Source organism: Otolemur garnettii, unplaced genomic scaffold, assembly GCF_000181295.1.
Source record: "Otolemur garnettii isolate 467f Iridium unplaced genomic scaffold, OtoGar3 scaffold00030, whole genome shotgun sequence".
Taxonomy (NCBI): domain Eukaryota; kingdom Metazoa; phylum Chordata; class Mammalia; order Primates; family Galagidae; genus Otolemur; species Otolemur garnettii.
This window is the reverse complement of record NW_003852425.1, coordinates 9,949,640-10,063,308: the sequence shown is the minus strand read 5'-3', so window position 1 is coordinate 10,063,308 and position 113,669 is coordinate 9,949,640. Positions and strand designations below refer to the sequence as shown.

Below are 113,669 nucleotides of genomic sequence, written 5' to 3'. Positions count from 1 at the left end.
GAGGAGGGGTGCTAAGGCTTATTGTAGAATGCTGAGAGTTCATGTAGTATGGTGGATGCACTGAATTTCCTTTCTAACATCTGAACATTTTCTAAATCTGAAACAAGGGTTTCAGATAAGGGATTGTGGACATTTACACCCGTAATTTAGAAGGTATTTGTTTTTAAAAATGTGAAATGCTTTTATAGTCTAGACAGTTTTTCACTTTATGTATGAAATGATTTTAAATGACAAAAAAAAATTCTCAAAAGACAAATGATCAACATATACATAAAATCACTCAGTATCACTAATCAGAGAAATGCATATCAAAACCGCAATGAGATATCACTCGGCACTGTTAGAAGGGCAATTATCAAAAAATACAGATAAATGTTGGTAAGGATGTGGAGAAAAGGGAAGCCTGGTACAGTATTGATGGGAATGTAAATAGCTAGTATGGCAAACAGAATAGTGATCCCTCAAAAAATTAAAAATAGAACTACCATATAAACCAGCAATCCCTCTACTGCAGGGCTCCTCAAACTTTTTAAACAGGGGGCCAGTTCACTGTCCCTCAGATGGTTGGAGGGCCAGATTGTGGGCCCCGGCACGAGTCGGCTGCTAAGCAGGACAGGCAGCAGCGGCAAAAACATCTAGTGGGCCAGATAAATGTCCTAGGCGGCTCCATGTGGCCCATGGGCTGTAGTTTGAGGATGCCTGCTCTACTGGGTTTGTGTCCAAAGGAAATGGAATCAGGACGTTGAAGAGATACTGTGTCCCCACATTCACTGCAGCACTATTCACAGTTGAGGTAGGAAATCAACCTGAATGTCTATCAACGAATGAGTTAAGAAAACGAGGTTTATACACAACGGAGTGCTACTCAGCCTTACATAAGAAGAAAACCCTGTTACTTAGGACAGCATGGATAAGCCTGGAGGACACAATGTTTATTAAAACAAGCCAGTCACAGAAAAACACAGTAGGATTCCCACCTCCATGTGGATTCTAAAAGTTGAACTCATATGTAATGAGAGTAGAGTGGCGATACCAGGGGCGGGGAGGCCGCTGGGGAGACACTGGGCAGAGGACACAGAATTTCAGGTAGATAGGACAGATAAACTCAAGAGATCTATTGACAACATGATAACTATAGTTAATAACAACTTATTGTAGTCTTGAAAATTGCTGAGAGATTTTGTGTTCTTACTACAAAAAAATAAAGTATGAGGGAATGCATTATATTAATTGGCTCAGTCACACTGTTGCCCAATGTAGACATATTTCTAAGCACGTTCTACATGACATAGAAACACGTTTTTAAAAATGTGGATGTGGATGTTGCTGTGAAGGTATCTGGAGACATAATTAAAACCCATACTCAGTGGGCCTTAAGTAATGGCAACGATCCTCAATTATCTGGATGGACCTTATCCACAGGGCCAAGGTGAGAGAGAGCGAGAGAGAGACAGAGAGAGAGAGAGGAGGGTGGGGAGAAATCCCACCGGTGCCACTTGCCCAGCCAGCCGCCTCCATTCTATCAGCCAGTTCCAGGGTGAATCTTTTAGCATCTGCACCTCCTCCTGGTTCTGCTTTTCCAGTTGATCCTTGATGGATCCAGCACTATTGCTATTATGCTCAATCCCAGATGGAGGAACTGAGGAAGGGGAGAAATTACACCCACGTTGACACAGCTAATGGTAGGGTCAAGACTCAGGGGTCAGCATCCTGATTCCAAATCCTGGGTCTTATCCACTGCAGCCTTTCCAGGCCACCAAGTAACATAAGCCATTTTCTTCCTCCTATCCCAGTGATTTTTTTGACAAAAATCGCTTTATTACTTATATATTTGCATTGATAAACATGGGAAGCAGGCTGAGGCGAGCTGAGCAGCTGAGGTGGGACGGGTCGAATAGCTCAGTGAGGAAAGAGCTAAAGCACCCGGACCCCTAACCCCCGACCCCCAGCCCCTCTGCCTGCTACTTGAGCTGGGCACGTTTGGCATGAGGAGATGCCTCAATTGTAAATCAAGTCCATATAGGAAACTGGGCTTGTAGTTTATAAGTAAAGACTGTGCTGAAATATAGAATAATTGGAAAACTTTTGCTTACGTAAGTGTGACCAGGAAATTCATGAGATGAGCAGCTTTTTCTGTAGGGAAGGAATTTACCCTACCAAATAAATACAAATGGAGAGTGGGAACAAAATGAATAAAAATATTTTTTAAAAATACAATGACATGATTGTGTAAGACAAGCCTGTTGTATATACCATTTATATTACTTATAACATTTCCGTAAAGTTTAGCACTCTCAATGTCCTGTGCTGGAAGTCGAAAGCCTTCCCCGGAGAGCATCACACTGTTCTGTCTGCTTGATGTTTGTTTGCAGTTTGGGGTGTGTGGGGTTATAAACCCAGAGATGCCTGTTTCTTTGAAGTTATCCATCACCGTGTGAGTTTCTCTCTTGATTGTCAATATGAAAAGAAAAATGAAATGCCACCAATTCATTCTCATTTCCTCTACTCCAGCAAATCATTAGTTGTCACAACTTCTTCAGTTGCCATCCTTCTCAATCACTGCTACATTTTAAGCCTCTTAATTTCAAATACGATTTTATGGTTTTCAATTCTCCGTCCTGCGGGAACCTGGCACTTTCCCCTTAGTGAGTCTTAACACGTATTATTTTGCTCTGTTCCATGAAGCAGTAAGAGAATAGGACTTGTTTGTAGCCGGGACACAAGCGTACACATAAAAAGAGTGATTTTTATGGATTTGTAATCAAACATAGAAAGACTCTAAAGAAAGAATGCTACTCCCCAAAGCTGTAAGTAACCCCAAATGGAATTTATTTGTAGACATACCTCATAAGCCTGAGTCTCAGCTCCCTCAAAATTTGTTCTTTCCTTCCCTTTTCTCCCTCCCTTATTTCTTTCCTTCCTCTCTTTTTACATTTATTTTTTAAACTGTGGTTTTAAAAACCCACATGACACACAATGGAAAATGTACCCTCCTAACGATGTTTCAGTGTGCGGTTGGGTACGCTCGCCCTGGGTGAGACAGACCTTCAGACCTTCTCGGCCTTGCACACGGAGACTCTGTAATAATTATAAACCAGCCCCCCGTTCCCTCCTTCCCCCAGTCCCCGGCAACCTCCATTCTACCTTCTGTTTCGATGAATCTGATTACTTCAGATGCCTCAGAGAAATGGGATTGTATAATATTCTTTCCTTTTCTTGAGCAGCTTATTTCATTTAGCATAATGTCCTCAAGGTTCATCCATGGATCAGAACTTTCGTCCTTTTTAAGGCTGGAAAGTATTCCACTGTGTACATAAACCACGTTTTGTTTACCGATTCATCTGTCAACGGACACTAGATCACTTCCGCCTCTTGGCTACTGTGAAAAGTCCACAGTGAACCTGGGAGTGCAGCTATCTCTCAAGACCGTATTTTCAATTCTTTGGGATATATATACCCCAAAGGGGGATTGCTGGAGCAATACAGTAGTTGTTTCTTCCTTACTTTTTGAAGAATTGCCACACTGATTTTCCAACGCGGCTGCACCAATTTACAGTCCTACCAGCAGCACAGAAGAATTCCGATGGCTCCACGTCCCCCTCCTTCCTCTCTGTTTGGAGCAGCCTCTGTTGTATTAGAAGTTACGTGTCTTTCTCCTTCCGCTGTGGCTGGCACACTTCTTCCATCTCCTGTGACAATGCGCCTCTTTCACTAATGGAAGTTTCACTGAGCCGCTTGCTGAGACGGACGCGCTTTTCCTTTCTAACCCATAAAGGGAGATAATTGTTAAACGAGTAAACACAGAACTCGGCGGGGCTGCTGCCAGACGGGGTATCTAGCTCTCCAGCGGGCACCATCTTAAATCTCCTGGCTCCTCAGGAAAGAAGGAAAAAAAGAAAGAAAGCGAAACAAACCCCAAATCCCTTAGAAAACAAAATAGTTTTCAATTAACCTGAGTGGTGAAAGAATGCAGCCGTATGGGGTTCTATGTCTGGAAAAGGCTCTTTGCATTTCTTATTTTATTTTATTTAATTTTTTTTTGAGACAGAGCCTCAAGCTGTCCCCCTGGGTAGAGTGCTGTACCATCACAGCTCACAGCAACCTCCAACTCCTGGGCTCAAGCGAGTCTCCTGCCTCTGCCTCCTAAGTAGCTAGGACCACAGGCGCCCGCTACAAGGCCCGGCTATTTTTTGGTCGCAGCCATCATTGTTGTTTGGTGGGCCTGGGCTGGATTTGAACCCACCACCTTGGGTGTACATGGCTGGCGCCTTAGCCACTTGAGCCACAGGTGCTGAGCCAGCTCTTTGCATTTCAACAGTGCACCACCTACAAGTACCGCCAGCCAAACTGAATTCAGGTGGAATGCGTAAGATGCTCCTGCCGGAAGGGTTACAATATCTGGAAAGCACACACTCCTTAGAAGATTATGGCCACGCCCGGCACCAGAGTAGCACAAAGGCACAGATGAGAAACACCATCCCCAGGGCCACATATGCGTTTACAGCCAATCACCCTTTTGGAATTCCATGAAATTCTCCCAAATTGCCTCCTTTCTGAGGCAACTGTGCTGCTGTCTACCTGGGCCCTTTTCTGCTTGACGTGGCCCCGCTGGCTGTCGCTCCTGTGGCCTTTTACATTTCCCTCCCTTGGCTCCAGTGAAGGTCACGGGTGAGAAGGACTGACACACCCACTCGAGGCAGAAATTTCCGGCTGAGTCTTTGACTGAGCACAGCCTGAGAAACGCAGTGACCCTTGCTCTTGACCAGACACCCCTCCTTTCACTTTCAGTTTTCCCAGATTTTTTGGTCTGTGACACCAACGACCACCAGAAATCACCACAAAGTAACCAAAACAAGCGAATTCTCATGTGTTGGTCACCAACCTAGAATCACCCTGGGAGAGCCTCAGGCCAGTCTAGTCCTGGGGATGAGCACCCTGTCATGTGCACACAGGCTGTGGCAGCAAGGGAACCAGTGGCGGGGTGGGTAGAGCCAGGGCAGGGAGCCTGGCACACAGCTGGCCTCAACTCTCTGCCCCGGTGGGGTGCTGCCCAGGAACATGACAGGGACATGTCTCTGAGAGTCCTCTAAGCTCTCTGGATGGGGCCTGTGCAGTGCCTTCCCTCTCAGATTCTCCGAGGAGGGACGTCCCCCACACAGCTTGGGGCCCACCACTGTCTGCTTTATTATCCTTGCATCTTTCATCAGGTCAGTTTTTTGGGGGGGGTATAATGTGCACACAGAAAAGTTCACCCTTTTTTGATGTAGACTGATCAATTCTAAGAAATTTACACACCTGAGTAGTCATAATAATCAGGGTGCAGGACACACACAGGACCCGTAAAGCTCCTCCTTCCCCTCTGCAGTCTAGCTGACCCCCACTCCAAAGCCCCCAACCAGCCCTGAGCTGTTCCCTGTTCCTACGAGTTGCCTTTTCCAGAATGTCACGTGGCTAGAACCTGGCTTGTGAGAGACACCTGTGCAGCTCCAGCCAGCAGTGCTTTGCTCTGCCGTGATGCTGAGTGGAGTTCCGCTGCCTAGAGGTCCACAATCTGCTTCTCTGTATACAGTTAGCGTCGTGGTTCTTCATTGCTTGATGAGATTATACAAGGCTGTCGTAAGGCCCTTCTTGTGGGGTATCCTTAGTAATTTCTCTGGGGTGTTACCTGGGTGTGGGATTGTGGGTCACAGGGCAAGTGTAAAGTTAATGAGAACTGACTAGTTTCCAAAATGGCTATACCATTGTGTGGGTTCTGGGTGCTGCATCTCATTGCCAACAATGTAGCAATGTCCATTAGAAAAGTTAGCCGTATCAATGGGACTACAGTGGTATCGTATGAGCAGTTTAAATTTGCGTTCCTTCCTGATAATGATGTTAAACATCTTCTCTCGTGCTCATTTGCTGGCCATGTGTCTTCTTTTAGGAAATGTCTGTTCAAGTCTTTTTGCTGGTTTACTACTTTTGTTATCGTCAGTCTTCTTTTGGGGCTCAGCCCCCAAACACAGACTCCAGGTCAGAGGCAGAGGTGGGGGCAAGAGGCAGAGTGTGAAGCCGCTGCCGCCGAGGGTAGGAAATGTCACCCTGGCACAGAACACGTGGTGCTCTGACGTTGTCCATTTCTATCTATTTGGAAGGGTACATTCCTTCCCTATAGGAAGAGCTGATCATCAAAGAAGATAAACAGTGTGATGTTTCCGGGAAGTTTGCTTTGTATTCCTTGGACCTCCCTTCCTGTGTGTCTGAAGCACCAGCCGAACTCTCAGCACTTCCCCAAGAAATCCCTGTTGGGAGGTGCAGAGGGGCTGATCCAGGTCCCAGGTGTCAGGTTTTCCTGGAATCCACCCTAGTAGTCTGCTCAGGGCAGTCCACCTGCCCTCCTCCCAATGTTCCTAAAATTCAGAGCGGAATACAGGAACTCCTAAGAGAATTCACCCAGGTTGGCATGACTGCTTTGCACAAAGCCAGGCAGCTTCTGCTTCTCTGATGTGAGTGACCATAGACAGAGCCCATTTGTATAAAAGCATCAGAGACCCTCACCTAAGTGCAAACCAAAGCAAGGTTTCCACAGGCAAGATTCAAGTACTTTTCTGGTGAAATAGTCAAGAATATTTCATCTCACAGCCTGGCAGAATGCCTTAAGGAAATTAGTAAAGATTCTTGCACTAAGGGTCTAGCATCAGATCAGATCAAATACGGAAGTATCTGCGTTATGAGCCCCAGTCCGCTTTAATGCACTCAGATTTCCTTCTTTATTAATAGGCCTGTATCCTGTTGAGTCCATAAAAGAATATGACCCAGCTTTGACACTATTTGTAGACAGAAGAACATGGTGCCCTGGAAAGAATTATGAATGCTTCACCGAGCTTTAGTAGGAAATCCTATTGAAAAACGGAAATCAATGTCTAGTGTAACATGTAGCACTTTTAGAATAAGGCAGAGATGCCAGACAAGTGACAGAACCTTGCCTGAAACAACCAGCCTGTGTGTGTTCAGCCCAGCCCTGGGTACCAGTAACAATAGTGGAGCAGGTTCTTACTGGAAGAAGGGAAGGGGAGATGCTGGACCCACAGTGCAGCGACCATGGTGACATGCTGTAGCATCAGTAACTGTCCTCACCCTTCAGCAGGATCTAATAGTGATGTCTCGTCTGGTGTTTGCCGCTGAGGAATCACTGAGAACTTTGGGTCCACCGTGACTAGGGACTTGCAGCTCCTCCGGGCCAGCCTCCGAGTTCCTGCTGTTGTTTTTATTGCCAAGTTCTGCCGTGTGCAGCTGCCCCCTGCACATGCTTCTTTATCCTGAGACTCCTCACTCACTCGCAGAAGATTCTTAGCTTCTGCTCATACCGTTGGCCAATGTTCACTTTATTACAGAATCTTCCCAGGATTGCCCAGAGCGTCTGCTTTTGATCACTTTGCCTTACAATTGGCTGGCCACTGGTCACTCATGGGCTGGAGCACATCTCTCCTTCGCAGTGTGGGGCAGACTGGTGCCATGTCTGGGTCCCCACAGAGCCACCCAGCTGGCATCCTGACAGGGGTTTCTTTTGCTTCACGTTATTCATGCTTCCTTTTAGGTGAGAGGAAAGTAGTAGCCAAACTCATGAGATTAAAAAAAAAATCTACTAGGATATGAATTCCAGGACTCATCATAGTCTCAGCTTTGCGTGCCCTGTTGCATTTCCACTGGGTTCTCTTTGGCAATTAAGCATCAATACTGACATCACTGACCAGTAGTACCGACCAGTACATCTCGTTGGTCAGAGCTTGGCCTTCTTGAAATCACATAGAAATTTGAATTTAGGTCAAACTAATTTATGCCTCTGTAAATGTTTTGCCTTGAGGTCATGCTTTTAAAGAAAAAATTAAGGACAGAGCAAATGTAGTAGATCTTTAAGAAAAAAGTTCCCAGGATAATGAAAATCAATTGGATAGTGTTAAGGTAGAAATGGCTTTCAGAAAGGGTTAGAGTGGTTTATCATGATATAAGTCACAGACCTCAGAGGACGTTAAGAAAACATTACACATTATTAGAGCACAGGGAGTCTTTTCTCAACCATAGATCTTTAGATGCAGATGGCTGTCGCTTCTCTTAGATTTGTTAAATGGCTTCAGTGCTCAGATCCTACCTAATGGTGGGACGTAATCTTCTTGAATGTAACACGACTGCCAGAAACATATCTCTGATGCATTTGCTGGATCACAGCAACAGGTCAACAGGTCGGGCCAAAGTCATTTATCAACTTGTACTAGGATGCCAGCCAGGGTCAGGACCTCAGGTATCGATTGTTCTTTGCAAATGGCTCCTTTCCACTAACTCTGAACAGTTAAACATGCTCCTGGCTATTCTGTCTCAAACTCTCCAAGCCTCCCCTACTCCGCTTCCTCCCTCAGTAGGATTCTTAGATGTGATGGCTTCAACTCCTTACCTTTTGCGCGTCTGACACGCTTCTCCACGGAAGCTGCTCTTGCTCAGATCATGAATAGCCTCTTTGTCCTTTAATCCAAAGGACACCTTTCAGTCCAAGTCTTTCCTCAACCTGACAACACCATTGGTGTTGTTGATCCCCTGGGGTTCTGTGAGGGTGGGCAGAAGCCGGCAGGTTGAGGCGGCAGCTCCCTGCGACTGAGATTATGAGGGGTGGAGGGTGAAGGAAGTGGGACCTGGGAGGATCAAAGGGCACACATCACCCTTCATGGTCCTGTCCACCTGATGCTGAAAGTCCCACTGGGGGATCCTAGGCTGCTTGCGGCGGGAAAGAAGAACCAACACTAGCTTTGCAACACCTATTTTCCCCTCCCTCTCTCCCCTTCCTTAAAATTCTCCCATTCAAGTAAGGATAAGATGACAGTTTCCAGGAAACATGATAAAATAAGGGTGTCATCCTTCCTGTTGAATTTCTGGGAAGTTTATCAAGCATAATATGCTACATTGTAAGCAAACATTTTGTGTTAACTGATAGAACTGGGCATGGTGAGTTCTTGTTTGAATTTTCTCCTCTCTTTATCTCCAGCAGAGTCCTTCCTCCACATCCCGCCCCTGCCAGCCTCATGAATTTTTATAAATAGCCATAACTTCTGATTTACCGACTGTGCCTCCGTGCTTGCCCGTACACGTGTCTGCACTAGGATTCAGCCGTGACTTCCACCCCCAGCTTCCTATGGTGCCCAGAGATTGCAGTCCTGAGTTTGCTTTCATTAGAGATGGCTGGTTTTTGTTTTCCAGACAGCTCCTGGCATGGAGAGAGGCCACGGGCACTGCTTTTGGGACCTCGTCTGCTCCTGAGCACTTAGGTAGCCACTTTGTCATTTGCCACCTCACGTCCTAATGCCTGTTGTCCCGAGGTCCAGATGACCATCATCACCGCTGCTGTTGAGCAGCTCTCAGCCAGAAAGTCCTCAGTGCACACAGTGGTGCTTGATAAACGCTGTGGTCGAATCACAAAACTATGCCCACTCTAGTAACTTTTATTCTTCCTTCCTGAGTCTGTGTTTTTGGGGTTACCCCAAAACGCCCAGCATCTGCGTGAGCCTGGCGTGCTCTCCAGGGCGGTCTTCAAAGTGATGAGATCTGACTCTGACTCTGAGGGCAGCCTCCCCAGTGCCCCCTCCTTCCTATTACAGTAAAGGAAATGTTTCTGAATTTTCTTTCTCATTTTTAAAATTTATTTATTTATTTATTTATTGCAGTTTTTGGCCAGGGCCGGGTTTGAACCCACCACCTCCGGTATATGGGGCCGGTGCCCCATTCACTGAGCCACATTTCTTAAAACACACACAAACAAAGCCCCGAAGTCTTTACGATTGCTTATAAAGCCTTACTTTTGTTATCACTCCATGCAACTCTCCTATGGTTTTCCCACCTTGGGCCTCTGCCTGCCCTGCTCTCCCTCCCAGACCCTCTGGCTCACTCTTCACCGCCAGCAAGTCTGCTCGAACGTCCCCCATCCCCAACCTGCACCTTCTGCCTCAGCACCTCAGATTCTCACTCTAGCCTTTTGCCCATGGAAAATGATACGATGTACTTACTTATTAAGCTGCTTGCCTGTCTTCTCTCTCCCCAACACCTGCCAAGGTGCTGAGATCTGTTTCTCTCCTCTGTGCATCACAAGTGCTGAGCAAATGTCAGGTACACGGCAGGTGCTCAGTTTATTTATTATTGGATGAATAAATGAGTGAATGGGCAGTAGATATAAAAAAGTAAGAGTGCATTAACCATGAGTACATTTCAACTGGTGATCTTTTCTTTTCCCGATAAAATGTCTCTGGCTCTATTTATTCTCTATATGCATTTTCATGGTTCAGTGAAAAATTGGCCCTTTGGAGAAGGGATCAAGGAGGATCTACTGTCAGAAACCATGATTCTGGCAGATCATGTGGGGATGGGGTGGGAGTCAGGTGGGTTTGGAAAGCTGGAGCTGTGGAGCCCCAGATGGACAATCAGTCGGAGGAGTGCAAATGTGGGAGATATGGTGAGGGGAAGACACCAGAACTGCACACACAGCCACCAGATGGCTGGACAGAGAGGACCGGCCAATTCAAAATGCTTGAAAGGACCCCACGGGGAGAAGGTGACTGACTGCTGCTGCTGCTGCTGCATTTAGTTTGAGTTGTGATGAATTTTAAGTGTCCTGGGAGAGCCAGAGTGAGAAGCCAGGAGACCTCGTAAGTTCCAGACAGTAGCCAACCTCAGGGAAGATGAGACTTTCTAAGAAAAACAACAGGAACACTTTGTGATGGCATCAAGGTCATGCTGCTGGCGACCTAGCAACCCCTCCTGGGTATGAGCTCCTGTCGTGGTGCTGACAGTGAAGGTGTCCAAGCACTGACCTCTCCCCGTAGCACTCTCTGGGGGAGAACTCCCCACTCTCCACTTGCCCAAACTGAGATTGGAGCAGCAGATTAAAACAACTTTTTAGAGTAGCTTCTCTGTGCTGTGAGAACGAGAGACCCAGTGGGTGTTACAGAGGCTGCTGGCCGGGGAGGAGGTAGGTGCGTGTGCAGACAACACAACTGATAGTAAGATGAGAACAGAAAGCCCTGAGAGAGACTGTTTCTGCATGGGAGCACCAGGGACATTTGTATGGAAAGGTGGAGGTTAAGCCGACACAGGACACTAGGTGGGATTTTTAGCAGGATATAGGAAATTCGTTCCTGACAGGGGGGCAGTATAGGCCAAGACTTACTGATTTCTGGAGGGGAAAATACGGTGGATTTTCCAGTTGGTAAAACGCACAGCACCATTCAGGAGCAGCAGAGGGAGGTAAGGACAGAAAGCCCAGTGATGGTCAAACTGGGCAGGCCCCCAGTGGTCAGCCACAGGGATGGGCTTTATTCTGGCAGCTATGACAAGTCATCAGGGGTCATGAAAAGGCTACCAGTGGCTCAGAATGCAGTTGTCCCTTTGACGTTGACAAGTGAGGATTGAGGGGAACCCATTACAAGGAGGCTGTATGATTCTGAATTATTCTTGGGTCCGGCTACCATGATAGACATCAGACAGGAAAAGGTGAGACTGAATGTTACAGAGCCCCAGGGGACTTTTCCCTCTGCTCTAAGTTCTAGGCTATGTCCACGACTCTCTCTGGACTTCCCCAAGGGAGGTAGCCACAGCCCACAGAGACAAGGAAAGTGTCTCCCGGCCAGGAGAAATAGCAATTGTGTATCTGAAATTTATGCTCCCTGAGTAGATTTCCTACTTCAAACTTTCCCTGCCATCCTCCCCATTTCCTTTTTTTTGGATTTTACATTAAGTCAAATGGTTTTCCTTTAAAAGGGAACCTAATAGACAGGCTGAGGAGAAAACAGGCAGAAGAGAGCTGAGAGCCATAAACCTAAAAGTATTAAGATGAAATAATCCACTTGAGAACTGTGGTCATAAAGGCATTATATAATGTCTGATTAGATGGTCCTCTTCAAAAAATAGATGATGACGACTTTGTGGCCCTCTGTGTATGTCATCATAAACCCGACTCTTCCGAGGTTACAGGGCATGAGCAGAAAAATTGCTTTACAAATAATCTGTCATTTTTCAATTTCCAAATGAAATTGGTTATTTGGCTCAGAAAGCACTGCATGAGAGATAAATCATTTTGAAGAAACACTGAACTGCTGTTAAGCTTTTCCCTTGTGTGGTAGATATTCTCACTTTAAAAATAAATATACACTTTACAAAGTACAGCAAGAGCATTTGTTCTATCAAAGTTAACACAGAAACATGTTGAAGTGAGCGTGCCATCTGGTCACCCGGCCTGGACACTGACATCTCTCTGTTTCTCCGTGTGCACCTGCACGCCTCGACGGACGTCACGTATTAGTAACAGACAGGCTGGCAGATGCTGCTGTTCCTGCTGCCTTTGAAAACATGTAACAGATTGAATTGAGCGATTCCATGATTATATTGTCTCAGAGTGAACAACCACTGTGGCCTGAAACTGCTGGGTAAGTGGCCATCAGCAGCAGCCCTCAGCTTTTCATGTGATCCACGGGGACCGGCCATCGAGCTGTATTTTAAGGTCCTGATGGTACAGTGGCAGCTGTAACAGGTAGCTATGGCCTTAATGGGCACTTTGGATTTTAAGTTTCTATATATTTTGATTAACTTTCTAACTCCAGAAAGACTTTATTCTTAATTCCAAGTCAACTCCCAGGTGTGGAAGTGCACATATCACACAGGCGCCCACCTCCAGACGCCAGGATGGCAAGATGGCATTTCTCGTTAAGGACGTTCAGCTAAAATACACAGAACCATGTCAGTATTGGGGGTAAAATTCAGTTTGAGTCAGACAGCAACCGATTGCTACATTTGTTTCAGTAATTCCACTCAATTCCACTCAGATCTTTGTGTTTTCATAGTATCTGGGAATATTTATACTTAGTTAAAAAGCAATGTTAATAAGCTTTACGGTTTCAGTACAGTTAGCAGATAGAAGCACTGCGGGCGAGAATTTACAGACCTGTTTTGATGACTCTGCCCCACCATGACGGGTAAGGCGTATTTTCTACTGAGTCTTTGGAGTCAGGCTTACGATGCAGGATCAATGCACTTATTAGCGTATGTGGGAGGGTTTCTGTGTACTGCAATCGTACTTTTCTTTTGCCATTTAGTATAAACCCCTCTGTGAACACAGGCAGCCCTCGGCTGTGTATTTAGTGTAACCCCCTCTGGTGAGCACGGGCAGCCCGCGGCTGGGTGTGAGGCTTCTCTGCCCCGTCTGACCTTTCACACATTTTCTATGTGTCTTCTGCAGCAGGACTCAAACAGTCACACTCGCGGTGTGATAAGTCCAATCAAAGGTATTTCCTGGAGAGAAGGTGGAAATACTGATGTTGAAATTCAAGGGGAAATAGTGCGGCTCCAGAAGCTCTAATTAGGGCGCATAGGCCATTGTTTGAGCCACAGGTGTCACCAGAAACATTATACAAATAGCTTCTCTTATAAGGGACCCAACAAACCTGGCCTCTAAAGAAGACCATAGTTGAAATAGTCTCCCCCATTCTGGGCATGGTGCAGAGTGTCCAGAATCTCTGCCACACAGAGAATGAGGAAAGAACTGAGGGGCCCGCCTGCCTCCTCCACTCCACACAACACAGATAAAGAGAGAGAAGAAATGCATCCTGCATTGCTCCTGGGGACAGAGTGAGGAGCATAGTGGGGAAGCACTAGGGCCTGATTATAGCATTGTAATAAATGATAGGGTGCAGTTTGTACCTAGAGCGGCCCACTGGTGGAATGACCAGCCGTGGGAGTTCCACAGCATTGGTATTTCCACGGAAAAATCATGAATGTTCTTCTATACTGGAGGGTGAAATTGGCCCAGAGCAGTGGTTCTTGAAATTGGCTGTACTTTACTTTAACTTCAATAATTTATTTGGGCTGAAGATCTACGGGCCCCACATCAGACTAATAAGAACGTCCAAGGCGGGGACCCCGATGTGTGTCCTTTAGGAACAGCCCAGGTGATTCAGCTGTGCAGCCAGCACAGAGAAGCATTTATGATATAGAACTCTGAGACGCCATTCAAATGAAACTTGTATTCCAGACCCAGATAAGGCGGCGACAGTAACACCCTTATCAGGTAAGTCTCTCGCTCTGTGCCCAGACTTTGCTTTCCTTGGTCTTGGCTTTACTTTCATCCAGGATGTGTCTGGTTGCACGGTGCGGGTGGGGCCATGCTGACACCAGCAGCTCCAGGCACAGTCCTGTCCAGCTAATACTCACTTGCCAAAATCTGACACTTGCCATCATCTGAATTGAGACATGACATGAAACAGGAAGAAATTTAAGGTGCTGCTGACCCACACGTATACAAAGGTTTGTTTCCTTACAGATTGAACAGCTGGTCTCAATTCCTCCTGAAAACAGCACAAGGCAAAGTGAGTTTGGTTTAGACACAAAGACAAGTACCCAGGGTGCGCGATGAGGGCAGAGCAAACGGCCCCTCCAGGGTGTTCCCACGTGTTGTGGAGGGCTAAGTGCTGCCTGCAGGCGAGAAGCTCCTAGGGCACCAGTTGTGCCCTTGTAGACCTGAATGTACCCACAGCCCCAAATGCACCCACAGCCCCAAGTGCACCCACAGCCCTGAATGCACCCACAGCCCCAAGTGCACCCACAGCCCCAAATGCGCTCACAGCCCCAAGTGCACCTGAATGCACCCATAGCCCCCAACGCACTTGCACCTGCAGCCCACACTGCTTTCTCAGGTCTGGGCTCTGCATCTCTCTAGCAAAGATGCTGCTGGGTCTGGCCCCAGGAGCTGTAGCAGTGGGGGCTCGGCTGTCATTTTCACAAATAAGTTTTGTTTTCACTATTTTTCTTTGAAACCAAAGGACAGGAAGGTGACCGAGCTTTTGCAGTTTTGTTCGTTCATGTATTATCCAAGTCCTCTTGAGAATGAGGGAGAACTAATTGGACTGGCTTAAGGATCTATCCCTGGTTTCTGGAAGAAACACGAGTGTGGTGTAGCACAGAGAAGCAAAAGAGAACAGGGAAGTGTGCGGCCCGGAAGCAAATGCTTAGTCTCAGAGATCCGAGGCTTCAAGAAAAGGGCACATTAAAACCTAAAAAGAGGCTCGGCGCCTATAGCTCAACCGGCTAGGGCGCCAGCCACGTACACCTAAGGTGGTGGGTTCGAATCCCCAGCCCGGACCCGCCAAACAACAATGACGGCTGCAACCAAAAAATAGCCGGGCGTTGTGGCGGGCGCCTGTGGTCCCAGCTACTTGGGAGGCAGAGGCAGGAGACTCGCTGGAGCCCAGGAGTTGGAGGTTGCTGTGAGCTGTAATGCCACGGCACTCTACCCAGGGGGACAGCTTGAGGCTCTGTCTCAAAAAAAAAAAAAAAAAAAAAAAAAACCTAAAAAGAAGGAAACAAAAAATCCCAGCATGCCGAAGAAGCCCCCAACACTCTTCCTGCTTCCTGTTCCCGTGTAACACAAAACTGGCCATTCTTCCCATGTAACAGCTTACCACATCTTGGTTGATGCCAACTTTATCAATCTTTCCATTAAAGGCAGACGGACATAGCACCATCAATGGGGGACTGCCTGCATGCCCGGTGCATTCCTGGTGTAACTGCAATGGCTGAAATTGAGAAATTAGGGCAAAAGTATTGAGTGGCCTTTGGTATTACAGAAGGTACAAGATCTGAATGTCTACCATGCACACAGGAACTCATGGGGATGCCTGGTTGGTATAGCGGTAACTCAGCACAGGTGCCACACTGGGGCCACAGTCGACCAGAACGCCAGTCCCGGGAGTGCTTGCCATGTGCATTTCTGACCATAGATACAATAGGGAATGGATGCCGGGTGAGTTCTTATGAGACAGTGGTCCTGTGCCTTTCCTCAACCAATGTCCTCGGCTAGCGGTTTGTGAAACCCGCAGCACCATGAGTTATTATCCTGTGCTCCCGGGCGCTCCCTTCTGAGCTGAATATGGCTAACTATACTCGTTTTTGGATGCTATTTAGAAAATGATATTTTGTTTCATTGATGGTTAAAAGGTGCAAAATCTCAGACAGGAAGATGCTTTATTGTTTTTCTGAGTTCTGTTGCCCAGCGTGGTGAGTATAGCTAACACTAGAGTATCATATATTTCAAAACTGCTGAGAGTAAATTTCAAATGTTCTTACCACAAAAATGTTGGATGGATATGTTAACTAGTTTGATTTAATTATTCCACCTGTGTCCATGGATTAGAACATCACTTTGTACTCCAGACATTTATTTAGCTATAAATTGTCTATTTACAATAAAAAGGATATATCTTTGATGCCTAGAACAGAAGTTTTATTGAATAAATAAAAATTGGGAAAATAATGGGCTTTAAAGCCGGAAAGAGAAGTCTGGGACCAGCTTGTGGTTGCCTCTCACTTTCTCTTCTCTGCAGAGATGGGGAATGTGGTGGGAACACAGGTCACTTCCTCCCAGAGCGAGGAGCTCCTACAAGGTTGCTGGTCTGTGAGCTGAGCTCGCCTGGTTCAACCTCAACAAACTGAGTCACAGGCCACTGGGAAGCTGACAAGGTGTGTGTGGGGGGAGGTGGTCAGTGCACATGGGGAAGGGCCCTTTGCTGCTCAGAATGACCCGGTCTCCGTGGAGGGTCAAGTCAGAGCATGGAAAGCAGGCGTGCTCTAAGCTGGCATCAGTAGAACAGGACTTCCCAGGTGAGTCGATGGACAGCCTCCTCATGTCTCCACTTTCTCTCTGATCTTTAAGAATAACGTTCTCTTCTCCTTTGGACAGATCAATGGTGCAAATGAAAAATTTCACAGTTTTGTGTAGAGAAATTCAAATCCATTAACCCTTCCTTAGCCCTTTCTAAGATTAGATTTTAATAGAGAACACCCGTCTTCATGGCGATCGGTTACAAGTGCGATCAAGGTGGCGGCCAGGGTGTCCAGAGCAGATGGTCTGGGGACCCAGGACCCTCGGGAGCTGCCAACCGATACTGACCACGTCCTTCAAAGTTTTCTTTTTTCTTTTTGTAACCTAACCTTCTGCAGTTCATACTGAGACAATGGAATGAGTGTCTTGAATCTTTTCTTCGTTGTGAACCTAGAATTTCTTCTGCCACCCACTAAACATGACAGACCAAATCTTCTGAAGCATTTTCAACACCCACAGCCTGGCATCTCAGAGTAGGAAAAAAATTCAGGCACAATATACACGTTTAAAGGTATTTTTAGTTTCTTCCATGAAGGGACATTTTATTTTACTCTTATTAAAAACATTTATCTGTCAGCACTGGTTCATGTCTGCTAAATTCCTATGAACCACTTGCTTAGTTCTTCAAGACAACGAACAGCTTCATCTGAATGTCACCTTGTCATAGCCAGCTCGGAGGCACCTGGCGGGGCTGTGAATCGATGGCTTTCCAAGGGAATGATGAAATCTGCTCTCCTGGCACAAAGACAGAGCTGAGTCCTCATGCTGTATAACTTACCTGGTGTGGAGCATTGGCCTGACACTGCCAATGGGACAGGTATCGATGACAGCAGATCCACTCCACATAGTTTGAGTTTTCAGAGTGGACTATTTATAGTGGTGTGGGCAGGGAACTGGGAGCTAGTGAGGAAATGCCCAGAGCTGGTGGGAGCAGGGAGTCCCCACCCCAGGCCTCAGCTGGGACCCAGCAGTCCTAAAACCCAGGAGGAATGGCTGGCCAGGAGCACCTCCCAGCTCACTCTGCCTGCCCTCCCTCCTGCCAGAAGCCCTCTGAGGCAGCCTCCTGGGGCACAGCACAGGGTGGGGGACGGGGACATGGGATCCCAGGGCAGATGGATGGCACGCAGTGAGGAGGACGGAGAGGGGACGGGTGATCAAACGGATGGCCTCACTCAGCTCTTCCTCGGGCGTGTTATTTGTTAGGCATCTTCTATAAAAGAAAACACTGGAAAACACAGATGAGGCAAGATAAGTGGTCCCTTCCTTCAGGGAGCCCTTAATTGAATGGAGAAAGCGAAGCATCACCATGGGGATAGCAGGTAACAGCCCAGCTGGGGGCCGCGGACAGGAGCTCAGAGGAGGGAGCGGCTGGTGTGGGCTCTGGGGAAGGTGGGTGTGGGTAGAAGGGGCCTTATGAGGACTGTGGGGGCTTAGGGAGACCTGAACCCTTTACAAAGCTGTGGAGTGATGGACTGGCCTACTGGTTTCTTTTAAACAATTCAAAGACTGTACAAAAAAAGTGCCAGTTTTTATTGCCAGGAATTTAACGTATCAGCTCCTGTGGAGCCTTAGGATGGCAACACGTGTTATCTTCCACATTCTATGCAGGAGGACAAAGGAAACTCCCAGAGGCAGTGTCGTATCTAAGGACAGTCTCAGGTGGAGCACCTGGGACTCAAAGCCAGTTGTTTCTGACATCAAGTTCCAAACTACTAACCTCCTTAGATGATGACCAAGGACTTAGCAATGGCATCTGCCTCGGACTAAAACATTGTTCTCAGTACCCTCCTCACGTGCTCTCAGATGATGGCAGCTACGGCTTGTCCCCTGTTTAAGAAGCTGCCTGCCTTAGACATAGCAGGGCAGGTTATGTCCCCATAGGAGCTGCCTGCTCTTAAGTGGAGCTCTTGCATCTGAGGAAGTCTACACTGGGTGTCGCCTTTATGTCAGCCCTGTTTAAAGTCCCCTAATGACTGGTCTCAGTGTGCCTGGAATGAGTCCCCCAACTCCATGGGCAGGCCCCCCAGCCCCTTGGGCACCTGAATCTCTCTCTCAGAACACGATCCGCCTCTTCTCACTCTGCTCCAGCCGCACTCGCCTGTTTTAACAAGTCCCTCTCCACCACAGGCTCTTGGCCCAAGGTGTACCCTTCATCTAGATGGGCTCCTGTTATTCATTTTCAAGAGATGCCCAAGGCCTTTCTGACCAGGCCCCATCGCAGCACCCCTCCATCTGAGGCCTCCCCTCGCCCTATCGGGGCGTAAGGCTCCCCACCGCCTGCTGCTTCCTCCTGGTTTACTTGCTCTGTCCACGTGGGACCAGAATCTCAGGGTTTGCTGCAGGGCTCCGTGACCCCAGAGGTACGGGAAGCTTCTTGCAGTGTTGGGCTCCTTAATACTTTCACAGGAATGAATTAATTCATGGAGATAAAACCTGCTTCAGAGAAGTTGTAACAGTGTGAGGAGTTTATTGTTCACGGTCTGCTCCTTTCAGTGTTATTTCTACTTAGATTCCAAGATGAGAGAAGTCAAGTTAGTGGTGCCCAGTGACTCGTGAGCAGAGTGAGACTGGGGATAACAACAGGCACCTTTGACTCCCAGTCTGTTGTGTTCTCACATCCGCTGTTGCTGCTTGAGGATTTATGGCTGTGATTATGAGGCTCCAAGCACAGTGGCTCAGATCAGATAAACGCTGGTTTTTCTCTCACGTGTTAGTACAGAAGGCAGTACCGTCACTCAGAAGCTGTGGCTTCCGTCTCGGAGTCCTGGCTGGCAGCTCCAGGAGTTGGCTCGTCCTCGCCTGTACAAGGGGGAGGAGGAAGAGGCTTTGTGAAGATGGAACAGGGAAGCCTCACGCACACCTTCACCAGCGGTACGGGGGAGGCCGGCAGATGTGACGGCCACGTGCCCCATTAAAACTCAGCTCTGCCCTAGATGTGGGAGACTGTAAGTGGCCTCCTAGGCCCTGTAACCACCCTATCAGGTGGCGTTATTACAGTTTCTATTTAATTAGGAGAAACTGGGGCTCCAAGAAGTTCAGTGTTAGCCTTAATGAAGTGGTCTTCACCATTAGCGACAGCAGAACTCCTGACAAGGTGCCATTGGAGTTCCCTGTTTCCTTATTTATTACACACAACCACTCTCAGTGTTCTGCGCTCGGAAGGGATTACCCCATTTTCATCCTTGCAATGTCATCCACCCCAGACTTCTTAGAGCAGTTTTAGCAAGGAGGACAGGAAGTAGGAGTGTTCAGAGGGCTGGGCCCACCTGGCCCCTTGTAATGCTAGTGTGCTGATTCCAACAGACCCGAGAGGACCTTAGCACTGGTGGCCAGGGAGCTCCACGGGAGGTCTGCAATCTGCAACCCCATCCACAGAGGCAGAAGGTCTGGACATCCTTATACCCCAGGAACAACAGAGGCAAGGTGCCACACGGCAGTTACAGAAGCATGACACCACTGACACCACAGACTCAGTGACAGTTACCTGGGAAAAACATAGTGACTGCCCAGACAACTTGGTCTGGCCCTACAGCGTCTGACGGCAAAGCCCACCTCTTGTAGTGAGCGCTGGGCTGTTGGGGAAGCTGCCTTCAGGGCCACATGTACTAAGATAGGACAAGGGTCTCAAGTGGGTGGGGCTGAGCATGCCCTGGGGGGTTATAAGTAACCGGGATGGGGTTCCCTGATGACAGTGAGGCATCAGTAGTCGCCATATGCCCTACTTGCTGGGCCAGGCATGGTTGACAGCTGTTGTCATAATGCAATTTTAAAAATGCCCCTCTTAAACTACAGCAGTTTGACTGATAAATTATAGGCTCGCCTAACCAATAGGCCTATGTTACCACAGACACTCAGCCTTAAAAATGTTGGGGTCAAAAGTATGGAGATGTTGAACAGCTAAGTAAGAGAGATGCCTAATTTTCAGTCCCTGAATTTGACTGCCATGGTAAAGTCCCAGTGAGAACCAGTTCATCACTCCCTAGTTCAAATTAACAGTGAGTCTGTTCTGCTGAATAAACCCAAATAATCTAGTTATAAAGGTTAATTTTATAATTTGTTCTAGATTACCAAACAGCATAAAAATGTCTTAGATGGTGTTTTATGCTGCAGAATCATTAATGATTAAATTGTCTGGGAACAAAGGCATGAATGGTCACAAATTATTCAAACCATAGAAGACTTTATAAAATTCCATCTGTAAAAGGCATTCAATAAATAACCTAGAAATCATCTATTTCATGTCTGTGCCCTTTGGTTTCAACGACATTCTCATTTTTCAAAACAATATTGAGTTATGCTGTCCATGGAATTTCAGGTAAGTTCTTCCTAGTTAAGCAAAATTTACTTATTTTTTAGCATGCAATTTTATTCCTGGGGTCATCATTACTACCCCAGCTGATCACTACAAAGCTGATCAAAAAAAAAGTCCTGGAGATCTGAAGAGAGACAATCCTCCAGGAACTTTACAATTTGGAATAAGAAAGAAGTAATTAAAGACCAACTTACCAAAGGGGTGTCTGTTTCTTGAAGTTAGAATGAAACACAGGACATAGTCGTTATCTGAGAACAAAGGGTGAAAGAACAAAACAGCTGGTTAAAGTGAATCCACTTAAAATAGGAACCAGAATTACACAGTAAGTAAAAAAAAAGATTTGATAGGATTTGATGAAGTTAAATCTCACAGATTTTGACATAACTTTCCAATAAAATTATATTTCATCATATACTATATTTCATTGAAAGCTCGATTTTCACAACATGGCTGTAAAAAATAAAATCATTTAATAGAAATGTGAGGGGCCTATTGGTTTCAAGGTATCCCAAATATTCTGCAGTGGTTAGCTTGCCAGCCTCTGCGTCCTCTGTCCTCTCAGCGGTTGGTTTGTCCAGCTCTGGAGGTCGCCCCATTCATCAAGGTCTCAGCATGGGGGAATTTGACCAGATCTCTAACATTACTTCCATCACTCATAAACTTCTGCATCTTTCCCAAGACTCACCTTTCCTTTTGCCATCAGTTGGCATTGTATTAAGAGGACATTGTGACATACTCCAAACAACCCACACTCCTGGGTCTAAACAAAGACACTGGTGGGGGCTCGGCCCCTGTAGCTCAAGCGGTTAAGGCACCAGCCACATGCACCAGAGCTGGCGGGTTCGAATCCAGCCCAGGCCCGCCAAACAACAATGACAACTACAACCAAAAATAGCCAGGCATTGTGGTGGGTGACTGTGGTCCCAGCTACTTAGGAGGCTGAGGCAAGAGAATCACTAATGCCCAGAAGTTGGAGGTTGCTGTGAGCTGTGATGCCACAGCACTGTACCCAGGGCAGCAGCTTGAGGCTCTGTCTCAAAAAAAAAAGACACTGGTGGGAATGGAAACTAAATGTAGAATATTTGAAAGGGGAATAATTTCCTGACTGCTCAGTGTATTAGCTAATATATTCCTTTTGAGCCCCTATGTCAACAAGGAATGGCAATAAGGCCTTAGGTAATAAACACTAGCATGTCGAGGACCCCCTTCTACTTTAAGCTTGAGTTCTAACTCCATAAACTTGTATTATGGTTTTAAGCAAGTCATTTTGTCCTCCAAGTCCAAGAAAATGGAATTATTTTTCTTGAATCTAAGAGGTTCTGTGTCAGGTTTAATATACATCTTAGAGTGTATGCTCGTAACTTAATTCTCAATAGTTCGAATCTCCAAAATACCTCCCATGATTTCTAAAGTTGCTTCCAGCCCTCACATTATCCAATTTCGAATTTTGACTCAGTCAGACTCTCCACAGAAAATGACAGTGGAAGATTGAATCAGGTCAGAGAGGAAAAGTCTGTGAACTGTTAATCTGTACTCAGCACTGAGCTGTCCGTAGATAATCCAGCTGTTCTGACAATCTACCTCCCAGAAACACCCTAGAACCTGTTTTGAGAAACTAAATTAGAGATTCTGAGTGCATCCTTTCAAGAGAAGCAGACTTAACGGTGAGCGCACAATTGTTAGAGAGATGCTGGGTACATAGCTCCATTTCTACGGTGTTAAATGTCACTGAGAAGCAACTATCCTATGTTCATAATTATGGCTCAATCATTGCAAATATCAGCGCTAGGAAGACAAATGAACGTGTTTATCTGATAAAAATAGTAATTTGGCTTCTTACACAGTTATTCCAAAACTTAACCTAGCCATAACCTTATTAAATGCTAAATGCTAAGCAAACTCTTTATAAAGAGACCTGAATGTGATGTTCTCACAAGTACAAGGGAAGTTGTTTTGTTCCACTTTCAAAGGCTCTTTGGAATCTCCTCCGACAGACTTAAGAGATCTGACTCTCATTTATTCATCTACTCGTCAGAAATGGAGACTCGACTCCAGATGGAACTGTGGTCTGACAGCATCACAACAGTAAACCTGGTCCACCTGAATTCCCGAGGGCTTGAGAAGCAATATTCAAGTCAGTGGACCAGAGCCCAGGAGTTTAGGAGGTTAGCATAAAGCTTTTTACTTAGGACTCTTTTCCACCCCCCCACCCCCCGTCACAGTTTCTGGCCGGGTTTCTGGGTTTGAACACACTACCTCCAGCATATGGGGCTGGCGCCCTACTCCTTTGAGCCACAGGCACTGCCCTTTACTTAGGACTCTTAGCTGAATGGGTCTATCCATCTGCCAGTGTGGGATCTGAGAAGTTTATGAACAAACTTGGAGCAGGTTATAGAGACTGAGTTAATTCAAACAGAATCAGGGGCTAGGTCATGAAAAATTGTTAAAGTGATTTACTAAGCTGCTTTCTCAGCCACGGACATTTTTGGAATTTAAGGACTGTTAGAGATCAAATTTATTGGACTCCTGTTCAGGTGATACTTCCTAACAGATATGAGAAGATGTATGAACAAAATATTAAAGCTGTAGCTCAGTGTCTAGGGCGCTGGTCACATATACTGGGGCTGGCGGGTTTGAACCCAGTCCGGGGCCTGCCAAACAACAATGACAACTACAAACAAAAAATAGCCGGGCGCTGTGGTGGGTCCCAGCTACTTGGGAGGCTGAGGCAAGAGAATCGCTTAAGCCCAAGAGTTGAGGTTGCTGTGAGCTGTGACACTAAGGTACTCTATGAAGGGCGACACAGTGAGACTATCTAAAATATATATATATATAATTTATATATAAAAATATATTGAAATATAATATATATTTTATTAATAAAAATATATTGAAGCTGTGTAGAAAAAGAGTGTAGTTTACCAACTCAAGTATATGCCAGTATTTAGATTTAGACTTAATATAACATAACAAGAGGAAAGATTTTCTATTGTTACATTGTCATGAGCTTATTAACATTATAGATTTTCAAAAATTACCACAGTGAAAGTAAATTAGCAGTCTCAGGAGGGGCTGCAGGTTCTTATGATGCCCTGAGGATGGACATTTTGTTTGACTTTCTCAGCATTTTCTCTGCGTTTTCACTGGGATCGTCCCCTCACTGTCGGCCTGCGGGACCCCCGGGCCGACCTGAGCTTGCACATGTGACTCTGCATCTGATTGCATCAGTCACACCATTGCCTCTTGGTGACAGTGATGGAAAGTTAATGGGTATGACCGAAGTGGACAGGAAGTCTTGAGGCTCTGGGGGGCTACTGAAGAGGACCCTCTTTTGTAGGCTCAAGCCCAGGAGGGTGTGAGGATGAAGCCGCTGTAGCTGCTTTGTGCCTTGAAAGGAGAACAGGGAGCTCCCAGGAACCAGCCTAAGGAGCCTGAATGAAGAAGCCAGAAATCAAAGGGAAACTGAGGCATGCAGACTTCACGTAAGCCCTATACCCAGCCGTGCCCATGATGCCAGGCAACCCAGACTTCTCAGCTATGTGAGCCAATAAATTCCTTGCTTAGCCAGCGTGGGCTCAGCTTTCTAGGACAAAGCCGTCCTACCTGATTACGTGCACTTTGCTTTGAGTTTCCACTGTGGATTTTGAAGAATGCACTTCGGGAGGGGCATGTTGGGCAGCTGCCTTAGCTGCCAAATTTCAACGCTGATGTTGGTGTAACTCTTACCACTGGTGCCGCTGTGTTGCCTGACTTGGGGCCCTGTTCAGAGACTCCCCAAAGAGATGTAGTGTTCTTGGAGCATAGGAGAAAACATGAACCCCTGTTGTCTGGGATTTAATTCTGGGCGATAAGGCACCATGAAAGCTATCTTCCAAAGACACTCCTGAAGTTAAATACAGGACCCACCAGCAGCAAACTAAATCTGAATTAGAAGTGAGGTGTATCTTGCTGAGAAAAACAATCTCACATGTGAGAGTATTTTGAAGGTTAAATATCACTATTCTCACTTCCTTAATCAAACTGAACAACCATCAGCATGGAACCTGTGACAAGTTCTATGAAGTGACGACACTCATTCTCCTGTGCGTAGCACAAATGTGGATTTTAGAGCATTCGCTCACTACGTTAGTAATATGGATAGTTTCGCCTTACAAAACGCTGAAGATACGGAATAGTAAGGGCAGCTGAATTTCTAAGAGAGATAATTCTCCTAAGAAGAAAACCTCACAAATTTGATCCTACCTGGTAAGCTGGCAAAGCTCAGTGGATGTTTAGGAATGTCTAGGAAGCCGGGTGGCAAGGTTTTCCCCAATTTTCCCATCACACTGGGAAAACCTTGCCACTGTATTCTAATGACTCTGGGTGAGATCCTACAGCCGGACAACACAGATGACCCCAGATTACATCGCCAGGGAGATGCAAGGAGGCTGGTAGTGCAGAGGTTGGCCTAGGGATGCCTAGAACCTTTGACAGCTTTTTGCCTTCTCCCCAAACCCTATAACCCCATATCTCCTAGAATAATGCCATTTTCAGGTCTCTCTGTGTTGATGGGCACCGTTCGGTGACTAGCCAGCCGTCCGTGAGATGGTCACTGTGGTCAGCCTTGCTCAACAGAACATGGAACTGCAGCAGTGCAGGCAGGATATCAGGGGAAGCATCTTCCCCTTCAGCGAGGGTTAAACTGACGGAGGGGAGGAAGGAGAAGAGACAGCAGTGTGGACTGGATTTTCTCTTCTGCCATCTGGAGGCATCTCCCGTTGTGTCATTTGATCTAACCTCCCCCTGCCCCAGCCTTTTGTAGTGGGCACTGTCACCCCACTCTTCATAAATGATGCATCTGTTGGAATTCTGTTTTATAGACCGAAACATGACTACAGTGGCTGTCGCCAGAGAGGAGTTTCTTATCTCCTGTGGTAGGTCCAGAGGCAGGAAAGCTGGTGTGATACCATCTGAGCAAACCTGAGTTTCTGGCACTAAGAAAGAAGTGGATGGATATTGGAGGCAACTGGCAGTGCCAGGCACAGCCGGAGAAAGGTCAAGAAGTGCTGCAAACAGAGATGGTCAGAAAGGCAAGAAGCTGAGCTGGGCTCCTAAGCTCGGCCTGGCCTCAAACACTCCATGTTCCTCACTGTATTCTAATGACTCTGGGTGAGATCACACAGCCGGACAACACAGCTGACCCAGATCACATTGTCAAAGGGAGGTGTGGTTACCAACATAAACGCTTCACTTTCACCGTCCTCCTAAGGGCCAGCTGTTTGCCATCATTGCCACTTTCAGCACCATCAAGTTGTGTGATTTTCCTCCGACTTGGACTTAAGTCTCTCTGAAGAGTGGTTATAAACTCTAGCCTTGCCCTGATGGGGCCGTAGGGGAAGAGGCCATGGATGTCCCAGTGTGCTGGGTGTGGGATTCTTTATCTCAGCAGACGGCCCAAGTGTCGGCCTGTGACCTTCCACTGGAAACTGGCTTCTACTGGCAGAAGCTCTGAGGCTCTTGTCTGACCTGGGTCCAGTTTATTCCTTCCAAGATGGCCACTCGCTGGGAGAGCCCTGACCTACAGGAGCAGCAGGGTTCAGTGTGTCGGTCAGGTGAGCCACAGGGGCAGCAACACAAGCCACATCAAATGACAGAAACAGCAGCGGAAGCACGGTGCCCAGTGCATGACTGAGAGTGCGAGGCTGGGACTGAGGGAGGGGGACCGGGCCTTTATTAACTCATTTACAGAGGAAGATGAAATTCTTGAATTTTTTGCATGACTTTTTGCTGCGCTCTCCACATGCCAGTATCTGCTGCGTGCACCAAGTGGTCCCACGTGCCCTCAGGAGGCAGACAGGTGTGGAAAACCAGACCTCAGTGATGACCTTGGCAGCAGGATATAAATAACTCTCAGGGCACCACCATTCCAATATAGAGCTTGAGGTGTAAGTGGGTGGCCCATGGTGTTGGCCCTTAGGCTTTCCTGAGGATTGGCTGGTTTCACGAGACCACATGCTGGGGGGAACCTATCTTTATAATCCTGGTGTTGACATTAGGTTTGATAATGGTCAGCAGCTGTGGGACATGGTGGGCTTCCATTAGTGAGATGAGGACCGAGCAGGCTGTCACAAACTGCCTCACAGGAGGGGAGGGGTAGTCAGGCCATGGCGCAGGGCCCATGGACCTCCATATAGCTGGTATCAGGTGTTAAGATGGCTGCCCAGGAAGCAGCTGCAGTCAACGCATTAATGGCACCTTAACCGACTGGGTCTGAGCATGATGCGATAAGGTTTCCTCCTTCAATGTGGGCTGGTGTGGACATGGATTGCTCTACACAAAAGCCATCTTTTTAGTTGCCACTTCCAGGGTTTTGGGCAACTGAAGTTGGGACTCTAGAGGAGAGGCACGTCCACATTTGGAAGAGAAGAGAGCTCCCTTGACATCGTGATTCAAAGTTATCCTTGGGTCCCTGTTGGAAGGGGGTTTTGCTTTTCTACGTGCCATAAATTTCGTCATATTTTAGCCAACACTCTTGGGAAAGCACGGTTACAAGAAAGGGTGGCCTGCGATGTTTTTTTCCCCAGGCAAAGTTGTCAACCTTGTCTTTCATTAGTTGATAATCAGAATGTGCTGGCAGCTGACTGGCGTGAGCAGGTAACATTTCTCTTCCTAGTTTTCAATATGGTCCAGATCAAAAGTGGCTAACTGTAGGATAAGAAACAATCACACGCTTACAGGAAAGTTACAAAGACTTTTTTTTTTGAGACAGAGTCTCACAACGTCACCCTGGGTAGAGTCCTATGGCATCACAGCTCACAGCAACCTCAAAGTCTTGGGCTTAAGTGATTCCCTTGCCTCAGCCTTTCAAGCAGCTGGGACTACGGGCACCGGCCACAACCCTGGCTATTTTCTTGTTACAGTTGTCATTGTTGTTTAGTTGGCCCAGGCTGCTGGTGCCTCAACCACTGTGGTACAGGCACTGAGCCAAGTTACAAATACATTAAAAGTAACTTTTTTTTCCTGAATCCATCCGTAACTTGCCAACGTGGCTCCTCTCACCCCTACATCCTTCAGTACAAAGACATTCTCCCCACAGTAAAACTATCCCAACCAGGCAGTTGGCCCTGATGTGTTGCTACCACGTGAACTCCAACCTGCCTCCGTTGCAGCCAGTTGTCCTCACTTCTCCTGGCAGAAGGGCCCAGTTCTGAATCTCCCCTGCCCTTGTCACGTCCCTTAGCTCCTCGACAGTCTCAAGTGGCTTCTTGGCTTTTCTTCGCCTTTCCTGACCTTGAAGCTTGTGGGGTTTCTCTTCAGAGGGAGGTTCAGTTATGCATCTCGGGCAGGAGTATCATGGAGGTTCTTCTAAGTGCCCCTACCTGTGGCACCTGGCTCCAATTTGTCCCACGACGGACGATGTTTGTTCACATTGACCACCTGAGTCAGGCTGGGATGTTCGCCTTGGAAAGTGATTCTTCTTCTCTGTGCAATTAACAAGTATCCATGGAGTAATCCATGGAAATTATGTAAATGTATTGCTTATCGAACTTTATTCATTTACTGACAGCTGAATGAATCCATAGTTTCCTACTTGTTCATGAGGTTATAATCTTTCATTATCACTGTTTCATCTGATGCACAAGCTGCCCCCTATTTGTCCAGTGGGAGTCCCTGATGGCTGGCTCCTGGGTCTTTGTGACATCCCGACTGGTCTTTGATCACTTCTTTTTCTGGTTCAAGATGGGCTAGGCTCATCTTTGCATTTCTTGCCCCAGCCATTTCTCCAATAAGCTGAGTTCTTTTGGTGGAAGATGGTCTGTGGAGATCGTGGTGTGGGTCTAGGTTATCCTCCTGGGCATCTCAGCGGACAGAGGTAGACACTATGGGCCTGCACGCACACACAGATTCATAGCTCTCCTCTGTCTCGGAGACTGAAAACCCACTGGGACATTCAATCCCCGTCAGCATGGCAGGGGGCAGGGGTCATTCTAATTTTCTCCCTCTCCACATTTGTAGCTCCCTTCACTAATAGTGAAACATCTGATTTCTGTATCATTAATAAATCTTTTTATTTTTTAATTTCAGCTTAATGTGAGGGTACAGATAGTTGGGTTACACTGTGTTTGTTCCGCAGAATCCAAGTTGTAGCTGTGTCCCTCACCCTGGAGGGGTGCCCCATACCCCCACATCATGCCTGCCAGCTGACAGCACCCCAGGCTCCCTCCTTCCTTCCCTCTCCTCCTCCCCCTCTCCCACCTCCCCTCACTCAAGTTTCTGTTTTCTCTGATGTGGATGTGTATTTGCTGGTCTATGGGCTTCATATGAAATTTGAGTACATTGGATATTTGCTTTTCCATTCTTGTGATACTTTACTGGGCAGAATGTTCTTTAACTTCAAGAATATAAGAACTTTAAAATACAATTTTGTTTGTATTTTATTGCATCCTCAGCTGTAAACAAACTCCCACCTGTGCCACCACAATAGACCCCCTGCCCTCCCCTTGCCTGGGCTCGAGCTTCCTATGCCCAGGCAAGTTCCCTACACCAGGCCGTCCCCTGCAGGGACCTCATCCAGCTTGGCTCTGACACCGCAGCAGCCACAGGCCTTCTACCCTGTCTGCACACTGCTCAGAAATCCTCGTCCTGGGACCTGATTCCCTGTGCCAGCCAATCCCTGCATGCACTGGCCACACTTGCTGGGCTCCAGTTCCCTTGCAAGGCTTGGCCCACCCCTGCAGGGTGGCCTCCTCCCCTGCCCGGACGCAGACAGCCTCCTCTGCGCCTCCCCAGCCTGGCACCCAAACCTTCCTCACTCTGCCCTGACTAATGGCTTTAGTGCTGAATTCTTCAGGAAAGGTAGAGAAAGAGGAAGAAGCTGTCTTCTAGTTTATTCAAGTCAATTTTTAAAAATAACATTGGTACTGATCCAATTAAACCATGATCTTTGATTGGAAAGAATGAAGAGAGGAATTTTGGAGGCTTCTACCTCCTTGTCTGATGTCTCTTACCCACCTCCTCTGTTGAGGGCAGTGGAGTAAGATGTCCTTCATGTCTTTAAGGATCAGAGTCCTTCAGAGAGGAGAGACATTCTTTCCCTTGATGGGTAAAGGAGACCATAGGTCTGGGGAACGCCTGGGCATGACCAAGGGGCTACATCAGCTTGGTGCCTCGACACCAACTGCACAGGTCCTGTAAAGAGGCTCTGGGGCCTCCCAGTCCCTCAGTCTGGCCTCTGTGTCTGCCTTAGCAACCTGAACCTCAAAGATACTTTTCTTCTTTTGCATAAAAGATAATCTCCTGGGAAGCTTCATTATTTATCTTCAAAGCTTTAGAAATAAATTTGGGTGTTGTGTTTAGTGCACTGCTTACAGGGAACCCTGCTGTTTAGGAGAGTGGATTATTAGTGATTTAAATACTATTCATGAATTCTGTGAAAATCTGGATGGTTGTTTTATCCTGGGAAGAAACTTCAAATGATTATAAAGAAAAACATGAGTTTTGAATAACTCAGTATATTTACTTACATACATAGAAGGTGATGGAAGTTTTTATCAGTGTGTTGAGAGTTGTATTTTAGTAGAACCTTGGCAAGGTGAGGCCTGGGAGCCCCTCCCAGGTTGTGTGCCTGGCTGCTCCTCCTTAAACAGGGAACCAGGGGCGGAAGGACCCTCCCAAGAAACAGCAATGAGGTCGGGAGGAGGGGAATCCTGCTATGTCTGTAAGTGCCTGAGGGGGAAAAAAACCTTGACTTTTTTTTTTTTTTTTTTTTCATTTAGAGTTAAAATAGGAGTTAGTCCTAGAAAGTTGTTAAGGACATAAGACCTAAACATTTTTTTTTTTTTTTTTTTTTTAGAAATCATACTCATTTGCTTTTATGTTTCTAGAAAAGGTTGGGGGATTCTTGCCTCTTAAGAGTTCTTCAAAGGGTGAAATATGATTGTGATTGGGGAAAATACTGAGATCTTAGTTTCTGCCTTGAGTGAAATAATAAAGGGTTGGCTCACTCTGGGGTCAGAGACACGGCCCTCCTGCTGTGCTAACCCGGGCTCAGGCCCCCACTGTGATCTAGGAACCAAAGTCAAGTGTGTCCCGAAAGCCAGTCAGCTCTAATTATGGCAGGACTGAAAATGGAGGGAAAGAAAATAGGAGTCCTGGGACAGGACAGCTTTTTGAGGTAGTTTAGATATGTTTATGAGGCAGTTTTCTCAATACAAATTATTAACAAATTTATAAGCAAAAATTTCTGAAAATATTGGAGGATAAATAAAACTATGTTTACATACACAAAAGGCATTTCAACTGATTTTGCTATAAGAAATGTAGATCATGGGCTCAGCGCCTATGGCTCAACCGGCTAAGGCATCAGCCATATACACCTGAGCTGGCAGGTTCAAATCCAACCTGGACCCGCCAAACAACAATGATGGCTGCAACCAAAAAACAGCCAGGCGTTGTGGTGGGCGCCTGTGGTCCCAGCTACCTGGGAGGTGGAGGCAGAAGAATCGCTTGAGCCCAAGAGTTGGAGGTTGCTGTGAGCTGTGATGCCACGGTTCTCTACCCAAGGCGACAGTTTGAGGCTCTGTCTCAAAAAAAAAAAAAAGAAATATAGATCACGGGAATCCCTGTGTGTGGATTTCTTAGTCTTTGGCAGAAAAATTAAGCAATCTTTCTTCAAAGTTTAGCATGTGTTAAGAATCTCTCAGGGACCTGCTTTTAAGGTAAATTCCTTGGCCTCATCCCCAGAGATTGTTTCAAAAGTCCAAAGGGCATACTTTGAGAAACAACAAATTAGGGAGAAGAGAGGAAAGGTGTCACTGGAGGCCAGGACTGTTTACTGTGACCCAGGTGTGGGACACCCCAGAACCTTGTCCTGAGGCTACACGTGGCTGGGACGGAGGCACAACCACACCTCCTTTGAAAGGAAAAAAATTCTTAAATTATGAAAGTAATATAAAACAATGCTGTATCAAGTTTGAAGAAGGAAACAACAAATATTATCATCCAATTACTCTAGCATGTTACCTCTTATATATTATTATTTTATTCCTACCTTTTTTACAGACACAGTTTTTTACACAGTTCCAATCACAGGACATATCATGCGTGTAGCCCCTGTCCTCCCGATATGATTCCACATGAGTCCTACCCCATGTCTCCTCCCAGTCTCCCCAGGCATAATGGTAACGAGCTCCAGATTGGGCTCAGCGCCTGTAGCACAGTGGTTATGGCACAAGGCACATACACTGAGGCTGGCGGGTTCAAACCTGGCCTGGGCCAGCTAGACAACAATGACAACTACAACAGGAAAATAGCCAGGCATTGTGGCGGGCACCTATAGTCTCAGCTACTCGGGAGGCTGAGGCAAGAGAATCACTGAAGCCCAAGAGTTTGAGGTTGCTGGGAGCTGTGATGCCACAGCACTCTACTGAAAGCAACATAGTGAGACTCTGTTCCCCCCTACTCCCCAAAAAAGAGCTCTGGGTTGTTCCATTGACTGGTTTCACCATTGTCTGTGTCATCATCTGTTCATCTCTGTCCTACTGTCACACTGTTCAATTTGCTTCTAATTTTGCTATGTTGACTACCTTCCTTCCTAACCTTTGACCTTTTGGATCATGTCTTTAAGGCAGATTCCCTTTGCCCTGAGGATCTGGGTTTCAACCCACTGGATGCTCCTCCTGGGATCTCCTGTCAGGTCAGGGCCCAGGTACAGCGTGTGGCATCCAGAACAGTGTCTTTAGGTCTGGGCGGCAGGGATTTACATTCAGTCCAACTACTGAAGGCAGTCAGGAAGGAAGGGGATTTTTTTTTTCTGTGTTAGAGATTGTCCAGGTTTCTGGAATAATTGTAAAGAAACAAACAAACACAAATAAACCAGGATTCTATTAGGGCTCAAAGAAGAGCTTATAGAGTCAAAGGAAGGTGGGTTTTGGGAATGGAAAAGAAAGAAGAAAAATGGAAAATAAAATCTAATCTGAAAGCTTGGAAAGTGGTAATAGCTCATGGTTATTGAGTGCTTACTGGAGATTACAGGGATCTGGGCACACAGCATCCCTCGTCCCTGCTCAGACTCTGAACAAACTGAGGAAGAAGACAGAGGCGTGGCTCTCGGCAGCCGAGGAGCCCCGTTACTGACCAAGCTCAGAGGAGAGAAACGGCTACTTCTGCGGGCTCAGACTTTCTCCACGGCCGTCACAAGGGTGACGGGCAAACATTTTTGTTGGGTTCCCGCCTATATAAACAATTTGATTGAAAAGTACGTTATAAAACTCATAGACCATGGGAGGTACTGGGATTTACCAATGAAGCTTTAGAACAGATAGATAATGAGCAAGGAGGAAGTTCAGTCGGTCCTATAAAGATTGTCCATATTCCCCAGGCATCAGTTCTTCCTGTCCAGGTCTTCAAGGTGACATGCACTAGCCAGTTCTGTATTTCCTACCATCAGGGAGAGGTCACCACCCCAGGATAACCCATCAGGCCAAGGCTTTTTCAGAACTTGCTGTGTTGAGATGTGGTGGGCCTTCCTGTCTCTGTACTCCCCTAATTCTGTTTAATGCTGTGATATCGTCACTCCTGATGCCATGTATCTCCAAGTGCCGTCTGTGAATACCAGCTTCCAACAAATTGATCGAGGTTGTTACTGTGCTTCACTGACAATGGCCACAGTGCAAGTCTGATCCTGAATATGCAGGGAAATGTGAATATGGAAAGTATTCCCTGGGTATGTTAAATGTATGGTTCTGAATTTTATAGCAACTGTATCATCTCTTGAAATCCTCAGAGTGTTATCTGCCACATTCCTATACGTGATCTCTTTCCATGTGGACTGCACCCACTGTTCCCCGGGCCACCAGCAGGGAGGCAGCAGGTGTGGGACAAAGAAGAGTGATTCTTTTTTTTTTTTTTGCAGTTTTTGGCGGCAGGGTTTGAACCCGCCACCTCCAGTATATGGGGCCAGCACCCTACTCCTTTGAGCCACAGGCGCTGCCCAAAGAAGCAGCGTGATCCTTTTTGCACAAAAATTGTTGATCCCTCATCCAGCTTAGCACTAAGATGACCTGAGAGCGTGATTAGAAAGACAGGCACAGCCACGCCGCAGATTGCCTGCTGAGGGCTGCACAGTATCAGGGAAACCCCACCTTGACAGCCATACACCTGCAGGGGCACACTGGTGACAAGCGTCCACACACAGCCCGAGCCGAGTCCTGACTTGCTCTGTGTCCGCTGTGAGTCATCCCAAATCAGTATGACTCTTAGTAGCCTGGTCTTGAAAAGAAATCCCCTGTGGGGCAGCTGGAGAGATTTGCTCCCCAGGCCACCCTCCTGCAACCAGATCCAACCGCGGGCAGCTGAGACAAGCCTGCCACCTGCTTACCTAAGTGCTACCCAGAAGAAGGCACCCCAGAAAGGAGCTGAGCAGGAGGTCAAGAGTGTCTCAGTAGTGGTGTTCCCTCTACGTGGAAGGAAACATTGGGAGTGAGGAGGAAGTGTTCCCACCAAGCTGACTTGATGCCACACTCTGACTACGTTCTATGTATTAACTCACCCAGGGCTCCCGATAACCCTACAAGTTAGACAAACATCTGTCCCCATTTTCTAGATGAGGCAACAAGATGTATGGAAATTAAGCTGCCCAAGACTTCACAGCTAGTACATGGTCAGACTAGGACTTAAACATCAGTCTGGCTGACGAAGGAAAGGAGGAAAGGAAGGAGAGGCTGGAGGGGAAAAACAGTGGTAAAAGCAGAGTGCCTGGCACTGTGGAGTAACTGGCAGCATAGAGTTTCCCTCCTTCCCTCGTAACTTGGAGCCTGTAAACACTGCTTCGGCTCCCCCCGCCCTTTCAGACTCAAGGCAGTGTACAGATCACCTCCACATCTGCATTTCCAATTGAAACGAAAAAGTACTCTATTAGGGCACAACCCAATTCATCTTCACTTTGTAGAGATCACCTCTGACAGTGACGGGTCACCAGAGGATGCTGTTACTCAATTTAAGACAAAATGTTCCTTCATTTATTTATTTTTTATTCATTTTTACCCAGCAGGTTTCTTATTTCAGGACCAAGAAGCAATCACCAGCTCCTGGAGATTATCAATCAGGGCTGTATCCCTTAAAAAGCGAAACATTTCACCCTGTCCTTCTATTTTCATAAAGGGCTGGTTGCAGAGCAAGCTCCCAGTAATGTCCCTGCTTCCAAGCCTCTTAACTTAAAACTGACCAGAGTGGAAGCAAATAAACAGGAACTGGCAAACAGAAGCTCTGATCTGCTTAGCCAGGCGTTCCCCTCTGCAGGCCCTGAGTATCTCTGGGCAGGTCAGTAGCCCCTGCTAACGGCAGGCCTCTGTTTCTGCTCCAGCCTCAGCTGCTACCCTGACCTACCGGAGGACCACAGCAACTAGAGACAGAAGGAAAGCACGAGCAGTTTTTAGCAGAGTGGAAAGACTGTGTTTATAGGCAGAAGACCCAAATTCAGGTCCTTGCTCCAACATTTTCTGGCTGTGTGATCTTGGGCAAGCCACTATTTCCCCCTATGTGAGCTCACATACGGGTGACTTATATGGTTAAGGTTTCATGCAGTCAGCGAACAGCTATGCACCTGCCAAGCTGCGTGGCAGTGCTCTCAGCCTCCTGTGGCAGGTGCTGTCACCAGAGAGGGGAGGCCATGGGTGGATTAGCCATCTGAAACAGAGACCAATTAGGACAGGGAAGACCATGTAGAGTGGATTTAGTGAGACTCAGTAAAATTCAACAGGTACTTCTATTTGATTGCAATGTGCTAGAAAATCCAGGCCTTTCCATTCTGGAGGACAACAGGCTTCTTCTGAGCACACAGCCATTCTTGCTCATTTACAGAGGTGGGCAGTGGTCAGGGGCACTGCCGATTACCACAGAGGCTGATAAGAGACAAATGGTGGAAGGACGATGTCATCTGCAGTGGATGTGAAAATAATGAACTTCTGCATCATTTTCTTTTTCAGGTAGGAGAATAAGTCAGTTTAAATGTTTGCACTCCCCTTAGCCTGTTTGGGCTTATTCTCTGTGTTTATTTAATGTAATTACTCACTTCTGAGTAGTTTTTAGTCCAAATGATTATAGTGTTTTTATCCTCATTAAAACTGAAAAACTAGAACATTGGGAGGCCGAGGCGGTGGATTGCCTGAGTGCAAGAGTTCAAGACCAGGAGACCAGCCTGAGTAACAGCATGACCCTATCTCCACTAAAAATAGAAAAAAAATACTATTCAGGCATTGTGGGCGTGCCTATAGCCTGCTAGCTACTTGGAAGGCTGAGTCAAGAGGATCACTTGAGCCCAGGAGTTTGAGGTTACTCTGAGCTGCGACACCATGGCACTCTACCCAGGGCACAGAGTGAGACTCTTATTTAAAAAAAGAAAGAAAGCAAGAGGAGAAAGAGGAAAGGAAGAAGGGAAGAAAGGAGAGGAAAGGAAGAAGGGAAGAAAAGAAAGGAAAGGAAAAGAAAGAAAGAAAGAGGGAGAAACAATGCTTCTCTGTAAGCTTGAAGGTTAGTCTGCAAGAACTATTTGTAATCATTGAATCTTATTTCATTGATACCTTGAGTGTTAACTCACTTACCTATGCAGGAGGCAATATAAATGGATTGGAATCCTGTCTCACTCATAGCGACGTGGCATATGGCAGTTACTTAATCTTTTGTTGTCTGTGTTGTAATAGTGTTTACTTGTTAAGATTAACTAAGACACTGCATGCAAGTTCCTGGCACATAACATTCACTGAATAAATGTCGCCTGCTTTATAGCCATTGACCTACAACATTTTTTTGGTATCTCTTGGGTTCTTTACAACCAAAGAGCTTACTTAACTACAACAGAGGCTCACTCAAACCCTCTCCAGCAACAACTGTGTACGAAACAAGGATGTCCATAGTTGGGATGGGTGGCAGATGGGGATGAAGAGTAAGAAGATGCTTCAGGAAAGGAAGAGAGGAGCCATGGTAACGTCTTCACTCTGGCGTTCACCAGTAACGAGACTCAGCCGCCTCCTCGCCCACTGCGGTTGGCTCCTCTTCAATCCACTCCTGCGTATTCCTCACACTTACAGTTTCTAATCGCTCTTTCTGCTAGCTCCTCACTCAGACATGTCCTGAGTACCTACAACTTTCATGTCCCTCCTCACACAAACCCTTCTGCCTCAGCTCCCCATTTCCTACTGGGAATTGCGTTTGCCAACATAACCCAGGGAGAGACCGGGACTGGCCTGCCTGCTCTTCATTGGGTCACTGGTCACCCTCTGAATGGATGGGCATTGGGTTGGGTGCCCGCCACTGGTCCACCCAGCTGTGGCTGGCAGGAGTGGGGTTTGTGGCCTGTGCTGTCCCAGGACCTCAGCAGAGGCTGTGGGTGTTGGGTAACAATTCTTCATGGCTTCTGGCATTTCTGTGCGTCTTCTGAGAAAGAGGCATGGACAGTTCAGCGCTGCACTGTCTTTTCAAAGATGTCTGCACAGCTAACAGAAGACAGAGAGGCTATCCCTGCTTCCCCTCTCAGGTCAGAGGACGTTTGTTTCCTGACCAAGACAAGAGTAATGCCCTGTTCCTGTTAGGTCTGTCTGGATGCTTCCCAGTCCCCCAAGTCCCCAGTGTCAAGAGTGTGGCTAGTTCCAAGTGGAGCCAATGATGGAGTGATCACAGATACAGAACAATCCTGCACAAAAACTGTTTATTACAGGAAAAAGAAAGAAGCTATCCAAAGTGGAAGCAAAGAAGGAAGCTGCACAAGTGACACAGTGAAAATACACTCCAGAGAGAGAAGTGGGGCTGTCTTCAGGAGAGGAGAAAGAAGCCCAAATCTGAGCACAGCTGCCTGTCACATGCTCACTAGTCTGTCCTGGCAGGATTGGTTGCTGTTACCTGCCTTTTGGGGTGATTGACAGGTTGGGGTTACAACATGTATATCTAACTTAACTGTATACACCCCATATTGATCTGAAGTAAAATAATAATAATAATGATAATGTTACACAACTCAATAGGCTGGTTACGTAGCAGTTCCCTTTCAATGCAGGTACCTTGCCTAGAACCTTTATGAAGCCCTGCCCACCCATGTTATGCTAATTAGATGGTAATGTGCTCTCCATCAGTTAAAGGTCTCCCAATTACTAGCTGTAATTTGGTTTCTAGCTACCTACATTTTTTTTTTTTTTTTTACCGTTCTGGCCAGGGCTGGGTTTGAAACCTCCACCTCCACAATGCAGGGCTGGCGCCCTACTCCTTTGATCCACAGGCACCGCCCTAGCCACCTACATTTTGGGTCTCACTCTCCATGCTTAGCGGCTTCCTTGTCACCTTTTTAGCCTCTGCCAGATCTCACTTTCTGGGGCAGGTTTGCTTGAAGCTCCCTTGGAGCTAAATTCACATTTCCTCAGTTGTGACACAAACTCATGGGATGTGCAGCCTTCCACCTGGACCAACCTTTGCCAATCCCCAAGGGACAGCAAAGGTAGAGAAAACTCATGTAATTATGAAACTTACGCTGGCTGTTGCTCCATGAGAAATAAAGTTCTTTGTCTCTGTTCCATGGGTGGCATATATTCGTCCCTTATCTAGGAAACTTGTTAGATTGCAAGCAGGGTAAACTCTCAGGCACCTTGCCACTCTTGACAATGAGAAGAATGTCCTCATTCAAGGGAAAGGGTGTGCCAGGCACTGTGATGAACCCACCTTCTCTGTTCTGCTTCCACTCCTATAGTTTCACCCATTTATGCATTAAATAAGAGGGTTCTCCAGGCAGGGACTTATTTTGGGGAGAAAAATGCATTAGACAACAATGGGAGGTGGGGAAGAACGAACTCTCCAAACTCTGCAACATTTCTGCTCTCCCCGAGCCAGCCTTGACAGAACCAGATTTGGCACCTGTGTCTACCATGGCACTGCTGCTGAGTCAGGCAGGAGCTGTCCTAGCACAGCTGTGCCACTGCATGGCATCGAGTCCCCTTGAAGCCCAGTGTGCTCTACTTGACCCATTCAGCTGCTCTGACAGTCGCAATATAACATGGGTGACAATTTGATAGTGATGTTTACTCCTTGTCAAGCCCTTAGTAAGACAGTTTGCAGAGTTCATTGTGTCAGTGCTGGTCTACCAGCAAGGCTACCAAGAATTATACAATATTTTGCACCAGAGGCTAGATGGCCAGCAGGAAAGTGATGCTTCAAAATTGCCTGCTTTATGTCCCACTTTCTGGGTAAAAACACACTGGATGTTTACGTGTGAATGGTTTACAGAACAGGGAGTAAAAAGGAAGGCTAATAACAGAGCACAGGATGTAAGGTGAAATACTGTAAGGTTTTGCTTCTCTCCATTCCACTTGGTCCCATCTCTAAACAATAACTTCTTATGTAACTTTCCCGGTTGTGAGATGGCCTGCAGGGGGCCTTTGGGCTTATAACCGCCTAAGAAAATCTTCATCCTATAAATACATAACTAGAGATCCTTTGGGCTTGAGGGTAGCTGCTGGTAGCGAAAGTCACCTTGAGGGGTTGCCCAGCTTGGTAGTTGTCTGTAGCTTGGGCAATCAGAAATAAGCCTCTAGGGCAGTGTTTTTCAACCTTTTTTGTTTTTTTTTTTTATCTCACAGCACACTTGAACCTACAGTTAAACTTCTGTGACACACTTAAATTATGTTGATCCAAAAAAAAAGGAGTAAAGAATATACTTACTGTGCTTTGAACTTCTTTCAAAAATAATTTATCTAATGGTCTTTAAACATTTTTGTGGCACACCAGTTGAAAATCACTGCTCTAAGGCCTTCATCAGGCCAAAATCCTTTCTACTGAGTAAATAAATCCAGCTGGGTTGGGGATGGAGGACTTGTAACAATCTCTTCATTTCAATGGACATTTCAGGAGGCAGGAATTTTGCCTACTTGTTCACAAGTTTATCAGAGTAGGCACTTGGCACACATTTATTAAATGGATAGCAGCTCACATTATCTAAATATTTAAGTTGTTTGGTTTGGTGAAGGTTTTTCCAGGAGATTCAGAGAGAATGTCAGTTGATACGTGCTAATGTACTATTTTCATTAACTCACTACTTTAAAATTTTTGGATCTTTTCATCCAGGTGCTGTTTACTCATTTAGATGTGGGTTGTAACCGAGGTGTTCACTTGTGAATAGTTTCATCATCATCCAATCAAGGGCAGACAAGGTTGATTTTGTACTCCCCATCCCTGACTTTATCTGCTATAAAGATTACTTTAAACTGAAAGAAAAACTCTGACATTCTAGAATGGCAGCAACCTGGGATAATGAAATACTCAGCTATGGGAATATTTGGTCCAGGTCAAAAGAAGGTACTATTTGTTGAGCTGCAGGTCAGTCTGTAAGGTGGTATGTGGTAACACTAGAGTTCTTTGTAATAAGAACAGGGGTCTAGACAAATAGAACAGGGGCTTGGCTTCAATGGCTGGAAATAATTTGAAATGGCATTTAAGAATTGAAATTGAAAGCCAAGCCTCTGTCAAGGGTCTGTTCTCTCTGACAAAACAATTTGGAGGCAGGTTCTATAGCCTCCAGAGTACTTGCAATTGTGAAGGGCAAATGTCCACTGCTTCTTGAGGAAAAAATCTGGAGACTTTTGAAACGAGTAGCTCAGATTGCCTGTACACAGGTGTCTGCGTTAGTGAGTTTTACTGGCTGCACAAACAACAGGACGCTACACAACTATGAGGCCAGGGACAGCTCTGCAGAACAGTTTAAGGATCCCAAATTACCAGGCAGTGGAAGAAGTTCTCATCAGACCTTATTAGGGACTAAGAAACTTCACTAGCCAGGGCCACCTTAGAGTACCTGTCAGCTGTCCCAAACTGTCTATTAATCACTACAGGAGAACATGACAAGGAGAAAACATTTTTTTTTTGGAATTTCAAACAGACCCCAATTTTTCCCATTAAAAAAAATCAGACTGCATCTCTAACAACTTACTTAAATAACAACACTGATGAGACAGGCTGCTCGTACCCAGGAATGCAGCACAAACAGAAAGGAAAACTCTCGGTGCTTACTGAAAAACCAGGGCTCTCTGACCATCTCCAGGACTCAACTGTTTTAAATCTATAGGTTGGGAGGATACAACTAAGCCCGCCATTGCTATGGAGATCAGATAAGACAGAGAACCCAACACTGCCCAGCACTCAGTGAGTGCTTCCTAAACAGGAGCTGTTGTCACCATGCAAAAACACATGTTACAAGTGAGTATTATTAGGAAGAACTGCCGTTATAATCAAAGGAGAAGAAATCGCAGTGAATCTCTGGTAGAATCTCTTACTAACAGTAAGAGAATCTTTCTACAAAGGTAAGATAAAGACCTGCTCTTCACCAATTTTCACTATAAAAACTGTGTATTGATTATAAACTAAGAATATAAACTACAATGAATTGCCACCGATCTTTATTAGTATGTTAGCTAGGCCTGTAGCCTTTTAGTAAGATTTGTATTCAGAAAATTATTTCTTTATTTTGATTTAATAAAGTTTCCTTGTCAATTCTCAACTCATGAGAGGTGACTGAGATATTTTTAAGATTTTTACCTGAACTGTTCATCAGTGTCCAAAAAGTAGTGTTAAAAACACTGACGGAAACCGAACATACTGCTCCATGACTTTGCACATCAGTGAAAAGCATTTTTTTTTAAACCTTTATCCAGGTACAAACAGTAGTACTGAACTTATAATTTAGATTCATTACTTTACAAAGAAAACACAAGCAGAGAGATTAAGTACTTTTCAAGGTCGTATTATTTCAAATACCACGTGTGTGTGAAGGGAAAAAGCAGATTACAAAAATTATTAAAATAAGACTGACACTGATCACTTATCAAATTCTAAGGCAGGTTAAGAGACAGCACGTGAACAGTTAAAAGGGAGACAGCATGCTTTCACTTAGAAAGGGGCATTTCCAGCTGGTGTTATTTCCTTTCCTAATTGAAGATCCTAGCAGATTATGCCACTTCCAAAGATACTTCTATCTATCCATCTGCCAAACATGACAAAACTTTTATGGTTTCCTCTTTAGGAGAGATAAAACAGAGGACATAAAGTGACTGGTACATACTCCAACAACTATACTCAAAGTATTAATTCTTGGATCAGTTATTGGGAGGGCAGTCTAGCATTTTGAAGAGGGTCTGTATTCCATCCTGCTCAATTTGGTATTTATTAATGAAAGCCCATTAAATACCAAAGTCATGCTTTATCAAAACTGGAACTGACACAAAGCTAAGAGGAAGAATCCAAATTCATAAGTACCTTTACAAGTAAAATTTAGTAAGGATGAATGCTGTCCTTCAATCAGGTTAATAAAGCATCCCAAGAATGGAGAAGCAAGAATCCAATGTACTCAGTTCTGATATGAGGTCAACTAACACTTGTACATGGTGAAGACTCGGGAATGGGGGAGTGGAGAGAGGGAAGGAGGGAGGGAGGTGGGAGGTCATGGTGTGATACACACTTTTCTGGGGCGGGACACAATTATAAGAAGGACTTTACCTAACAAATGTAAGCTGTGTAGCCTGGTTCTTTGTACCCTCAAGGATTCCCCAACAATAAAAAAGAAAAAAAAAAAATGAAACTGTATGAAGACAGAAGTAGACTTGGCTCACCAGCTATGCTGTGAAATTCAGTAGAGACAACAATGTGATATGCTTGTCTAACAACACTGGCGGTAATAACAAGAACATATGCCAACCAGGACAGCTATATGAAAACCACCATGAAGTTGGCAATAATGCTCCTGAACCCTGCTCTAGTTAGACCACAGAAGACTTGCATTTAGCTCTGAACAACATATTTTGAGAGAGCTACAAGAGCTGATCACAGCTTGGCCTGAAATAGCTATCATGTAAGATTTCAGAAAAGTGGAAAGCCTGAAGGATATGAAGAGGTGGTGGCTAGATGGAATAAACAGGACTCTTCTGTCTAGTTTCACATGTGTGCTATTTGTATAGAATTGTGGGTGACAACTCAGGTGAAATCCATCTCCTGTAGGTGTACTAACTAGCTTTACTCAGCAGTGGCTAAATGAAAATTATAATGAAGTTATAAATCTACAGTAGGGATGTGCCATTTGATTCCAGCTCTATGACTATTTTCTATCATATATTTATTCTATTAGGAGGGAATCAGAATTTTAAACTTTCTAAATCATCTAAACAAAATGAATAGTTTTTATCTACCTAAGTGTTAATCTAATTCCTAATTTATCAGCACCCATCTGGCCCTTCTGCAATGGTCTCTGAAGCCTTTGGGAACCAGGAGGAATCTTGCTAAGCAGGTAGACTTAATGATGGTCCTGTGCCTGACTTAGAGAAAGCCACCACAGTGGGGCAGCCTCCTAGTGGAACTTTGAAGGTTTCTACAGTCCACAGTTGGTGTGGAAACCAGGATCTTGTGAAACCCCCAAGACTGCTAAGAATTTTAGGCAGAAGACAAGGACTCAGAGCCCCTCCAGTAGCAGGAAGTCCATCAACTCCTATGTGACTCTGTGGGGCCTTCAGAGATGACATCAAGGACTATAAATAAAACCTTGCACTTAGGAGCCTACTGTGCACTTAATACAGCTGTTCTTTGCCATTAACTCTAACTCCTTCGGGGGTTATATTACAGAAGTGATATGATTACACAATTAAATATTAGAAATGACCACCGAGTATATCCTGTTTATTGTTTATGATTTACACGGAAAATGATGGGCCAGGGTTGTAGAACAATAAACCAATCATTACATTTAGACCTGGGCTTTTGAAAAACTTGCATTCCATTTTAACAGTTCATATATATTTAACAGCTTAAATAAAAATTCATATCACAAATAATCTTAAGAGTTAGCTTAGAGATAAACAAGAAACACAAAAGGAAACCACATAGATCTACCTTTAAATATTAGCATTCATATTATAAGAAATAAGAAAATGTTTAAAAAAATAAAATTATTAGGTCAAGTCACAACATAAAATAGAGAAATAAGATAAACAATATTTTATTAATATTAATACTATTTCTAATTTACCTTCATATATTCTTAACTTTTTCAAAAGGATCCAAGATACGATCAAATAGTATTTTGGTCTGAACTTCTTAGCCTTAGCTTTTATCCAGCTTGTTACCACAAACATCTTAAAACCTCACTATCCTTTTTTAAATTTAAACCAACCCTTCCTCAACTTTTCTCCTTCATAGCAGCTGTTTATAGACAGTCAAGTGCCAAGAATGAAGGACAGTAACAGATGGAAAGCAAAAAGTACAACAGCGATCTTCACTTCAGCTTTCAACACTGCTGGTTGAGTTTGGAACCAAAACCTCTTAACGACTAGCAGATAATAGCTAAATCTTAACAGGCAAAGAAGAAATATTTTCTTTGGGACAGCTGCTATCTAGGAGAAGAAAACCAAGGTCCTTTAATACTACCTAAATATAATGTGTGGCTTATTATAGAGAAATCTTTAACAATGTAAGTTTAACCAGTAAGTGTCACAACTGATCAATACTACTTAGAAAGAAACAAAAAAAATTACATTAGCCACGAGTTTCCACAATATACACATGAGAATTAATTTTAATCTGATTTGACTATTTGACACTAACTGATCATCAACGAAATATGAGAAAGATCACAGAGTAGAAAACAAGCAAAGATTAGTTTATACACAGTGACTCTGTACATCAGAAGGAAAACATGCCAGCTAATGCAACATGAAGGCCTGAAGGTAAGCATTTCCAAAGTCACAGAAGCCCCAAGGAATCCATAAATTACAAATTCACCACATTACATGCATGCAATATTCACTTTTGTTTTACCCATAAGAGGGTACACAGTATTTTGCTGTAAATACCAGACACATTTACAATATATGCAAAAATTAGAATGCAAGTGTTATGTTTCTAATATTTAAGCCTCAAATGTGCCAATAGTGAAAACTCATTTATTTTTAAGAATGGAAAAAAGAGATGGAACATAAATACTCAGAGAAATAATTGTAATCCTGCATTTGGGAAGCCATATATATATATTCCTTGCATGTGTCCAAACTAAATTATCAATGGACCAACTGGAGGGATGTATACTCACCATGTGCTTTACTATTTCATTCGCTCAGATGTGATATTCCAACAGCCAGCACAGTCTGGTGTGGATGTCAAGTCACATTTGAAGTGAACTGACAGGTTTGTGTTTGCACACACTCGCCCCTATGTGTGACCCCCTAAAGGAGAAGCCGTGCATCTTGGTTTGGGGTTACACAGTCACAAAGATGACCCTCTGAAAGTTACCAGCCTTTCAAAAATATCACAGAACCAAAACTACCTTAAACTAACTATATTCAATACTTATTAAACAGATGTGCCTTGAGTATTCTGGACCTTTTTATCAAAGGAGAAACAGGTTGGATGAGAGGTTAGAAAGGGTTTCAGGAGGCCATCTAATTCATCTCACTGTACTGAGCACACTAGATTCTTCACATGCTTTACTAACTTCATGTTAAGCACATCCACTGTTTCATTAAATAATTTACTACCTAAGCATTTCAGGGGAGTTATATCTATGATTTTAAAATTTTGTCATGTTCTTGCCAAACTTTTAGCCTTTTTTGGCATTCTGAAGTCCTAATTTTAAACAAAGATGGAAAAGACATCTAAAAAACGTCTCAGTATTATAAACCAAGAGGTTTGATGTAGCAAAAGCAAAGGGACCAGTGAAAAAGCATGCTTTAGAATTTGTTTTATTTCCAATGAAACCAAATACTTCTGTTGTGATCGGAGTCTTCACATTTGCTGCAGATAGGAGAACTTAATTATCACCACTTAGTGACAGTTTTATAGACAAAGCCAAATGTCTGCCACACAGATGATACTTCTTCTGGAGAGAGTTAACTCATAAGCTTGAATTTATAATTAATTTAACTAAACAAAATGGACGCACTGCTTCAACATTCAGCTTGCAAACATTTAGTACTTCCTGCAAACCTAAATTTAGTTTAGAAAGGTGAATATTCTCTTTCTAAACTATGGCATATACTATATATAGCATTTTTAAATATATTTATATATAATTATTTGCACATCATATTTAGAAGGAATTTGCAGATTTACTTCAATAGACGATTGCATCTCAGCTGGTAAGGTTCAGGGCGCTTCTGCGGTGCTGTCACTAGAAGGAGGAGCATCAGGATCAGGGTCGGAGGAGGCAGCTGCAGATGCTTCGATAACTGCAGGTGGGAAGTGACGGCGGCACACAGGGCATGTTCCCGACTGGAGAAAAAAAACAAGTTGAGAACCACCAGGAACAATAGCCGCACAAGTAACTTAATAAAGAAAAAACAGTATCATTACCCTAATAACCAATCAAGTTCTTAAAAACTAAAAAAACTTCAAAGCAACACAACATAGACAAACTAAATTTTAATGCTATTTCCGCTGCACCTCCTTTACACTCATCAGAGCGAGTAACCAAGGTCTCTCAATTGTTTGCACCTTTAATATCATTCCTCCTTAACGTAGTAAGTTTTAATTAAAAGCCTGCACACACGATGCTGTGATAGAAGGTGAGCAGAGAATCACAATGCACATATATGAAGAAGTCAGAGTTTAGCTAGCAATGATCTGAATCAAATCATTATTTAATCCATTGTGTACATGTAAGAAAAACCAGAGACCTGCTTAATTCACACCAAATCATTCCCTCCAGGACTTCTCATATCACACTAAAACCTCACTTTAGTCTAGCACAGACTTGTCAAAGCAAAAGAGCCTCAGACCTTTATAAGCCATGAATTTCCAAAAAGATAAGATAGGTGCCTTCTAAATGCTGAAACAATCAACTATAGATGTGGGAAGAAGGAAGCAGTTACACTAGGAGTGTAACACCTTAGGGCCAATGGAGGATTATAGAGATCATCCCTTTTCAAATCTGGGCTTTTCCCCAAAGAGACCATGCTGTTGGAGGTGACAAAGAACTGTATCTTGGGAACTTTCTCCCCAGAGGAAACCAGGAAAGGCCTCACATTAAGCTGTTACTGAACAGGAGAGAAAGTGATTACTGTCGATTATAGAAAAGTCAAGTATAATTCAGTATTATAATCCATAGATAATATTTGTAATTCAAGAATTCAATTCGCAAATAATCACTGTGCACTAACCACACAGATTGGGCCCTCACATTGTTTTAGAGTCAAATAGATGAGTGTGCTCTTGGTCAAACACATACGAGCTGTATAATGCTGGACAAGTAACACTCACTGGAAGTGGGAATAAGAATAGCAGCATATCCTAGAGTTACTGTGAGGACTAGATAGAAAGTATACAGGAATCATCTATCAGTGCCTGACACACAGCAAGGACACAAACAGCACTTCTGAAATCTCTGAAAAAGAAAGGGTTTATTAAGGACAGAAAAAGTGGAGTTTAAGCTGGGCCTACCTAGATTGTCTAATCTTACAGAGGGTGTGGTATAAGGGAAGATCATGCCAGGCTTCACGAGCAAATGTACAGAAGAGTAAATCTAGAGGGACCAACCCGGGTCTAGATCACAGAAGGCCTTAAAAGCCACGACAGAAACTTCACACTATTCCACAGGTGACTGGAAGTCTCAGTGTCTCTCTATTATGAGAGTGTAAATAACATGATTAGAACTACATTTTAGCAAACACCTCTAATGGAGGCAAGGAAATAAAGTAAGTAAATACAATAATATTTAACATAACAAGGGTTGCAGGGCTGATGTGTGGGAGTGGAAATGAAATGAGAAATGGACCTCACAGATAACAGGCACACACACACATTTTCTGCATTCTCACTAATTTTAACAGCACTTCCATAACCACCATCAGCAAGGCACTTAAAGTTCTTTGTTACTGAATTCTATCTTTAATTATTAATAACTTCACTGCTACTTTTCCTACACTATGTGATTACTAAATTCATTATTGACTATTTACTTCAACCTTTATAAAAACCTTAGACATGGGTATATCGTGTGATACAGCCATCTAGGCTGTACCAACATAATGCCAAATAAACAGGTTAAGAAAAATTACCAATAAAACTGTTTCCCAAATTATAAGGAAGGGGAGAGAGAAAAGATAGTATTTTAAAAATAATTTAGAATCCAGAATGCCAGGAAGTTTCATAGACTTAAAACACACAAGACTTTCACGTAGGTAATACCTATCAAATCTCAATTATGTTGGCACATTTTGTTTTTTTTAAAACTGCTGGCTGGTCTTTGTAAATTGTATCATCATCAATTTGTATTTGTGACTTTGTTAATAAAAGAAAAACATCTCTAATTTCTCGTAACAGCTTTCATCTGATATGATTTTTAACAGTCACTGGACACTTCCTACCTGCCAGGTGCTATGGGTTATCTCACTTATGTGATACACATATCATCATCAGTATCCTTCAACAAATGACATAAAGTTAGAGACAAAAAAGTCCACAGTAACCAATCATACAGCTTCCGGTCTTGACTCCAATGAGTGTCCATGGAAGGACATTTCCCTGTGTTTTGCCAATCTAACTCTGAAGGTGTCTTAGCGTAATCCTCTAAAAATAACCAATAAATCTAACATAATCATAACTGTAATCCTAAAATAAATTCTTTTTTTGGGAGAGAAATGAATAAATAAAGTAATTTAAAATTCAAATAGAAAAAAAAACTGCCTGAGATTAAGGTATTAAAAACTACAGCACAATTCTATGAAAAATAATAATTAAAAAACCTCTTGAGGGTGGCGCCTGTGGCTCAAAGGAGTAGGGCGCCAGCCCCATATACCGGAGGTGGTGGGTTCAATCCCGGCCCCAGCCAAAAAGTGCAAAGAAAAAAAAAAAAAAACCTCTTGATACCACATAGTTAGAATAATGGTTTCAGCAACCCAGAAGTGTGGCTGTGCATACTCCTAGACAGAAATAGCAGTTATGGGAGTTGGGGGAGTGGGATAGTGAGGAAGAAAGAAGGGGAGCTAAGCAGAAGTAAAGAGACAAAGGATTGTAGCAAATGGAAAAATATCCAAGTAAAGTTTTGTAAAAGTAGAACATCAAACTGAAGTACAAACTAAATATGCATACAGACATAAAACAGAAGCTAACATCAACAACTAAATTATATATGTGATTTAATAAAGAAACAGAGAACATTTCTACATTGAATTTTAGAGGTTTTTAAAAAGTTTAGAGAAGGATGAAAGGGGAGCAGGAGTGGAAGAGCAAGGAAAAGGAGCAGTTACAGAGAAGAGAGACTGCTAGATCCATGAACACGCAGTTGGGACAGTGATTTGGGAATTCCTATTGAGCTGGACATAAACATTCTTTACGTACAAAAAGAACTCACAGAGAAGATTTAAGTACAATTATTTCTTTTAAGTCAAATATACTTAAATTTATTGGGTAAGTATCTAAAGATAATACATACAAAAGAGAATAAGGTACTTAGTGGGTTATTAAATATCCCTCATATGCATTTTCAGACACATCAACACATATTAGGTGAATATTTATACACTGTTACAATACTTTAATGTCAAAAGCTTCTTTGCTTAAGATATTTTTGTAAACACCAAATTTTAAGGATTATGATTATACTTCTAATTGAAAGGATTATACTTCCAATTTTAAGGATTATGATTATACTTCTAATATTTTAAAGTCATTTTTCAGATATATAATCAATTCCTAAAGTAATCAAAAATACGTTATTTGTTGTCTGTTGTTTTTCAGACAATGTTAATTGCAAAAGTACAATAGTTCCATATTGTCCCTAAAGGTAACCAGTTTTTAACACTGTATTAAAAAGCTCTGTACATACATAGTTAAATAGGCTTAAAAGATACTATTATCATTAACTTGTAGGAGAAACTATTAAAGTATTAATTTTAAAGAACATAATTCTATAACTCACCTTCTGTAGCCAAATTGAGACACAAGGTTTGTGAAAAAAGTGGTGACAGGGCAGCTCTGTTGCTATATCATCTTTAATATACTCGCTGCAACAGATTGGACAGCACTGCTCCTGACCAATAGCTGAAACCAACAATTTAGATCTATTAATCACACAAAGTCCAACTTAAAAAAACTGAAAATCAACATATACTCATGGATCCCTATGAAAGACAAACAAACCAAACTTAGATCATTTAACTGGAAAACATGGTTCTGTCTAATAGATGACAATTTAGAATTTAGTAAATGTTGCTTTTGTAGAAAAGCTGACTAGGGAATATTTGTCTCAGCCTATTACTTAATAAATTAAAATACTTGTCTACCAGTCAAAAGTTTATCAGCATCTGGTTTCTACAGAAAATGTAATAAAAATCTCTGATAGTCACTTTCATCTTCTAGGTACACTGATAATACACTTAAATATACAAAGTATCTTTCAACATCTGAAGCCAACTTTGCCTTACCAGTGTGATCTTCAAGAACAAGGGTCTCTGGAAGACCATCAATGCTTTCTTTACTGGCTGGTGGATTGGCCACCTCAACATCTACTGCTAGAGATTCTAAATGTGCCAGGGCAGTCTGAAAAGAAAAGTTAAAATATTTTGTTAGAAAATACTTTCAAACAGTAATAGAAAACGATTTCTTAAACTATCTGCCAAAGTTATATCACCACTATTTTCTTCCTGTTTGGTTTGCTTCATTTGCTCCTTGTGCCCCTTTCCAAAGGAACTACCACAATCACCTTCAAACTAAAACAACAAACACACAAACACAGCCCAACTTTTCACAAAACAAAAATAATTTCTTTTTTTTTAAATTAAATTATAGCTGTGTACATTAATGTAATCACAGGGTACAGTATGGTGTTTTCATATACAATTTGAAATACTCTCATCAAACTGGTTAACATAAGTTTCATGTCATTTTCTTAGTATTGAGTTAAGACATTCATACTCTGCTTTTAGAAAGATTCCCTTGTACCCTTGTAAGATAAACCATAGAGATGACCCCACCAATCACCCTCCACCCATTCATCCCCCTCCCCTCCCCTCTCCCTACCCCCTTCTCCATAGTCTAAGGCTATAATTAGGTTATAGCTTTCCTATGAAAGGTATAAATTAGTTTCCATGTGTCCCAATAATCATCTATTTGCCTATCATATTTGTATTTTCTGAGAAGGGGTTAAATACTTCCAACTATGAGCTCTTGTGTGGGGTCAACAGTACAAAAGAAAGTAAACACTTTAGAGAGGACCAAGTCATTGAAGATAAGATGTGACTAAGGTGACTAGATGTTGAAGGTGTGGAGGCAAATAGTGTGCTTCCAAATGGCAATGTCTACTACTGGTACAGACTCAGCATATTCACGCTGCCAGTTCACAAATATGACTAGGTTCTCCGGGCTGTGAACTTCACTTAGGGCTCCAAATGCCTATACAAAATGACTGTTCTAAATAAGACAGAAAGAACATTATGTATGAGTCACCCTCATCCTTTCTGACTCCAGTTAGATTAGTATAGCAGGTGGGACTTTTGTCTTTTTGCCTGCCACCTGTACAATGATATACTCTTGGTGCACAGACTGCTTCCTTGGCCTGGTGCTTTCAATTTATCCTTTAAATCTTATCAGTTCCTCTGGGACTGGGTAAGTCTGTTTCTTCCATGAAGCCTATGTCAGTGGCCTCAGATTATACTAGTTCTTCCTTCTGAACTGCTATTGTACTCAAATAATTATCATATAATTTAATAATTACTTGTTGGTATTATACCCTAATTGCAGAATCATAAGACAGAGCTGTGAAAGACCTTAATTTTAATCTACTTTAGGAGAAAAAAGTAGAAGCAGATTTGACAACTCTAAAAACCAGGACCCCTCTGCTGGTGGGAAAGCAAAACAGTACAACTGCTATGTAAACATAATGGCAATTCTTAAAAAATACATAAAAAAACAAAATTATATAGTAATCCAACCATTCTACCCCAGAGTATGTACCCCAAAGAACTGAAAGCACGGACTCAAACAGGGGTCTGTGCATCCACATTCACTGCAGTATTATTCACAAGAATAAATCAAAAGATAGTAGCAAACCAAGTGTTCCTTGATAGATGAATGCATAAACAAATGTGGTATGTGTATATATACATAGTAGAATATTGTTCAGCCTCGAAAAAAAAGAAATTCTAACACATGCTACAACACCAATGAACCTTGAAAACATCACATTAGGACCAATTTGAAGATGGCTGACCAGACACCAGCTGACAGATTGTCTCACAAAGAAAAAAAAATTTTAGATGAAAAACAAACAATCATGGATCGGATGCAATTCCAAGAGAAAGTGCCAGGAACCTATAAGAGATTCTGAAGGAAGATGTTGCAAAGTCGAACAAAGAGCAAGATATCAGCAGAGAACAACCCCAAGAGGCTTGGGGTCCAGTGAAAAGGGTAGGTGAGGAGTTTGTTTCTCCCTCCCCCACATCTTTGGCAGTGAGCAGGCTCCCAAACTGCTAGATAGCCTTTCTACTCTCAGAAGCCCCAAAGCCATTACTGCCAGTGAATTGGGAGCTTCTTGGATAAAGCACCAGCCTGCCAGCCCCACTGGGATGGTTTTGTCACCACAGACCTGAGCTAAGATGGCAGGGGCCGTATTGCTTCTCCAACCACTGTGTGCCTTTGTCCTCCTCAGGGAGCTGTAGCCCCGTTTCATCTTATTCATTCTCACACAAACATTACTCAGCCCAGCCTGTAATGAGGGAGGCATAAGGGGCTGGTGGGTCCTGCATGACCCCCAGAGCCTGGACATTCCAGGTGGGTTGCCTTCCAGAGATGGTGACAGAGACAGTCAAGAGTATAATCTTTCCTCCATCCAGAGTATTTTCCTCCCCTCTCCCACTCTTTGCTGCTGAGAGAGATGACTGAGCCAGGGCTCTCAGGAGCTGCTGCTTACCCCTGGGCTGCACACAGGGGCTTTCACAGAGAGAGGGGCTCAAACCTTTCCTCTTAAAGACCTGAAGAAGACTATTAGGTGCTTGAACTTTAACATCCCTGCTCACTGGCCCTCCCTGGTGCTGCCTACCCAACTACTCTATCAGAGCAAGAACAGAGTGAACCTCAAAGCAGAGGGACATCCCACCTGCTTCAGCACCACGTAGGCAACTCAGGACCAGGATGCTTCTCCCTGGCACAATGAGGAATTGGTCTTCGGGAACCTGGGGTCAGGCCCATAGGCCAGATCCCATAATTAGGACTTGATCACGTTGATCAAGGACACAGATGGGAGATTTGTGAATTAATCTCAGAAAGTGAGGAAGCCTGCATGAGTAGAATTGAAACCCGAGTGCAGCATGGGTCCCAGATACAGCACACTCACGAAGAAGCCCTCCCCTCACAGGAAGGCCATCCTCTCAGCCCAAGGTGAAATCCTGGATAAGAAAGCTCCCAGCCTACGGTGCCATCCTGAGGGAGCTTAACTAGTTTGAGCTCCATAAGCTGGCAGATGGTGGAGGAGACATGGCACAGGGAAGGGGGGAAAAAGTGAAACTCACTTTTAAAGCCAGATATGAATTGCAGATGCCTTGACTTCACAAGCAAGCCTTCTGGCTGTGTGGGGCCACTTCAGCCCCTCCCTTGCAGTTTTCCCCAGAAGCTGGGAGGACTTTTGACCCTATCAAAACAGCTACCTTACCAGGTTTTGTAAAACCTAGGACAATCTCACCCAACCCCACCCTATCCAACTCCCCTACCAATCTCTGTTATGGTGGAGAATAAAGACTCATCTAGAAGTTCCAGGACCCTACCTATCGCCTGGGGCATTGGAGCTAGAGACACTCACAGGTCGCAGAAACAAAATGAACCTTGTTCCTTCTGGCAAGTGCCACCTACTGGTAGGGAGGCCAATTTTGCACAGCCCTTTACAGCATTTACTGACTCAGTCACACAGGGTTGTGGTTGATTCTTATCCAAAGCACCACCTACTGTCTCAGAGATTAAACTGGGTATGCAAATATAATTCACATTGTTAAGGAGACCACAGGGCTGGGGAAAGAGAATAATTGAAAGACTTCCTTTTTTTGTCATCAAAGAGAGATAGGAGATCTTCCTACAAACAACTGGCAATTGAAAATTCCACCAAACTAAGGATATCTACAAACAAGACATCTATACATCTATTTAGAACCTAGATAGCTATCCAAGAACCCATAAGAAAAGCCAAAGGTTTTTACCCAACATATGCTACTCCTTTGAAAAGGGGGGCTAGGGAAAGCCCCATTTATACAAAAGAAAATTGAAAAATAAGAAGTCACAGCAGCCCCAGAATTAAAAAAAAAAAAAAACAGCAAAAGAACTACCAAAGTATTAAAAAAAACACAAGGAAATACCAGCTTTCCAGCAAAGAACACCAACCAAAATGAAAACACTGAAATGAAAGATAAAGAGTTCCAAAATGGATCGTAAGGAAAATCAATGAAATTCAAGAGAAAATGAAAAAACAGAAAGCAAAAGATTTAGAAAAACAAAAAATTTAATGAAGAGATCAGCATACTTAAGAAAATATAAAACATAGCAAAAAATTTTAAGAATAGACTAGACCAGGCAGAAGAAAGACTATCGAAGGTTAAAGACAACTATTTTGAATTAAGAGGAATTAACAAATCTAAAAGAAAAATGGGATTATGTAAAATGGCCTAATACAAAAATCATAGGCATCCTTCAGGGTAAAGACGAAAACACACAAGGGCTGGAAAACCTATTTGAGGGAATGACTGAGGAAAATTTCCCTCGTCTTGCTAGAGATTTAAACATTTAGGTACGAGAACCTCAATGATCACCTAGGAGACTCAATGCAAACAGGCAATGACCAAAACACATAGTCATCAGACTGGCCAAAGTGAACAAAAAAAGAGAAACTTCGGTGAGCTGTGAGGTAAAAATATCAAGTAACTTACAAAGGAAAATTGGTCTAGGCTAAGTGCAGACGTTTCAACATAAACCTTACAAGCCAGAAGGGACTGGGTCCCATCTTCAGTCTTCTTAAAGAACTGCTAGCCCAGAATTTTGTATTCTGCAAAAGTAAGTTTCATATATGAAGGAGAAATAAAGATTTTTCCAAACAAGCAAACACTGAGGGAATTTGTCAAAACCAGACCTAATCTGCAGGACATACTCGAAAGTGTTTATACATGATCAGTATAAAAGACACCTACCCCAAAGTTGAAGCTCAGAGCTCATACAAAACAACAGCATAAAAGATAAAGCAATAAGGTATTTCCCAATAGGATGAATAGAATCAGAATCTCACATATTCTATCAATCAACATAAATGGTCTCAATGTCCCACTGAAGAGACAGGTTGGCTAAACAGATGAAAAAATACGACTCAAGTATCCGCTGTCTCCAGGAAACACATCTAATCCACAAAGACTCATACAGACTAAAGGTGAAGGGATGAAAAAAATATTCCACGTATATCAGATAAAACTGATTCTAAATAAACAATAGTAAAGAAAGACCAAGATGGTCATTATATAATGGTAAAGAGAGCAATTCAACAGGAAGACATGCATCTGACCCAAGAGCACCCACATAGCAAACTCTACTAGATAAGCAAAGAGATAAAAAGCATCAGGGACTTCAACATACCACTGACAGAACTGTACAGATCATCCAAGAAGAAATTAAACACTAGACTTAAACAGAACAATGTGCCTAAGAGACATTTACAGAACATTTTGTAATGATCAAGCTGAGTTGAATTCAAAGACTCAATACCATTTATAATAGCCACAAGGTAAACAAAATATCTAGGAATATGCTTAACGAAGGAAAGACCTCTATAGAGAAAACTATGAAACACTGAGGAAGGAGGAAGAAAATTAATAAAGGATGTAAACAGAAAAACATTTCATATTCATGCACTGGCATAATCAATATTGTTAAAATATCCATACTACCCAAAGTGATTTACAGATTCAATACAATCCCCATTAAAATACCAATGCGTATTTCACAGATTTAGGAAAAAAAATTCTGTGCTTTGTTTAGAACCAGAAAAGAGCCAAAATAGCCAAAGCAGTTAAGATAAAAGAACAAATCAGAAGACTTAACATTACCAGATTTCAAACTATACTGTAAGCCTATAGTAACTAAAACAGCATGGTGTGGGCCAAAAACAGAGACACAGATAAACGGAACAGAACAGAGAACCTAGATATAAAACCATCCACATATAGCTAATTGATCTTTGACACAGCAGACAACAATATACACTGGAAAAGAAGCCCTATCCAATAAATGATGCAAGGAGAACTGGATAGCCAAAACAGAAGAATGAAACAGGATCCATATCTCTCACCACTCACAAAAATTAATTCAAGATGGATGAGAGACTTAAATTTAAGGCATAAAACCATAAGAACTCTAGAAGAAAATGTTGGAAAATTTTTTTAAATAGTCATGTGTGAACAAGATCCCAAAGGCAATCACAGCAATGAAAACAAATAAATGGGACTTGATTATATTAAAAAACTTATACACAGCTGAGGAAATAATCAGCAGAGCTACAAGACAACTTATAGAATTGGAGAAAATATTCACAGGGTATATATCTGATAGAGGTCTGATACAAGAATCCACAAATAACTCAAGCAACTCAGAAAGAAAAAAAAACAACCCATTAAAAAGTAGGCAAAAGTCATAAACAGAAGCTTTTTTACAAATAGACAAACAGCCAATAAACACAAGAAAAAATGCTCAGCATCACAAATCATCAGGGAAATGTAAATTAAGACCACAATGAGATACCATCTTACCCCAGTTGGAATGGATTATTATAAAATGTCTAAAAATAATAAATGCTGGCAGACATGCAGAAAGAAAGGAATGCTCATACAATGTTGAAGGGACTATAAAGCAGTAAAAGCTCTATGGAAAACGATATGGAGATTCCTTAAAGAACTAAAAGTAGACCTACTGTTTGATTCAGCTATCCCATTAATGGGTATTTACCCAAAGGAAAAGAAACCATTTTATCAAAGAGACACCTGTATCCTTATTTTTATTACAGCACAATTTACATTTGTAAAGATGTAGAATCAACCTGGTGTCTATCAAATCATGAATGGATTAACAAAATATGGTATATTTATACTGTGGAGTACTCCTCAGCCATGAAAGATGAATTAAGGCTTTTTTCAACAGTTTGGATGGAACTAGAGACCATTACCCTAAGTGGAAGTATCTAAAAAATGGAAAATCAAATACCGCATGTACTTGCTATTAAGCTGGAACTAACTGATGAACACACGTGTATAGAGGGAAGCAAAACCAGGGCAAATCAAGCGCAGGGAGGGCGCAGGAGGGGATGGGTGAAAACCTACCTACGGGGTACTCTGAACACTATATGGGTAATGGGAACACTTATAGCCACGACTCAAGCATAACGAAAGTGATCCACATAACCAAAAGCATTTGTTCCCCTGGAATGTTTTTAAAATAATGATCATTAATAAAGAAGACGTGTTAAGTAAGATAAGCCAATCACAGATGGATAAATATGGTATACCACTTATATGAGATACCTAAATAGTCAAATTCACAAAGACAGAAAGTAGAATGGGGCTAGAGAGAGAGGATAATGGGAAGTTATTGTTTCCAACAATGTGAATGTACTTAGGAACACTGAATTGCACACTTGAAAATGGCTAAAATAATACATTTTATGTTATATTTTATCATAACAAACAAATGAACAGGTTGGCTTCCACATAGAGAAGTAATTCAGCTAACACTGTGCTCCTTTCAATGGCAAACATAGTATTTTATGTATGTGTGTACACTTAGGCTTCTAGCACAGATATTTCCAAAAAGAATTTGAGATGACTTACAATAGAGGATTACTACTTGGCTTTGGACCAAGACCAAAGCAAAATCAGGACTAAAAAAGGAAAAAGCAAAAACGTTCCTCATAAGTTAATGTAGTTAATAGTACTGAACATCTAATTGGACTCTAGAGTTGCAGAGAAGCACTGAAACAATGTACTAGTAAGTGAATTAATGTCTCTCAGTTCCAAACTCACCTTTCGCTTCTGCTTTGTGAAAATCTAGCCCCCTTAAAATAGTTTCCCTTTGTCAGCTAACATGATCTTTTAAACTTTGTCAGTAGAAGGTGCTGGACATATACTGCAGGAAGAAAGAATATTGCTTTGGGGTTCCCTTGGCTTGCCCCGCAGCATACAAGGCTTCCCTGTGCAAAGGTGGCTTCTTCAATACCAAATTCCTCCAGGGCCTGGCTCCTGAAGCATAGGCAGCTTCTCTAGTGTCTGGCAATTGCAGGGCAAGCTGGCCAGCAACTTGTCCTTGGCACTGGCCATGGGTGGTTTTGTAGCAGAGTGTTTTCAGTTAGTCACCCCTCTGAGAACAGTTTCTTTAGTGCCCCCCAAAGCACACTTTTGCCACATTCCAGAGGGCAGATTTCTAGTAAGTTCTGTCAGCATAATACCATAAATACCCTTCTATGAGCCATGGATATGTCCTCCTGAACAAGGTCTGGATCTTAGCCTGGGGGTGAAGAAGGGTGCTATCTTTCAGCTCTAAAGCTGTTCCTTTAACCTGCTAATCAATCTTATGTTGTTTAGAGTTCACTTTACTTCCTACAGTACAAGCCCTTGGTACTCTAATCCCGTTGTAGTTAGCATTTATATTAAACTTTCCCGATTCAAATTATTGTATTTCTTTTCCTCTTGTGACTGAGCCCAGATAGTAAACTGGTTATTAGGCGTGCTCCCAGGATACATAATTTCAAGAATAGATTTGGGCTTGGTTTGGTTGGGCCTCTGGGCTTAAGCTCAGTGCTGAGCTCCCTGCCAGGGAGAATGGGATGCTATTAATCCATAGCCTATAGTGGTACTACAATTAATTAAGCTATCATGGTGGATGACTTTGATAAAGAAGCAACGGAAATGTGTCTTGGGAGCCCAGATAGCTGTAACACTTGGCCTTACGGCTGTAGTGATTTGACTACAAAAAGTGTGACGTGGGGTAGATTATTTTGAGTGCCCTTGTGCATTTACAGAGAAAATTACAAACTCAGGTCTATTACCTCTCACAACAGAGTATGAGAAGCAGAGAGCATCCATAAAAGCCCTAGAAGAAGCTCCTATTTCTAAAACTCAAACATAAAATCTAATTGTTAGAATGCCTAATTAAAATGAGAAATTGAATTCTAAGACTCATCAAATTTCTCTTGTTCTGACTGGTTAAAGGTAGAATGGGGACATCTGGTTGAACTTGGATGAAACCAACAATCTTGAATCTTCATCATTCTAAGCCTCCTCTTACCCGTGAAAGTAGTTTGTTCTCCACAGACTAGACTTTTTCGCTTAAAAACCCTGTGATCTTACTACTTGCATCTCTTAGTATTTCCATGCTCAACCATAAAGGTGCCAGAAAACTACAAACGCCAAAAAAAAGAAAGAACTGAAGATTCAATACTTTACTAATTTAGGTTTACGTCACTCTACCAAAAGAAGAATCCTAACTAGCTAAGGTCTTGGCTGAAAGCAAGGAAAATATGAAACAGGTCACGGGAGAAGGAAACCATGGTAACAGGACAGTCTCATGACCAAATACAGACACAAGGACTAGTAGCTTCGTATACTTTCTATTTGCTTGTTTTATGTGTATGTTTACTTATACATGTTGAACATTTTACTTTTCTTTCCCCTTCTCATTTCAATTTCATATACTAATTGTTGGAAGTTAATGCAATTTAGCCTTTATATAAAAGAATACTCAGTGTGACTGTGACTAAATTTTGGCGTGATCAGCAGAGCTAGTGATGAATACAATTACTGTTGGGATTACATATGTGCTCATTCTGGGGAAAGAGGAAACAACTCTTCATTTGTAAGAATGAGCTGTTAACCTTGTTAGGGAGAAAACAGTTGTATTTTTGGATGGAAATTCAACATACATAGCAAGGTGGATACGGAAGCCAAGTCATCAAAGGAAGGGACTGCTCCAGTTGGAATCACTACTCCTCAAATCCAAATTCACTATTTTGGTCAGCTCTGTGAAAATCTAGGCCATTTAAATATTTTCCCTCTAACAGCTGGCATGATACTAAACTGTGTTCAGAAAGATGCTGAAGAGACACTGTGGCGGGAAAGGGCTTTGCTTTGGATCGCAGTATGCGTGCTTGACAGGCTTCTGTGACAACTGTGGCTTTCTCCAGCACCAGACTCCTGCACCTTTCTTTAGCAGCCAACTTTTGTGGGCCAGCAGCTTCCCCAAGCAAGTACCCACTTTGGACAGCAGAAGGTTTCCAATTAAACACCTCCCTATGAAGAGCTTTCCCCAGTACTCTAGAGGGCTTATTTCCAGCAATTCCAAGAGACAAGTTTCCAGCAAGCCCTGCCAGCACAGCACCACAGCAACTTCTCTGCCATAAAACAAGCTGCAATTGTGCCATTTCCATCAAGGTCAGCATCTCAACCCTGAAGTGGACTGGGGACTCTTCCTTGGTCATTCTAGCTCAGCCTGGCATGTGGTGGCTATTCTTTCTCTGTTTCCTACATTCTTTTAAAATTGTCTTTATTCCATACCACCCAGTCTCTTGTTACTCTACGGCCCTGTTATAGTTAATAACATCTTATATTAAATTTTCTCATAGGGAGATAGGAAATGGAAGGCAAGATACTGCTATCTATCTCTTTCCTTCTCAAATAATTACAATCACGATCTCCCTATGTAGTACTCAGGATAGAAACTGCTTGTGAGAACTCATCTACGCTACACATAAAGGAAAAAGGGTTACATCTATAGTAACTTTCCTTTGGGGAGGTTATTCCAGGCTATGCTTTGAAATGTATTTGTCTCAATAAGTTCATTATCTCTGATGATTATCTGCAGAGTTGCCATGTTGATAAACCCTGGAATTTCATGTGTAAAAATAATTTATTCCCTTGATACTGACACGTATTTAAGATGATCTGGGATCACTTAAAAGAAATGAGAGTGAAAGAAACCATTTTATAGCCAGTTCTAGGAAAATCTATTAAAAAATATAAAAATCTGCACCTATCTCTAAGCAATACAATATAAAGTACAATCTCTGTAAGACGACCACCTAAGGTGCTGTAATAAACTGGTCAAAGTACAGAAGTGATCAGCATAAGGAAGTTTGCCTACCACATTGATATACACAAGTGGTGCATATCCAGTCTGTGAAAATTAGGTCAACTTAAGGAGGTGGTCAATTATGGAGGTTCTACTGCGTTTTAAAAGTTAGTGCAGAAAGTTAGTGTCAGAAAGACAGCTAAATAGCCTAAATAATCCAACTTGAAATGCATCTAGGTTTGAAGTAGCATAATCCTTTGTCAGCACAAAATTTAGTTTCTAATGAATAAAATACAATTTAGTTTTTAAAAAATTAAGATTTATATTTATAATGAATGAATCAATTTTGAATGATCACAACTGAATCCTGATTTGCTGGATGAATACCACTTGTTGACTGCTGATTTGAATATACCTATGAATATACCACTTACTAAGAACTTACCTCCACACCAGGTATTTTGCTCAAGTTTTTACACAATCTCACAATAACTCATGGGGAGATTTTATTATTCCCATTTTGTAAATGAGTAAGCTAAAGCTTAGACAGGTTACTGAATTATCCAAGGTCACACGTAGCCTATCTAACACAAAAGCCCATGACCATGCTGTTAGTTTCCATGGTATTGCTTTCCTCCTGTCCACATCTCAGTGTAAATGAGGTGCTCTTGTGAGCATGTGAAGACTTTCCCAGAAGTCCATGGGCATGGACAATCTCAAGGGAATCAATTTCAGTTCAATTTCTCAAGTAATCTTTCCTTAAACTGATCTGCATAAGCATGTACTTGCAGTCAAAGTATTATGGTGGTCCTCTGTTCCCACGTTTTATTTATACTCATCTTTCTCCCATTTTGTAAATAAAATATATTTCTTACCTGTTCAGAAAGGCAATTTAAAGTACTGGGGTTAAAGTGAACTCTAATTACTTAATAACAAATCCTTTTAGGGGGCGTCCAATCCCTTAATTTCAACAAAATAGAAGGAGGGTCTAAACAACTTAAGTTAATGCGATTTCTGGCAAGCATCTCAGAACTGAGTACTAATGCTATGATAAACTCCTTTTACCCTACCAATTTATTTATGTGAACAAAGTTTTTTAAGCTTACATTCATAAAATAAAAAACAGAAATAAAATTTCTACTGAAGTGTATCTCACTCTAGGAATAAATAAAATTCAAAGTAACTAGGAAGGTAAAAAAGGCTCTCATTAAGAGACTCATTTCTAGCAAAATTTTATGTTTAATTACTTAATCAAAATTTGCAATAGTTTATCTCTGATCAATTTATTACTCTTAATTGTAACTCAATTTAAACTAATTTTTTTACATAAAAATGTTAAACATTCTGCTTGAAAAGAAATAAAAAGCAAATGATAGTACCTAGATTTATGCTAAAGAAATTCAGATGTCATGCAAAGGGATATGTATTTGTTTAAAATTTGTTTTGCAAATCAGAAAGCTTTAATACCATTATTTCAAAAAGTTAAAGATGTTCAATAATGTGCCCTGTCCTCATTCATATTAAGACATAAATATAAAACAAATGTATATTGGCAATATATTCACCAAAAGCCATTACATGGGAAAAAACATTAGTACTAGAAAAATAACAAAAACTACTTCTAAAAAATGATAGGGCTGCTTGAGAAACAAACAAATAAAGGAAAGCATTTTTTTTTGTTTTTCATTTAAAGGATGTTAGTCTCAAATCCAAAAAGGAAAATCATAAATTATAATTTATTTCAGTTACTGTGTTTATAAATAAATAAATGCACATTAGACATAGAAAAACAGATTTCTGGAAAGATGGAAACACATCAATTCTCTAGGGGTAAAACATTTTAATCAAATTCGAATAAAACAGAGCAGAGCACTAAAATGTGAGGAAGCTGTTACACTGTGAAGGCAGCTGTGTAAAGGCATTATACAGTGGCAGGAGGGAAAGAATAGGTTCAACAGGGGCAGTTCAGCAGAAGGCAGCAGTGCACAGGACGTGAGTCCCCCGACACACAGCTTCCTTGCGTGCCTCTTGTCCTTGTTCACTCTGCTAGTGCCTTTACCTAGCATGGCCTCGCATGACCAATCTCTCTGGATCTTTTTAAGATATCATAGTGAGACTCTGTCTCAAAAAGAAAAAAACAGATGCCCATCAAATGTCACATTCCCTACTAGTAAGAAATAACAAAACAGATTTTCTGCTGAACACTTCTTCATACTGTAAGAAATCATAAACCACTAGTGTAAGAACTGTAACTGTATAATCACTGTGAAACCAGACCCTAGAACTGATATATTCCACTGTGCACTCAAAAGTTATGAACTTTGACAGAAATTAGCAATTCTTTATATGTTTCTGATCCAAATTAGCATGCTATATCTTTATTTTGGCAAGTTAAATTAAATAATCTGGCAAAAGTCTCATGACACTCTTTCTGACTTTTTCTCCGTAATGCCATAGTTTTCTGCTATGGTCACTTGGAGAAAAACATATACTATAAAGAATAACTGAAAGCAATGATCTCTATGAAAATTATACATGTAAAAAAAGTGATGCCAAAGTAGAACAAATATTAAGTGTATTTGTGTGCAAGTATGTGCATGTGCTTGTGTCCATACACAGATGGACAGGACTATCTAATTTATCAATCCAAACTGGACATTCTAATCTCAGAAAATGTAAAGTATTATAATGCTCCTGAAAGTTGTCTTTTATTAATTTTTATTCACTAGTTATTACTGTTCCTCTACTTTAGAAATCACTTTGAAATAGTGATTTAGGGGCGGCGCCTGTGGCTTAAGGAGTGTGGCGCCGGTCCCATATACTGGAGGTGGTGGGTTCAAACCCAGCCCCGGCCAAAAACTGAAAAGAAAAAAAAAAAAAAAAAGGAAATAGTGATTTAAAGAAACACATCTTATAATAAAATCCACTGGTATAGTTGTAGCTCTCAAACTTGATAATACTTGGGCTTTTAATCTTAGGCAAATGTGTTAAAGAACAAGTTTTTCTGTTTCGGTCAAATAATGAAGAGAAACTTAGGCCGCAAAATGCACCACACTTATCATAGTGGTGTACAGGTATGAGGATGAGAGAGCAAATTTCCTGACAACATCAGGCAGGAGGATGGCATGTGGGGGCTATGAGACCAGAAGAAAGGAAGTGAACAGACATTCTCATACAACCACGGATTTTATCCCTCTATCTAGAAATTTTATCTCTATCCTTAGAGAGCTTCAATTCCACTTCACAATAACCTCTATAAACTATTCAGAATCTTATACCTACATATTTCAATAGAGGAAGAAAATATATTTAGTAAATATAAGCAAAACATTATCCACTCTGCAGTAAAAACTTAGAAAAAATTCTGAGGCAAACTAGGAGGACATCAAGTGTAATTTATATACACATACTGCTGACAATCTATTCAGTGAGTGGTGACAATCACTATTCACTATCCGCTGAGAAAATGGATCCCTGTTTAAAATGACAGTTCAAAAATCACAGTTACTAACATACCTCCATAGCCTGGGCTAAGCGTTCTTCTAATGCCATGTAGGTGAGGAACTGAGGATCCACATAAGAAATAGCTTCGGCAACTCCTAGTCCGTCAGCAAAGCCATCAAATAGACTGAAAATAAATAAACAAATAAATGCATACATATAAACTTTGAAATATTTCACATCAACTGCAAACATAATGTACATATTCCAAAATCTAGGAGGAACACAACAGAAAGATACTAAGCACAAGTGGCTAAGATGCCACTCCCTGTTCAATAGGTTACCTGACCCAAACCCTAACCCCCACCCACTGCCCAAAGCTTGCTGAAAAATTCTCTTTTGTGCTTCTAGTTCTAACTGCAGAAACTTCTTAAATATACAATTTGAATATCCCAAATTCAAAACTCCAAAACCAACAATATTCCAAAATCTGAAACACTTTTCACGGCAACATGACATTCAGAGGAAATGCTCACTGGGGCATTTTAGATTTCAGATTTGGAATCATCAACTAGAAGTATAATGCAAATATTCCAAAACCCAGAAAAATTCCAAATCCAAAACACCCAGTGCCAAGCATTTTGGATAAGGGATACTCAACCGATAGTACTTTTCCCCATCTAATTCTTTCCCAAAACTACGTGTACATAGTTCCCCTTCCATTTTAGTTTCCAGTGTGAACACTGGTGAGAATATGATAAAAATATTTAATTCAAAGCCTCTTTTTCTTCTCTCACTTTGTATTGCTTCCTTAATTTCTACGGGTTTAAAAATATTTTATTTTCTCAAGCCTTTTTCACTAATCTTTCCCCTCCTCTTCTAAGAATTAGGCCACTTCCTTTATTATATAGCTTGAAAAATATCTAGCTCCTAAGTACTCATTTTTATTATTTCTCTCTAAAGAATATATAAGCTTCTCAAAGAAAAATATGTTTCACTCTGGTCCTAATCTCTTTCCCCCTCCCCAAACATACAGATTTGTCCTTTTCTTCTAATCTTATTAATATTAAGTATGTCAAAATGTGGAAACCCTAAGAAAGTGTGTCCTCAGTTATATTTCTCTAACCTTGCTCCCTTGGAAATTACATCCAAGCCCATTTCTTCAATTATCCTCTTTGCAGATAATTCGTAAATCTCTACCTAATTTCAAACTTCCCCTGGAGCTCTTGACCTGTATTTCCAGTTGTCTGTGGGACATTTTGCATAGATGTACTTCCTCCCACCGCCTCATAAATCCACAATCTACAGAACAAGGCTTATTTGTCTAAAGACAAACTCTTTTTTTTTTTTTTTTTGAGACAGAGCCTCAAGCTGTCCCCCTGGGTAGAGTGCCGTGGCATTACAGCTCACAGCAACCTCCAACTCCTGGGCTCAAGCGAGTCTCCTGCCTCCGCCTCCCAAGTAGCTGGGACCACAGGCGCCCGCCACAACGCCCGGCTATTTTTTGGTTGCAGCCGTCATTGTTGTTTGGCGGGTCCGGGCTGGGGATTCGAACCCGCCACCTTAGGTGTACGTGGCTGGCGCCTTAGCCGGTTGAGCCATAGGCGCCGAGCCTAAAGACAAACTCTTGATGACTTCCATATCCTATCAGAATTTGAAGATCATAGCCAAAAACATGCATAGTTACACAAGCTAGCTCTGAAATAATTTTGATATCAACTTATGTGCCATCACTAAAATTACAACTCTATTGCCAGGAGATACAGAAAAGTTTCTTATGAAGAATATATTATAGCTTAGTAGTATTTGCAGATCAGCAAACATCACATGGTACAAATGAACAGACATTCTCATACAACCACAGATTTTAGAATTAGAATTAATACTAAGAATTACTAAATCCATCCACCTTTGTGAAACTGAAACTTTTTCATCCAGCAGTGAGATACGATGCAAAAAGGAAGAACCCTGGGGTCAGCTGGATAGGGACTCAATGGAATCATAATTAATTAATTTGAAAAAATTATTTAGTTGAGATTCTATTTCTTCATAAAACAAATTAAATGAGTAGATATATAAAAGTGCCAGACACAGAGATGGCATCATGGTAAACCAGGTGTCCTCAAACTACGGCCCGTGGGCCACATGTGGCCCACCTAGGACATTTATCTGTCCTGCCGGGTGTTTTTGCCGCCGCTGCCTATCCTGCTTAGCAGCCAACTCATCCCAAGGCCTGCAGTCTGGCCCTCCAACAGTCTGAGGGACAGTGACCTGGCTCCCTGTTTAAAAAGTTTGAGGACCCCTGTGGTAGACATTTAAGAAACAGAAGAACATTCCCTTCATGCAGAAAGTATACTGTTTTCTAAGGTGGGATGTACCAGTGTGGAACAGCTCTACCAGAACTTGCATGATTTAGTATTTATAATTTTTACGCTGTTGCTATAGTTTTACCAGCTACAGCAACACAAACTATGCCCAATTTCTCTTTGCAAAATACCCCTTCAAATAATTGAACACAATTTTCTCCCAATAATTTTCTCCCCCAGGCTAAACAAACCTAGACATTGAAAGCATTATATCTGGTTGTAATTTGGCCACTGCAGAATAGTCAGCTAGTATTAAAAATTCTAGTATCACGTATTGGGCAATTACCACGTTAATAATTGTTTCAGATAAGAATCACCAATGGATGCTAAAACTGTGGATGAAAGTATAATACTTTGAGAAGGAATAGGTTATTTATATTCTCAAAGAATTTGCCCATCTGACCCACAAACAACATGGGTTTGAACTGTGCGGGTCCACTTATCCTTGAATTTTCTTCCAACTCTGCTACCCTGGAGACTGTAAAACCAAGCCTTCCTCTTCTTTCTCCTTCTCAGCCTCTATGCAACATGAAGAAGATGAGGATAAAAGACTTTTAAGGTGATCCACTTAATGAACAGTAAATATATTTTCCTTTCCTTATGACTTTCTTAATAACATTTTCTTTTACTTTAAAAAATCTTGCTTTATTTTAAGAATACAAAAAAGTGTTGAGTGTTCATGGTATCAGTAAAGCGTCTGGTCAAAAGAACACTTCTGGAAGTGTTTTAGGGAGCATATAACTTCTAGCTGTATGCAAATTTTCTACTTCATGAGGCCAGCACCTCAGCAAAGCATACTATTTAAGGGTCACTTGTATTAAGGAAAAAATGGCAACTACACAGTGAAGATATCTGAAAGATAACACCCGGATGAAATGATCAGACTTACTATTACCAGTAACAGGATAATCTGATTATCATATATTTTCTGTCATGTCTTGAGAAGGACAAAACATCACTTCTAAGATGTTTCTGCTGAAACTTTGTAACTCAAAATATATTTATAGCACCAGGAAAATATAAGGGACGTTTTATAAAATAGCCTGTGTTTTCAAAAATGTTGAAGTTATGAAAAAATAAAGACAGACTAAAGAAATGTCAAGATTAAAGAGACTAAAGAAATATGTTAACTAAATGCAACAAATGATCCTAGGTTAGACCAGAAAAAATTTATCTAAAGGCACTGGTGGAACAACTATGGATGTTTGAATAAGGTTGTTAGACTAGAAAATTAAACTATATTAATTTCCATTGACAAGCTTACTATTAATTTCCTGTCTTCAACAAATTTACTGTTACCCAAGAAAATGTCCTTGGTTTGAGGAATTTCAGAATATTTACAGGTAAAGCGACACAACATGCCTTCAAATTACTCATGAGTAAGAAAAAAAATTACCATAAATATAGAAAAAGAAAGAAAAGAGAGAATGGTAACACAAATATGGTTTCAAAATTTAACATTAAAGGAATCTTAGTGAAGGATATAGGGGGATTCTTTGTACTATTTTTTGCCACTACTAATAAGCCATAGTTATACCCACATAGAATATCTCACAACTGCATTGTGTCAATAATTATAACCCTAATTTCTTAAAGAAAGACAGCTTAAGGAATTATCAAAGAATAAACGGATTTTTCTAAACACAAGAATAACGATTTCTCTGTCACCTGCCACCCTATACTCTGTGTGACATACTCTAGATATTTTATAACACTTGTATAACAGCAGTCAAAGCAAACAAAAACTTGGTAGAACACTTTTTTCGTCTTTCTTTAAACTAAAATACAGAACTAAAAGTCTTTACTTTTTTTTATAAGTAGTCATAAAACAGAAATATGTGCCTAAGTTTGACTTCAGAGACAAGAATTGCTGCTGTCTGCCATGGTTTTTCTTTTAAACATGCTATTTTAATATGAAAATGAAGCCACATTTTTACCTTATCAACTTTTAGCCACTGCCACATATATTAACATAGTACCAGGAAAGCAAATAGGAGGTATCAACAAATCTAGATTCAAAAGAGCAAAACTCAAACATCAGTGCTAAAATAAAATGCTTTCCATATTAAAAAAACAAAAAATACTACTTTGAAGCTCCACAAATTTTGGGACCATCAGCGAGGTCTCCAAAATCTTAACAAAATAGTTATATCCAAAATATCATCAGTGAATTGGAACCTTTTTAAGACAAAAGTTTTTCAATTTAAATTAAAATTATATTCTATAAAATTTTCCATTATTCTTTCAAATATTTATGTGGAACAACCTTGTTTGAAAATTATTTAGAAGTATGTATCCAGATCTTAAAAAAATACCCTATCTTGGTATTGTCACCTCTTTTAATCTGTCCTAAAGGAATAACCAGAAGTACAAAAGAAGCCTATGGAGGTGAAGAAGATAGTTCACTGCATTATTTCAATGGGTAAATAATCCATTAAATCTTAGTACACCTATAGGATGGAATATCTTTATCCTAAGGCAGTAAAAATAATTTTTACCAAGTCTTAAAAATGTACAACATAACAAAATCTCTTATATGCAACCATTATTTCTTCCTAATCACGCAGATGATGCTAAACATGATTCCTTCATCTTCTGAACACTTTGAGGAATCACTTTGTGTAATAGAGGCAAACTTCAGAATTAACAAGGAGCTTCAGTAAGAAGGTAACAGGAAAACATAAAAGAGGGAAGAAGGAAACACCAAGATCAGCAAGACTGGGACTAGATAAAGCCACTGATATTCCATTATTTGGAGGAACCCAGTAAACAGGTTTTGGAGAACAGGAATGTTTAAGGTGAAATTACAAATTGTGTGGTTATGATGAAATCCCACAAATGTGATAAAAGTCTGCTCCGTCCCGCACAATTCTATCCCCCCCGCCACCCCAGAACATAAGAACAGGAAAGGGTAAGGAGGGTTTCAAGGAGACTGAGTTTTCATCTGAAATAATCCAGAAAAGTACAAAGTAGTAAGTGGTACACACAGAAACTAAAAACTAAAGTAAGCCTTAAAAATATAAGGTCTAAAAACCTACAGAGATACCAGGGCATATTAATGAATTTTTATCTTTATTTTTCTAAAATGGAAAAATAAGATAAATTCTTAAAAACATACTGTGCAGGCTGAGCATGGTGGCTCCGTCTACACACAACACTTTGGAAGGCAAAGTAGGAGGAGTGTTTAAGGCCAGAAATTCTAGACCAGCCTGGGCAACCACAAAAATTTTTTTAAAAATTAACCAGGTGTTATGATGGGTGCCTCTTAAATACTTGGGAGGCTGTGCTGGGAGGATAACCAGGAGCTCAAGGTTATAGTCAGCTATGACAAGGTCAATGAACTCCAGCCCGGCTGACACAGCGAAGCCCTGTCTATATCATATATGTATTTGTGCAGAGAAGGAAATGAGGGTAAGCACACCAAGTCACTTTTCCCTCCCAGAAAAAGTAACAAAAAGGATCAGTTAGAACAAACATCCTTTCTACATCTCAATAATTAGTGTCTTCCAATGGGTTACTGCACACCTAAAAGATTTTATAAACTAAAACAGCTAAATTTTAAGCACTGGTTATAACCTAAAAAGAAACAATTCCGTAATCCACTTCACTTATATGCTACTTTTACTTGAAACTCACTATTCTTTGTCTGCATAAAGTAAATATTATCAACATCTCTGGGGAAAAAAAGTACAATTGTATCTTCCATATTTTACATACGGAGAAGGAGAAGGAAGAACAATGAAGGAAAACTACTCTTATAATTCTTCTGATTTAACTATAGGTTTTTAAATTCTTTAAGTAGTATTCATTAATCACCTATACAGTTTTAAAGGATTATGCTAAGTGCTACAGGGCACACAGAACAAAATCAAGTAAGTCAGAAACCCCAAACCAAAAAAAGCATATTAACAATTAGGATACAAAGTGAGCTGCAAGAGCTAAAGATTAAAGAAAGAAGTGGTTGCCATTTGGAGAAAGTAGGAGTCCACATAGGAAGTGAAATCTGAAATGAGCTTTGAAGGAGAACAATACTAACTGATGAAAAAATAAGAGTATTTCTTTGTTAACAGAGATTTAATTTTCATAATTTACAATCAGGAATGAATTCTACTCAATGAGCAACTGAGCATGCTAATAACAGCATCAGAATACATACCTCCAGTCCACATCTAAGTCTTCACTCACACTGGAGTCATCCTCCAGATTGTTGTTACCATCCAACATGAAAGCTTCTGGCTGTGCAAATTCATTGGCAGGCTCATTTCCCTCGTCACTGCTGCTTTCATTGACTTCATTGTACTGTAACCAAGGAATTTCTCCCTCTTCCAAGGATGTCTGTTCCCTAATACACACATTTTGAAGAAAGAAAAATATTATTTTAAAACACATAACAGTGTCCTTTAAAAAATTCTATACAGTGCAACTAGACTCTATATTCTTTAAATTCTAAGCCGTTGGTACTTTCACGATTCTAAAAAACTCTTCTGTTTGAAAAGAAATTTGTTTTAGGATTATATATAAATAGAGATACTTCTTAATTACAGGGGAGCATATTTAATTATGAATTATCTACGCTTTTATGTGAAAGTCTGACAATTAAGTTTGCAAACTTGTCACCCTGTGCTTCTGTTGGCAGCACAGAACAAACAACTCGATAAGGGCTTATAACCTGGGTTTATCAGTGTCTCACAGCTGTCTTCATGTTGATGTGCAACAGTGCCTTATTGATGTTGTGTGTTTTTGTGTGCCATTGTAAGAATGTAGGAGCTTGAATTAGAGCAATAAACAAACATTAAACTTGTTAAACTTGGCCTGAATGGAAATGAAATCAGGTCCAAGTTTATGAGCATAATTCCAATGAAGAAAACAGTAGCATACAAATGAATTAAACATTTTTCTGAGGGGAAAAAAAGTGTCACAGATGAACAGAGGTCAAGGGGGCCAGCAGTGAGCACAACTGATGAAAACATTGCAAAAATTCGTCTAATTGTACGTCAAAATCATTGTTGGCTGACTATGAGAAGCATAGCAAACCAAGCAAACAACAGTAGAGAAATAGTCAGGAAAATTGCAACTGAAAATCTCAGCCAACAACTTATAGCTCTTGCATTGGGACAATATACCAGGCCACATGGCACTGTTGAGGGGGGTTTTAGCCAGTAAACAGATAACTGTATTGAAACACCCTCTCTGCTTACCTGATCTGGCCAAAACACCCTCACTACCCACCTGATCTAGACCCCATTGCCTTTTTTCTTTACCCAAAGATAAAGGATAGTTACTGACATTTTGATGACATTCAGGACATCAAGGGTAATATAACAACAGCTTTGATGGCCCTTCTGGACAAAGTGCTCCAAAATTGCTTTAAAGGGTGTACTAGGTGCTAGTGTCGGTGCATAGCTTCCCAAGGGGAGTGCTTCAAAGGTGACTGTAGTGATACTCAGAAGTGAGGTATGTAGCACTTTTTCTAGGATGAGTTTGTGAACCTGTCAGACTTTGTATTTCTTCCTTTTACAAGAGAAAAATAAGAAAAGTCCACCTAGACAATCTGAATTATTACATGCTGTTCTTGAGTCATTAAAGTTAAAATAAACTCACAGTTAAAATAAAATCCAAGTTCCTCAACCGGCCTATAAATTCCTAAAGAATACATGCTTTCTCTCCTCAGCCCTCCATGTGAATAATTATTAAGGAGTCATACAGCTGTTTGTATGTTTAGCCTAAATAAAGGTAACAGATGTTTGGCAGACATTTAACAAATGTTAAAATCTTAAAGATTATCTTAATTTCAACCAAAGTGAAGGTTTCTTTCTCCCTCTATTGGTATTATCTGTACAGTTTAGAACTTTAAAAAATTTACTCTTATTTTTATTCTTTTTTCTACTCCATCCCAGATGTGTTTTTTCTGCTAGATCAAAGTAGGTTGTCATAATTATGCACTTAACATTCAGTGTACTCCATCATTCTGAATGAAATATACCCTTCTGCATCACTCTGATGCAAAATACAGTAACTGGAAGTAACTGAAAAAGTACCTTATAAATAGAGTTACTGTTAGAAAATAAAATCTAAGTTCGAGAAAACATATATGTAATCAGAAATTCACCCAAACAAGATTGCTAGCTCTAAGAGCAAGTCTAAGAAGGAAAAACATGAGAGTAAAATAATTTGGCATTATAGGAACATAAAGGACTAATTTTGCAAAATTGGGCCTCTTAAATAATCAACCATCAATACCTCTGTTCTTGTCTTTCCTTTTGTCCAGAAAGCTCTTTTGCAACCATTAATTCTCATCTTTTAGAACTCAGCTAAGGATTAGTCAATTCCAAAGAGACATCTACCCTGATCACTCTAATTAACGTAGATGGGTCCCTACCAGTTACCTTCTATCACATTACTGTTTCATCTCCTTCAAGGTCATCATCATAGTGTGTAATTTATTGTGTTTATATCTTGGTTATTATCTGCCTTTCCTACTGTAATATAAGCTGCACAAGGGAATCTTATTTATCTTGTTCATTGGTATAAGATACATTGCAATGACTTAACACATAATAAATGCTCAATAAAAATTTGCTGAGTAGCTACTATCACAAATGAAATATGAATCATTTAATATACTTAGTAAGCTAAGTAACAGTGATTGAAAGTAATCAAACATAAAATTATGAAGACGAAAAATGCCAATTCAACCTACACTGTCAAAACCTATTAATCTCAAACTGAAAATGTGTATGTTGAAAAGTACAGTCTAGGCTGTACTTTAATGTTAGTCTAGGCTGACAGAGTTTGTGTTCTCTAAAATTCCAGAATTTACCAAAATAGAACCTATGAGAGACTAAAAATTAGAACCAATCAATTATCATAGAAAAAAATTAAATTATCAAAAAGATACTCCTCTACAATAAAACAACAAGCCTAGGTGGTTTCACAAGTCTATATTAACATCTTTTAAAGGAACAAATTAGGAAAGGACAAGGAAAAAAAGCACACATATTCTTTTAGCAAAGCAAATATCAAACTTGTATTCAAAGAAGAACCTAAAGACAATTTGCATTAGGGACCTCAATATAAAGATCCCATATAAAATATGAACACAATGTAGCTTTACTAAAAAAGCAATAAATCATGACTATATAATTGTATAGGGTTTATTTAGAGCTCAGCTAAAGATTAGTCAATTCCAAAGAGACATCTACCCTGATCACTCTAATTAACGTAGGTGGGTCCCTACCAGTTACCTTCTATCACATTACTGTTTTATCTCCTTCAAGGTCATCATCATAGTGTGTAACTTATTGTGTTTATATCTTGGTTATTATCTGCCTTTCCTACTGTAGCAAGGTAAAGTAGCAAGGAAAGGCGAATATTAGCAAATCTAATAATTCCTCAAAATCTTCAGTTCAAAAGTGAAAAATCATTAGAGCATTTCCATTTATGCTTAAAAGACTTGAAGAAAATTCAATATTCTTGCCAGAAACACATAAAAAAAAAAGGTAGATATTGCCTTTAAGAAATTGTGTATGGGCTGTGTTGTGTATGTGTGTATGAAATCAATCTGAAAATAAAAATCAGTTTTACTGTGAAAATACTAGAACAAAGTCAATAAACTATGGGCTATTTTCAGCCTGCTATTGCTATACACAGATAAAGTTTTTTTGTTCATTTTGTTTTGCTTTTTTTTGGCTGGGGCTGGGTTTGAATCTGCCACCTCCAGCATATGGGGCCAGTGTCCTACTCCTTTGAGCCACAGGCGCCAACCCCAGCCTGCTATTGCTTACAAAAATAAATGTTGCAAGACAGCCATACTCATTCAATTACATTGTTGTCTATGGCTACTTTTATATGAAAATAGTAAAGCTGAGTAGCTGTAACACAGGCTGGCACACAAAGCTGAAATATTTATCCCCTCCCTGATAGTTTAAGTTTGACAATTCCTGTATTAGAGCATTCCCATTTAAAGTTAGGAAAAGATGAAAATGTTCACCATCTATCACAGATGTTCTGGAAACATCATTCAATGCCATTAGACATGAATATGAAAACTTTACCTTTTCCAACTAATTGCTTCCATTTCTGTGAATGAATCATTGATTTTTCCCTTGAGGCCACCCATTCCCCTTGCCACCACCCCATAGAAACAGGAGCTCTAATTCATTCATTCCTAACTCAACCAAAATGACCTTTTACATGGTCTAAGTCTTCTTTATAAAACAAAGTGGAAACATACATTGTATTTCAATAAAGTACACTGAAAATACCAATCTTTTCAATTTAATTGCTCTTTTTAAAATACCAAAAGCATAATGAAAAAATCAATAGGTCCTACTGGTCCTTTACATAAGGCTTATAAATACAATTAATAGTATATCCAACATTTGAATGTGATATATTCTATTAATGTATAATACACATAAATATAAAATAAATCTCACTGTTAAACATACCCTTCCTGAAGAGATAATTCTTGGTTTTCTTCTTCAGGGCCACTGCTATCACTCTGTAGCTCGGGTTCATTCTCATCTTTTCCTGGCAGAGTCTCCCAGCTTTCATCACTTGAGGACTGATCTTTTTCTGTACCCGAAAATCGATGAGGCAAAGAAGCAGACCATTCTCCATCACTACATTCTGAACTGCAAATCAGAGCAGCAATAAAGTAAACCATCATTACATGTTTAGTTATTTTTATCATCTGGAGTGTTAATCAGGCATCACGGTACAAAGTAGATTGCTGATGCCACACATACTTTAGTGGGTGCTATTTCAATTTTTAAAATACTTTAAAAATAAATGCAGAAATAAACAGATGTAGCAGAATTTACCTCTTTCACTGAATGTATATGGCATATGGCAAGTTATGGAATGTATCATTTATTTCTCCTTTCACTAATGTACATAATTCCATAGTACACAGGTATAGGTTTGCCATATTTTAGACATATTTGTAAATAAAATTTTAAACATAATTTGGTAATCTTAAACATGATTTGGAATAAACAATAATAGATTTAATGCTCACCCAACCTGACTAAAATAACTTTCTAATTATGTATTGATAACTAATGATATATCTTCTATGAATCTATTTCCACTAGTACTACGGAGTAAAAGTTTAACTTTTTTCCTTCTTTTTTCACATATTAAAAAAAAATTTTTAAAAGGGATATTCAAATTTATAAAAAGCACCACTAACAAATCTTTGCTGAAGTCCTAAGGTAGGACTATGAACATAAGTTCTAGAAAATAGTTACGTAAGTTCCAATACACAAAATTAATATAGAACTACAGAAAATTACTTGATTATATTGATATTTATCATTGGCTAAACTGGTTACATTTAATGACTCTTAAGTTTTTAAAGAACCAGTCATATCACCACAGGCAAAAATATTACTTATCAATGTTAAAATTAAGTTTTAAATGCCCCTTCCCGGGTGTTGCCTGTGGCCCAAAGGAATAGGGCACTGGCCCCATATACAGGAAGTGGCGGGTTCAAATAAGACCCTGGCCAAAACAAAAACTGCAAAAAAAAAAAAAAAATTGCCCCTTCCAATCATATCATCCATCATCCATCATCTAATCTGGTTATAATCTCCTTAAAGATCTCTCTTTGTTCACCTGACTTTCTGGAAATCAAAAATAACAATTTTTAGTTTATAGTTTTGAAAGGAAGTAATAATTGGTAGGAAATTACATTTTCTTAATGATGATGTGTCATTAATACCTACTTAATGAGTTCCTCATTTTATACAGGAAGAACTAAGAGATCAAGATGCTACGAAGAAACAGAAGCACGAAACAGAGCACTGAGAGGTTTAACAAAAGCAAAAGAATAAAATCAACTGCCAATTCTTAGTAAACAATGGACAGAAAAGCACAGAAACCCTAGAGAAGGGTGGAACCCTAGAGAAGGAATGTATTACAGCTCAGATACAGCAACTAAAAGGTGCTTGTATATGAGCTAATGTTGTTTGTATTCTGTAACATTTTCTATTCCCCAAAGAATAATCTAAAATCAAATAAATAATTGCAAGACTTATATGTGTCAAAATCTAACACAGGAAATAGTTTTAACGGAGCTTACAAAGCTAAATTTCCTTGACTATGAAATGTCTCAAATTAAAGCCAACTTACCAATTCTTATTCTGGTATGTCTTCAACAATTAGGGTAAGATGGCTACATAAATTTGAAGTTATTTTATATACTTACATACAAGATGACCTCATTTTTTTTGAACACTTAACTTACAATATAATCCTTTCCAGAAAGATACTACATGAAGCTTCTTCATTTTTCCAGATTAGTGAAATAACCAATGGTATATCACTAAATTTCAGTAGAAGAAGGATATCTACAATTAATAATGAATAATTTGATGAAGCCTATGCCAAGGACTGGCAAACCAAAGGCTCTGGGCTAAAACTGGCCTTACAGCCTGGTTTTTTATGGTCTGTGAATTAAAAACAACTTTTACATGTTTATCTTTGATTTTGCCTCTTGGTCAGCAAAGTCTAATATATTTAGTATTTGGCCCTTTAAGAAAAAGTTTGCAGACCCAAAGCCTGTATTATTATTACTCATCCTTTATAATCCTCAACTCTAAGGAAACAACTTTCAAATGTATATCCATTGTCCTGATCACCATACTAGCTTATCTAATTATCCAGTGAGCATTTTTTTCATTGTTCATCCTCCTTTTCAAAAGTTGTATTTTTACTATAAAATTCATCTGCCAAATCAGTATGTCCTTTTCTCAATTTTCTTTTTGCTCCTCGTATTACTATGCTCTTATTCTAGAAAGCACTTATTTTTTTGAGTGCTTACTCACAAACTCCCCAAGTTCAAGACCTTTCTTACTTTCCATTCTTTCTCTGCATAATGGCTCTTAAATTCTAGTACCTTGTCCTCCATTTCATTTTAAAAACTCTGGCTCAAATGACCTATGCAATCTACTGTTAATTGGTATTCCTAAATTTAATCCCACTCCCTCAACTCACTTTAAAACATGCATTTTGTCCATAATAAAAAATTTCCCAATTAAAAAAATGCCCAGGATGAGATGAATTTACAGATGAATTCTACCAAATATATATGTACAAGGAAGAATTGGTGCCAATTACACTTAAACTGTTCCAAAATATTGAACAGGAGGAAGTCCTCCCTAACTTACTCTACAAAGCCAGATCACCCTGATTCCAAAGTCAGGATACAACAAAAAAGAAAACTACAGACCAGTATCTTTGATGAACATAGATGCAAATACCCTTAACAAAACACTAGCAAACTGAATCCAAAAGAACATCAAAGGATAATTCACTATGATTAAGTGGGTTCAACATATGCAAATCAATAAACATGATTCACCACAAATAATTAAAAACAAAAAACATATGATCATCCAATAGATGCAGAAAATCCAGCATTGCCTCATGATAAAAAAACTACCAAAAAACTTGGCATAGAATGAACCCATCTCAAAAGAATAATACCCATATATGACAACCCCATAGTCAACATCACACTGAATGGGGAAAAGTTTAAAGAATCTGCCGTAAGAGCTAGAGAAAGAGAGCTGCCCACTTATATTTCTATCCTACATAGTATCAGATGTTCTAGCCAGAGTCGTAAGACAAGAGAAAGAAATAAAGAACATCCAAATTGGTAAAAGGAAAGTAAAATTATCTTTTTGTTATCATCTTACACCTGAAAACCGTAAGGACTGCTCCAAGACTCCTAGATCTGATAAAAGAATTTACCAAAGTCTCAGGTTATGAAATCAATGTACATTTATAAATCTGTAGCACTTCCATACATCAAACTGAGAACCAAATCAAGAATTCAATCCCATTTACAATAGCTTCAAAAACCAAAACAAAAAATAACAACCACCACCTACCCTCCAAAAAAAACGCCAAGACACCTAGGAATATATTTAACCAAAGAGGTAAAAGATTTTTATAAGGAGAACTAGTAATACAAATCACTAATGAAGTAAATCCTAGATGACACAAATGGAAAAAATCCTATGCTCATGGATTAGAAGCATATTATTAAAATGACCATACTGCCCAAAGCAATCTACAGATTTGATGCACTATGTCATTTTCCACAGATATAACAAAAAGAATCCCCAAATCCATATAGAAACAAAAATGAGCCAAACAGCCAAAGCAAACCTAAGCAAAAAGGGGCAAAACTTGAGACATCACATTACCTGACTTCAAATTATATTATACATCAATAATAATCAAAACATCATGTATTAAGGTAGCTAACTGGAACAGATTAGAACCAGAAATAAAACCACAAAACCACATAACCATATGCTTTTCAAAAAAGCAGACAAAAACATACACTGGGGAAAGCATACACTATTCAGTAAGTGGCGCTGGGAAAACCAAACGGCCACGTGCAGATGAATGAAACTGGATCCCTATCTGTCATCATGTACAAAAATTAATTCAAGATCAGGGGTACTCAAACTTTTTAAACAGGGGGCCAGTTCATTGTCCCTCAGACTGCGGGCACTGGGACGAGTTGGCTGCTAAGCAGGACAGGCAGCAGCGGCAAAAACACACAGCAGGCAGATAAATGTCTTCAGCGGGCCGCGTGTGGCCCGTGGGCAGTAGTTTGAGGATGCCTGTTCAAGATGGATTAAAAGCTTAAATGTAAGACTTGAAACCATAAAAATTCTAGAAGAAAACCTAGGTAAAACTAGACACTGGCCTAGGCAAAGAATTTATGACTTAAGAACCTAAATGCAAATGAGACCTAATTAAATTTAAAAGCTTCTGAATAGCAATAAAAAATAATCAAAATAGAGAATAGAAAACCTACATAATAGGAGAAAATATTCATAATCTATCTGACAAAGGACTAATACCCACAATCTACAAGGAACTCAAACCAGCAAAAGAAAACAAACCCATTAAAAAGGGAGCAAATGACATGAATAAGGCATTTTTCAAAAGAAGACACACACGCCTAGAAAAATATACATAAAAATGCTCAACATTGGTGGCACTGGTGACTCAGTGAGTAGGGCGCCAGACCCACATACCGAGGGTGGTGGGTTCAAACCTGCCCCGGCAGAACTGCAACCAAAAAAAAAAAAAAAAAAAAAAATAGCCGGGCCTTGCAGGGGGAGCGCCTGTAGTCCCAGCTACTCAGGAGGCTGAGGCAACAGAATTGCTTAAGCCCAGGAGTTGGAGGTTGCTGTGAGCTGTGTGACGCCACGGCACTCTACGGAGGGCGATAAAGTGAGACTCTGTCTCTACAAAAAAAAAAAAAAATGTTCAACATTTACACTAATGGAGCTGGAACATTCTTCTTAGTAAAGTATGTCAAGAATGGAAGAAAAAGCATCCAGTGTACTCAGTACTTTTATGAAACCAATTTATAATTACTCACACTTTTTTATGAAAGATAGATCACAACTGTAGCCCAGGATGAAGGAGAAAGGTGGAGCAGGCAGTGAGGGGAAGGGAGAGGGAGGTTTGATAGAGGGAAGGTAAATGATGGGACCACACCTATGGAGCATATTGCAAGGGTACAAGTCAAATCTATCAAGTATAGAAAAAAAATGTCTTAACATAATAAACAAATGGAGTGAAAGCTATATTAATTAGTTTGATGTAAGCACTCCAAATTGTATTAAAAAAACAACACATTGTACCCCACAAATGCATAAATGTATTCATGATCTATTTGCATATGACTTAATAAAAGGAAAAAAATGCTCAACAGCACTGATCAGAGAATGCAAATTAAAACCATAATGAGATATCACCTTCCTCAAATTAGAATGCCCATTACTAAAAAGTAAAAAAAAAAACCAAACAAAAAAACCAATTGATGTTGGTGTGGATGTAATGAAAAGGGAATGTTTACACACTGCTGGTGGGAATATAAATTAGTATGATCTCTATGGAGATCAGTATGGCGATTTGTCAAAGAACTTAAAGTACATCTACCATCTGATCCTATAATCCCACTCCTGGGTATCTCCTCGGAGGAAATGAAATCATCATGTCAAAAAGATATCTGCCCTTGTGTGTTTATTGCAGCACAATTCACAATTGCAAAGATATTAAATGAACCTAAGTGCCCATCAGCTGATGGGTGGATAAAAAAATGTGATATACAGATACACATACACACCCCCACACACATACCATGGAGTACTACCAACCACAAGAATGACTGAAATAATGTCTTTGAAGCATCTGGGATGGAACTGGAAGCCACTACCCTAAGTAACCCAGAAATAGAAAAATAAATGCCACAGGTTCTCATCTACAAGTGGGAAATTTATATTATGACTCCAAAAACCTTCAACAGCTCTTTCTTCCTAAAGCAGTATTTCACAAACTCAAGCCATTTCCCTGCCATTCTCACAATTTTTGCTACCATTGATGTTAATACTGTGCCCTAAGGTGAGAACACAGGTTGAAGTCAGCTTGCCTAGATTTCAATCTACCACTTGGTTATTAGCTGTGGAATTTTCTGTGCCTTCATAGCCTCATGTGTCAGTTGAATATAACAACATCTAGTAGCTCACTGAGTTCACATGAGGGGTAAATGAGTTAAAACATTTTACTAGTGCCTGGTAAATGATAAGCCATCAATAATTGTCAGCAAATCTTTTTTTTTAAAACAAAACTTTTTTTTACTCAAATATATTTTGTTACCAAAAATGTAACAAAAAATGTAAATGCAAAAAAAAAGTAAATGTATTTAGTTAGGATAAGCAATAGACATTAAGTCCCAGTTTTGATCTAACAGCTATATTTTCTTAATTCTAATTAAAATAAATCTGACTAAAGTTAAAATCATGTGTCTTTGTACAAGTGAAGATATTTCATTCCCTATGGAAATATTGGCCTACAGAAAAAAGGTTAAACCTCTTTGAAGGTATTCATGCTTTACCACATGTGATTCCAGTATTTTCTCATATCCATCTCTTCCCTTCTCCACATGCCTTATAATGTGTGAACTTTTTGTCACAACTTCTCCCCTCACCATCAAAAATCACTTCACCTGTTTTCCTTCTTTCAGGATCCCATTTCTTTCACGTCTTGTATAAAATTGCTTCTTTTGTTTTTCAATTATTTTATGAATTAAACCTCTTGTTTACTCAGTCTAATTCACTATAGCACAGCTGCTTTTTAACACTGCATTTATTTATCGTAAGCACAAAATCAGTTTAATAATTTCCCAGCAAAGTTTCCATGGAGCCTGAATAATGAAGTGCTCATAAGCTCCTGCAAGGTACTGAAGCATGCAATCATAGAATTTTAAATAGAGAAGTCTTAGTGGTATTATTTGAAAAGACCCAACAATTGAAACTTTCAAGTACATTCCAGAAATTAATACTTATTTGTGACATGAGTGATTAAAATATATGAACAATTTCACATTAATATTTCATTATGAACATTATTTACAAATCTCAAACTTAATATCTATTACTAATTTATAGCTCTAGAAGTCTAACCTGGCTTGGGGGACTAGTCAGAGGAGATTATGCAACTATGACTAAGATTTTCCATGATTAAAAAAACAAAACAAAAGAAAACAAACCTACCAGGCAATTTCCCTACTGAAGACACAAAGTGCAGTATTTAATATTAGGTAAAAGTTCCACCCACAACTGCCATCCCACCACCCTGGGCAGTGGTGAAGTGGCAAAAGCAACCTCTGGAGTCAGATGTGGTTTACAATTCTGGCTCAATTACTTACTAGTAATGCAACCTTGGATAATTAACTTCTCTAAGCTCACTTTTCCTCATCTGTAAAGTGCGGATATTGATACTTTTCAGGTCTACACTGATGTTTAAATGAAAACTACAGATAAAATGTTTAGCACAATTATTGGAGAATGGTGAAGATTTAATAAAGGTATTAGTTACTGTCATAATAAGAGTTGTCTGCTTAGAAAACCTATTCTACATCTCTGGTTCGTCTTTATTTAATGAAAATATCAGTCTCCTGGTCATTCAACCAACTTTAGTTTCTTCATACCAGAGGCCAGCATATTACATCATGGTCCATTAACCAAATGAGGCCTCCTGCATATTTTGTAATCATCTGGAAAAGTAAGAACTTTTCTTTTTACATTTTTAAATGGTTATATTTTAAATGGTTCCAACATAATATCTTCAATTTTGTCTAAGAGCCTATAAAGCCTATAATATTTTCTATGTAGCTATCCTTTAAGTTTACCTATCTCTTGGGTCCAAAGAAGAGGCAGCAAAGAAAAAATCAACACAGGGCAATGGAAGAGAAATGGGAGGGGTAAGTAAACAGCCTGACAGGTAGCAGAAAAGGCAAGGAAAACGGGTAATGAGGAAAGATAAATGGAGGTGGAAATTAGGAGGTTAGTGTGGACATTGAAGAATACAGAAGTAATACTAATAAATAGATTTCAAGGCAGTTAAGAAGAGGGCATAATGACAGAATAGAAACAGTGGGTATAGAATATTTTCCCTAAAAATTTAGCTGTGGGCTGGGTGGAATGAATGGCTCACACCTATAATTGTATTACTTTCGGAGGCCAACGCAGGAGGATCCCTTGAGGCTGAGAGTTGAAGAGTCCTACCCTGGGCAATGTAGAATAACTCCATCCCTGCAAAAAATTCTAAGAAATTAGCTGGGCATGATGGCACATGTTGATAGTCAGTCCTAGCTACTTAGGAGGCTAAGGCAGGAGAACTACTTAAGCCCAGGAGTTGGGGTTGCAGTGAGTTATGATCATTCCACTGCACTCTAGTTTGGGTAAGAGTGACACCTGTCTCTACAAAAAGAATAAAGATAAAACTCAGTAGTGGAAGAGAAAACACAAACAGGCAAGCAACCAGATGGAATAAGATCAAGAAAGTTTTCCCCAAAATTCAGAAAAATGCAAGGTTGAGTGGAGAGAAAAGCAACCTAGGAGTAAACTCAACCAAAAGTCGTATCAGAAATGACTATAGGCACAGAATGAAAAAAGCTACTTCCTTTGCTGAAGAAGAAATTGAAAACAGGAATAGATGCTAACATTTTCTAATACAGAGAAGATGAAAACAAAAAAGTTCACATTTAATTACTTCAATATCTCCAAGAAACAAAGTTTATCCAGAGTCATATGAGTACAGGGAACTAAAACAAAAAGAGAAAATATTTAAATAACTTTTTAAGGAGAGTAAGCCACGAAACAAACAGGACACAAATGAAATGATCCTGAAGCAGCAAAAATCCACTCGTTCTTGATTTTAAAAGGTAAATTAAACATTTTTAAAGTTCCCAAAGTGAAAACTAAATTATGTACCACTTCAATCTCCTTCACTGATTTTGTCTCCTGTTAGCAATCAGAGTTATACTGAAAAGCAGACAACTTACTCAAATGTTGTACTTTTTACACCAGGTGTCTTCAAACTACGGCCTGTGGGCCACATGCAGCCTGCCTAGGACATTTATCGGGCCTGCTGGGTGTTTCTGCCACCACTGCCTGTCCTGCTTAGCAGCCCACTCATCCCGGAACCTGCAGTCTGGCCCTCCAATGGTCTGAGGGACAATGAACTGGTCCCCTGTTTAAAAAGTTTTGAGGACTCCTGCTTTACACATTGAACTATGAACCAATAAACCCTTTTTCACCAAGATGAAATTACATGTGATTTACAGAAAAAATAATTCATGTACGTATCCCAGGTTAAAAAAAAAAGATACCAACCACAAGCAATCTCTCATTCTCTAACTCCCTGAGAAACTAGTTGGTTTGTCTTTTCTGGTATTTATTACATCCCTAAGAACCTCAAATATGGGAACACAGGTAAAAGTGAAATTTTGGATAATTTTGTTATCTGACATAATCTAAGTAGTCTGGGACATTTTTCCACTATTAACATCGAACAGTGATACAAATGGAATACGTTCAAATATATAAGGCTGCTTAATTTAGTTAATAAGGCCCAAATGGCTATGGTTTCTCAAATGTCCCCTTTACCACTTTCTTAGTCTTTTTCCTTAGTATCAGGAAATTGTAATCACATGAACTTCCTACCATAAATGAAGAACAAAACTATTTATCCTTAATTTGCTTAATAAAAAGCAAACAAAATGAAGAACAAAACTATCTTTAATTCTAAACTTCTATGAACTTCAAATAAAGATCAAAGGAAAAAAGTAAGCAAAAATGTTAAAGTATGTGCTTTGAGATCTTTGCTTTGGCTGCACATCGATGTTCTATTTGGTGGAGTGGTACAGACAATCAATGTAACAGGAAAGTAGCTGAATTCACTCTCACCGTAATGATTATGTACATCTTGTCTTCCTCATAAGACTGGTGAACACTGAGAGAACAGGGACCATCATTATTTGCATTTCCAGAGCACTAGAACAAAGTCTGGAACTTAAAAGGATTTCAATAAATCCATTTTTAATACATCAAATTAAAATCAACTAAGTAGCTAATATCCATTTTATTCTAACATCAACCAAAAAAACTGTCTAGATGTTTTACCTTAAATAAGGGGTTCATTTACATTTTAGGCAAAGTCAAGTCCTAAAGACACAAAAACTCTGACAGAAAACTCAAGTTCTGTAACAAATGGTCAGTAGATGGCATGCCTCTCTTCAGAACAGTTAGGCCCAAGGTTAAAATGTGCAAATGTGGCTGAATGGTTTTTTAACCTCAAGATTTTGTCCTCAAACAGCTACTAAAGTTCTTGGGTATATTTCAAAAGAGCAGGGTACTAACCTCAGCTTTTTGGTCTAATTCCAAGTCTGGTAATTATATGCTGCCTATTAAAATTCCCCTTGCAGTTCTAATTTAATAAGATGGTGCTGCTAAGTTCCTGTCAAACAGCTCAGAGCAATGCTCCCAGCTGCAATGTTTCTCCCATAGAGTTTAATGTTTCAGATGTGATTAAGTGATCAATTTAGAATTTTTCAGAGAAGAAGGTGATCATGAATTCATTAAAGTACTTTTCCACTAAAAAAAAAAAAATCCATAGTTTTCAGCAAGTAGCCAAAATTGCCATATCTAAAAGCGTTCACAATAAATTTCATTTATACCCTTAATAAAAGTTTTATTTGTGGCCATTATAATAAAAACATGTCAAAAAATTTAAATATATCACCTCTAAGTTTTACAAAGCAAGGCAAACAACTTGAAAAAATCTTACAGACTAAAATTAAGCAGAAGCTTTTTATACTTTCTTTCATAAAACAGAAGAATAGAGTTACCATTTCTCCAGTCTCCTAATATCAAGAACTGAGGAGGATGATAGCAAAACATCAGGTATATGCAAATGAAGGGGCAAATGAAGCTAAATAGGAATATACAGGTATTAAATTTCAACCTTTAGCTGGAACCATAAGAAAAGGCACTCTGGCAACTAAAATACTTTGCGAGTAACTAGGGTAGAGGAACAGGAAACAGTGACACAGAAACAGGATTACTTGCTCATCATAATTATACAGACTATTGAAATGAGGTCCTAAAATGTGTTGTTTTCTTTTTGCAGTTTTTGGCCAGGACTGGATTTGAACCCGCCACCTCTGGCATATGGGGCTGGTGCTCTATTCCTTGAGCCACAGGCGCCACTCCAAAAATCTTTTTTTTTTTTTTCAGTTTTTGGCCAGGGCTGGGTTTGAACCTGCCACCTCCAGCATATGGGGCCAGCACCCTACTCCTAAGAGCTACAGGCACTGCCTCCCTAAAATGTATCTTAAGGCTTATATTATATAGACACAAGTGTAAGTAGGACTTAGGTAACCATTATACTTTATAACTTACTTTGTGATTCTCAAAAATAAACAAACAAACAAACAAATCCCTAAGTGGTTTTAGCATTCATTGTCATATTTACAGAATGCTCTAAAGTCGTTCCATCATTTTGGCATACTTCAACTATCGGCTCTGGAAGTCAATACACATTACTATCAAGTTGGAATGTTCTATTAAGTGTGTTTCCACTAATGTAAAAAATGATTTCTTTGGTAAAAAAAAAAATCTATCATTGATCAGAATATTGATGTATCATTTAAGAAAAAACTTACAAAAATATACTAAGAAAACACCTGCTAACCACTGAAAGTCCAGAGTCCTCCTAAGCAAAGAAAATACCTCTACCAATCTCCTCTTTCTCTCTCTCTCTCTCTCACACACACACACAATCAATTTAAAAGGCAGGAGTTAAGAAAACTCCTCTCCAAGTGTTATAAAAATTTCATCAAGTTTCATTATATAACATTAGATGTGACTATAAAAAGCAAGCAAAAGAGATTTTTATATTTATTAGATGTCCACAACAGCAAATGCACCAGCAAGTTAAACGGTATTCTTTAAAAAAGCAAAAATGTAACTAGGGAAAAAAAATTCAACTATCTTATACTTAGAAAAAGATAAATTCTCAGAAATTGTAAATTTTCTTTTTTGTTTGTTTTAAAATAGTAACCTAAAGGTATGATATATAGGGGTTCACAATTCAATCCAAAACTCTTAAGACTGAATATGTTTTGAAATTTAGGTATTATTTTCCCCAGATTTAGAAATACCGTCTAACAATCCCCAATGTACAGCAAATCACGTAAATAGCTGAAAAAACAGCTTCATTTTAGTTTAGAACCAGATTTGCTATCAAGGAAGTTAAACATCAGTCAGGTCAGGCTTTGTGGCCAATTTCTATTTTTGGCATTTTGTGGATTTTGGACAAAAGACTATGGACTTGAACTACCAAAAAAAAACAACCAAAACCAAAAAAACTTTACACTTACCTTAAAAATAATACACAATAGGTCATATAAAAATTACCTGTTAACACTTAAATTTTACAAACTTCAAAATAGCAGTAAATTAAAATTTCAGCTGTTTCTACAATAAGTTAAAAATACTATTACGTATAATTGCTTAAATGTTCAAAGAAAATCAAATTTTTATTATTTCATGACATGAAATAAAAGACATAAAATGCACTCTTCTTCAAAATGATACATTTCTTCCTTTATAGTACTTTCTAGTTAGAAAAGAAAATAATTATTTGTACTACTTAAGAAAATTTTGTAATTGTACTACAGCTGAGTTCTATCAGAATTGCAACAAGCTTAGAAGGACCTCTATGGCAATGGAAAGTCAGCTGTTATACAAAAAAAATCATCCATTTCTTTTTTCTTTTGTTGTCTAACGGTTTAGAAAAATATAATCTATATTTGTAAGAGGAATCAGAATGCCTACTGTTAGAAAAATTGTATGCTCTTTTGAAAACTAATGGTAAAAAATAAAGCCTCTGAAGTTAAGTAATAAGTAGGTACTCAAATTCCAGGTCTACAATATTGTTGCTTTGCGACCTTAGGAAGTTAGCTAAGGCTCAGTTAATTAAGTTAGTTAAGGCTCAGTTTCCTAGCCTATAAATGGGGGAAATACAGTAGCTACCACATAGACTTGTTAATTAGAATTAAATACCTAGTAAAAAATAAACTTAGTGATAGAAAGAACAGTAGGAAAAATAAAGAGGAAAAAATAAATTAATCACTATTGCCAAAATTAATGCAATATTACTAATCAATATTTTCTGTGGTTTTAATCATTTTTTAAACCTAGACTGGCTTAACAAAACTTTTTAATATAATAAATTAAAATTACCTTGCATTGCATTAGTTAAAATACCTTGAATTACAATACCTAGCATCTCTACTTTTTTGTAATAACTAATAATCATTATCTGAACATACCATTGCTTACTACTACAATGTCTCAATAAAAATGTCTATGAAAAACTCTAGTTTTCATGTATGGGTATTTGGTAAGTCAAAATATCTAATTCCCTGATCATATCAGATAGCCCATCCACCAAACATCATAGTCTTAAAAATAAACCACTTTGTTCACTACACAATCTGACATAGTCTGGATAACACCTTACCTATCTTCATCTTTGTCATAGAGCTGGTAATAATCGCCATAGCCATTCCAAAAGGTGTTATCCACAATTTCTTGTCTTCCTGCTGTGGCTCCACTTTCTGATGTTACTTGGTTATTTTCTGTTTCCCTCTGTGTCACTCTCGAGTAAGGTGTAGGCAAGAACATACAGTCATGCTCTCCATCATACTCTTCACATTTTATTAAGAGGTCATCTGAGCCACCTTCCTCAACTTCCAAAGCCTCCCTCCATCTCTGAATACTTCTTTGTTTAGCCTCATGCCTATTAAAACCTGTTTCTTGGTCTACCTGGCTTAAACTTACCAGTTTTCTAACTTTTGGTCTCACTACCTGTTCAGGAGAATTTCCATGGTTTTTGTCCCTACCACTGGCATTTTGTTCACTACAAATATGCCCTGGAACACAGGCTGCATCTCCAGTTGAATTTTCTGTCTGTCTTTCCTGGCTAGTATTATTTTGTTGTTTCTTTCTAACAACTTCATCTTGGGAAGAGGAGCTCTGCAATTCCTGGCTGTCCTGATGGACAAACTCAGTACCACCAGTAGAGCTTTTCACTAAAGGTGCTGAATCTAACTCTTCAAATTCATCTTTTATTTCACATTTAAAAGAAGGGACTGGTGGTAAAAGACCAGCGTATGCCTCTGCTTTTCCATCTGCCAACTCAAATACTATATTGCCTAATGATTCCTGATATCTATCACCTTCTGTAGAAAGTTGAAGATGGTCATTATCTTCTCCACGTTTGCCATCTGAATCGTAAGAGTCACTATGAACCAATGTAATTCCATTTTGGATGCTTGAAGCATTACAAACTGCTGGAATACACTCTCCTTCAGAGTGATTATGAAGATCCATACTGCTTCCTAAGATCTCCCTGCCCTCCTCACTATGGTGTACTGTAGCAACGGATGGACTGCTCTCAATGGTTTGATTCAATGCTGTACCACAAGTGGAAACTTCTGTTTCATCTCTCTCACGTACAGGTTCATTGGGTAAAGAAGAATAAACTTGATCCAATGGACTGGAACCTTTGCAAAGAACAAAAAAAACTTATTTGGAGGGATTATTTATTTTATTATTTTTTTTTTTTTGGAGAGATTAGTTTAGATAAAATTTTACTTAATAAATATGATTTAAGAGGAAATCATACCGATTATTAACTACTTAAAAATATGAATGAATTTATTTGGCAAGTATTTCCATGCTCTCTAATCCAACTGGAAATGCAGACTGGTTGGTTACCCTATGAGGGGCCACATTTATGCTAAAGTGCGGCCCCTCAGTATCTTCTCTCTCACCATCTTTTTGCAGACAGTTTTTCAGAGGTTAATGAGAGGCAAAAAAGGGCATAAATGGAATCATAGGGTAACCAACCAATCTGCTTCCTGAATGATCTCCAAACGCATCTTCTTTATTACGTGTGGGTAAAAAAACCAACCTTCAAAAGTTTATGACAGAAAGGGGGAACCTGCGAGAATTCTGAGATATGAGTAAAATCTTATCTATTCTACAAATTACTTTAAGTATGACTATGTTTCATCACCACTCATTAGAAAAAATAAAGATATCAGAGATTTGTAGGAACAAAGCTTCATAAATTATAAAATAACTGAAACTCAGCTTTATCATATCATAAAATGTTTCTTTAACAGAATGATCTTAGCTAATGATTGAGATTGAGACAAAGACAAATCCAGTCTACAAAGTATAATTATAGTATATGGCTATCTGCAAAATACTTTTTCAAACCACTGAAAACATAATTAATAAATTTTAACTAAATAAGCAAGCCTTACTTGACATTTGGATTCTTTATCATAAAATGATGAAAAAATAAACTAGCCAAGCTAAATTACTTACAGATAAAATTATAAGAAAGTCATTTAAATGTTTTACAGAGGGTAAAGCATCTATACTGAGAGTTTATATTCAAAAAAGGCTATTTCGATTGAAAGATGATTTCCTATGGAGGAAGGATGTAACAATGTAATTACTGCTCTAACACTGTAGTTATATTTTAATGACTGGCTTTATTCTCTTTTCTTCTAAATCTAAGTGCATATACTATTAATTCATAGGTCATTCTGAAAGTTTTGAGACAGACTGGCCCATCAGTGTATGCCTCTGCTTTTTCTAAGAAACAGTCGACAACATCCTTCCTGATTTGTCCATGCAAGTTTCATCTTGGCTCAACTTACCAGTGTTGCTGGGAAGGCTTCATTTGTTCCATCTGCATGAATTTTATGTTTCTTGATTTTTGTGTATCTCAAAACTTTCATAATGATTCACATACTAAAGTCAATAGGAATTTCAAGACACAATTCTTTTTTTTTTTAATTTTTTTAAAACACAATTTCTTGATAAGAAATGTATTACATTACACTAACAGATATGCATAAATCCACTCAAAATTTTAAATATGATAAGACCAATTCCTATATAACTATTAATAATACTTAAGTAACTACATGTTGCATACCTGAGGAATTTTCCTTTGGAACATCGTCTAGTTCCAATACTTCATAGTCATCACCAGCCCGACCCAAGCTTCTTTCGTGCCTTGTCATACACGGTTTAAAACTGACATATGCATGTCTTCTTCCATATCTCCTGCCTGTAATTGTCTGATATCCTCCTGCTGGCTTGGGCCAAGCAGCCTTGTTGGATTCTTGATCCATTGCTAGAGAAAAAAGAAAAAAGAAAATAAATAAATAAATAAAAGAGGGATAGCAGTCAGCTTCATTCTGGTGAGCAGTTCACGGGAAACTACTTCAACATATATGCTATTAGTTGATAAAGCATATGCTACTGAGTATCAACTGCACCTTACTGGTACTAAAAATGTTCTTCTTCACAGAATAAAATACGAATGTGTATGTAATCAGAGTTAAGGACCTCTTTCCCTCCTCCAAAAATACCTTTTAAAATTTGGTTCTTTTAAGGTATTGCAATTTTTATAGTGAAACTTACAGAAAAGATTTTTCATATCCCAAATTATAATACTGCCAAAGCTTTTTATGGATTGGAAGATGAACTGCCAAATTACCTAAGTAACATACCTTACTTAAAAGTGCTCAATACCTACTTGATGAGTCAATTACTAGTGCATGATTTGATATGTTCAACTGCTTTCAGAATACATTCATGTCAAAGGTGACAAGTAACTTCATTAAATGGTATCTGTACCATAGAGAATCAGCCAGAACACAAAAATGTACCCAAACATATGTTCAGATAAAATTCTCCAAAAGAAAACATCAATGGGCCAAATCAAACACATGCTACCCTACCTTTCAACACCACCAATAAATGTTATATACTATGGTAGGAAAAGCCATCAACATTTAAACAACTTGAATATTAAGTTTTGATGACGAGAGATACACAGTGGTAAACAGTATTATCTTTTACTAAGTAGTATGTTACTATATATAGCTGGTGCCAAAAATGTATATACATTTTAAGAAAGAAAATACTGTATCAAAATTATAATATTCAAGTCCTGTTTGACATTTGACTTCTTTAAATACAAGAGATACAAGATATAATATATAAGATAACAAACATTATCAGTATATACTAAGTATTACAATCTTAATACAAATTTTTTCACTTCTTAAAATATGTACACTTCTTTTGGCACCCTCTGCATGTGCGCACACACACACATTCAGTGTAAGTATGCTTAGTCAATTATATATTACATACACTTTCCAGAAACTAAGTATTTTTTCACAGCATATGATATAGATAATAAAACAATGGTTCCATATTTTTGGTTTACTGCATTAAAATAAGAAATATAATCACTTCCAAGCATGAAAGAGCAACAAGCATGTATTTATAACACACAGTATCAAGTGTTACACTAACCTGCTGGCTCTTTTTCAGCGTACTGTGACATCTTTGATAGTTTCCGTGTGCCCACTTTGGTAGAATTTTGAGTGTAATTTAATTCTTATTCACGCAATGGATAAGCTGCAGAAGATCCCTACAAAGAAACAAAAATATCAAAACTGATACTTCTCCCAGTGAAGCTCTTTTTTAGCTTTATAATAACTTAGAAAAATACAACCTGATCTGACAAATCAATCAAAAACCTCAAAACCATCAAGGTGGCTACGTGAAATACAGATTTATATCTGCTCTTGATAAACTTTGCCCTAAGCATATGGTGTCCTTAAGACTGCCAATGACGGCTCGGCGCCTGTGGCTCAAGCGGCTAAGGCGCCAGCCACATACACCTAAGGTGGCGGGTTCGAATCCCTAGCCCGGGCCCGCCAAACAACAATGAGGGCTGCAACCAAAAAATGGCCAGGCCTGTGGCGGGCGCCTGTGGTCCCAGCTACTTGGGAGGCTGAGGCAGGAGACTCGCTTGAGCCTAGGAGTTGGAGGTTGCTGTGAGCGTGATGCCACGGCACTCTACCCAGCGGGATAGCTTGAGGCTCCGTCTCAAAAAAAAAAAAAAAAAAAAAAAAAGACTGCCAATGACAACACAAAATATAATTTGTAAATAAGTGAGCATATATATTGGGAGACCTGCCACTGGGATATGTAACCAAAGTGCTTAGGAATCTACTACACTGTGGTATTCTTACTTCTAATACTGGCAAGAGAGCAAATACTATAGTTCCTTTAGCCTTGAAATTGTTAAAAGAAGTTTAATAATACAAACTTCATTTAAAAAATATTTCATGGCCATTAGTAACTAATTTCTGTAAATAATGATGTACTTATTGTTAACAATAGATAGATAATTTAATCCCAACTAAGAACTTATTCTAAACTATGGAAAAGTACAATTTACCATGTAACAAATACAAAAAAAGCCTTCTTAGGTTTTGAAATTAATCCATTTATTTACTATTTGAGAAACTGCACCCTATGTTTTTTCTTAAAGCATTGTAAGCACTTCGTTTTTTTAATTTAAACACCTTATTTATTTAAACACTTACGCTATTACTAATTGCCCATCACTAACATAAAACTTATTAGATGATAGCTCTGCAACTGAGTTTAACTATATACATTATCTGTCTATGGATAGATATATATTAACATATGTAAGAGTACACACCCACATTCACTCATTTAAATTATAAATTCAACAACAGATTTTGATCTTCTAATACCATATATATCTGAGTCAAATAAGATGATCGAAAACAACTAAAAAGAAAATGAACGTTGAAACAATAATCTTAACACATTGGCAAAAATACAGGTTCGAATTAACATAGTTTTCAAAAGAAAAATAATCTCAAATAACATCAAGTTTCAGAGATCACACTATAGTATATGGCAATCTTAAAGGATGATGATGGATTTAAGTTCATGCAATGAGTATTTATTTTACCCAGTCTTTTCTTTGGAATAAGGTCTTATTCTACTATGTTCCAAGTATTATTTTCATAGAAAACACAACAACATACAAATTTCTGCTCTCCTAGAAATACAGTAAGAGGTATGAACATTAAACAAAATAAGTAAGTAAACGTAAGGTAATACCGTCTATGGAGTAAAATAAAACAAGCTGTTGGGATGTACAATTTAAAATAGGGGGTTAGGGAAAGCATTATTTGAGCAAATAGCTGAAGTGAGGGAGGAAAACATGAATAGAAAAAGAGCATTTCAGGCATAATAAACAGAAAATCCTGACCTGAAAACTTCCAGAAGCACTCAAGTTAATAGTAAGTAGTCAAGGATGACATGAGCAAGAAAGTAACAAAATATATTAAGAAAAGTGGAGTTAAAGCAAAATCAATCACAGAGGCCTTTTATAAGATAAAGCAAGAAATGTGGGCTTTATTCTGAAAAGGGAAACCACTGAACAGTTCTGAGCAAAGACTGGCTACTGTGCTGCACGACCTGAAGGGATATAAGGTCAAAGACAGAGATACCTGTTACATAGGCATAAAATACTGCTTAAGAGATCACCCTGTTTTAAACCAGGGTAAAAATAAAGATGGTGTGAAATGGCCAGATTCTGGATATATTGCAAAATTAGAGCCAACAAAATTTACTGCTACAGGATATGACAGAAGGTAGGGAGTCAAGGTTAACCCCAAGTTTTATAGGCTGGGCAATCAGAGTTACCATTAACTGATACAGAAAACTATGTGGAAGAAACACATATGTAAAAAACATGTTGAGTTCAGTATTGAATGAATTATGTTCGACGTATCTATTATACACTCAATTAGAAATATTAAACCAGAGTTTGATATTAACTGAAGAATTCTGAGCTCTTGGTATAATGTGGGAGTTGTCAGGGTATAAATAATACTTAAAAAGACATGAACTTGGATGAGATTGCTAAGTGTACATGAAGAAGTAAAGATGTTGAGACCTGAGACACTCTAATATTATGAATTAAGATGTCAAGGAAAAAAACATACAGATTGAATATCCCTTAAACAAAATGCATGGATATGTTTTAGATTTCACGTTTTTGAATATGTGCTACATACATAATTAGATTATTTGGAAATGAGGTCCAAGTATACACACAAAATCCATTAATGTTTCATATACAACTTATATATATAGTCTAAAGGAAATTTTATGCAATACTAAGTGTGTGCATGAAATAAAATTTTTGTTAAAAGTACTTATGAATGGAATTTTCCACTTGTGTTGTCATGTCAGTGCTCAAAAAGTTGTAGAGTTTAAGCATTTCAAATTTTCCAATTAGGGATGCTGAATCTGTACCAGAAAAAACAACTGAAAAGCCACTATAATAGAAAAATCCTAGAGCATGAATGTCAAGTTATGGACATCAAATGAAGAAGTGATCTACTGTGCCAAAAGATATGATGAGGACCTGTAACTGACCACTAGACTTAGCTGGAGATCTGGACAAGGAGACCTTTGGTACAACAGTAGATACAAAAGCCTGCCTGGAATGCTATCAAGAGAGGAAAGGATTTACAAAGAGTATAGGAATCATGAAAATCACTGTTTCTTCAACTTTTCCTTAATGTGGTTTCACTTTTCTTCCTAAAGATATTTTTTTGGAGCCCTCCAACATCCTGATCTAAATTTAGTGTGCCTATTAGGCTATTATTCTGCTACTTCTCTGGTATCTTTTGATTGTACTCAGTTAAGTCCTCTGGTTTGATTCCATGTTTTCCTTATTTTTTTTCTTTCCTAGAAGATCCTCGAATAATTGTTTCTAGAAGTGTATGTAGAAAGTAAACATTTTGTCCATATTTGTCTGAAAATATTCTTTCCCTTGCTCACACTTTGGTATAATTCAAGACAAAGTAATTTTTTCCTCAATTCTGATAGGCAATGTTTTCTTACATTCCTTGTTACTGTCCAAAAAATGACCTGCCAATTGATTTCTCCTTCTTTTGCAGGAAGACTAATTTTTTCTCTGAGTGTATATCTATCATACACTCAATTAGAAATATTAAACAGGAGTTTCGTATTAAGTGAAAAATTCTAAGCTCTTGGTATTATTTGGGAGTTGTTGGCGTATAAATAGTACAATCACAGGTTACTTCAACATTGAACTCATGGGCTCAGACAACCCTTCCACCTTGACCTTCCAAGTAGCTAAGACTACAGGTACATGCTACTATACTTGGCTAATTTTTTAATGTTTTGTAGAAGTGGGGTGTGCGTGTGTGTTGGGGGGTGTCTCACAATGTTGCCCAGCCTGGTCTTAAACTCCTGGCCTCAAGGAACCCACCTCGGCCTCCCAAAGTGCTGGAATTACAAGTGTGAACCACTGTATCCAGCCTTGTAATAATCTTTCAAACTTCTTACTCTCTAATTCCTTATTATTTCCAATAGTAGTTTTGCTCTATAAATAAAATGTAGACTAGAATCTCTCTATAGATACTAAGTACTTCTATTTCATTTGATGCCACTATATTCAAGTGTCTATGACAGTGTTATCTCATTTCTATCTCTTAAGTATAAAAAAGAAAAAAGCAGTGAGGGGAAAAGATGAATAAGGATTAGAGTCCACAGTTGTGAGTCAAGGTTAAAATGATCAATTCACCAGTGCCAATTTTATATTTAAAGTTAAGTTTAAAATATTTAGTTTCTGAGCTTGCTCTAAACAGATGTTTCCTTTGCTGATGAGTCACTTGATCCTCATATTAATCACCTAATAAATAACATAAAAATTTATAACAGACTCCTCTCTAGTTGTAACAATTACTCATTTCAAATGATTTTGGATGCTGACATACTTCTCACTAATTTTTAAAAAATTATGTATGTGTTGCTACCTAAGAATTAAAGGAGTGAACCAGTGAAATACTAATTCTAGATTGCCCAATTACTAACCTAGAAGTCATCACTTTTATCATTTTAACTAAGATATTAATGCCAGCAACTCTGAACTGGCAATAGTTCAGTTAAAAAAAAAAGAAAATATATGGACAGGAGCTATACCCCTGCTCCTGACCCCATGATGGCCTGCTTCTAGAGAGAATAAGCTGAGAGAGCATCAGCTCATTCATTAGTACTAATGAATTTGAAGACAAAGGTCTTGCTTTATTTTTATCTGAATGCACTCAAGTACATTGTCTACTAGTATGTAAAAGTAGTTATTGCATAGATGAATGAATAGATAATTTTGTGTTCCTTTCTCTGATGGAAATGTAAGATAATAGAAAGATAGGGCTAAGTATTTGAGCATACCTGGATTCAAACTTCAACTTCTATTTAGGCTAGTTAATAAATGGATCTTAGTTCTTAAAGCCTTTTCTTGTGACACATTTCTAATGAAGACAATGTGACAGATGTGACAGCGTGAGATGTACAAGATTAGAACATAAAAGGCATTATGGCTTCCTCCTTGCTCTCTCAGCTCATTCTCTCTAGAAGCAGCCATCATGGGATCACTCAAGTAGTCCCATAGAAAGGTCTATCAAGGGTATCCAAACTGTGGCCTAAGGGCTGCATGCTAATTCTGTGAGGATTTTTTGTTTTATCTGTGGTGTTAGGTATCACAAAAAGTATAAATAGATCCTTGTTTTGCTAGTCAGCTTTCCTTAGTGTTTGTGTATTTAATGTGGCCCAAGACAAGTGTTATTCTTCTAATCTGAAGCAGAGAAAGAAAGAAGTTGGGACACCCCTGGTCTACATAGTGAAACACTGACATTTCCTGCCAATGCCACAAGGAACTAAGGTTTTTTGGCAACAGCCGTATGAATGAACCACCTAGTCAAGCCTTCATGTGACTGTGATCTCAGTCTACACTTTGACTATAACCTTAGGAGACCCTGAGTGGAAATCAGCTGCATGCTACTCCTGAATTTCTAATCTCACAGCAACCATGAGATAATGTCTGAGCTGCTAGATTTACTGCAGGATAACAAGTTATCTTCTTATCCTGCAACAGATGACAAATACAAATAATGCATATTACATGTTTTAGATACTAGATTTTCTTATGTTTCCACCTATTACTAGAACAAAGGTTTTCTGATACTATCTCAATGACAGTGTTTTTTCCCTTTGAAAGATCTACTTATTATCAGCATGGAAAAAAAGTATATTGAGGTTGCCAACATTAGTTTTTTGCTTGCTAGTAAAGTCAGAATTGCTGCTTGGCACAAATTCCACCTATCACCCAGAAGATGCTCATTAAATAGCTACTAGAACAGAAACACTTACTTTTAAGATTTAACTCTAACAAATTTTAATGAGGATGATAGATAGAGAAACAGAGAAATCAGTTGAATTTCCAGAAGAAAAATATGAACTGCTAGCTTGGATCTACACCCTTATTACCCACTCTTAATTTCTGTACATGGGCCTTATATACAATTATCTTGCTGAATTCATTTAATAGTTTGCTGGTAAACGCACTTATGTTTTGCTTTTTCCTTTCTAATTTTTATATTTATTTTGACTGAGGGTACTGGTTAAAACTCTAATGCAATGTTAAATAGAAGGAGAGATATTAAATATAAATCAATAGTTTTTCGCTGAATATAGTGTCAGTGATAGGCTTTTTGTTGATACCCATTAGTAAAAGAATGTTTCCTTTTATTTCTGGTTTGATAAGGCTTTTAAAACACAAGTTGAATTTTGTCAAACAATTTCTCTGCATCTACAGAGATGGCCCTATGAATTTACTATATTATTCTGTTAGTGATGGATTACACTGATACACTGATTAATTTAAATAACACTAAAATAATTCTGCATTCCTGAAGTAAATCAATGTTCATTACTTTATCCTTTTTTATATCCCACTGGATTATTTTCCTATCTATATTCATGAGATATATTGGCATATAATTGTCTCTTACCACATTCCTGTCATGTTCTCCTATCAAGATTACACAAAAATTACAAAATGTACTGAGAAATATTTTTTGTTGTTGTTCTCTGGAATAGAATGTGTAAATCTGCATTATACCTTATTTAAATGTGTGACAGAATTACCAGTAAAGCCATCTGGTCTGGGGTTTTCGATAAACTCAACTTCTTCAATAGATACAGATCAACTCACATTTTATATTTTATCACATAAGCTGAGTAAGTTGTGTTTTTCAGGGATGGTGACCTTTCATTCAAGTTCTCAATGTGTTAATACCAAGTTGTTCATAACTTCCTCTAACAATTTAATATAGGCCAGATCTGTAGTGATGCCTCCTTTCTCATCCTTGGTATTAGTAATTTGTGTTTTCTCCCAATTTTTTCTTGATCAGATCATTATAGGTTTTCATTTATCAAGTACAAGATTGGATAATTAAGTCTGTGAACTTATCCTAGAAAAAGTGCTACATACTTCATGGCTGAATCTCAATACTGAAGTACTTCCCTACAGGAGCGAGGCTCTTATGCCAGAGCCTAGTCCACACTTCAAGACATTTATTTTCATCTAACATGTGCACTTAAAGTGTCTTTCTTAAAACAGAATATAGTTTGGTCTTGCTTGTTCATAGATAAAATTTGACAATCTTTGCCTTTTAATAGAAAGACTTTAATCCATTTATACTTAATATAATTATCAATACAACTGGTTCAAATCTACCATATTGCTATTATTTTCATTCGCCTCATTTGTCCTTTGTTCCATTTTATTTTACCTAGTAGTTTTTTTGATATACCCTTTAGCATTATTTTCTAAGTGCTATTCTTAGAAATTACAGAATGCATCCTTTCTATATACTGAATTCTATTTTCCTAGAATAGAAAATAGAAGCTCCGAATAACTTTAATGTTTCTCTAATGAATATTTTAAGTTTTCTTCTAGCAGACAATTATATTGTAAGTAGATTACATTATTATAATAGAAATCTGGTTTTGGTCTAGGGCAAGTCCATTTCAGCTTACCTTTATTTCAAAGTATGATCTATACTCTTAATGTTTACTTCAAACTACTGATATTCCTCAACTTACAATGAAATTATGTTCTGACAAACTCATCACAAGCTGAAAATATGCATTTAATATCTTGATAAACCCATTATAAAATCAAAATTTGAAACCACTGTAAATCCAGATGTTCCTTGACTTATGATAGGGTTATATTTTAATTAACCTATCATACAGTCAAAAAATCCTAAGTCCCGCTGTAAATTTAGGAATGTCTACAGTTCTTTTATCAGGCCACAAACAATGCAAACATCTCACAACAATTTAACTCTATTTATTACCTCATGCCCTTTGTTGTCATTTCATATAACACACACTACATATAAGCCCCATCGAAGATTATCATGACTGCTTTCAATACCCAGTAATCTCCAACATTACTTTTCAAAGATGTATATTTCTTATTCCACTTCCATAACTTTTTATCTGTCTAATGTTCTTTCATCCTAAATAACATCCTTTAATATCTGTTGCATTACGAAAGAAGTGGTAGTCAGAGGTCTAGTGAATATGGTGGAGGGAGTTTCCAAGTTCTGCATCTGTAGTTTAAACAGCATTCTCTATGCAATAGCATTGCCTTGCAAGAGGATTAGCCTGTCTCTATTGACCAGTCTCAGCTGCTCCATCATAAGCATCCTCATCATGTCATCCAAACGGTTGCAGTAGACATTTGCTATAATTGACTGTCCAGGCTTCATGATGCTATAGATGATAATTCCAGCACTGGACTATGGACACTACTAACTTTTCTTGACGAATGTTTGGTTTTGGACTGAGTTTCAATTGTGAAAAACATTTGCAACTGTCTGGAAGAATCCACTTGTCATCACACATAAAAATAGGTTCACACATAGAAATGGTTCACCTTTATGTCTGATGGCAAAGAAAGTAAAGCTTTGGAATGATTCTTCTTGTGATACTCATTTAATTAATGTAGAACCCACCTATCCACAGCTTCTTTACTTCACTTATATGTTTCAAATAGTCCAATATTGTTGGAATAGTACTGTTAAATTTTGCTAATTTACATATAGTTCGAAGTGGATTTGCTTCCTCTACAGCTTTCAGCTCATCATTATACCACCTTGGTCTCAGATCACCCATGTAGCTTATTTTCAAGATTAACTTCTCAAACCACTCATGTACTGTACATTAGTCACATCATTCCTAAACACCTCATTAATATTTTGAGCTCTCTGTTCTGCACTGGTTCCACAATGGAACTCACATTCAAAAACAACACTAATTTTTGACTTATCTGTGACTACATAAAAAGCGCTCTAAAAATTTTTTTTCTAAGATACTCACAAGCCAAAACAAGCATTTTTAAAAAAATGTACCTACCTTTACAATGAAAAAAATCCAGAAATGTCAAAGTGAAATGTCAAAGAGATAGCAACTCTCAGACTTAATACTTAAGAAAATTGAACATTTCTCAATAACCTAATAATTTTTAAAGAACCATGTGTGATTAGTGATTACCAGATAAAAGTAGCATAATAATAATAATAATAACCGGATCCACATTACATACATTGACTTATGACAATAAGATACTATAGAGTTCTAAAGAAAAAACACATTTTTCACTAAATGCAAAAACAAAATTTGGCCTGTTTTCCACAAAATGCAAAATTAATTCCAAAAGTACTATAAATCTAAGTATAAAAGGTAAGATAATAAAATCTCAAAAGATAAGGAAAAATCTTTACAATACTGTAGTAAAGATTTAAACAGGACAAAAAGAAAAATTTCCTAAAATGTAAAGAGCCAATAAATTATACCATGATAGAATTAAAAATTTCTATTGTAAAAATATCCTGTTGAGAATCTAGAAAGGAAAGCCACAAATGAAAGGAAAAATTTGCATTAGATTTGAGTAACAAAGAGCTCATATCCAAAATATAAAAAGAACTCCTAAAAGTCAAAAAGAATAATACAAAAGAAATGCAGCCTGAGGAGGCACACCCCAGGAAAAGATATCCGAAAGGCTAAAAAAATACCTACAAAGGTGTTTATTTCATAAATTAACTGAAAACAAATTAAAACAACCCAGTTACTACTACACACCAGAGACCACAATTAAAATATGAACCATATCAAATGTTGGTGTGTACAGTAAGCAACTGAGGCACTGCTACATCACTACTGTGGATGTAAATGTCTACATTCATCTTGGAAAACTTTTTGGAAGTACCTACTAAGGTTAAATATATGCATATATTATGGATAAATAGTCCATTCTAGCAATGCATACCAAATCACACAAGAATGTGCAGAGAAGCATTGTCCATAACAAACTTAAACATGCAAAATCTATGTGTTGTATATCAAGGGAGAGTAATCACACATTTTGGAAAAGAGGACAAAATATTGAAAAAGAATAAAGGGGTGTGCTGGTAATATTTCATTTCTTAATTTGCTTAGTGTTCATATTGACTTCACTATGCTAAATTTACTGAAGTCACATATTTATGCCCTATACACACTTCTAAATGCATAATATAATAATACATTTTAAATATTCACTGGAATAAAATATATTCAAATGTTAAAACTGTATTTCAGTTACGTTATACTTAGGTTCTAAAAGTGATTTTTATGCCTTCCATTTTTGTGTTTCCCAATTTTTTTTTCATGCAGTCATGCTTCTTTTGTAATCAGCAGAAAAACATTTTTATAGTTTTGTTAGCATCAGGTTTTTATGGGTCACTAAAAACTACGCTGTCTAAGACACTTTTGAGAATGCAAAAAAAAACAAGATTGATCCTTAGAGAAGAATAAAAGGCATAAAATTATCCTAGGCAACATAAGATATATGGTGCTTCATCTAATAATTGAGATATATATTAGGAAATAAAAAAAGATACATATAAAACAAGATCTCATGAAAATTCAACTTCTTAATTTGTATTTCTAACAGTGAGACAATCTAAAACCTCCCAAATCAAAGCTAATAAAAATTTTTTTAACTCTGGTTAGGGTACAGAGTGGATGATAGGGAAGAAGAGGAATGTCTTTCTTAACAATTCAAAACCACAAACTCAACCTCATTAGACTGTGTCTGCAATTCATACTACCTGCATGAACCCCTAAGCCATAAACTAAGAATATTCTTACTGTCAGGGCACAGTATTCTAAGTACCAGAGAGAAGCAAATCTAATTCTTCTCTGGTGAAAGTCATTATCACTTTCAAATCAGGTAACAATTCCCACATATGAAATTTTAAACATGAATTCACAATAAAAAATAATACATGAGATATAAAGCTAACAAGAGTTGGCAAAATAAAAAGTAGCAGGAAAATGCCTATGAAATGCCTAGTGACTTCAGACACTAAAACTACCAGATATCAGAATTTTTCTTTAACATAAAAAAATAAAAATGGAAATTAAAAATATAACTAAAAAGAAGACATTAAAAATAACCAGGGAGACCTGAAAGTGAATAAAACTTTTAAAAATGAAATATATAATTAAAACAATACACGGGTAAAAGAACAGATCAGACCCAACTGAAAACAAAACAAGTATAATGGAAAACAGAAGTTAAGGAAATATCCAGGATGTAACAGAAACAAAGGAATGGAAATACAAAAAAGAAGGTAAGAGACATGAAGACAGAATGAGAAGGTAGACCATATTTCCAAGCAGCATTCTCAAAAAGAGAAAGGACAATAGATGAATATCAATAGTCAAAGACAAAATGAAGAAGAATATGTCACAAGTGATGGAAGACATGAATTCCCAGATTCACAAAGTCCAAAGGTTCCCTTAGTCTCAAATATTCACAAAGTCCAAAGGTTCCCTTAGTCTCAAATAAGACAAAAGGTTCTCTTAGTCATACTACAGTACAAACTGCATAACACCTAGAGTAAAGATCACCAAGAGAAAAGACCTTAACAGCAATTGAAGCAAAGACAAAGTTCTAGAAAGAGTGACTGGGGAGTAGGAAGGAGCCCAAGTAATTGATATTGGAATGACGGCTCACTTGGAACTCTATATGAAGCAGAAGTTCAATGAGGAAAAGGAGTAAAACTCTGCCTCTAGGGGTCTCCCCTGTAGAAAAAAAGCCTGAAACCACTAGGATGACCCCCAACTGCTATCCTTCATTGTGGCTAGGGTGTAGGTAAAAGAAAAAAGACCTTTACTCCTGGAGCAGAGTTAGGAAACAGTTTGTAGTTCAAGTTCCTTTACTGATACCATTAAAAATCTCTTACCACTGAGGAAGGAGCAGAAAATCTCTTCTGCACAAATCCACGGAAGATATGAGACAGAGTTTGGCTACCATGGGGAGAAGAAACAGGATCACTGGTCCATCTCCCAAACCAAGAAACAAGAAACACAGGGTTTGCATAACATTAACCACAGATGAGGAAGACAGAAATTCCTGTCTTCAAACCCAGATTAATCACATCAAATAACAACGGTCTACTCATGGGGATGACAATGAAAACATGTAGGAATATCCTACTCCACTGAGGTATAGGGACACAGAAAAAGATGAAAGCTGATGAGTGAGAATATGTTCAAAACTCAGGCATTCCAAGATGTGGGCTCACAAGTCTTGGCCAGTTGATGACGGATACTCAGCCTAGGAGGCTAAAAGTGGAGGTCTGTGGGGTGTGGTATGGGAAGCCAACAGAGGGAGGCCAACACAGCCCTAGTCTTCATCAGGACACCCCTTCCCTCTGCCTCCACTCCTCAGGATCTTCTCTCCAACCCAAGACCCTGCCTACGCCAGTCCATTTTTCTCCAGGGACCCATCTCTGACCACGTCACTCCATCCTTTCCAGGCCCCAGATCAGGAGCAATGGAGGGAAGGGGCTGGTGACTAAAAGGGTGGCAGGCACAGACAATATTCAAGCTGATTTTTCATCTAATCAATAAAGCTGTTTAGAACAACAACAACAACAACAACAAAACTCAGGCAGCTGCCACACTGAATACAAGATAACTGGCATTTTGAAAGAAACCACAGTAACAAAACTCAAACCCAGTTCAATCACTGATTAGGCTAAATCAAGCATATCACACTAATAAGCCTAGCAAATAAATAAGCAGACTCCCATCTAGATATAAAAACTATTTACCATAATCTCTACTGTTCCTCATATAGCACCCACTATTCAATGAAAATCGCAAGACAAAAAAACTAAGGGTAAAATTAAGGTATTGCTCTCAATGAGCAATAGGTTTTTGGGCAAAAAACCCAAACATCAGAAGACAAAGCAATAAATAGAACCAGGTGTTAGAAGTATCAAAGAAGGAATTAAAATAAGTATAATCACACTGTTAAAATCTCTAACAAAAAGGTAAAAACATACATGAATACAAGGAATTTCAAGGGATAAAAATGGAAATTCATGAAATAACCACAGGAACAGATATGAAGAATATATTCCATGAGCACATCAAAAGACTAGTCAAGGAAAGTATCAGTGAGCTCTGACACAGGTCAAAAGAAATTACCCAAACCTAGTTACAAAGTGTTTTTTTAAAAAGTAAAAATAAACACGTCAAAACTGTCTAGAGACCCCAGAGTTGTGGAACTGTCCTAAATAAACTATGTCTATAATTAATAATTCCACAAAAAGAGAGAACAAATGGGGCAGAAGAAACTTTAGAAAATACTGAGAAATTTTTCAAATCATAAATCTAAGAAGCTCAGTGATCCCCACTAAAAACAAGATAAATACAAAACACACAAAAGTGTACACAGACCCAGAACATAATATATTCAACCTGGTCCAAATCCCCAATTATAAACAAAACACCTATGATGCCTGATGTTAGAAAACAAGAATCAAAATAAGAATTATAGCAAACTTCTCATCAGATACTGTGCAAGTCAAAGACATTATTAAATAGCATCTCAGACATAAGATACACATTCTAAACAGAGAATTCTGTATCCAGCAAAATCTTTGAAAAGAAAAACTGAAACGAGGTATTTCTGAGACAATCTAAGGGTTGTTGTTACCAGTAAATCTGAACTACAAGAAATGTGAAAGGAAGTTCTTCAGACAGAAAGAATATGCACTGGTAAAGTGACTAGTACAAAAGAAGAAAACAATTTTAATTTAATTTATGTTAACTAATTTCACATTTACACAGCTACACTGGCTAGTGAACACTCTACTAGGCAGTGAAGGACATTACAAGGTTCATAGGATATGGAAAAAGACAATGGTACAAGAGATAGTAGAGAGAAACTGGAAATATACTACTGTGGACCCCTAACACTATATTTAAAAAGTGGCATAATACTGTTTGAGTATAGTCTGCTTTTGTAAATCATAGAAAAACCAATATTACTCTCTTTGAGAGACAAAATAAGTAATGAGCCAATAAAGAGGATAAAAGGGACCCCAAGATGCAGAACAAAGGACAGGTTAAGTTATAGACAAAACAGCTTATTGCTGATTTCCAACATCAATAATTACATTAAACACAAACAATCTAAAACACCTCAATTAAAAGACATTTTTCAGGATGAATTAAATAAGTGTGTTTTCTAGAGCAAACCCACTTTAAATAAAAAGGCACGGATTAAAAGCAAAAGGATGGAAAAGGATATTTCATGCAAATACTAATCAAAAAGGCTACAGAGGCTCTATTAATATTAGATAAAAATAGACTTCAGAATGAAGACTACCATCAGAGATAAAGAGGGCCATTCATTCTATAATGATAAAGGGGTCAGTCAACTTATCAAAAAGACCTGAGAATCCTAAACATATATGCACCTGGCAACAGGTTCAAAATATACAAAGCAAAGTTGATAGTACAAAAAGGAGAAACATATAAATCCACAATTACATGTGGAGATTTCTACTCTCCTCTCAATGAGCAATAGAACATGTGACCAAAAACTCAGTAAAGAAATAAAAGGCCTAACAAGCATTCTCAACCAACTTGACCTAACTGACATTTAGAGAATACTCCAACGAAATAGTAGAATACCCATTATTTTGAAGTGTACAAAGAACATTTCCCCAAATTGACCATATTTAGGGCCTTAAATTAACAAACACAGAAGAATTTAAAAGAAATCATACTAAGTATGCTATTTGTCTACAATAAAAGTAAACATAAAAATTAACTACATAGATATGTAAAATCACCAAGTATCTGGAAATAAAATAATAAACTTCTAAAGAACCGATGGGTCAAAGTAGAAGTCACATAAGAACTTAGAAAATATTAACAGATACAATTTGTGTGAGCAAGTAAACCAGCGCTTGGACAGAAAAGGTCTCAAGTCAATTACCCAAGCTTATCCTTAAGAAATTAACATAGAGGAATTGAAACCCAAAGCATGCAGAAATAGAGAAAAAACAAAAAAAGAGAAAACACTAAAAAAAATACAGTCAAGCAATCAACTAAAAAATTGGCTGTTTAAAATGGTTAACAGAATTTATAAACCTGAAACCAAACCACTAAAAATACAGGACACATTGCCAATATCAAGATATAAAAAAGGATATCACTACAGACGTTATAGACATTAAAAGGATGATTAAAAAACAACAAACATAAAACAGACAAAAATTACTAAAGCTCATATACTGAGTGAAGGTGACTCTACAAAGACTGAAAGCATTCAAGAAAAAACAGATTATCCTAATAATTCTGTATCTATTAAAATAACTTAACTTACCCTTTAAAACTGTAAAACAAAGAAACCTCTAGGACCAGAAGAGTTTACTTAAAAACTCTAATACACATTTACAAAACAAATAATACTAATCCTAATCAAATTTTTTTAAAAAATATAAGAATTGCTTCCTGATAAAGTATAGTTAATCTCCCCTTCAAATCTCATGTTGAAATTTGATCCCCAATATTGAAGGTGGGGCAATCTAAGACTAAGAATGGGACTGTCCTTAACATGATGAAAGGCCACTGTCTTAGTCCCTTAGAGCTGCTATAAAAAACTACCCTAGCCTTGGCTTATAAATAACAGAAATTTATTTCTCAGAGCTCTGGAGACTGAAAAGTTCAAAACCAAGGGGCCAGGAGATTCTGTATCTGGTGAAGATCCAATTCCTGGTTCATAAACTGCAGCCTTTTCATTGTATCCACACATGGCAGAGGGAGGAGAAAAATATCTGGCACTTCTTTATTAACAGCACTAATTGGTTCATAATGGCTTATGACCTAATCACCTCCCAAAGACCTCACCTCCAAATACCCTAACAATCAGGATTAGGTTTCAACATCTGAATTTAGGAAAGACACAAACATTCAGCCTACAGCAACACTTCATCATACTTACCATGTTTCCCTGAAAATTAGACACTGTCTTATATTTATTTTTTCTCAAAAAGACACACTAAGGCTTATTTTCAGGGGATGTCTTATTATTTTTATTAAGTATAATACAACAATCTACATTTATTCAAATACAGTTAAGTCATCTTCTTCTGGAACCTGACTGGGGGAGCCGACCTTGTTGGTGGGGTGGTGCTAGTGATGCGTGAATTCCTTTCCCCTAGCCATTCACAATAGGATGCCTGCCACTGAGGTTACCACATGCGCACCCTCACAAGTGTAAACTGGTCGGAGAAAGGAGCTGTGGTAGATAAAACATATTCCAGTCTTCCTTACAGCTCCGTGTCAAACATGCATGGCGTGGCTACATAGCCATGCCCATCCCTCGGTCTTATTATCAGGGTAGGGCTTATATTTAACAAATGCATAGAAATCCTGCTAGGGCTTATTTTGGGGGTAGGTCTTATTTGGAGGGAAACACAGTAATAGTGAAAGACTGAAAGCTTTCCTAAGATCAGGAACAAGACAAGAATATTTGCATTTACCACTCCTATAAAATATGCTAGAGGTCTTAGAGAGTGCAAGGAGGGGAAAAGAAAGGTGAGGGGAGGGAAGGAAAGTTATATACAAATTGAAAAAAAACAAAACTTTCTGTATTCATAAATAGCATGATTGTCCACAAAAGAAAATAATATATTAAAAAAGTTACTATTCAGTGAATTGAGATTACAGGATTCAAGATCAATATGCAAGAACCAATTATATTTCTACATACTAGTAGTGAACATATAAAAACTGAAATGCAAGAGAATTATCATGTATAACAGTATCAAAAATTATGAAATATTTGGTATAAATCTAACAAAATGAATAAGAACCTATGTATGCTCAAGTTACAAAATACTAAAAAAGAAATAAAAGACCATCTAAATAAATGGAGATAACCTGTTTTCATAAATTGGGGAGATTCACTATGAAGATGTCAGTTCTTCCCAACTTGACCTATGCATTCAACACAACACAAATTAAAATTTCTTCAGGAAGTTCTGTAGAAACTGAAAAGGTGCCTCTAAAAGTTTTAAGGTAGGCTCAGCGCCTATAGCTCAACCGGCTAAGGCGCCAGCCACGTACACCTAAGGTGGCAGTTCGAATCCCCAGCCCGGACCCGCCAAACAACAATGACGGCTGCAACCAAAAAATAGCCGGGCGTTGTGGCGGGGGGCGCCTGTGGTCCCAGCTACTTGGGAGGCGGAGGCAGGAGACTCGCTTGAGCCCAGGAGTTGGAGGTTGCTGTGAGCTGTAATGCCAGGGCACTCTACCCAGGGGGACAGCTTGAGGCTCTGTCTCAAAAAAAAAAAAAAAAAAAAGTTTTAAGGTAAAGTAATAGAACCAAAATGATTTTGAAAAAGAGTAACTTCAAGAATTCACACTGTCTGATTTAAGACTTATTAAAAAGTAAAAATAACCATGAAAATGCAGTACTGTAAAAATCATATGTACAAAGATCAAGGGGATAGTACAGAAATAGATTCACATATATTGGTCAACTGATTTTCAAAAATTCAATGATTTTTCAGCTGTAAGATAATGATCCCCATAAATGGTGCTAGAAGAACATATTTATTGCAAAAGAAAATGACCTTTGGCCCATACCACACACCATATAGAAAAACTAACTCAAAATAGATAATATGCCTTTACATAAAACGCAAAACTATAAAACATAAGGAAAAAAATACAAAAGAGGAAATCTGCATACCTTCGCCCTGGACAAAGAGTTCTCAAAACATAAATCACAGAAAAAAACCTGATACACTGAATTTATTCAAAATTAAAAGCTCCTTTTATAAAAATTACAACTTGAGACTGCAGTGTGTTTGTCTGTGTGTCACATGAGTTGTATAAAGAGTATATCAAAAAAAAAGGTTTACAACTCAGTAAGACAACTTTTAAAAAATGGGTGAAAGATCTGGATACTTCACAAAGGAAGACACACATAAGCACATTCTCAACATCATTAGTTAGCCAGTAAATGCAAATTAAAATCACAGTGTGATTTTACATAACCACTAAAAGGGCTAAAATTAAAAAGACTGAAATAACGAAGTGTTGGCAAGAACATGGAGCAACTGGAACTATCATATACTGCTGGTATATATGTAAAATGGAACAAACAATTTTGGGAAACAGTTTATCAGTTTCTTAGAAGGTTAAACATTCACTTACCATACAACCCAACAAATTCCTTTCTAGGTATTTACAAAGAGAAATAAAAACATTCACACAAAAACTCTGAATGTTCTTAACAGCTTTATCAATAACAGCCCCAAATTGGAAACAATCCAAATAGCCATAAATAGGAGAAATGACAAACAAATAATGGTAGATCAAAACCAGGAACTATGACTCAGCAATAAAAAAGAACAAGATACACAAAAACATGGATGATCCTCAAAAACATCATGCTGAGAGAAAAAGACAGATGCAAAGGAATATGTAATACAAAATTTCACTTGGATGAAATCTAGAACAAATTAAACCAATTTATTGTGTGAAAAAGAAGAGCAATTTCCTGGGACATAAGCTAACAGTGTGACGGACTATAAAAGGGCAGAAAGGGATTTGGGGGGAGATGAAAACATTCTCTCCCTTGACTATGGTATGACAAGTAGTGTATTCTTGATTGTGGTGATCATGACTCGGGTGTAACATCTGTCAAAACAAAATAAACCGTACATTTTAAATAAGTCATTTTATTGTATCTAACTTATCCTCAATAAAGTTGATTTTTTTTTTTTTAAGAAGCTCTCTTAGGAAATCTTTGCATTAGACAAACAATTCTCAGAACACAGAAGCAAAAATCACAGAAAAAAAACCTGATACACTGAATTTATTCAAATATAAATTTCCTCTTTCATAAAAATTATAACTCCAGATTGCAGTGTGTTTGTCTGTGTGTGTCAGATCAAAAAGTCACTAGGGAATATCGGTGATGCCCTATGTAAGCACCTCAAAATACGTTTTAAAAAATGTAAGAAAGCTCAATACCCATGTATGGCTTTTAAAAACATCAACAACAATGAAAATAACAATAAAATCATCTTGAAAAACCAATAGAATGAAATATTTTAACTTAATATTGGTGATTTAGCAGAAAGCTTCAGCAAGCATCATGAACAAAGCTAAAACAGTGCTATTACTCAAAATGATGTAAAATGTATAATCACAAAAGCAATGAGAAAACATGTTAAGCTGTAAAAATTGAAAAGAAAACCACAAAATTTAGTATTTCCAGATAATCATTAATTCAATAAAATGATTTGATACACCAAAGAGAAAATTCAAAAGCTTTCCTATATGACCAGAAGAAAAAGAGAAAAATGTTATTGAAAGTTTTCATCCACCACAGCAATCAAACCATAAAGTAGTTAAGAATACTGAGAAGAAATGTCATATGTAAAAAACAAATTATAAAACTTTCCCTAGGAATATAAAGCAAGATGTGAATAAAATGTAGAGACCACATTTCTAAGGGGAGATCAATACTACAAAGGTCTATTCTCTCCAAATTAATCTAAAATTTGAATATAACCTCATTCAAATAGCTTAAGCATTTTTAATATAAATCACAAGCTGAGTCTGAAGTTCTTGTAGAAGAAATGCTTAACAGTCAAGAATATTTTCAAGAAAGTAATAAGGAAAGAGAAATAGTTATCAAAATTTAAAAATGTATACCCTTGGGCGGTGCCTGTGGCTCAAAGGAGTATGGCGCCAGCCCCATGTGTCAAAGGTGGTGGGTTCAAACCCAACCTCAGCCAAAAACTGCCAAAAAAAAACCAAAAAACCGCATACCCTTTCACTGAGCAATTCCATTTCTAGGAATCCATAAATAATGGATAATAATCAGACAGAGGAAGTTTACTCAATTGTTAACAGTGGCTGACAGACTCTGGGGAATGCAGGTAGGACTACAAGGCAAAGTGGGAGTTGCACTTTTATTTTACATACTTCCAAACTACTTAAATTTTTTAAATCAAGGGCGAGTTGAATCGTGTAACTAAAAATCAGTAGGTGAGAAAGTTGGCTTCATTGTGAAGTATTATTTGTGACAGCAAAAGGAAACTGTAATTAAACATCTTCAATCAGAGAATAATTAACTACAGCCCATTCAAACTAATGGGAGACCTATGTAAAACAAGGAAGGATGTCCAAGACGTATAATTGACAAGCAAATGACAGACGAAATGTGTTTGGTACAGTATACTCTCCTTAAAACTTTGCACGTATGTGTTCATAAATGCATTTGTAAAAGCATCTTGTTTAAAGACGGACACTAAATTGTTCAAACTCTAGACCCTAAAGTGGGACTGGAGGATGAAATGAAATATTCTCATTTTAACTAGTAGTCCCTTATCTGTAACTGGAGATGTTCACATCAAGCTTGCATGTCTGTGATTAATTCAAAAAAATTAAACGGTTATTTCATATGCAAATGAAATGAATGAATCTGAGAAGACAATTACAACACTGAAAAACAGTTTAAACGTTTATTTTTGTTACTATCAGTTGGATTTACACATTCTTCAAATGGCCTGTAGTCTTCAGCAAAGGGGACTACCACTTTAAAGAAATGTGACATCTTTCATGATAAAAATAACAGAATACATGAAACCTTAAAAAAAAAAAAACTGTAAACTTCACGGAACCACCAGACTCAAAGTTTCTACGTGGCTGTTAATTTGTTTTAATGCCTGGAGAAGGAATTCTCTCAGATTATTCTTCCCCTCTGCAAAAAAGACTATTTATCACCGCCTCTTTTCTTCAACTTAGTCTGACCAGCTTTACACTCACCATTCTGAATGTAAGCAAAATGTTAACGGTATCTTAGGGAGGCCAGATTAATGGTGCAGAGGCGTGCGCAGACATGACATCGGGGACCGGGGAAGCATTGATGGAACGGCGCTAAGACCGGGAGAAGAACGACTGATATGGTTTGTACGAGGTGTCTGCGGGCCCGGGCCTTGGTGACAACCGGGAAAAAAAGCAGATACGCCAGGCCGAGTGACGGCAACGGAAGGCCTCAGGGGGAGGAGAGCTGCGGGCCTGTGGCGTAAAGATGGATCCGCTGTCTGCGGGGTGACTGGAAACGGGCAGAGGCGGCGGGGAGGGGACAGTCGCTGGTGTGAGGAGAAAGGCCGCGGGGTCGTCGGCCAAGTCACCAAGGACGGCAGGAAAAGCGGCCGGCGGAGACCTGTCCCGACCCCCGCCATCCG

General features: G+C 39.3%; 1 protein-coding gene across 2 annotated transcripts; it reads right to left on the bottom strand.

Annotated features, from left to right (window-relative positions):
• Positions 1-18,445: 18,445 nt before the first annotated feature.
• PJA2 (praja ring finger ubiquitin ligase 2) lies at positions 18,446-92,915 on the bottom strand. 2 transcript variants are annotated; one of them, XR_001161249.2, is made up of 11 exons: positions 92,644-92,915; positions 91,250-91,450; positions 88,754-89,798; positions 75,298-75,483; positions 71,004-71,189; positions 64,557-64,668; positions 50,390-50,504; positions 49,885-50,006; positions 46,080-46,238; positions 21,173-21,226; positions 18,446-19,465 (listed from the first exon to the last, which is right to left on the bottom strand). XR_001161249.2 is itself a non-coding variant. In XM_003788925.3 (9 exons), exons 1-9 carry the CDS (start codon positions 92,672-92,674, stop codon positions 46,113-46,115), a joined length of 2,124 nt encoding a protein of 707 aa, XP_003788973.1. In that variant the 5' UTR covers positions 92,675-92,914; the 3' UTR covers positions 43,625-46,112. The 2 variants fall into 2 exon arrangements, 1 of the variants encoding a protein (XP_003788973.1); XM_003788925.3 differs by lacking the exons at positions 18,446-19,465; positions 21,173-21,226 and having other exon boundaries at positions 43,625-46,238; positions 92,644-92,914.
• Between the last annotated feature and the right edge of the window lie 20,754 nt (positions 92,916-113,669).

Bases quoted from the DNA above. Each gene is read 5' to 3' on its own strand.
- PJA2 (XM_003788925.3), bottom strand. From the start codon at position 92,674: ATGTCACAGTACGCTGAAAAAGAGCCAGCAG. The intron at 89,799-91,249 runs GTATGCAACATG...TTCTTTGCAAAG, and splicing joins TCCAAAGGAAAATTCCTCAG to GTTCCAGTCCATTGGATCAA. The intron at 46,239-49,884 runs GTGAGTTATAGA...TTTTTTCTCCAG, and splicing joins TCTCAATTTGGCTACAGAAG to TCGGGAACATGCCCTGTGTG.